Source organism: Staurois parvus, unplaced genomic scaffold (genome assembly GCF_062004578.1).
Source record: "Staurois parvus isolate SC_StPar_1 unplaced genomic scaffold, SC_StPar_1.0 ptg002686l, whole genome shotgun sequence".
Taxonomy (NCBI): domain Eukaryota; kingdom Metazoa; phylum Chordata; class Amphibia; order Anura; family Ranidae; genus Staurois; species Staurois parvus.
The window spans coordinates 1-144179 of NW_028320482.1; the positions used below are offsets into that span (position 1 = coordinate 1).

General features: G+C 46.4%; 2 protein-coding genes, 5 long non-coding RNA genes and 1 pseudogene across 8 annotated transcripts in view; 5 read left to right on the forward strand and 3 right to left on the reverse strand.

Annotated features, from left to right (window-relative positions):
- Positions 1 to 4937: 4937 nt before the first annotated feature.
- Positions 4938 to 5889, forward strand: LOC149429861 (uncharacterized). Its single transcript, XM_089666331.1, has 2 exons — positions 4938 to 5060; positions 5551 to 5889. The coding sequence occupies exons 1-2, from the start codon at positions 4965 to 4967 to the stop codon at positions 5779 to 5781; spliced, it is 327 nt and encodes a 108-aa protein (XP_089522457.1). The 5' UTR covers positions 4938 to 4964; the 3' UTR covers positions 5782 to 5889.
- Positions 5890 to 25974: 20085 nt separating this feature from the next.
- LOC149429862 (uncharacterized) lies at positions 25975 to 40227 on the forward strand. Its single transcript, XR_016310076.1, has 3 exons — positions 25975 to 26033; positions 32554 to 32646; positions 40106 to 40227. It is a non-coding gene; the product is annotated as an uncharacterized LOC149429862 (long non-coding RNA).
- Positions 40228 to 41248: 1021 nt separating this feature from the next.
- Positions 41249 to 41624, forward strand: LOC149429863 (uncharacterized; the record flags this gene model as incomplete). The annotated part of the gene is made up of 2 exons (XR_016310089.1): positions 41249 to 41350; positions 41439 to 41624. It is a non-coding gene; the product is annotated as an uncharacterized LOC149429863 (long non-coding RNA).
- Positions 41625 to 63001: 21377 nt separating this feature from the next.
- On the forward strand, positions 63002 to 72319 carry LOC149429864 (gastrula zinc finger protein XlCGF53.1-like). Its single transcript, XM_089666332.1, has 3 exons — positions 63002 to 63131; positions 70345 to 70473; positions 71981 to 72319. Exons 2-3 carry the CDS (start codon positions 70378 to 70380, stop codon positions 72209 to 72211), a joined length of 327 nt encoding a protein of 108 aa, XP_089522458.1. The 5' UTR covers positions 63002 to 63131; positions 70345 to 70377; the 3' UTR covers positions 72212 to 72319.
- Positions 72320 to 72396: 77 nt separating this feature from the next.
- On the forward strand, positions 72397 to 73441 carry LOC149429865 (uncharacterized). The gene is made up of 3 exons (XR_016310074.1): positions 72397 to 72539; positions 72628 to 72834; positions 72924 to 73441. It is a non-coding gene; the product is annotated as an uncharacterized LOC149429865 (long non-coding RNA).
- A 35933-nt stretch (positions 73442 to 109374) lies between these two features.
- Positions 109375 to 144179, reverse strand: part of LOC149429866 (uncharacterized) — a 37605-nt pseudogene continuing 2800 nt past the window's right edge. The window contains exons 6-8 of the transcript XR_016310075.1: positions 143351 to 144179; positions 136599 to 136622; positions 109375 to 110711 (exon numbers count right to left, since the gene is read on the reverse strand). The exon at positions 143351 to 144179 is cut by the window's right edge and continues 464 nt beyond it. The product of XR_016310075.1 is annotated as an uncharacterized LOC149429866 (transcript). The remainder of the gene's footprint in view (positions 110712 to 136598; positions 136623 to 143350) is intronic.
- On the reverse strand, positions 111539 to 112679 carry LOC149429867 (uncharacterized; the record flags this gene model as incomplete). Its single annotated transcript, XR_016310082.1, has 2 exons — positions 111539 to 112468; positions 112578 to 112679. It is a non-coding gene; the product is annotated as an uncharacterized LOC149429867 (long non-coding RNA).
- On the reverse strand, positions 113002 to 127858 carry LOC149429868 (uncharacterized). Its single transcript, XR_016310077.1, has 3 exons — positions 127794 to 127858; positions 113405 to 113533; positions 113002 to 113133 (listed from the first exon to the last, which is right to left on the reverse strand). It is a non-coding gene; the product is annotated as an uncharacterized LOC149429868 (long non-coding RNA).

Sequence of the window (144179 nt, forward strand, 5' to 3'; positions counted from 1 at the left end):
CACCCCACCTCCCACTCACTCCAACCCCCTCTCTATCCCCCCTTCTCTCTCACCCCCCTTCTCTCTTTATCACTTCCCCTTTCTGTCACCCCAACACCCCTCTCTCTCTCCCTACTTTCACGCCCCCCTCTCACAACCCCTCTATCTCTCACCCCTCTCTTTTTCACTCCCCCTGTATCTCATCCCTCTCTCTTTCTCACTTTCTCTCTCTCACACCAACTTTGTCACCCATCCCCCTCTCTCTCCCCCACTCCTCTCACACCCCCCTCCTCCTCTCTCTCACACCCCTTCTCTCTTTCTCACTCCCCCTCTCACCCCACTCTCTCTCAACCCCCCTCTCTATCACCATCTTCTCTCTCATCCCCCTTCTCTTACCCATCTCTTTCTCACCCTCCTTTCTCTCCCCCACTCTTCTCTCATACCCCCTCTCTTACCCTCCCACCCCCCTCTCACCTCTCTCTCTTTCTCACTCCCCCTCTCTGCCACCCCCTCTCTCTCCCTACCTCCCTCCTTTCTCTCACACCCCCTCCTTCTCTTTCTCTCACACCCTTTCTCTCTCACACACCCCTTCTCTCTTTCTCACCCCCTCTCTCTCAACCTCCCTCTCTATCCCCCTTCTCTCTCATTCCCCTTCTCTCACCCTTCTCTCTTTCTCACTTCCCCTTTCTGTCACCCCAACACCCCTCTCTCTCTCCCTTCTCTCACACCCCCCTCTCTCAACCCCTCTATCTCTCACCCCTCTCTCTTTTTCACTCTCCCTGTATCTCTCATCCCTCTCTCTTTCTCACCCCACCTTTGTCACCCATCGATCCTCTCTTTCCCCCACTCCTCTCTCATCCCCCTCTCTTTCTCACCCCCCCTCTCTGCCACCCCCCACCCCCTCTCTCATCCTACCTCCCTCCTTTCTCTCACACCCCCCTTCTCTCTCTCTCTCTCTCTCACACCCCTTCTCTCTCACTCCCCCTCTATCTTTCTCACTCCCCCTCTCTCTCACCACAGTCCCTCTCTCTCATCCCCCTCTCTCTCAACCCCCCTCTTTTCTCACCACTCTCTCTCACTCCACCTCTCTCTCCCCCTTCTCTCACTCCAGTCCCTCTCTCTCATCCACTATCTCTCTCAACCCCCCTCTCTATCACCCCCTTCTCTCACTCCTCTTTCTCACCCCCCCCCCCTCGCATGCAGGCAAGAGAAACCAAGTGGACACTGACTGACAGGTGATCCCACCCCCCCAGCACTGTCACACATCCCATTCCTCCCCCCAGCACTGTCACTGATCCCCCAGCAGCCCTAGCAACCAATGGGTGAGCATTAATGATGTGCAGTAACCTCTAGCAACCAATCGACAAGCAGAAATGATATGTTGTAACCTCTAGCAACCAATCAACAAGCAGAAATGTGTTGTAACCTCTAGCAACCAGTCATTGAGCTGTAATGATGTGCTGTAAGCCCTGGCAAGTAATCACAATCGCTGCCTGATCTGCTGCAGTAAACTGATTTTGAGTCTACTTAAAAAGAAAGTACAGCGCTAAAATAAATGCAGATTAATACTTCCAATCCATAAACCAGCTGAACATATGATCGAACATAAAGTCACAATATGTTAAAATAAATGTATAAAATTGTGACAGTCTGTGATAGGTGATGGTTACAGAAGATGTTAGTGACTTCAACGTTCCAGGTGGCGAGGTGATAGAATAGCTAAAATACGCACTCACCAGATGCGTATCTTTATATACGCATATAATCAATAACCAGAGGTCCCCCTTAGGGATGGATGAGCTGAACTGCTTATAACGGACTCTCCCCCTCTTGGTATTGGTCTGGTCAGTAGTCGTTTCTCTTGGGATAGCCCCGAGTACCACCGTGGAAGCCTCTCAGATATAGAGCTGGGTGGGTCACCCTGGATTTGACGTTCTCTAGTAGTGGTGGGCTGATGTCAGCAATATAGGAATATCTTCTGTGCCATGGAGCGTGGGCTCTGGGGATGAATTGTTGCTCTCAGGGGAGTCAACACAAATAATAGCCCATAGTGTAGTAATTTTGACCAAAATTAATTTATTAATCCACGTGAGTAAATAATAAATGGCTATCCCTTGCTGAGGAAGTGCAATTGCAGGAAACACGTCCAAGGGGCCATAACGCCGTGACGTCTAGCCACCGGCTCCTGTTATAGGTCCGGTGGCCTCCTTTACAATACTGTACGGTCAGTGTACTTTTTATTTACTCGAATACTTTGATTTTTCACTTTATTATTTACCCACGTGGATTAATACATGAATGTTTATCAAAATTACTACACTATGGGCTATTATTTGTGTTGACTCCCCTGAGAGCCAACAATTCATCCCCAGAGCCCACGTTCCATGGCACAGGAGATATTCCTATATTGCTGACATCAGCCCACCACTACTAGAGGAGAACACCAGGTCCAGGGTGACCCACCCAGCTCCATATCTGAGAGGCTTCCACGGTGGTACTCGGGGCTATCCCAAGAGAGATGACTACTGACCAGGCCAATACCAAAAGGGGGAGAGTCCATTATAAGCGGTTCAGCTTATCCATCCCATCCCTGAGGGGGACCTCTGGTTATTGATTATATGTGTATATAAAGATATGCATCTGGTGAGTGCGTATTTTAGCTATTCTATCACCTCGCCACCTGGAACGTTGAAGTCACCTGTATCCATCACTTATCACAGACTGTCACCATTTTATACATTTATTTTAACATATTGTGATTTTATGTTCGATCATATGTTCAGCTGGTTTATGGATTGGAAGTATTAATCTGCATTTATTTTAGCGGTGCACTTTCTTTTTAAGTATCCTATGAGGTTTTATTCTGGTTACCTTTTTCGTCCTTTTAGCTGCTATACTATTACTAAGCGCTCACTGATTATATTATATAGTCTAGCTGCTATTTATTTTATGTCTTAGATCAAGTTGAGAGTGAAATTCCATGTGAGCCAAGGGAGGGGGGTGGAGGGGCCCAAAAGAAAATGTTTGCCCAGGGTCAAATCAATAATAAAGACTGCCCTGATTGGAGCCCTCTCTTCTCTCCCTTACATGAGTGTTATGTCATTGTAACCCATTTATGGGAGGATGAGCTGGTGACAAGATTTTTGTGTGCTGATGATCGGTTCGGCGGCTGGTGCCTCAGTCTATTATTATTATTATTATACAGTATTTATATAGCACCAAAAGGTTTGCTCAGCGCTGTACATTATAGTGGGGGACAGAACATGAGACAATACAGTAACAATACAATACACGAGGGGTTCAAGGGCCCTGCTCTTTTGAGCTTACAATCTAGGAGGGAAGGGATAGTGGTACAGGAGGAAGTGGCTGTGGGGGATGGAGTGGTAGGAGGAGTGGAGAAGATCAGCTGTTAGGTGAGGGTGGGGCAGGGTTCCCTGAAGAGATGGGTTTTCAGGGTGTGCCTAAAGGTGAGGAGGGTAGGTGACAGTCTGATGGATTGGGGTAGTGAGTTCCAGAGAATGGGGGAAGTCCTGGAGAAGTCCTGCAGTCGGGCGTGGGAGGTGGAGACCAGGGAGCTAGAAAGTAGGAGGTCTTGTGAGGAGCGAAGAGTACGGGTAGGGTGGTATTTGGGTATCAGGTCGGTGAGGTAGTTTGGGGCAGCGTTATGAATGGCTTTGTATGTCAGTGTTAGTAGTTTGAATTTAATGCTTTGGGCAATCGGGAGCCAGTGGAGGGAATGACAGAGGGGGGTGACAGATACAGAGCGGTTAGTAAGGTGGATGAGTCTGGCCGCTGAGTTCAGGATAGACTGAAGCGGGGATAGTCTGTGATGAGGCAGGCCGGTGAGGAGGGAGTTGCAGTAGTCCAGACGTGAGATAATAAGGGAGTGAATGAGTTGTTTAGTAGTGTCTGGGGTTAGGAACGAACGTATTTCGGAGATGTTACAGAGGTGGAGCCTGCATGAGTTTGCCAACGATTGGACATGAGGTTGGAAGGACAGGTCTGAGCCTAGAGTGACACCTAGGACTTTGGTTTGCGGGGTGGGACTGATGGTGGCGTTGTTGGTCACAATGGAGAGGGTGGGGGGGCGTCTATGAAAGCTTTTGTTGATTTCTCTTATGAGGGTCACAGGGCTTCTGGTAAGCCTTTCGATTACTGGAGATACACGTGGTGATTCCATCCACACGATATTGGGGAAGAGGGCCATCAATTTATTTATCATTTCACGCACTGGGTGGCAGTTACCTACATTTTATGGACTTTTTGTCATTTGTAACTTCAATAATTTTTCACTTCTTATTTAGTGCTGCATAATTGATTATAAGCTTGCTCTGTGTGACAGGATCGAACTTCGTCACCGTCCCAGATGATATTGATATTTTGATGATGTGCTCCTCAGCTGGGACAGTGACATTCTGTAACAACAACCTAAGGCTCAGTATTAGTTATTTTATAAACCCAAAGCTTTTTTTTTTAATTTATTTAGGATTGGCACATGAGGAAGATCGTATTATCCCAAAAAATGTTTGTAAACCCATTGGTGACTACTCATATCTCCATTATATGAGTTGCCACCACCCTCTTTGGAAAAAAAATATACCCAAAGGACATTTCCACAGACTCAAAAAGAACTGTACAAAACAAATCAAGACACTACACTGACCTCACAGCACTGCCTCAGAGCACACTAGTCAAAGGAAGAATTGTATTTATCATTCCTTGACTGAAGATCTAAAACTCATCAAAACCAGACAAACCCAACAGAGAAAAGAGAATTTCTGATCTGGCAGACCAAGAGTCCTGGGACCTAGAAAGTGTAGCAAACACTAAACAGTCCAGATTAAATGTGATCCCGGGGGGCAGTAGTTCTTAAATGTCCAGCAACCCTCCTATTACCCTCCTCATATCCAAAAATTGTGCAACCAAATCATTCTTACTTTCATTTCCCAAAGTTATCCATCTACAAGGAGACCTGTATAGATCACATGATGGCACCAATGAGGATGGAGGAGGACCGGAGTCACATGACTGAGAAGATACTAAACCTCACCCTGGAGATCATCTACCTGCTGACCGGAGAGGTGAGGAGGATTCTGGGAGGTCACATGACATCACTCTTATCTCTATTAATAAAACACAGACCTGACCAGAGAGGTGAGGAGGATTCTGGGAGGTCACATGACATCACTCTTATCTCTTAATAAAACACGGACCTGACCGGAGAGGTGAGGAGGATTCTGGGAGGTCACATGACATCACTCCTATCTCTATTAATAAAACACAGACCTGACCGGAGAGGTGAGGAGGATTCTGGGAGGTCACATGACATCACTCCTATCTCTATTAATAAAACACAGACCTGACCGGAGAGGTGAGGAAGGTTCTGGGAGGTCACATGACATCACTCTTATCTGTATTAATAAAACACAGACCTGACCGGAGAGGTGAGGAGGATTCTGGGAGGTCACATGACATCACTCTTATCTCTATTAATAAAACACAGACCTGACCGGAGAGGTGAGGAGGATTCTGGGATTCTAACATGATATTCCAATTGGTTCCTCAATACAGAGATTTCCTCTTCTGAAGTCAGGTGATCATATGACCATCACAGTGCCTCCATGTGACTCCCTAAACCCTGAGAGACACAACATGCAGAAGATTCTAGAAGTCACCAGAGAGATCCTTGAGCTGCTGACAGGAGAGGTGAGCGGTGCCGGGAATTCTGGGACATTCTCCAGTAACAGACAAGGGATGTGTCTGGATGGTGACTGTATCATTGTGTGTGTCAGGTTCCTATAAGGTGTCAGGGTGTCACTGTCTATTTCTCCATGGAGGAGTGGGAGTATTTAGAAGGACACAAGGATCTCTACAAGGACGTCATGATGGACAATCAGCCGCCCCTCACATCACCGGGTAAGAGGAGACTTTATTGTAAAGGAGAGAGCAGTACGGAGGATCCACCTAGATCCCCCATCATCTGATAAACACATAGAAACAATGGATTCAGTCAGTGTGTGTGTTTCCTACAGATGGATCCAGTCATGGGAACCCACCAGAGAGATGTCCCCGTCCTCTGTATTCCCGGGATTCCACACAGGAAGGTCACACCATCCCTCACCATCATCAGGTAGATGAGGAACAATCACTGATAGTATCATTAGGATCTGTACATTATCTGCATTGTTACCATTGATGTCATTTTTATTATATATTCAGAGGGGAAACCTGAGAGATCCTAAAGTTGATATTAAAGAAGAGATAAAAGAGGAGGAGGATGAAGATGGGGTGATGGAGTCAGAATTTCTAAAAGGACACAAGAATCTGTACCAGGACACCATGGTGGAGTCATCCAGCTACAGGAACCCACCAGAGAGATGTCCCCGTCCTCTGTATTCCCCGGATTCCACGCAGGAAGATCGCACCATCCCTCACCATTACAAGGTTAGTGAGACATAACATCTAGATCGGGTCTTTAAATTTCCTTGCTCACATTTGGCGAGTGGAGATAATGTGGGGGCGAGTGTGACCCTGGCAGGGCCACCTATAGCCGTAACATAGGTATCTCGTCAAGATCGGTATCCCTGCAGCTACTGCACATGTGCTAGATCAGTGAAGCATTCATGGAAAACTAGCCAAGCTTGAGCCATGGTTTTCTCCAAAATCAGTTATCTCCATCAATTCTGGGCAACAGTGACAATCCCTGGGAACACACGGAGGGTGGAGGTAAAGGATATCTTGTGCATTGTGTCAGGGATATCTGTCCTCTCCATTCACAGTGCTGGTCACAGGGGACACACACGTGAGGGGGATGGAGGATTTCATGGCCATTCTGCATGAGGACCGCAGAAGCTGATCGGCTGCATGGACTTAACTCCTCAATTGCCAGACACCTTTGCCATGAACTACTTGTAATAATTAAAGTACTAATTAACTTACAAGGGAGAGGAAACGGAGTGGGGGTCTGTCAGTGGGGAAAGGGGTGGAAAATTGGGGGTGGGGGTCTGTCAGTGGGGGAGGGGGGCAGTAGGTGAGGGGTGAAGGTCAGTGGGTGGAGGGGGCAGAAAGTGGGGGTGAGGGTTTGTCAGTGGGGGAGGGGCAGTAGTAGATGTTTTGTCAGTGGGGGGAGGGGGCTGTAATTGGGGATGGGGGGTCTGTCAATTGGGGAAAGAAGGCGGTAATTGGGGGGTGGGATCTGTCAGTGGGGGACTGGAGGAGGACATAGGATGGAGGATATGGTACTGGTGGAGGACATGGGATGGAGGAGATGGGACTGGAGGAAGAGGACATGGGATGGGGGAGATGAGACTAGAAGAGAAGACATAGGATGGGAGAGATGAGACTGGAAGTGGAGGACATGAGATTGGGGAGATGGGACTGGAGAGAAGGACATGGGATTGGGGAGATGGGACTGGAGGAGGAGGACATGGGATGGAGGAGATGGGACTGGAGAAGGAGGAGATGGGACTAGTGGAGGACATGGGATGTGGGAGATGAGACTAGAAGAGGAGACATGGGATGGGAGAGATGAGACTGGAAGTGGAGGACATGAGATGGGACTGGAGAGAAGGACATGGGATGGGAGAGATGGGACTGGAGGAGGAGACATAGGACAGGAGAGATGAGACTGGAAGTGGAGGACATGAGATGGGGGAGATGGGACTGGAGAGAAGGACATGGGATGGGGGAGAGGAGGAGGATATGGGATGGGGAAGATGAGACTAGAAGAGGAGACATGGGACGGGAGAGATGAGACTGCAAGTGGAGGACATGAGATGGGGAGATGGGACTGGAGGAGGAGGAGGGATATGGGATGGGGAAGATGAGACTAGAAGAGGAGACATGGGACGGGAGAGCTGAGACTGGAAGTGGAGGACATGAGATGGGGAGATGGGACTGGAGAGAAGGACATGGGATAGGGGAGATGGGACTGGAGAAGGAGACATGGGACAGGAGAGATGAGACTGGAAGTGGAGGACATGAGATGGGGAGATGGGACTGGAGAGTAGGACATGGGATGGGGGAGAGGAGGAAGAGGAGGATATGGGATGGGGAAGATGAGACTAGAAGAGGAGACATGGGATGGGAGAGATGAGACTGGAAGTGGAGTACATGAGATGGGGGAGATGAGACTGGAGAGAAGGACATGGGATGGGGGAGATGGGACTGGAGGAGGAGACATGGGACGGGAGAGATGAGACTGCAAGTGGAGGACATGAGATGGGGAGATGGGACTGGAGAGAAGGACATGGGATAGGGGAGATGGGACTGGAGGAGGAGGAGGGATATGGGATGGAGGAGATGGGACTGGAGAAGGAGACATGGGACGGGAGAGATGAGACTGGAAGTGGAGGACATGAGATGGGGAGATGGGACTGGAGAGTAGGACATGGGATGGGGGAGAGGAGGAAGAGGAGGATATGGGATGGGGAAGATGAGACTAGAAGAGGAGACATGGGATGGGAGAGATGAGACTGGAAGTGGAGTACATGAGATGGGGGAGATGAGACTGGAGAGAAGGACATGGGATGGGGGAGATGGGACTGGAGGAGGAGACATGGGACGGGAGAGATGAGACTGCAAGTGGAGGACATGAGATGGGGAGATGGGACTGGAGAGAAGGACATGGGATAGGGGAGATGGGACTGGAGGAGGAGGAGGGATATGGGATGGGGAAGATGAGACTAGAAGAGGAGACATGGGACGGGAGAGATGAGACTGCAAGTGGAGGACATGAGATGGGACTGGAGTGAAGGACATGGGATAGGGGAGATGGGACTGGAGGAGGAGGAGGATATGGGATGGGGAAGATGAGACATGGGACGGGAGAGATGAGACTGCAAGTGGAGGACATGAGATGGGGAGATGGGACTGGAGAGAAGGACATGGGATAGGGGAGATGGAACTGGAGGAGGAGGAGGGATATGGGATGGGGAAGATGAGACTAGAAGAGGAGACATGGGACGGGAGAGATGAGACTGCAAGTGGAGGACATGAGATGGGGAGATGGGACTGGAGTGAAAGACATGGGATAGGGGAGATGGGACTGGAGGAGGATATGGGATGGGGAAGATGAGACATGGGACGGGAGAGATGAGACTGGAAGTGGAGGACATGAGATGGGGAGATGGGACTGGAGTGAAGGACATGGGATAGGGGAGATGGGACTGGAGGAGGAGGAGGATATGGGATGGGGAAGATGAGACATGGGACGGGAGAGATGAGACTGGAAGTGGAGGACATGAGATGGAGGAGATGGGACTGGAGAGAAGGACATGGGATGGATGAGATGTTTACATTGCTTTATGTTAATATTTTTTAAGTTAATATTTATTTTTGTAATGTCTGTGTAAATTCTGCATAAAACATTTACCAGTATCATTTCATGAAATAATTTACAAGAACGTGTTTAGGGGTGCAATTATGGGCGGGGTGGAGTAGGGCAACTCTTAAGGCCTGGCTCAGCACTTGACTTGATCAAGACCATGAACTTGTGCAGACAATGTGTACATTTTTTATGTGATGTCATGATATTAAAGTTTATATATTACAGATGTTATTTTCTCCCTTTCTCTTGGTTTAGGGTGAAGATCTGATAGATATAAAAGTTGAGGTAAAAGTAGAAGAAGAAGAGGCGTATGTGAGGGATGATCAGCAGTCTATGGAGGAGGATGGAATAACGGGGGCATTTATAGAGGAGGACACTCCTACAGAGATCAGCACAGGTGGGTCAAATTGTTGCAGGTGGTAGAGCTGCCCGGTCGTCTTGACAAAATGCCTGCAGGTCTTGCAAAGTGTTTGGTCCTCTTGCATGAACTGCTTGCCTGAGTTCCCCCCAGAGTGGCTCAATCACATTAAGATCAGGAGATTGTGATGGGCACTCCAGAACCTTCACCTTTTTCTGATGTAATCACTTGAGGGTCAACTTGGCCTGGTGCTTAGGTGTCATTGTCGTACTGGAAAGTCCAAAAGTGTCCCATGCACAGCTTTCCTGCAGTAGAATGCAAATTGTTTGCCAGTATCTTCTGATAACATGCTGCATTCATCTAGCCATCAATTTTCACAAGATTCCCCCATGCCTTTAGAGCTCACACACCTTCTAAACATCAGTGAGCCACCACCATGCTTCAAAGTGGGGATGGTATTCTTGTTGCTATAGAGATTGTTACCCCTCTCCAAACTAAGCACTTATGGTTGTGACCATAAAGTTATATTTTGGTCTCGTCACTCCAGATTACAGTGTGCCAGAAGCTGGGAGGCGTGTCAAGGTGTTACTGGGCATATTGTAACCAGGTTTTTTTTGTGGCATTGGCAGTAGAGGCTTCTTTCTGAAAACTCGTCCATGCAGCTCATTTTTGTTGTATTGTATTATACTCCTTGGAACAACCACACCATTTTTTTCCAGAGCAGCCTGTATTTCTCCTGAGGTTACCTGTGGGTTTTCTTTGTATCCCAAAGAAATCTGGCAGTCGTGGCTGCAATCTTTCTTGGTCTACCTGACCTTGGCTTGGTGTCAAGAGATCCTTGAATTTGACTGGCATACTCAAGGCTTTGAATAACCTTCTATATTCTTTTTCATCTTTTTAAAGCTCCATTACCTTGTTACGCAGGTGTTTTGACAGTTCCTTTCTGATCCCGATTACTCAGTATCCAGCCTAGTCAGTGCTTCCACATAAGAGCTAACAAACTCATTGCCTATTTATACACTGACACTGATTGCAATTTAAAAGCCTCAGATGTGGGACATTAACCTCTAATTGCCATTGTAACCCGTGTGTGTCACCTTGTGTGTGTCTGTACCAAGGCCAAACATTCCAGGGGGCGGAGACTTCTGATCCGGGGCATTCGGGGGATTTCTGTTATTGTGATTTAAAAAGAAGCCAAACAACTATTTGATAATAAACAGTGTCATGTGATCACTATCCTTAAATAAAAGACAGTTTTTGGCATGATCAGTCAGATTTTCATCATCGGTGCCAAAATCTCACCATTTCTGTCAGGGGAGGCAAACTTTAGAAACATAGAAAATTGATGGCAGAAAAAGACCAAGTGGTCCATCAACTCTGCACCTTTTTTTTGGGGGGGGGTGTGGGGTTTTTTTGGTAACTTTTTTATCTGAGTAGAGATCTATGTTTGTCCCAAGCATGTTTGAAGTCATTAACTAGTGACTAGCTCACTACCTCTGCTGGAAGTCTATTCCTGGCATCTACTACTCTTTCAGTAAAATAATACTTTCTGAGATTAGTTGTGAACTTTTCTCCAGTTAGTTGGAGGTCATGTCCTCGTGTTCTTCATTTTGGTTTCATATTGAAAGTCCTGCCCTCCTGAACCGTATTCACTCCCTTCATGTATTTAAAGGTTTCAGTCATGTCTCCACTTTCCCTTCTCTCCTCCAGACTGGACATGTTACGTTCCTGAAGTCTCTCCTGTTATGTTCTATCCCCCCCAGACCTTTCACCATTTTGTTCCCCGTCTCTGGACTCATTCTATCTTATCAATATATTTTTGCATGTGAGGCCTCCAGAGCTGGACACAGTATTATAAATGAGGTCCAACTAAAGATCTTTATAGAGGAATCAGGACCTCCTTCCTCCTGCCGGTGACCCCTCTAGTGATATAAAGATCTATATAGAGGAATCAGGACCTCCTTCCTCCCGCTGGTGACCCCTCTAGTGATATAAAGATCTATATAGAGGAATCGGGACCTCCATCGTCCCGCCGGTGACCCCTCTAGTGATATAAAGATCTATATAGAGGAATCAGGACCTCCTTCCTCCCGCTGGTGACCCCTCTAGTGATAGGATCTATATAGAGGAATCGGGACCTCCTTCCTCCTGCCGGTGACCCCTCTAGTGATATAAAGATCCTATGTAGAGGAATCGGGACCTCCTTCCTCCTGCCGGGGATCCCTCTAGTGATATAATGATCTATATAGGGGAATCGGGACCTCCTTCCTCCTGCCGGTGACCCCTCTAGTGATGGGATCTATATAGAGGAATCTGGACCTCCTTCCTCCCTCTAGTTATCCCTCTAGTGATAGGCTCGATATAGAGGAATCGGGACCTCCTGCCGGTGACCCCTCTAGTGATATAAAGATCTATATAGAGGAATCGGGACCGCCTGCCGGTGATCCCTCTAGTGATATAAAGATGTATATAGAAGAATCAGGACCTCCTTCCTCCTGCCGGTGACCCCTCTAGTGATATAAAGATCTATATAGAGGAATCGGGACCTCCTTCCTCCTGCCGGTGACCCCTCTAGTGATATAAAGATCTATATAGAGGAATCAGGACCTCCTTCCTCCTGCCAGTGACCCCTCTAGTGATATAAAGATATAGAGGAATCAGGACCTCCTTCCTCCTGCCGGTGACCCCTCTAGTGATATAAAGATCTATATAGAGGAATCAGGACCTCCTTCCTCCTGCCGGTGACCCCTCTAGTGATATAAAGATATAGAGGAATCGGGACCTCCTTCCTCCTGCCGGTGATCCCTCTAGTGATATAAAGATCTATATAGAGGAATCAGGACCTCCTTCCTCCTGCCGGTGATCCCTCTAGTGATATAAAGATCTATATAGAGGAATCGAGACCTCCTTCCTCCTGCTGGTGATCCCTCTAGTAATAGGATCTATATAGAGGAATCAGGACCTCCTTCCTCCTGCCAGTGATCCCTCTAGTGATATAAAGATCTATATAGAGTAATCAGGACCTCCTTCCTCCTGCCAGTGACCCCTCTAGTGATAGGATCTATATAGAGGAATCAGGACCTCCTTCCTCCTGCCAGTGATCCCTCTAGTGATATAAAGATCTATATAGAGGAATCGGGACCTCCTTCCTCCTGCCGGTGATCCCTCTAGTGATAGGATCTATATAGAGGAATCAGGACCTCCTTCCTCTCGCCGGTGACCCCTCTGGTGATATAAAGATCTATATAGAGGAATCAGGACCTCCCTCCTGCTGGTGACCCCTCTAGTGATGCATCCTAGAATTCTATTAGCTTTCCCCACTGCCTGGCCACACTGTTTGCTCATTTTGCATTCATTTGAAATAAGTACCCCCACGTCTTTTTCCTCTTAAGTGCTGAACTTTTGAGGACTGGATTTCTGTAGATACTGGGGTTCAGCTGGCAGCAAAATGTTGATTTTCACATTACACATTGCTCAGTCTATACATCTGATGCATATGGTTGAGTCTTCTGCCCCATTGCCTGAATAAAGTAAGATCTCTACCAGATCAATTCTCCCAGGTAATTTGCCCATTTGTTTGCTGGCAGTGCTAGGTGGAGGGATATGTTTGTGTACATGGTGATAATAATGTGATAACATCCTCCAACTTTGGACCCTTAAACAGAATGTGATACTGAGGGAGGAGTCAATATCCCAATGATGGTGGTCTTCAGGATCAGTCCAGTCTTCATCTTGGTTGTTCTCCCCCCCATCCTCACTCTCTGACCTCTGGCGGGGCTCAGCCCCGCTGTTCTTCATGACTAAATCATGGTCTAAATAAGGAAGTGCAGTACTTCTTGTGTTGGGAAGATGGCGATGAGTGATAGAGGGGGTGGGGACCCTCGTCCTATAATCCCCTCATCACTGTCCCTCCTATAAAAGACAGTTCTGGTTGTTTCCTCACTCTCTGACTAAGGTCCATGAATAAAGAAATGACCTGGTAGGAGATCAGAGGAGCCATTTCCTAGTTCCCTTGAGGGTGGAATTGTAATCTCCTCAGAGACCAAGCTGCCTGATGTGGGCGGAGTCCTGGTTTGGGGGAACCAATCAGCTCCTGTCTAGTAATCCTCTTTGTCTTTGTATTTTAGTCCATGGCCGGGAGATGAGGAAAACCTCCGAGGATTGTCTCACTTTGTCTCCAGACTGGAAAGTAGAAGATGAGGACATCACACAGTATAGTCCAGGAGAAAACCCGGCTCCCTCCAATGTCCATCCGGCACCACCCAGTGTAGATGGACCATCGGATTCCTCGTATCCTGAGGAACCTCAGACTGTGCGGGATGGGGACGGCCCTCCAACAGATATGTGGTTTTTCTGTACTGAGTGCGGGAAATGTTTCCATTTTAAATCCAAATTCAACAAGCATAAAAAATTTGATATAGGTGAAAAGCCATATTCCTGTCCTGAGTGTGGGAAATCTTTTTCACAGAATTCCCATCTTTACACACATCAAAGACTGCCCGCAGGAGAGAAGCCACTTTCTTGTTCTGAGTGCGGGAAATGTTTTTCATTGAAGTCCAGTCTTCACAGACATCAGAAATTGCACACAGGTGAGAAGCCGTATTCCTGTCCTGAGTGTGGGAAATGTTTTGTACGAAAAGCATACCTTGTTACACATCAGAGGTGTCACACAGGGGAAAAGCCGTATTCTTGTCCTGAGTGTGGGAAATGTTTTTCACAAAAGTCACATCTTTACAGCCATCAGAGACTGCACACGGGGGAGAAACTACTTTCCTGTTCTGTGTGCGGGAAATGTTTTTCAGAGAAGTCCAATTTTCATAGACATCAGAGATTGCACACAGGGGAGAGGCCATTTTCCTGTACTGAGTGCGGGAAATGTTTTATTCGAAAATCAGAACTCCTCACACATCAGAGGTCTCACACGGGGGAAAAGCCATATTCCTGTCCTGTGTGCGGGAAATGTTTTTCACATAAATCACATCTTTACCGACATCAGAGACTGCACACAGGGGAGAGGCTACTTTCCTGTTCTGACTGTGGTAAATGTTTTGTACATAAATCAGACCTTGTCACACATCAGAGATCTCACACGGGGGAAAAGCCATATTGCTGTCCTGAGTGCGGGAAATGTTTTTCACAGAAGTCTCATCTTATTATACATCAAAGGTCTCACACAAATGAGAAGCCTTATTCTTGTTCAGCATGCAGGAAATGTTTTGTAGCAAAATCAGATCTTGTCAAGCATCAGAGATCTCACACTGGAGAGAAGCCATATTCCTGTCCTGAGTGCGGGAAATGTTTTTCACGGAAGTCTCATCTTTACATACATCAGAGTTCTCATGCGGGGGAGAAGCCACTTTCATGTCCTGAGTGAGGGAAATGTTCCTCACTGAAGTCCTGTCTTCCTGTACATCGGGGTCCCACGCAACCCTGGAGGTGTATTAGTGCCTTGAGTGCGGGAAATGTCTTCTAGATGAATGTTGCTGGACATCCCAGCTCTCATGTGGGGAAGAAGCACACCCTGATATACACCTCAGATATACTCCATGGCTGATCTTCATCATAGAAGAAACAGTTCATAAGGAGATCAGAGGTCACCAAAGACATGGATGAAGTGTGGGACCAGGTTGGCCATTGATAGCAGGAGAAGAAATAAGAAATAAATAAGTGAGAGCTAAAACAATCACAAGCAGCCAAAGCACCAAAAAACCTCCAGAATAATCAAGAAAAAAATCAAAGGGGTGCGGCGCTGGAATACCTAAAAACAAAGTTAAAATGTATGTATACATGTAAATTGCACTAGACCCAGATGTGGATATAAAGTGACAAAAGTGCAAAATGCAAATCTAAATGTACTATTAGTGAGCACTATCGATGTGCTGAGTGTTAATAACCATACATAGTCCTGAAAACAGTTCATATAAAGTTCTTGGAAGTGATGATCCATCTGAGGGGATCTCAGATAAGTGCTCCTTACAACATCCTGGTGACGTGCCGTGAAATTGTTAGGAATACGCACTCACCAGATGCGCAACTTTTATGTGCATATATAAATCTCAAGGATGTCTGCTGAAGGTCTCCTTCAGAACTGGGTCAGCCTGGTCTGGTCACAAACTGATAAGGATCCCCTTCCCCTGGGCAGTTTGCAGCACCTATGGCCTCACTCTGGAATTGGCTCTGTACAGGTATCCGCTTACAAGGAGCCAAAAAGAAGGAAGCCCATATGTAACAGCGTATACCCAGAGACTGACGCAGTCCTCTATTTTGTTAAGAATCTCCATGTTGTCCCTCATTTTTCCCCCTTTCCTCTTTGTTAATCCACAGGGACATATGTGTGTTAGAAGGGTCACAGGCAGGCTAGAGTACGGCAGGGAGTCCAGAGCTATAGGACCCCAAGGGAGCCGGGGCCTAGCTGTCCAAAGAACATGTGCAATTTAACACCTCGTATAAGATAAGGCAAGCTTTCCCCGGAGTTCAAAGAACATTCCCAGGAAATACGACCAGATAACCTTTGTTAAAATCCATTTTTACCCTATGTCTCATATCTTGGAATATGAGAGACTTACATAAAAACCAAGCATATCGTCAGATTGGCCACGAGAAGACGAACAGTTTGGTAGGTCACTCGCCTTGTCTCAAATAGGAAAGCAGAAAAGTAGATCTCGTGAACCAGGCAGTGTATAATTTCATATTTTATATCTAATCAATCCTCAGACGTGTCTGCATAATAATCTACCCGCGGGTGGAGTGTCACTTATGCATATGGTAAGTTATGAGCCAAAGTATGAACTATAAGAGATTTTGGCTCTTGTTTAGGTCCACGCCCAGACGATGCCTCCCTACACGGGGTATTGGTCCTTGACTTCAGAGACACCCCTTGCTAGGGAACTAAAAAATGGGCTGTCAGTCCTAAGAGAGTTGAGTTGAAGATGTCTCCCCTTTTAACATCAGTACCACCTGGGGAGACCCGTGCCCTTTCGCTCTGAAACTTGGATCTGCTAACCCAGGACTTTGGCAAGTACCTTAACCCTTTCACCTCTCTCTGATATCTCTTTGCTGTGCTGTTGGTCTCTGTATATTTATATATATCTGCGTTACATCTTTTTCTGTAAATATTTTTATTGCACCCGTTTGACCTTATAGTAATAAATCTTTCCTTCTGAAAGTGTTGAACTGTTTCTATAGCGCTTTATTGCAATTTACGAATTCCTGTCTCTAAAGAGAATGCTATTGTGTTTGTTTAACTTTGAATAATCAGTCTGCGGTGACCGTATTATGCAGACGATTATCTCAACCATTATAGTGTTTTAGCTGATATTGCCGAGTTTCCTCTATCTCTGTACAAAAAGGAGGTGGTGGCAGTGTGAAGGGTTAATTGCGTAATTAACCAGACCCAGTAACAATCGCTCAGGCTGCTGGTACATCGATTGTGGTCTAAGTAGCTAGAAAATCGTTGTGCAGGGTGCAGCTGGGTGTGGCATTGTGGTTTTAGATTGGCTAGTCCTTTTGGTCACGAGTTTGGTGAGAAGGGCTGGGGTCTGACGCCATGATCGTGACACCATAGTGCAGTATTTTCAAGCAATATTTATTGAATGCAAGCTAAAAACAAGATAAAACACTGACCATGTGAGATGCTAAGATGGCCACCGGACCTCCACACAGTCGCGGCGGGAAAGGCGTCACTGCGCATGGCTTCTCAACACGTTTCGTGCTAAGGCACGTATTCATGAGGGGTATGCTCGTACGCAAATACTCCAAAGTGAAGTCTATTTATACCAAATTCTGCACATGCGCACATCACGACCGCCATGTTACTGTGCTTCGCGACCGCGCATGCGTAGGCACCATATTGTCATAGATATTCACCGCAATAGCCCTATTGAATGCAAATGAGGCAGGAAAGCTTATATTACCATCAGTAATCGACTAAAATATGTATATTATTCAAATAATCTAGCAGGTTTGTATCTGCAACATCGTGCATTGTTGGAAAAGCTGATTGACCCGTATTAACAATTGGGGAAGAACTGAAATTGAAAAAGGGTCTGTATACTATGCGCGCTTGCGCACAACAAATTTCTGACGGAAACAGGTGAAAGATACTGTGTTTGCATAAATCTTACTTAGGAACTGTATTTTATACTATGCATAGTATAACCAATATGGCTATTGTATGGTGATCAGATAATTCTATGTGCGAATACAAAGAGTAATAAAGATTTCTGTATACAGTGGGGATCGAAAGTTTGGGCACCCCAGCTAAAATTTTTTATTAATGTGCATAAAGAAGCCAAGGAAAGATGGAAAAATCTCCAAAAGGCATCAAATTACAGATTAGACATTCTTATAATATGTCAACAAAAGTTAGATTTTATTTCCATCATTTACACTTTCAAAATAACAGAAAACAAAAAAATGGCGTCTGCAAAAGTTTGGGCACCCTGCAGAGTTAATATCTTGTACTGCCCCCTTTGGCAAGTATCACAGCTTGTAAACACTTTTTGTAGCCAGCAAAGCATTTTCAGATGTCAATATCCTCTGTTTGGAATGTAATTAAGAAATGCCAGTCATCAGGAACAGTGGAAGTTAAAGCAAGATCTGGAAGACCAAGAAAAATATCAGACAGAACAGCTCGCAGGATTGTGAGAAAAACAATTCAAAACCCACCTTTGACTGCACGATCCCTCCAGAAAGATCTGGCAGACACTGGAGTTGTGGTACACTATTCCACTATAAAGAGATACTTGTACAAATATGGTCTTCATGGAAGAGTCATCAGAAGAAAACCTCTTCTACGTCCTCACCACAAAAATCATCGTTCGAACTTTGCAAATGAACATATAGACAAGCCTGATGCATTTTGGAAACAAGTTCTGTGGACCGATGAGGTTAAAATTGAACTTTTTGGCCGGAATGAGCAAAGGTACGTTTGGAGAAGAAGGGGCACAGAATTGAATGAAAAGAACCTCTGTCCAACTGTTAAGCATGGGGTTGGATCAATCATGCTTTGGGGTTGTGTTGCAGCCAGTGGCACAGGGAACATCTCACGAGTAGAAGGAAAAATGGATTCAATAAAATTTCAGCAAATTTTGGATGGTAACTTGATGCCATCTGTGAAAAAGCTGAAGTTAAAGAGAGGATGGCTTCTACAAATGGATAATGATCCTAAACACACCTCGAAATCCACGGGGGATTACATCAAGAGGCGTAAACTGAAGGTTTTGCCATGGCCTTCACAATCTCCTGACCTCAACATAATTGAAAATCTATGGATAGACCTTAAAAGAGCAGTGCGTGACAGACAGCCCAGAAATCTCAAAGAACTGGAAGACTTTTGTAAGGAAGAATGGACAAAGATACCTCAAACAAGAATTGAAAGACTCTTGGCTGGCTACAAAAAGCGTTTACAAGCTGTGATACTTGCCAAAGGGGGCAGTACAAGATATTAACTTGCCCAAACTTTTGCAGACGCCATTTTTTTTTTTCTGTTATTTTGAAAGTGTAAATGATGGAAATAAAATCTAACTTTTGTTGACATATTATAAGAATGTCTAATCTGTAATTTGATGCCTTTTGGAGATTTTTCCATCTTTCCTTGGCTTCTTTATGCACATTAATACAAATTTTTAGCTGGGGTGCCCAAACTTTCGATCCCCACTGTATATATGTTTACATGGTCACCCTATAAAACATATAATCCAATTATAACTCATGATAACAAAATCTAAAACTTAATGCAAATTATTAAAATAACAAAAGTCAACTATAATGGGTCTAAGGTTGACATATAAACCTTAGAAATATAAAAATCCAGTGTCAATAAATATGAATATATAATGTATATAATTATTCAAATATCAAAATATAAGGAACAGTAATCATAGGAACAGTCATTAGTCATTATAGTCATTATAAGAAGGTATTCAATTAAGTATTATACAATATAAAAGGAGTAGGGTAGCTATAAATGAATAGAATAACTAAAAATAGAATAGCTAATGAATAGAATTATTATTATTATACAGTATTTGTAAAGCGCCAACAGTTCACTCTGTACATTACAGTGGGGGACAGAACATGTGACAGTACAATAACACAATACACGAGGGGTTCGAGGGCCCTGCTCTTTCGAGCTTACAATCTAGGAGGGAGGGGATAGTGGTACAGGAGGAGATAGCTGTGGGGGATGGGGTGGTAGGAAGAGTGGAGGAGGTCGGCAAATTAGCAGGGAGTGGGGTAGGCTTCCCTGAAGAGGTGGGTTTTCAGGGTGCGCCTAAAGGAGAGGAGAGTAGGTGATAGTCTGATGGATTGGGGTAGGGAGTTCCAGAGGATGGGTGACACCCTGGAGAAATCCTGGAGGCGGGCATGGGAGGAGGAGACCAGGGAACTAGATAGAAGGAGGTCTTGTGAGGAGCAGAGAGTGCGTTTTGGGTGGTACTTGGATATTAGGTCAGTGATGTAGTTCGGGGCAGTATGGTGGACAGCTTTGTACTTCAGTGTTAGGATTTTGAATTTGATCCGTTGGGCAATCAGAAGCCAGTGGAGGGATTGGCAGAGGGGGGTGGCGGAAATGGAACGGTTGGTGTGGTGGATGAGTCTGGCTGCCATATTCAGGATCAACTGAAGCGGGGATAGCCTGTGGCGAGGCAGGCCAGTGAGGAGGGAGTTGCAGTAGTCGAGTCGTGATATGATGAGGGAGTGGATGAGCTGTTTAGTAGTTTCTGGGGTTAAAAACGTGCGGATTTTGGGGATGTTGCGGAGGTGGAGTCTGCATGAGTTTGTTAGCGATTGGACTTGGGGCTGGAAGGATAGGTTGGAGTCTAGAATGACACCAAGTTCTCTGGCTTGCGGGGTGGGCCTGATGGTGGCATTGCTGGACACAAAGGAGAAGTCAGTGGGGGGGGGGGGGGGGGGCGGTGCGCGGGCTGGGGGGAAGACTAGGAGCTCGGTTTTGGAGAGGTTCAGTTTAAGGAAGTGTAGCGACATCCAGTCTGATATGTCGCTCAGTAGGTTTGTGATTCGGGCGGAGACTGAGGGGGTGAGGTGGGGGGTTGAGAGATAGATTTGTGTGTCATCGGCATAGAGGGGGTAGTTGAAGCTGTGAGAGTGTATGAGCTGGCCAAGGGAGAGTAGCTAAAAATTGGGATAATTGTATACAATTCATTGTATATAAATTATTAATATATTAATAGTGATAAACGAGTATGCAATGATGATAAAAAAAAAGGCGCTAATGATGAAGTATCGTATTAAAAATGTACTAGAAACATAATAAAAACGTAAATTGATATTACTAAAAACTATATATATATATATATATATATATATATATATATATATATATATATATGAATGAATAAGATGGATAATAGTGTGGAGATGAACAGAATCAGCTGTTGTCTATAAAGCAATTTAGATCCAACATTGAGTCCCTGTGGATAAAAAGTACCCATTTCGAAAATCCATTTAGTTTCCAACTGTGAGATGGCCCTTCTCTTATTTGTCCCTCTCCAGTGTGCCTTAATGATGTCAATACCAGTAAAGGTCAAGGAGGAAGGATCTCTATTATGGTATAACCTGAAATGCTTAGAAAGCGAATAGTCTTTAAAGCCTCTCTTGACATTATAAACGTGTTCCCTCAATCTGTCCCTCAATCTTCTTGGTGTGCGTCCAATATATTGTTTACCATTGTTTGTGACGCCTTTGCCGCCGCAACCGCATGGAGGTCCGGTGGCCATCTTAGCATCTCACATGGTCAGTGTTTTATCTTGTTTTTAGCTTGCATTGAATAAATATTGCTTGAAAATACTGCACTATGGGCTTCCTTCTTTTTGACTCCTTGTGAGCGGATACCTGTACAGAGCCCATTCCAGAGTGAGGCCTTAGGTGCTGCAAACTGCTCAGGGGAAGGGGATCCTTATCGGTTTGTGACCAGACCAGGCTGACCCGGTTCTGAAGGAGACCTTCAGCAGGCATCCTTGAGATTTATATATAAAGGTTGCGCATCTGGTGAGTGCGTATTCCTAACAATTTCACGGCACGTCACCAGGATGTTGTACGGAGCACTTATCTGAGATCCCCTCAGATGGATCATCACTTCTAAGCACTTTATATGAACTGTTTTCAGGACTATGTATGGTTATTAACACTCAGCACATCGATAGTGCTCACTAATATCACCTTTAGATTTGCATTTTGCACTTTTGTCACTTTATATCCACATCTGGGTCTAGTGCAATTTACGTGTATACATACATCTGAACTTTGTTTTTAGGAGAAGAAATAAAATGGAGTTAATGGATTCAATTTTGTGGCATAATCTTTCACAAACTCTTAGAGCTCTATTTAAAAAAAAAAATAGTTAAACGAATGTAAGATATATTCATCCAGTTGGGACGAATTTTGGCTGATTTTATTTCAGTGATTTCCTATGATCATTGGCTCCCATAATGCCTTATTGCTCTATTTTTACTGATGGGAGGTATTTGAGGAAAATGACCACATCATGTCTACTAGAGGGAGCTGACAATAATAGAAAATCACCAGAATTTGTCATGGCTGGATGAATGCTTGTCATAATTATCCAATGAGTTTTCCATAAATAGTCCCCTTAGTTTCCTTAGTCAGGCATGGTTTCATACAAGGACCTGGGAGTGTATGTAAATATTTTGGAGTACATTAGACATTGAAGTACATAGGGTATCCGCTTCCCGGCCGCCCTATAGCAGAAATACTGCTACAGGGCAGCACGAGTGCGTACAATCACGTACATATGGGATTTTGCATTTCCGTGTAGTGGGTGCCCTACCCGCACCGCCATTTGTAACCATGGCTGTTAATCACCGGCCCCGGCCAGTGGTTACTCGCCAGCACCCGGTGATTGCCGAGCTTCTCCAACGGGGACAACTGTTTTGTTTACTAACAGTTCTCCTCCCTGTTAGCTCAGGCACACTGCACAGCACAGCTATCCAGAGCAGTGTGATTACAGTGAAGCATCCCCCACCCCCTAGAAAAACGCACGCTGCACACAGTTAACCCTTTGATCGCCCCTCATGTTGACCCCTTCCTACCCAGTGCCATTAGTACAGTGTCAGTGCTTTTTTTTTTTTTTAGCACTGATCACTGTATTGGTGTAACTTGGGTTGTCAGTGACACCAAATAAGTTCCCCCCAGTGTCAAAATGCCTGCCGCAGTCCTGCTATACATTGCTGATTGCTGCCATTAATAGTAAAAATAAGAAAATCCCACTGTATATACCGCCATTTGTAAACGCTATAACTTTCACGTAAACAAATATTAATTTGCACGTATTGATGATGATGGAGGTCCATGGGAGATGGTGGAGGTCCATGGGAGATGATGGAGTTCAATGGGAGACAGTGGAGATCCATGGGAGATGCTGATGGTCTATTGATGATGGTGGAGGTCCATGGGAGATGGTGTAGGTCCTTTGGTAATGGTGGAGGTTCATGGGAGATGCTGGAGGTCCATTGATGATGGTGGAGGACCATGGGAGATGGTGTAGGTCCTTTGGTAATGGTGGAGGTCCATGGGAGATGCTGGAGGTCCATTGATGATTGTGGAGGTTCATGGGAGACAGTGGAGGTCCTTTGGTAACGGTGGAGGCCCATGGGAGATGGTGGAGGTCCATTGATGACAGTGGAGGTTCAAGGAAGACGGTGGAGGTTCATGGGAGGTGGTGGAGGCCCATGGGAGACAGTGGAGGTCCATTGATGATGCTGGAGGTCCTTTGGTAACGGTGGAGGTCCATTGATGATGGTGGAGGTCCTTTGGTAACATTGGAGGTCCATGTGAGATGGTGGAGGTGCACTGGTCACGGTAGAGGTCTATGGGAGACAATGGAGGTCACACTGAATTGCACTGTGTGGGAATCCAAGAGGATATTAAGATTTATATTCATATATCTTGTGAGGTGCACACAGCTGATTCATGGACACAATATTTGTCTTATGGACACTGTTTTGTGTGGTGTTTTAGAACAACATTGCATGTTTATGTTCACACAAGCACTAAGTTGTTTTTTGTGAATAATAATTTGACAGATTTATGCTTCCTGATGTATGGTTACCCCCACAGGGGCCGCTGGATAATGCTTGTCCCCAATGGGTGCCCTGTCCTTGCAAGCCTCCCAACACCCCTGACACTCTGGGTTCAGACATATTTGAACAGTACGAAGTAATATTGAAAAAGACGCGATTCATTAGTAGCACCTGTATATTAGGCTCCTTCAAAAGTCTAGACCACAGAATGAAGGTTTGGGAGGTTAATGTGAGGGGCGATCAAAGGGTTAACTGTGTGCTGGGAGTGTTTTACTAGGGGGCGGGGGTGTGTGCTTCACTGTAAGCACACTGATCAGGATGTCTGTACTGTGCAGTGTGCCAGAGCTGACAGGGAGGAAGATTGTTTTGTTTACAAACAATCTTCCTCCCCATCGGAGATGCTCAGTAATCACCGGACGGGTTATTACCAGCCGGGACCCAGTGATTGACATCAGAGGCCGTGAATGGCGGCACGGGTAGGGTGTGCACGTGGCTTGTTTGCGCCCCCTGTGCCGCCCTGTAGCAGTATATCTACTATAGGGCGGTCCTTAAGCGGTTATAGTTTTCTAACATTATTGTCATCTGTATCCGTCATTAATTTTAATAAATGTTTTACTTCTAAGTATTTGTGTGATCTCTCTGTACATATCGAATACGACTTCAAAACCACAATGGAACAAGAGTCCCGTAGTAGTAGTAGTAGTAGTGGCCAGCAATCTGTCTATGGAGGAGATCGAAAGTCCCTCTGTGTCCAGCTCTGAATCCCGCACCAACAGGGAGCCAGTTCCTTGCTGTAGAATAGATCTGCTTTCAACGAATCCCTTGCATTCGCCAGCTTTCTGGTAGTTGTGGATCAATCAGCACTCAGGAATACAGGATGTAATGGCTATAGGACTACAAGTCCCAGAATCCTCTCCTGTCAGAACTGGATCCACTCTGCTAACAGGAAGTGAGGTAGTTGTCCCAGTACTGAGCACTAGGGGGAAAAAAGGATCAACCATAGTCCCATCTGTAAATGTCCCTGAATGCCGTAATGATAGAACCGGTACCTTGCTGCATCCTTGGTGACCAATGGGAGAAGGACTCCCTTATATCAGTGGTCAGTGTGGTGGTCCCTTACATTGGTGACCAATGGGAGAAGGACCCCCTTATATCAGTGGTCAGTGTAGTGGCCTCTTACATTGGTGACCAATGGGAGAAGGACCCCCTTATATCAGTGGTCAGTGTAGTGGCCCCTTACATTGGTGACCAATGGGAGAAGGACCCCCTTATATCAGTGGTCAGTGTAGTGGCCTCTTACATTGGTGACCAATGGGAGAAGGACCCCCTTATATCAGTGGTCAGTGTAGTGGTCCCTTACATTGGTGACCAATGGGAGAAGGACCCCCTTATATCAGTGGTCAGTGTAGTGGCCCCTTACATTGGTGACCAATGGGAGAAGGACCCCTTATATCAGTGGTCAGTGTAGTGGTCCCTTACATTGGTGACCAATGGGAGAAGGACCCCCTTATATCAGTGGTCAGTGTAGTGGCCCCTTACATTGGTGACCAATGGTTGAAGGACCTCCTTATATCAGTGGTCAGTGTAGTGGCCCCTTACATTGGTGACCAATGGGAGAAGGACCCCCTTATATCAGTGGTCAGTGTAGTGGCCTCTTACATTGGTGACCAATGGGAGAAGGACCCCCTTATATCAGTGGTCAGTGTAGTGGTCCCTTACATTGGTGACCAATGGGAGAAGGACCCCCTTATATCAGTGGTCAGTGTAGTGGCCCCTTACATTGGTGACCAATGGGAGAAGGACCCCTTATATCAGCGGTCAGTGTAGTGATCCGTTACATTGGTGACTAATAGGCCAATCAGTGGTCAGTGGGAGGAGGATATTCTTACATCATCATCAATGAGAAGACTGCCCCCCTTACAGATCATTGATGTCAGTTGTTACTGAGAGACAGAAATTGTTCATTGCTGAAGGAACCCCTAGAAACCTTTGGAGGACCCCTGGCTGAGAAAGGCTGGACTAGGCAGTCATATATTTCTGTCCCCCTTGGTGGGAGTGGAGGTGACCCCTCTATAAGGATCTACAGTCCATACACACCCAGCACAAGGCCGGGGTCACACTACCAGACGCTTCTCTGTGCTGCAGTTCCTCTGAGCTCCACAAGGTGGGGATCTCACTTCTACCCAGATAGGAGGTCTCTATGGAATACAAACAGGAAGTGATGTCAGGTACAGACAGGAAGTTTCGGGTGAGAGGTGAGTGGGGAGGAAGTAGAGAGGAGACGTTGGTGGAAGTGGCAGCAGAGGAGGTAATAAGATGTTATTTCCTATTTACAACCAGTAACCCTCCCTGTCCTCTTCCTTTGTAGTCATGTCCGTCCTCTTCCTCCATAGTCACGTCCGTCCTCTTCCTCCATAGTCACTGTGACGTCTTTTATCTCCAGCAGATGATGATACACACATATATAGTGTGGGAACCCAGATGAACCCCTTCAGGGGCAGAACATTCCCCCACTTCCGGGGCCGGAACATTCTCCTCATTGTGGAGATAAATTCTAGTAATATGGTCCTCTAAACAAACAGCACTGACAATAAATAGAGAAGACAAGGACCATCCTGACCATACATGGCCTACAAAGGGCAATGATGACACTACACAGGCAGCCAATGGGCAATCATTACACTATGCAGCCAACACAATGATGGAGTGCCGGGGTCAGGAGTATGGAGCATAGAGCCCCTTACATTGCTGGTCAGGAGGAAGAAAACATTCCCCAGCCGGCCATGAAGAACATGTTCCATCATTGGTGTCAGAGGGAGGAAAATACTGAGGGTTCTGAAGGAAGTACAATATATTGCCAAAAGTATTGGTCGGCCTGCCTTTCCACCCACATGACCTTTAATGGCCCCCCAGTCTTAGTCCGTAGGGTTCAATATTGAGTTGGCCCCGCCCTTTGCAGCTAGAACAGCTTCAACTCTTCTGGGAAGGCCGTCCACAAGGTTTAGGAGGGTGTCTATGGGAAGGTTGGACCATTCTTCCAGAAGCACATTTGTCAGGTCAGGCACTGATGTCGGGGGAGGAGGCCTGGCTCACAGTCTCCACTCTAATTCATCCCAAAGGTGTTCTATGGGGTTGAGGTCAGGACTCTGTGCAGGCCAGTCAAGTTCCTCCACCCCACACTGGCTCCTCCATGTCTTTATGGACCTTGCTTTGTGCACTGGTGAGCAGTCATGTTGGAACAGGAAGGGGCCATCCCCAAACTCTTCCCACAAAGTTCGCAGCATGAAATTGTCCAAAATGTCTTGGTATGCTAACGCTTTAAGAATTCCCTTCACTGGAACTAGGGGGCCAAGCCCAACCCCTGAAAAACAACCCCACACCATAATCCCCCCTCCACCAAACTTTACATTTGGCTCAAAGCAGTCAGGGAAGTTCTCCTGGCAACTGCTAAACCCAGACACATCCATTGGATTGCCAGAGAAGCATGATTGGTGACTACAAAGAACACATCTCTACTGCTCTAGATAACACACAACTTCCTGAAAATCAATCTATCCAAAACTGAGCTCATAATATTTCCTCCCCCACGTGCCTCTTCCACTGACTTCTCTGTCAAAATCAACAGCTCAAAAATCAACCCGTCCCCACATACCAGGGTGCTAGGTGTAATCCTGGACTCTGAACTATCCTTTCTGCCCCACATCCAATCGCTGTCCAAAGCTTGCTGCCTCAACCTCCGTAACATCTCCAAGATACGCCCCTTCCTAACCAATGACACCACAAAGCTTCTCACTTCCTGGTCATCTCCCACCATGACTACTGCAACTCCCCCCTCACTGGCTTACCTTTGCATAGGCTATCCTCCCTCCAGTCCATCATGAATACTGCTGCTAGGTTCATCCACCTTACCAATCGTAGTGTCCTCCACCCCTCTTTGCCAGTCCCTCCACTGACCTTTACTCAGTGTCCTCCACCCCTTTTTGCCAGTCCCTCCACTGACCTCCACCCCTCTTTGCCAGTCCCTCTACTGACCTCCACTCAGTGTCCTCCACCCCTCTTTGCCAGTCCCTCTACTGACCTCCACTCAGTGGCCTCCACCCCTCTTTGCCAATCCCTCCACTAACCTCCATTCAGTGTCTTCCACCCCTCTTTGCCAATCCCTCCACTGACCTCCACTTAGTATCTTCCACCCCTCTTTGCCAATCCCCCCACTGACCTCCACTCAGTGTCGTCCACCCCTCTTTGCTAATCCCTCCACTGGCCTTCATTCAGTGTCCTCCACCCCTCTCTGCCAATCCCTCCACTGACCTCCACTCAGTGTCGTCCACCCCTCTTTGCTAATCCCTCCACTGGCCTTCATTCAGTGTCCTCCACCCCTCTCTGCCAATCCCTCCACTGACCTCCACTCAGTGTCTTCCACCCCTCTTTGCCAATCCCTCCACTGACCTCCACTCAGTGTCATCCACCCCTCTTTGCCAATCCCTCCACTGACCTCCACTCAGTGACCTCCACCCCTCTTTGCCAGTCCCTCCACTGACCTCCACTCAGTGTCCTCCACCCCTCTTTGCCAATCCCTCCACTGACCTCCACTCAGTGTCCTCCACCCCTCTTTGCCAATCCCTCCACTAATCTCCACTGTGTCCTCCACCCCTCTTTGCCAATCCCTCCACTGACCTCCACTCAGTGTCCTCCACCCTTCTTTGCCAATCCCTCCACTGACCTACACTCAGTGTCCTCCACCACTCTTTGCCAATCCCTCCACTGACCTCCACCCAGTGTCCTTCACCCCTCTGCAAATCCCTCCACTGACCTCCACATCTTTGGCAATCCCTCCACTGACCTCCAGTGTCCTCCACTCTTCTTTGCCAATCCCTCCACTGACCTCCACTCAGTGTCGTCCACCCCTCTTTGCTAATCCCTCCACTGGCCTTCATTCAGTGTCCTCCACCCCTCTCTGCCAATCCCTCCACTGACCTCCACTCAGTGTCTTCCACCCCTCGTTGCCAATCCCTCCACTGACCTCCACTCAGTGTCATCCACCCCTCTTTGCCAATCCCTCCATTGACCTCCACTCAGTGACCTCCACCCCTCTTTGCCAGTCCCTCCACTGACCTCCACTCACTGTCCTCCACCCCTCTTTGCCAATCCCTCCACTGACCTCCACTCAGTGTCCTCCACCCCTCTTTGCCAATCCCTCCACTAATCTCCACTGTGTCCTCCACCCCTCTTTGCCAATCCCTCCACTGACCTCCACTCAGTGTCCTCCACCCTTCTTTGCCAATCCCTCCACTGACCTACACTCAGTGTCCTCCACCACTCTTTGCCAATCCCTCCACCCAGTGTCCTTCACCCCTCTTTGCGAATCCCTCCACTGACCTCCACATCTTTGGCAATCCCTCCACTGACCTCCAGTGTCCTCCACTCTTCTTTGCCAATCCCTCCACTGACCTCCACTCAGTGTCCTCCACCACTCTTTGCCAATCCCTCCACCCATTGTCCTTCACCCCTCTTTGCCAATCCCTCCACTGACCTCGACTTAGTGTCCTCCAACCCTCTTTGCCAATCCCTCCACTGACCTCGACTTAGTGTCCTCCAACCCTCTTTGCCAATCCCTCCACTGACCTCGACTTAGTGTCCTCCAACCCTCTTTGCCAGTCCCTCCACTGACCTCGACTTAGTGTCCTCCAACCCTCTTTGCCAGTCCCTCCACTGGCTCCCACTCACCCAACAAATAAAATTCAAGATACAGCAACTTATAAAACCATCCACTATTCAGCCCCTACTTACATCATTAACCAGGGTCTCTAAATACCAACCAAATCATTCCTCCCAAGACCTCCTGCTCTCTATTTCCCTTGTCACCTCCTCCCATGCTCACCTCCAGGATTTCTCAGAGCCGCTCCCATCCTCTGGAACTCCCTCCCCCAATGTGTCCGACTATCTCCATCTCTGTCCACTTTTAGACAATCCCTAAAAACTCATCTCTTCGGAGAGGCCTACCCTACCCCCGCCTAACAACTGTACATGTATTGTGTCCATCAGCCCATCCCCCACAGTTATTACCTTTTGTATCTCTCGACCCTCCCTCTTAGATTGTAAGCTCTGAGGACCAGGGCCCTTTGAACCCTCCTGTATTCATTTGTATTGTAATTGTACTGTCTTCCCTTAAGCTGCGTAAACAGTTGGGGCTATATAAATCCTGTATATTAATAATAAAAGGAGGATCCGGTGGACGCCGGGGTCCCTGTATACACACACCTGCAAATCAGAAGTGACACGCATGGTCAAACCGGATGTGATGTCATGCGCTGGTGGAATTCCACTGGAAGGGTGGAAAGGATGCATCGCTGTTCCACCAGATGTAGCAACAGGGCTAGGGGAGATGTTACACGGAATTGTCGGAAGGAATATGGGCAGTCTTACAGCCATGGATCGCAGACAATTGAAATGATCTAACAACGACAGCTGGTTCCCATGACTACGTTTCAAGGGTTAACCCTAGGGTTGTCACCCTTTCTTTAAGCCAAACCCAAACATTTTAGCAGCGTGTGGCACATTTTTTTTTTGTATACAAAACAAATGAAAAACAAAATGTAGTACAAATAGATGTAAAACCTGTAAACCTTTTTAAAAATGGTGCTGCACCAAAACGCACGGTATTTTGTTACCATACTTGTTGCTGCAGGTGAATGAACGCAAAAGCAAGGTGTGTGGTTGTGCCATTAAGATTTAATGCAACGCAAAAATATCCCCCTAGTGCATGGGTAATGAATTACAATTCAAGGAGGCCTAGCTGCTAAATATTCTTTTCCAGCCAAGGTCCGAATTGCTCCCAAATATAACATAAAAGTAGGCTAATCATATCCAGATTTCAAGTAAAAGAAACTTTAGGTGTCCCCATCAGAGTCCCCCTTACATTGGGTGTCCTTATCAGTGCCTCCTTACATCAGGTGTCCCCATTAGAGTCTCTCCTTACATCATGTGTCCCCATTAGAGTCTCTCCTTACATCAGGTGTCCCCATTAGAGTCTCTCATTACATCAGGTGTCCCCATTAGAGTCTCTCATTACATCAGGTGTCCCCATTAGTGTCTCTCCTTACATCAGGTGTCCCCATCAGTGCCTCCTTACATCAGGTGTCCCCATTAGAGACTCTCCTTACATCAGGTGTCCCCATTAGAGTACCCCCTTATATTAGGTGTCCCCATCAGGGTGCCTCCTTACATCAGGAATCCCCATCAGAGTACCTCCCTACATCAGATGTCCCCTTCAGAATCCCCCTTACATCTGGTGTCCCCTTCAGAGTGCCCCCTTACATCTGGTGTCCCCTTCAGAGTGCCCCCTTACATCAGGTGTCCCCCTCAGAGTGCCCCCTTACATCAGGTGTCCCCATCAGAGTGCCCCCTTACATCAGGTGTCCCCATCAGAGTGCCCCCTTCCATCTCATGTCCCCATCAGAGTCCCCCTTCCATCTGGTGTCCCCATCAGAGTGCCCCCTTCCATCTGGTGTCCCCATCAGAGTGCCCCCTTCCATCTGGTGTCCCCATCAGAGTGCCCCCTTCCATCTGGTGTCCCCATCAGAGTGCCCCCTTACAACTGATGTCCCCATCAGAGTGCCCCCTTCCATCTGGTGTACCCATCAGAGTCCCCCTTCCATCAGGTGTACCCATCAGAGTCTCCCCTTCCATCAGGTGTCCCTGGTAGAGTGCCTCCTTACATTTGTTGTCCCCATCAGTGTTCCTGCACATATAACAGTTCCTCCTTAGATCAGGTGTCCCATCCCCAGGTATCCCTCTCACACGTTAGAGCTGTCCCCCCCTTTCCCTCTGTGCTCACAGATCACTCTGCAAAGAAGGCAGCTCCTCCTTCCTGTCTTCAGTCATGTGATAAGTAAGAAGTGAGAGTTAGGAGGACAAACTCTCCATAGTTTAGCAGTCCCACGCTGAGACTGAGGTGAGCTCTCAGTCTCAGTACTGGCTCTCTATCGCTGCCTGCAGGCTGGAGGGAGGAGAACACCTGATCCTCTCTCCAGCTATATTAGGGAGCCACAGTCCGGTCTGAATAATATGTCTGATTTTCAGGCAGACCAAAACCTGGACACGTGATTTAAATCCTGGACTTTTCCGGGTGAATACCGGACATGTGACAACTCTAGTTAACCCCTTCATCAGGTCATGTGACAATAACCAGCCTGGGAAGTTAGAATACGAGACCTGGAATTGGATCAACCAGGACCCACCCACTATTGTTAACCCATTGTGAACTGGCTGCTATTTAATTAAAAGGACAATATAAATGTATAAAATGAATGAGCAAAACAACTGACTTTAAAAGCTGCTTTAAACGTATTGTCTGGTTGTGTGAATAATATTGCACATAAAGACTTTATACAAAAATAATAAATAAATAAAAATGCCCCCCCCCCCAAAAAAAAAAAAAGACCAAAGTGTTCTGCCTCCAGCAGGGAAATATGTTATGCCCGTCCTGCCTGCAATATCAAATTTGACTGCTAGGTGGCGTGGGTAATAAATAATCTGTTTTACAGAAACTAGAGACTGTTTAGATAAGACTTAATACAAATTCCCATAATTCTGAGAGGAAAGGAAAGAGATGCATCTTGGGAGCTCAGACTCCATCTTAGAAATTGGGAGAGAAGGAGCCAGCTATCAGAGCACCTGTTGGACTAAAACAAGCATCATTTTGCATTCCCTAAAGGCAGCATCGCTTGGGAGAATCTCGTATCGCCATCTATTGTATAACTATTCATTGTGTTTTCTGTATGTTCTTACATTGATTGTATGTATTTGTCATCTGTTTTTCTTTTTAATAGTTTCACCCAGCCCGTTTTGTTAATAAAACAGATATAGGAGAGTTTCACACAGGGAAACGTGTAGCGAGGACAGAACACAAAGATTACATATAGGTATGGATTTCCTTCATTTAACCCATTTATGAACTGTCTAATATTATAGACTCTCCCAGTTCTATTCCTCAAAGACTGACTGGCCATGATGGACAAACTGACATGCAAATTCTGACCCTATTGTCGAAAAAAGGTCTACTATCCATGCTCCTCCTAATAGGTTTCCCACATTTGCTAGGTGCAATACAAATTGTTTAATGTACGGGCCATTTTAAACGGGACGTTAGGAGCTAAAGGTACTGTTCAAGATGTTTCAGTGAATTTTTTACCTTCTTCTCAATAAATGTTTTATTGGATTTGCACTGTTGGAGCCAGGGCCGACTTTAACGTGGGGCAAAAGGGGCAGCTGCCCTGGGCCCAGTCATTATTGTGGGGCCCAAGGCAGCTGCTCCTTGAGCCCCTTGTCCTGGAGAGTCCGATGGTGGCAGGAAGCAGGGCGGCTTAATCTGGTGCCGACAGCGGCTTTCTCAGGGTGCAGGCAGGACGATAGCGACTTGCTCCACAAGGCATTCAGGTGGGCCCCGGAGACAGAGGCCACAGGGAAGGCTAGCAGCACAAGAGTGGCTAGGACCAAGAGCCCAGGAGGGAGAAGACCTTCACTGCCTCCCTGCTTGAGGCAAGCAGCAGCAGGCGCAGCATCCCCAGCACCTCCCAAAGACTGGACTCCTTATTCAACCTCCTCTCCGCTCCCAACTCCGACACCAACTGGAGGACATGCTGACAAGGGGTCCTGTACAGAGGATGAGGTTGGGTAGGAGGTAAGTACTAGGTATCACACTCACCTACCCACATACATTAGGGACTGCAGACAGGGGCAGGGCTAGGGGTCTCTCACCCCCCTTTCTGTCTCACACCTCCCTCTCTCCCTCACCCTCTCTCAGCCACCCCACTCCCTCTCTCTCTCATCCCTTCTCCCTCTCACCCCCACCCCTCTCTCTCACCCCTTCTCCCTCTCACCCCCACACCCCTCTCCCTCTCTCCTTTCTCTCTCTCTCTCTCTTTCTCACTCCCCCTTCTCTGTTTCTCTCTCACCCCACCTCTCTTTCCCATCTCTCTCCCATCCCCCTCTCTCACCCCACTCCCCCTTTCTATCACCCCCTTCTCTCACCCCCCTCTTTTTCATCCCCCCTCTCTCTTTCTCACTACCCCTTTCTGTCACCCCAACACCCCTCTCTCTCTTTCCTTCCTTTTGTATCTCTCACACCCCCCTCTCACCCCTTCTAGCTCTCTCTTTATCACTCCCCCTCTCTCCCACCCCACCTGTCTCTCCCACCCCCCTCTCTTTCTCACTACCCCTCTCTGTCACCCCCTCTCTCTCCTTTTTCTCACACCCCTCGCTCTTTCTCACCCCCCCCTCTCTCACTCCACCTCTCTCTCCCATCCCTCTCACTCTCCCCCTCTCACTCTCCCATCCCCCTCACTCTCCCCCTCTCACTCTCCCCCCTCTCTCACCCCCCTCTCTCTCATTGTCCTTCTCTCTCATCCCTCTTCTCTTACCCATCTCTTTCTTATCCCCCCTCTCTCTCACTCCCCCTTTCTGTCACCCCGACACCCCTCTCTTTCCCTCCCTCCTCTCACACCCCTCTCTCTCACCCCACCTCTCTCTCCCCCACTCCCTTTATTTCATCCCCCCTCTTTCTCACTCCCCCTCTCTGCCACTCCCCACCCTCTCTCTCTCCCTACCTCCCTCCTTTCTCTCACACTCCCTCCTTCTCCCTTTCTCTCTCTCTCTCTCACACCCCTTCTCTCTTTCTCACAACCCTCTCTCTCACCCCACTCACTCGCTCTCTTTCATCCCCCCTCTCTCTCTCATATCCCCCCTCTCTCTCTCAACCCCCTTCTCTCTCTCAACCCCCTTCTCTCACCCTCCCTCCTTTCTCTCACCCCTTCTATCTCTCACTCCACCTTTCTCACCCATCCCCCTCTCTTTCCCACACTCCTCTCTCACCCCCATCCCTCTCTGACCCCTCTCTCTTTCTCACTCCTCTCTGTCACCCCCCACCCACTCTCTACCTCCCTCCTCTCTCTCCTCTCTCTCACACTCCCCTTCTCTCTTTCTCACTCCCCCTCTCACCCCACTCTCTCTCAACCCCCTCTCTATCACCGTCCTCTCTCACCCCCCTTCTCTTACCCCTCTCTTTCTCACCCCCCTTTCTCTCCCCCACTCTTCTCTCACCCCCCCCATCTCCCCTCTCACCCCTCTCTCTTTCCCACTCCCCCTCTCTGCCACCCCCACCCCCTGTCTCTCCCTACCGCCCTCCTTTCTCTCACACCCCCTCCTTCTCCTATTCTCTTTCTCTCACACCCTTTCTCTCTTTCCCACACCCCTTCTCTTTCTCCCACCCCCTCTCTCTCTCACACCCCCTTCTCTCTTTCTCACTCCCCCTCTCTCTTTCAAACCCCCTCTCTCTCACCCCACTCCCTCTCTCTCAACCCCCCTCTCTATCCCCCTTCTCTCTCATCCCCCTTTTCTCTTTCTCACTTCCCATTTCTGTCACCCCAACACCCCTCTCTCTCTCCCTTCTTTCACACTCCCCCTCTCACAACCCCTCTATCTCCCACCCCTCTCTCTTTTTCACACCCCCTGTATCTAATCCCTCTCTCTTTCTCACTCCCCCTGTATCTAATCCCTCTCTCTTTCTCACTTCCCCTCTCTCACACCACCTTTGTCACCCATCCCCCTCTCTCTCCCCCACTCCTCTCTCACCCCCCCTCCTCCCTCACCCCCCCCCCCTCCTCCTCTCTCTCTCTCTCACATACCCCTTCTCTCTTTCTCACTCCCCCTCTCACCCCACTCTCTCTCAACCCCCCTCTCTATCACCGTCTTCTCTCTCATCCCCCTTCTCTTACCCCTCTCTTTCTCACCCTCCTTTCTCTCCCCCACTCTTCTCTCATACCCCCTCTCTCACCCTCCCATCCCCCCTCTCACCCCTTTCTCTTTCTCACTCCCCCTCTCTGCCACCCCCTCTCTCTCCCTACCTCCTTCCTTTCTCTCGCACCTCCTCCTTCTCCTTCTCTCACACCCTTTCTCTCTCACACACCCCTTCTCTCTTTCTCACTCCCTCTCTCTCACCCCCTCTCTCTCTCTTTCTCACCCCCTCTCTCTCAACCTCCCTCTCTATCCCCCTTCTCTCACCCCTCTCTCTTTCTCACTTCCCCTTTCTGTCACCCCTCGCTCTCTCCCTTCTCTCACACCCCCTCTATCTCTCACCCCTCTCTCTTTATCACTCCCCCTGTATCTCTCATCCCTCTCTCTTTCTCACTTCCCCTCTCTCACCCCACCTTTGTCACCCATCCCCCTCTCTCTCCCCCACTCCTCTCTCATCCCCCCTCTCTTTCTCACTCCCCCTCTCTGCCACCCCCCACCCCCTCTGTCTCTCTACCTCCCTCCTTTCTCTCACACCCCCTCCTTCTCTCTCTCTCACCCCCTCCTTCTCTCTCTCTCTCTCACAACCCTTCTCACTTTCTCACTCCCCCTCTATCTTGCTCACTCCCCCTCTCTCTCACCACAGTCCCTCTCTCTCAACCCCCCTCTCTATCACCCTTTTTTCTCACCACTCTCTCTCACTCCACCTCTCTCTCTCCCCCTTCTCTCACTCCAGTCCCTCTCTCTCATCCACTCTCTCTCTGAACCCCCCTCTCTATCACCCCCTTCTCTCACTCCTCTTTCTCACTCCCCCCTCTCTCTCACCCCCCTGCGCATGCAGGCAAGAGAAACCAAGTGGACATTGACTGACAGGTGATCCCACCCCCCTGCACTGTCACACATCCCATTCCTCCCCCCAGCACTGTCAATGATCCCCCAGCAGCCCTAGCAACCAATGGGTGAGCATTAATGATGTGCAGTAACCTCTAGCAACCAATCGACAAGCAGAAATGATATGTTGTAACCTCTAGCAACCAATCAACAAGCAGAAATGTGTTGTAACCTCTAGCAACCAGTCCTTGAGCTGTAATGATGTGCTGTAAGCCCTGGCAAGTAATCACAATCACTGCCTGATCTGCAGTAAACTGATTTTGAGTCTACTTAAAAAGAAAGTACAGCGCTAAAATAAATGCAGATTAATACTTCCAATCCATAAACCAGCTGAACATATGATCGAACATAAAATCACAATATGTTAAAATAAGTGTATAAAATTGTGACAGTCTGTGATAGGTGATGGTTACAGGAGATGTTAGTGACTTCAACGTTCCAGGTGGCGAGGTGATAGAATAGCTAAAATACGCACTCACCAGATGCGTATCTTTTATACGCATATAATCAATAACCAGAGGTCCCCCTTAGGGATGGATGAGCTGAACCGCTTATAACGGACTCTCCCCCTCTTGGTATTGGTCTGGTCAGTAGTCGTCTCTCTTGGGATAGCCCCGAGTACCACCGTGGAAGCCTCTCAGATATAGAGCCGGGTGGGTCGCCCTGGATTTGGCGTTCTCTAGTAGTGGTGGGCTGATGTCAGCAATATAGGAATATCTACTGTGCCATGGAGCGTGGGCTCTGGGGATGAATTGTTGCTCTCAGGGGAGTCAACACAAATAATAGCCCATAGTGTAGTAATTTTGATAAAAATTAATTTATTAATCCACGTGAGTAAATGATAAATGGCTATCCCTTGCTGAGGAAGTGCAATTGCTCGAAACACATCCAAGGGGCGATAACGCCGTGACGTCCAGCCACCGGCTCCTGTTATAGGTCCGGTGGCCTCCTTTACAATACTGTACGGTCAGTGTACTTTTTATTTACTCAAATACTTTGATTTTATCACTTTATTATTTACCCACGTGGATTAATACATGAATGTTTATCAAAATTACTACACTATGGGCTATTATTTGTGTCGACTCCCCTGAGAGCCAACAATTCATCCCCAGAGCCCACGTTCCATGGCACAGGAGATATTCCTATATTGCTGACATCAGCCCACCACTACTAGAGAAGAACACCAGGTCCAGGGCGACCCACCCGGCTCTATATCTGAGAGGCTTCCACGGTGGTACTCGGGGCTATCCCAAGAGAGATGACTACTGACCAGACCAATACCAAAAGTGGGAGAGTCCATTATAAGCGGTTCAGCTCATCCATCCCATCCCTGAGGGGGACCTCTGGTTATTGATTATATGTGTATATAAAGATATGCATCTGGTGAGTGCGTATTTTAGCTATTCTATCACCTCGCCACCTGGAACGTTGAAGTCACCTGTATCCATCACTTATCACAGACTGTCACCATATTTTATACATTTATTTTAACATATTGTGATTTTATGTTCGATCATATGTTCAGCTGGTTTATGGATTGGAAGTATTAATCTGCATTTATTTTAGCGGTGCACTTTCTTTTTAAGTATCCTATGAGGTTTTATTCTGGTTACCTTTTTCGTCCTTTTAGCTGCTATACTATTACTAAGCGCTCACTGATTATATTGTTTTATTCTGATTTTGAGTCTAGCTGCTATTTATTTTATGTCTTAGATCAAGTTGAGAGTGAAATTCCATGTGAGCCAAGGGAGGGGGGTGGAGGGGCCCAAGAAAATGTTTGCCCAGGGTCAAATCAATAATAAAGACTGCCCTGATTGGAGCCCTCTCTTCTCTCCCTTACATAAGTGTTATGTCATTGTAACCCATTTACGGGAGGAAGAGCTGGTGACAAGATTTTTGTGTGCTGATGATCGGTTGGCGGCTGGTGCCTCAGTCTATTATTATTATTATTATACAGTATTTATATAGCACCAAAAGGTTTGCTCAGCGCTGTACATTATAGTGGGGGACAGAACATGAGACAATACAGTAACAATACAATACACGAGGGGTTCGAGGGCCCTGCTCTTTTGAGCTTACAATCTAGGAGGGAGGGGATAGTGGTACAGGAGGAAGTGGCTGTGGGGGATGGAGTGGTAGGAGGAGTGGAGAAGATCGGCTGCTAGGTGAGGGTGGGGCAGGGTTCCCTGAAGAGATGGGTTTTCAGGGTGTGCCTAAAGGTGAGTAGGGTAGGTGACAGTCTGATGGATTGGGGTAGTGAGTTCCAGAGAATGGGGGAAGTCCTGGAGAAGTCCTGCAGTCGGGCGTGGGAGGTGGAGACCAGGGAGCTAGAAAGTAGGAGGTCTTGTGAGCAGTGAAGAGTACGGGTTGGGTGGTATTTGGGTATCAGGTCGGTGAGGTAGTTTGGGGCAGTATTATGAATAGCTTTGTATGTCAGTGTTAGTAGTTTGAATTTAATGCGTTAGGCAATCGGGAGCCAGTGGAGGGAATGACAGAGGGGGGTGGCAGAAGCGGAGCGGTTGGTGAGGTGGATGAGTCTGGCCACTGAGTTCAGGATAGACTGAAGCGGGGATAGTCTGCGATGAGGAAGGCCGGTGAGAAGGGAGTTGCAGTAGTCCAGACGTGAGATAATGAGGGAGTGAACGAGTAGTTTAGTAGTGTCTGGGGTTAGGAACGAACGTATTTTGGAGCTGTTGCGGAGGTGGAGCCTGCATGAGTTTGCCAACGATTGGACATGGGGTTGGAAGGACAGGTCTGAGCCTAGAGTAACACCTAGGACTTTGGTTTGCGGAGTGGGACTGATGGTGGCATTGTTGATCGTGATGGAGAGGGTGGGGGGGCGTCTATGAAAGCTTTTGTTGATTTCTCTCATGAGGGTCACAGGGCTTCTGGTAAGCCTTTTGATTACTGGAGATACACGTGGTGATTCCATCCACACGATATTGGGGAAGAGGGCCATCAATTTATTTATCATTTCACGCACTGGGTGGCAGTTACCTACATTTTATGGACGTTTTGTCATTTGTATCTTCAATAATTTTGCATTTCTTATTTAGTGCTGCATAATGGAGTATAAGTTTGCTCTGTTTGACAGGATCGAACTTCGTCACCGTCCCAGATGATATTGATATACTGATGATGTGCTCCTCAGCTGGGACAGTGACATTCTGTAACAACCTGAGGCTCAGTTTTAGTTATTTTATAAACCCAAACCTTTTTTTATTTAGAATTAGCACATGAGGAAGATCGTATTATCCCAAAAAATGTTTGTAAACCCATTGGTGACTACTCATATCTCCATTATATGAGTTGCCACCACCCTCTTTGGAAAAAAAATATACCCAAAGGACATTTCCACAGACTCAAAAAGAACTGTACAAAACAAATCAAGACACTACACTGACCTCACAGCACTGCCTCAGAGCACACTAGTCAAAGGAAGAATCATATTTATCATTCCTTGTCTGCAGATCTAAAACTCATCAGTTCAGAGACCAAACAAACCCAACAGAGAAAAGGGAATTTCTGATCTGACAGACCAACAGTCCTGGGACCTAGAAAGTGTAGCAAACACTAAACAGTCCAGACTGAATGTGTTCCCATGGGGACAGTAGTTCTTAAATGTCCAGCAACCCTCCTATCCCCCCCTCACATCCAATAATTGTGCAACCAAATCATTCTTACTTTAATTTCCCAAAGTTATCCATCTACAAGGAGACCTGTATAGATCACATGATGGCACCAATGAGGATGGAGGAAGACCGGAGTCACATGACTGAGAAGATACTAAACCTCACCCTGGAGATCATCTACCTGCTGACCGGAGAGGTGAGGAGGATTCTGGGAGGTCACATGACATCACTCTTATCTCTATTAATAAAACACAGACCTGACCGGAGAGGTGAGGAGGATTCTGGGAGGTCACATGACATCACTCTTATCTCTATTAATAAACACAGACCTGACCGGAGAGGTGAGGAGGATTCTGGGAGGTCACATGACATCACTCTCATCTCTATTAATAAAACACAGACCTGACCGGAGAGGTGAGGAGGATTCTGGGAGGTCACATGACATCACTCTCATCTCTATTAATAAAACACAGACCTGACCGGAGAGGTGAGGAGGATTCTGGGAGGTCACATGACATCACTCATCTCTATTAATAACACACAGACCTGACCGGAGAGGTGAGGAGGATTCTGGGAGGTCACATGACATCACTCATCTCTATTAATAACACACAGACCTGACCGGAGAGGTGAGGAGGATTCTGGGAGGTCACATGACATCACTCTTATCTCTATTAATAAAACACAGACCTGACAGGAGAGGTGAGGAGGATTCTGGGAGTCTAACATGATATTCCTATTGGTTCCTCAATACAGAGATTTCCTCTTCTGAAGTCAAGTGATCATATGACCATCACAGTGCCTCCATGTGACTCCCTAAAACCTGAGAGACACAACATGCAGAAGATTCTAGAAGTCACCAAGAAGATGATGGAGCTGCTGACAGGAGAGGTGAGCGGTGCCGGGAATTCTGGGACATTCTCCAGTAACAGACAAGGGATGTGTCTGGATGGTGACTGTATCATTGTGTGTGTCAGGTTCCTATAAGGTGTCAGGGTGTCACTGTCTATTTCTCCATGGAGGAGTGGGAGTATTTAGAAGGACACAAGGATCTCTACAAGGACGTCATGATGGACAATCAGCCGCCCCTCACATCACCGGGTAAGAGGAGACTTTATTGTAAAGGAGAGAGCAGTACGGAGGATCCACCTAGATCCCCCATCATCTGATAAACACATAGAAACAATGGATTCAGTCAGTGTGTGTGTTTCCTACAGATGGATCCAGTCATGGGAACCCACCAGAGAGATGTCCCCGTCCTCTGTATTCCCGGGATTCCACACAGGAAGGTCACACCATCCCTCACCATCAGGTAGATGAAGAACAATCACTGATAGTATCATTAGGATCTGTACATTATCTGCATTGTTACCATTGATGTCATTTTATTATATATTCAGAGTGGAAACCTGAGAGATCCTAAAGTTGAAGTTAAAGAAGTGATAAAAGAAGAAGAGGAGGATGATGAGGATGGGGGGATGGAGGAGTCAGAGCTTCTAAAAGAACACAAAGATCTGTACCAGGACACCACAGTGGAGTCATTTAGCTACAGGAACCCACCAGAGAGATGTCCCCGTCCTCTGTGATTCCACACAGGAAGGTCACACCATCCCTCAACATTACAAGGTTGGTGGGATGGAAAGTCTAGAACATAAACTCAAGAAGACAATGTATGGATTATTTTTGTAATGTTACCATAATAAAACTTACATTTTATAGATGATATTTTCTCCTATTATCTTGGTTTAGGGTGAAGATCTGATAAAAGTTGAGGTTAAATCAGAAGAAGAAGAGGCGTATGTGAGGGATGATCAGCAGTCTATGGAGGAGGATGGAATAACGGGGACATTTATAGAGGAGGACACTCCTACAGAGATCAGCACAGGTGGGTCATGAACACTAAATCCATTCCTCCACCCATACTGCTCACTGATTGGTCCAGAGTAGGGCAGGGACTGGGTGATATCAGCCTGTAATCCCCTGGTCACTTTCCTGAGCTGTGTTCCCCGTCCTGTATTCCTGGATTCCTGGATTTCTCTCGGATAATCTTCCTTCTCTGTGCTGCAGACACAATTTATGTATCTCCTGGACCTCTCTGCAGCCTTTGACACAGTTGACCACCCCCTCCTCCTTAATAAACTACTCTTCCTTGGCATCAGAGATACCGCTCTCTCTTGGGTCTCATCCTACCCATCTCGATGCTCCTTCAGTGTCACCTACAATGGTGCCACCTCCCCCTCCCTCCCCCTCTCTGTTGGGGTCCCCCAAGGCTCTGTCCTTGGACCCCTTCTCTTCTCCATCTACACCTCCTCCCTGGGCAAACTCATACACTCCCACGGCTTCAACTATCACCTCTACGCTGACGACACCCAAATCTACCTCTCCACCCCTCTCCTCACCCCCACTATCTCCGCCCGCATCACTCACCTCCTAAATGACATCTCAGACTGGATGTCGCTACATTTCCTCAAGCTCAACCTCTCCAAAACCGAGCTCCTCGTCTTTCCCCCTGCCCACACCCCCCCCCCATCCTATCCATCATCACCAACAACTCCACTATCACTCCCGCCCCGCAAGCCAAAGTCCTTGGCGTCATTCTTGACTCGAACCTCTCCTTCCAACCGCATGTCAAATCACTCACAAACACATGCAGGCTCCATCTTCGCAACATTGCCAAGATACGTACCTTCCTCACCCCTGACACCACCAAACTTCTAGTACACTCCCTCATCATCTCACGCCTTGACTACTGTAATTCTCTTCTCACCGGCCTACCCCAGTGCAGGCTCTCCCCACTCCAGACCATCCTGAACTCAGCGGCTAGACTCATCCACCTCACCACCCGCTCCACCTCTGCCACCCCCCTCTGCCTCTCCCTCCACTGGCTCCCGATTGCCCAACGCATCAAATTTAAACTTCTAACCCTGACCTACAAAGCCATTCACAACACTGCCCCTAACTACCTCACCAACCTGATCCCCAAGTACCACCCTACCCGTACCCTTCGCTCCTCACTGGACCTCCTTCTATCTTGCTCCCTGGTCTCCTCCTCCCATGCACGACTGCAGGACTTCTCCAGGTCCTCCCCCATCCTCTGGAACTCGCTGCCCCAATCCATCAGACTGTCGCCTTCCCTCTTCACATTCAGGCGCTCCCTCAAAACCCATCTCTTCAGGGAAGCCTACCCCACCCTCACCTAACGGCCATTCTCCCTCTTTCCTCCCACCCCTCATTCCCCTCAGCCACTTCCTATTGTTCCACTACCCCCCCCCTCCTAGATTGTAAGCTCGAAAGAGTAGGGCCCTCTTACCCCTCGTACGTTGTTTGTTATTGTTGTACTGTGCCATGTATTGTCCCCCCTATTGTACAGCGCTGAGCAAACCCTTTGGCGCTATATAAACTTGATGTAATAATAATAATAATAATGTATCTAGACTGGATTTATGGAGGTTCTGGGGTTCAGCTGGCAGCAAAATGTTGATTTTCATCATAGGCATTGCTCAATCTAGACAACTGATGCATGTGCTTTGGGTCTTCTGCCCCATGCCCAGGATTAGCAAGATCTCTAATGGAGGAATTCTCCCAGGGTTACTTGCTTTATTATCTGCTCACTGTGCTGGGTGGAGGGATATGTCTGTATACTTGTATTTGCCGATAATAATGAAATAAAATGTTCAACCATTTGGACCCTTAAACAGAAAGTGATAATGAGGGAGGAGTCAATACCCCAATGATGGTGGTCTTCAGGATCAGTCCAGTCTTCATCTTGGTTGTTCTCCCCCCATCCTCACTCTCTGACCTCTGGTGGAGCTCAGCCCCGCTGTTCTTCCTGACTAAATCATGGACTAAATAAGGAAGTGCAGTACTTCTTGTGTTGGGAAGATGGTGATGAGTGATAGAGGGGGTGGGGACCCTCGTCCTATAATCCCCTCATCACTGTCCCTCCTATAAAAGACAGTTCTGGTTGTTTCCTCACTCTCTGACTAAGGTCCATGAATAAAGAAATGACCTGGTAGGAGATCAGAGGAGCCATTTCCTAGTTCCCTTGAGGGTGGAATTGTAAGCTCCTCAGAGACCAAGCTGCCTGATGTGGGCGGAGTCCTGGTTTGGGGGAACCAATCAGCTCCTGTCTAGTAATCCTCTTTGTCTTTGTATTTTAGTCCATGGCCGGGAGATGAGGAAAACCTCTGAGGATTGTCTCACTTTGTCTCCAGACTGGAAAGTAGAAGATGAGGACATCACACAGTATAGTCCAGGAGAAAACCCGGCTCGCTCCAATGTCCATCCGGCACCACCCAGTGTAGATGGACCATCGGATTCCTCGTATCCTGAGGAACCTCACACTGTGCGGGACCGGGCCAGCCTTCCAACAGGGAAGAGCTTCTCCTGTGCTGAATGCGGGAAGAGTTTTTCTGAGAAATCGAGTCTTTGTGCCCATGAAAGATTGCACATAGGTGAGAATCAATATTCCTGTCCTGAGTGTGGGAAATTCTTTTTGGATAAGTCACATCTTTACATACATAGAAAATCTCACATAGAAGAGAAGCCACATTCCTGTTCTGAGTGTGGGAAATTTTTTTCAAGGACATCTAGTTTTTACAGACATCATAGATTGCACAAGGGTGAGAAGCCGTATTCCTGCCCTGAGTGCGGGAAATGTTTTTCAGAGAAATCCAAACTTTACAAACATCAGAAATTACACACGGGGGAGATGCCATACTCCTGCTCTGAGTGTGGGAAATGTTTTTCAGACAAGTCCTTTTATCTCAGACATCGGAGATTGCATACAGGCGAGAAGCCATATTCTTGTCCTGAGTGTGGGAAAAGTTTTTCACAGACATCACATCTTTACACACATCAGAGATTGCACACAGGTGAGAAGCCATTTTCCTGTCCTCAGTGTGGGAAAAGTTTTTCCATGAAGTCCAACCTTCACCGACATCAGACATTGCACACGGGGGAGAAGCCGTATTCCTGTTCTGACTGCGATAAATGTTTTGTACAAAAATCAGAACTTGTCATACATCAGAGATCTCACACGGGGGAAAAGCCGTTTTCCTGTCCTGAATGCGGGAAATGTTTTTCAAGGAAGACCAATCTTTTCAGACATCAGACATTGCACACGGGGGAGAAGCCGTTCTCCTGTCCTGTGTGTGGGAAATGTTTTGTACAAAAATCAAAACTTATCACACATCAGAGATTGCACACTGGGGAAAAGCCGTATTCCTGTCCTGAGTGCGGGAAATGTTTTTCAGAGAAGTCCAATCTTTGCAGGCATCGGCGATCTCACACGGGGGAGAAGCCTCTTCCCTGTCCTGAGTGAGGTAAATGTTCCTCACTGAAGTCCTGTCTTCCTGTACATCAGGGGTCCCACACAACCCTGGAGGTGTATTAGTGCCTTGAGTGTGGGAAATGTCTTCTAGATGAATGTTGCTGGACATCCCAGCTCTCATGTGGGGAAGAAGCACACCCTGATATAGACCTCAGATATACTCCATGGCTGATCTTGGAAGAAACAGTTCATAAGAAGATCAGAGGTCCTCAAAGACATGGATGAAGTGTGGGATCGGGTTGGCCATTGATAGCAGGAGAAGAATAAAAATGGAGTTATCACCTTTCATTGGCTGAGTACATTTTGTGGTGGGAGATTTCACAAACACCTAGGATCCATGCACACTAGGCAGCTGAAAAAATGGCAGAAAAACGTTCATAGTGGCTCCAATTTCACAAGAGTTTATGAGCATTTGCTTTCATAGTTGTTTTTTTTTGCTAAATTTTCCCCTTCACTCATTTTTAGCTATAATCAATGTACATTTGAAACCGCTGAACACGCCTAAATATCATTTGATGTGGATCACGCTCCTAACACTCCTCAGCAAATATGCATGTAAATAGAAAAATGGCGAAAGAAAAAAAAATGCTAAGAGCCTCTATAAGCAGCATTTTTATGCCCAGTGTGGATGAGGTCTATTTAAAAAAAAAAAAATTAGATGAATTGTGACTAGTATTCACCCAGCTGTGACAGATTTTGGCAGTATTTTATTTCATACAGTGATTTCCTGTGATCTTTGGCTCCATCTACTGGCCATAATGCTGTATTGTCTATTTTTACTTTTACAAATGAAGGTATTTGATGAAAAATACCACATTGCGGCCACTAGGTGGAGCTGGCCATTGTAGGAAATCAATTTGTTAATTTAAATATATCCAGAATTTGGAGGTGTAGCGACTGCGCTCAAGGGTGGATGTCTAAGCCTCGTGCTCCACTCAGCCATTGGGGAGATTCACCTGCATCGGAGCCTCCACTACTAACAGCAGAGCTCCCACCGGCCTCATCAGCCTCCTCGATCCCCGCAGCATACCCAGGCGCTGGAGGGAATAGCCACAGCCCCGGAAACTGTTGGGTTTCTTCCCGACAGTATAGTCTGGGCTAGAACAAAATGACGAGAGAGCCATTCCAGTTGACAGGATAGCGCTGATCCCAGCAAGCCGCAGAGCTGCACACATCCTTGGAACAGCCAGATGACGAGTGCCTCATGAAGTGGAACATCCTCTGGTGTCTCTACACCTTCCACCAGGACCCCGTGAAGTCTAAGCAGTGCTGGAACCCAGTGCCGGAGCCCAATCCCTGCATGGAGGTAAGTGCATCACAGGCCTCTAATGCTGGGATGGCTTCTAAGTCCTCTGCTCCAATAGATGAATTTCCTACTTTGGGGTAACCTGTCTTTGGTACAATGCTGAAGGAGATGCTGATCTTGAGGGCATCCCTGCATTCTGATATAGGGCCGTGCATGCACCAGTTCAAAGCAGAGGTCCAAGAATTGTGTAGAGAGACACAGCACCTCTAATTTAATCATCGTAAAACAGAGGTTAGGCCACTCACATTTTAAAATCAAGGTCCAGGCTCATCTCAGGTAGGTGACAGGATCGCCAAGGTGTCTGGATGAGTGCTGTGGTGTGGCAGATGTTGGATGGCATGGAATAATCGTTTCACAGGCTCTGTCAAGGTGAGACTCTAGATCTACACACTTGACACCTTGTCCCCTGGCAGTTTGAATGAAGATTTGGTAATAGCTACCATTCTATAACTCCCGTTATTGACCATGCTTACACTTTTTTAGTGGTTGATCCAACCTACTCACATTTTTATTCCATGTAATTACAGCCATTGGTCCTCTGCGCCATTTAGTAACACGCTCATTTTGCTAACCCCGCCCCCTTATTCTTTAAGAACCCAGCCTAGTCTGCTCGGACTGCAGCTTGAAAAAGAGCACGTATGTCCGTATCAGACCTCGTGCATGCTCAGAAACGCGTTACTACTCTGGTGACTTCATAACATGTTCCACAGTGCACTCCATCATCGACTCCCTGGAATAGAGGAGCCCACCAGCTTCCCTGTTCCACACCGCCTAACATCTGCCATACCATAGCGCTCACCCGGACACCTTGGCGATCCTGTCACCTACCTATGAGATGAGCCTGTACCCTGATTTTGTGAGTGGCCTAACCTCTGTTTAATAAATTGTCTACACTTAGAGGCACTGTGTCTTTCTTTTTTTTTCTCTGCATGATCTTGGAGCCAGCTTCTGCTCTTCACACAGCCTGCCAAATGGATGGACTTTTCTTAAACATTAACATTGGACTTCCTTTCACTAGATACCTTAACAGGGTATTCCCTTTAACCAAGCTCCATGCACCTTATTTTCTGTATATCCAAGAATTGGGTGACAGATTAGATCATGTGGAAAACACTATGGGTGAATACTCCACTTCTTTCAGTATATTAGTGGATGCCCACACAGCCCAGGCACGGGAAATCACATGGCTTAAGGCTAAAGTGGCAGACCGATCCATGAGAAATAACCAAGATAAGAGGCGTTCCAGAGTCTTTAGAAGCCCTTCAGTTGCGGTCATGATTTATTCCCCCCCGGTTCCATCACTCTCTGCCAACTAACTCACTATTGACAGGATCCACCAGGTGCCTAAATCTTCTTTCCTGCCCTCAGAAGCCCTGCGGGCACATTATTATAATGCGAAGGAGAACATTTTGGCAGCTTATTGCCACACAGAGCAACATCAGCAACAGTACTCCATGCTACAACTACTACCAGACCTGTCTCACCATACCCTTCAATCCCGTCAAAACCTAGCCATGGTTATGAAGGCCTTTAAGAATCATGAAATTGAGCACCGGTAGAAATACCCAGATAGGCTTACCATCACTCCAAAAGGAACCACCATTTAGTATCTACTTTTGAAGAAGGTCTGCAGGCTCTCCGTCAATGGGGAATACTCCTGGTATCCTCTGCCTTATCTTGAAATCCTTGCAAGGAATGGCAAGTAGCATCCCATAAACGCTCCTCCAAACAACATGCTAATGGAGACTCCTGATCACCACCACTCAAGACAACCTCTCAATTCTCCAGCCATATAAGAGTGATGAACACCTTCCTTTGTTTCCTCCAGTTACCATTGCAGTATTTCCTACACTCGGACCTACCATTGGGTACGTTTTTTAGTATAGCTCTGTTGCTGCTAAATGTTTTTGGTTGTTTTCACCATGTTTGTTTGCTGTTTGGTACATACATCTTCTCCATGGATGCTCTGCTTAAACTCATTCCTACATGTGCCTTCCAATGTCCTCTAATGTGCCTAAAACTACCAGTGCCTGCTCCTCCATGTGCTGAAGTCATTGTGACCAAGTAGGACACCTGCTTCACATCCTCTGGGAGTGCCCCAGTTTTTGGAGACAAATCTCTCAAATAATATCTACATTTTAACACCCTCTCACCCAGCTTTAGCCCTTTTCAACGTTGGTATTGATAACTATCTGCATATGTTCCACTCCATTGTCACACATATACTGTTAGGGGTACATTCTATTATTCTTAGAAACTGGAAGTCCATACTGGCCCCAAACCTTTCTGAAGGGATCGCTTTAGTCCATCAAAATTATACTTCTGAGTATTTATTGGTGTTAAATTCATTGAATTGTGATACATTTACCAAGTCTTGGAAAATATGGACAGCAGTTTGTTTAAATTATAAATCTTACAGGTATGTATAGTCTCGGGTAGGGATGATACCAGTATCGGTGCCAATACCGAGTGCTTGTGAAAATGCTTCCAATACCCGAAACCATACCTCCCATCTTATTAGGATGGGAATGAGGGACACCTATTAGCAAATGTATGTAGGCATAGGACACCCCCCTGACATGCCCCCTTTAAAGAGAATTATACAAAAAATATTAGTTAAACCCACAAGTGCTTTTTTTTTTACCACTACTATTCCTTTACACTGGCTTTTGAAATTTACAAACACAGCAATTTAGAAATTGGATGAAAGGTTTAGCACTGGGAAACACTTTTTGAAAGATAAAAAGTGCATTTTATATACAACTACAGTGCATCCAGAAAGTATTCCCAGCGCTTCACTTTTGCCGCATTTTGTTATGTTACAGCCTTATTCCAAAATGGATTAAATACATTTTTTCCCTCCACATTCTACAAACAATACCCCATAATGACAACATGAAAGAAGTTCATTTTGAAATCTTTGCAATTTATTAAAAATAAAAAAAAAATAAAAAAACCCCATGTACATAAGTATTCCCAGCCTTTGCATGACACTCAAAATTGAGGTCTGGTGCATCCTGTTCCCACTGATCATCCTTGAGATGTTTCCACAACTTGATTGGAGTCCATCTGGGGGACATTCAGGTGATTGGACATGATTAGGAAAGGCATAAACCTGTCTATATAAGGTCCCACAGGTAACAGTGCATGTCAGACCACAAACCAAGCCATGAAGTCCAAGGCATTGTCCGTAGACCTCCGAGACAGGATTGTATCAAGGCACAGATCTGGGGAAGGGTACAGAAACATTTCCGCAGCATTGAAGGTCCCAATGAGCACAGTGGCCTCCATCATCCATAAATGGAAGAGGTTTGGAACCACCAGGCATCTTCCTAGAGCGGGCCGCCCGGCCAAAATGAGCGATCGAGGGAGAAGGGCCTTAGCCAAGAAGGTAACCAAGAACCCAATGGTCACTCTGAAAGAACTCCAGCTATTCTCTGTGGAGAGAGGAGAACCTTCCAGAAGAACAACCTTTGCAGCACTCCACCAATCAGGCCTGTATGGTAGAGTGGCCAGACAGAAGCCATTCCTCAGTAAAAGGCAAATTGCAGCCCACCTGCAGCTTGCCAAAAGGCACCTGAGGGACTCTCAGACCATGAGAAACAAAACTCTCTGGTCTGATGAAACAAAGATTCAACTCTTTGGCCTGAATGCCAAGGATTATATCTGGAGGAAACCAGGCACCGCTCACAACCTGGCCAATACCATCCCTACAGTGAAGCATGGTGGTGGCAGCATCATGCTGTGGGGATGTTTTTCAGCGGCAGGAACTGGGAGACTAGTCAGGATCGAAGGAAAGATGAATCCAGCAATGTACAGAGACATCCATGATGAAAACCTGTTCCAGAGCGCTCTGGACCTTAGACTGGGGCAACGGTTCATCTTTCAGCAGGACAACGACCCTAAGCACACAGCCCACATAACAAAGGAGTGGCTACAGGCCAACTCTGTGAATGTCCCGGAGTGGCCCAGCCAGAGCCCAGACTTGAACCCAATTGAACATCTCTGGAGAGATCTGAAAATGGATGTGCACCGATGCTCCCCATCCAACCTGATGGAGCTTGAGAGGTCCTGCAAAGAAGAATGGGAGACATTGCCCAAAAATAGGTGTGCCGAGCTTGTAGCATCATACTCAAAACGACTTGAGTATGATGTGGGGGAATACTTATGATTACTTATGATTGAGGGGGAATACTTATGTACATTGTTTATTTTTAATAAATTGCAAAAGATTTCAACGCAAACTTTTTTTCACGTTGTCATTATGAAGTATTGTTTGTAGAATGTTGAGGAAAAAAATTTAATCCATTTTGGAATAAGGCTGTAACATAACAAACTGTGGCAAATTTAAGCTGGGAATACTTTCTGGATGCACTGTATATATATCAGATCAAAATGATGGACAAATGAGGAGGAAAGGGGGACAGAGGGACTTTGTTCCAAATCAGGGACATTTGGGAGGTATGCCAAAAATGATACCTTGTGGTACGATTTGTGTCCATACAAAATGTATGGAAGAAAACTGCACCGCAAAGAATAGCATGCGATATGAACAGGAATGCAATTCCTATCCAAATCACATGTGGTTTCCCCACTGCTCCTGTGTGAACCCAGGCTTGTCATAGTCCGAGTTCACACAGGAGCGGTGTGGGAAACCTTCCTGCAGAGATCCCATGCTGATCAAAGAGTGGGAGAGAAGGGAGTGTGGGGATTTATACCTCAGTGACAGATGCTCCGGATTCCCAGCTGTCCCAGCCTTGGGGATTTAAAAGTCCTCCTTTAAAAATGTATGTAAGAGACAAGTTTAAAATCATTTGTAAAACTGCAATAAGTCCAGTACAAAAAGAGTTAATGATACACACAACCTTTACCACCCCCCAGACAATGTTGTCTCACCACTAACACACAGATACACTATATTGCCAAAAGTATTGTCCCCGCCCTCCAAATCATGTGATCCAGGTGTTCCAATCCCCTCCATGGTCACAGGTATATAAAATCAAGCCCATAGGCATACAGAGTGTTTCTACAAACATTGGTGAAAGAATGGGTCGCTCTCAGGAGCTCAGTGACTCCAAGCATGGTCCCGTGATAGGTGGTCACCTGTGCAATAAGTCCATCCGTGATATTTCCTGGCTACTAAATATTCCACGCTCAACTGTTAGTGGGATTATAACAAAGTGGAAGCAACTGGTGTGACAATTGCGGAGTCAGACCCCCAGCCCTTCTCACCAACTCGTGACCGAAGGACTAGCCAATCTAAAACCGTGCTGTCACGTGTGTAACAATGCCACACTTAGATACACCCTGCACAAAGATTTTCCAGCTAATGGACCACAATCTATGTACCGGCAGCCTGAGAGCGATTGTTACTGGGTCAGGTTAATTACGCAATTAACCCTTCACACTGCCACCACCGCCTTTTTGTAGAGAAAAGGAGGAAACTCGCCAATATTAGCAATAACGCTATGATGTTTGAATAATCATCTGTATACCACTGTCACCGCAGGCAGAGGTATATAGAGGTTTACAACACACAGTAGTGCTCTTCAGAGATAGGGATTCTGAGTTTGCATTAAAGATCTTTAGAAACAGTTCAACACTTTTCAGATAATAGGATTTATTACTAAAAAGGTCAAAAGGGTGCAATAAAGTATTTATAGAAAAAGATGTAGCCAATATATATATATATATATATATATATAAATACAGAGAGCACTAACACAGCAAAGAGATAACAGAAATAAGTTTTAGAGAGGTAGAGTACTTGCCAAACGTCCTGGGTTAAGCAGATCAAGTTTCAGAGCAAAAGGGTGACGTTCTCCCAAGTTGGTTACGATGTTAAAAGGGAGATTTCTTCAACTTCAAGTCACTGCTCCAAGCATAACAGCCTTTTTATAAGAACTCAGCAGGGTGTCTCCTTGAAGCAGAGGACCAATTGCCTCATTTGGGGAGGGGAGTTGTAGGCGGGGGACTCAGGCTAGAATCAAAATCCCTCACAAGTTATACCAGGGCAATAACCTTCCCTAGGTACATGTAACATTCTATCCATGGGTAGATTAATATGCAGAATCATCTGCTGAATGTCTAGATATCAAACATGCCGTATTTGACTATTCCAGCTAGAACTATATGGCTTTCTGCTCTCCTGTAGACTTCCACTAAGGGTGTAAGATATCAGACGACTCGCATTAAACTGAGCTATCCGAATATATGCTTTATGTTTATGTATTTATTTCCTACCTTAAGATATAAAATTATATGGAAAAGTGGGTTTTAAATGTGAGGTCTGTTTTACGGCTGTTTTTAAGCCCAGTGAAGGACTGGTTTATGGTTTTACGATTATCTCAGATTGAAAAGCTAACAGACACCCGGGCACCAGCTAATTTGGGTTTATAACCATGAAGCACTCCAGCTGTGGCCTGATGCCTTTTGAACTCAGCATACACACACAGACCACATTCCTGAGGAGGGGGATTGGAGGAAGAGAGAGATACAAGATGGAGGGTCTTGAGCAAGATGGTTGACCGTGTCCATCTCTGTATGTATGATTGCTACAGCTGGGAACAACAGCAACTCAGCCACCAAGTGGTAGGCCACATCACATGACAGAGCGGGGTCAGCGCATGCTGAAGCACACAGTGCACAGAAGTCACCAACTGTCTGCAGTCAATCGCTAAAGATCTCCAAACTTGGTGTGGCCTTCAGATTAGCACAACAACAGTGTGTAGAGAGCTTCATGGAATGGGTTTCCATGGCCGAACAACTGCATCCAAGCCTTACATCACCAAGTGCAATGCAAAGTGTCAGATGCAGTGGTATAAAGCACGCCGCCACTGGACTCTAGAGCAGTGGAGGCGTGTTCTCTGGAGTGACCAATCACGCTTCTGTCTGGTAATCCGAAAGACATTTCTGGGTTTGGTGGTTGCCAGGAGAACGGTACTTGCTGACTGCATTGTGCCAAGTGTAAAGTTTGGTGGAGAGGGGATTATGGTATGGGGTTGTTGTTCAGGGGTTGGGCTTGGCCCCCTAGTTCCAGTGAAGGGAACTCTTAAGGTGTCAGCATACCAAGACATTTTGGACAATGTCATGCTCCTAACTTAGTTGGGAGTTTGGGGATGGCCCCTTCCTGTCCCAACATGACTGCACACCAGTGCACAAAGCAAGGTCCATAAAGACATGGAAGAGCCAGTTTGGGGTGGAGGAACTTGACTGGCCTGCACAGAGTCCTTACCTCAACCCCATAGAACACCCTTGGGGTGAATTAGAGCGGAGACTGTGAGCCAGGCCTCCTCCCCCGACATCAGTGCCTGACCTGACAAATGTGCTTCTGGAAGAATGGTCAAACCTTCCCATAGACACCCTCCTAAACCTTGTGGACGGCCTTCCCAGAAGAGTTGAAGCTGTTATAGCTGCAAAGGGCGGGGCCAACTCAATATTGAACCTTACGGACTAAGACTGGGAGGCCATTAAAGTTCATGTGTGAGGAAAGGCAGGCCGACCAATACTTTTGGCAATATAGTGTGTATATATATATATATATATATATATATATATATACCAGGCAGCAAATGGTTAAATCCGGATCATGACTGCAGTTGACACTGGTATTGTTTGTTAGAGCTAGCCATTGGCTTTCCTGTAAAAGTGATCTGGGTGGTGCTGCGGAGCATCCCCTTGCCAGCACCCACTGTTCCCCACCTCTCCCATTCCACCGATGGCAGATTGCTGAGCTGCTCACAGAGGAGATGAAGGAACATCAGTGCTGGGACAAGGTAATCCATGACCCGGGGCAAAGATGCAAAACTGCAATCCCCCACCCCCATTCATTATGTGCACGTTCATGGGGTCCAATGCCCAGCAGTCACTTGCTTGTCAAAATCTCTGTACAGCTCAGTTTGAAAACTGGTCGCATGCTGCTGTTGATGGCTGTCCACTTCTGTCTCCCTCACCTACTTCCTGCTAGTACAGATCCTGTGTGTCTGTGAACATCACCACCTGCTTAGAAATACAGCAGAACTGCACTAGCAGGAAGGAGGTGGGGAGTGAGAACACAGCCTGCACCGTGTCCCGGCTCTATCCCCTCAGCCCACAGCACAGGGCTGACAGGAGTAGTCATGCCGTTGTCACTACTCCTGTCAGCCTTGGAAATTTCCCCGTACGTATAGTACTGTGCCCCAGGCAGCCGCCCCTCCTGTCCACCACTTGTCTCGACCATGAGGAACATACGTTCCCCCATCTCCTTAGTGATGGATGAAGCTGGAAGATACAAGGATTTTGTCACATTCTGGTCACCAGGGTATTATCATCCAGTATGAAATTACCTTTTGAATGAATACAGATATGACGGGTATTAGATGCCTATTTCACCGAGGAGATGGAATGCGCCTAACCCAACTCCAGTACCTTCTAATATAATGCTGGGAATTAACCCCTTCTATACCGGGCACTTTTTCCCCCTTTCTGCCCTCGCCAATTTTCAGCTTTCAGCGCTGTCGCACTTTGAATGACAATTGTGTGGTCATGCAACATTGTACCCATATGACATTTTTATCATTTATTTCACACAAATAGAGCTTTCTTTGGTGGTATTTAATCCCCATTGAGTTTCTTATTTTTTGCTAAACAAATAAAAAAAGGCTGAAAATGTTGCAAAAAGTTTTTCTTTGTTACAAAATGTAGCAAATGTTTTTTTTTTTTGCTTCACTGATGTGCGCTGATGAGGCTGCATAGATGGGACCTGATGAGGCTGCACTGATGGGCTCTATAGCACCAGCGAGGTTTCTACTATTATTTAAGTTTTGTTTCACACATTGCACTGAATTTAATAGTTCACAGTTTTACAAAGTAATAGCTGGCAATCACCTGTAGCAAGGTTAAAATGTTACTAAACCCACAACAGTACAATCAGTCTGTATATGCAGTAAAGCATGCTTGTTATACTCACTGTGGAACCTAAGGGGTTAATCCAATGCATTGTGTAAATATCCTTCTCTGCCCCTCCTCTTGTTCGAATGTCCATGCTGATAAGACAGACTGAATCCGAAGCCCTTCTGCACATGCTCAGTTTGGTGTGTATTGCTAGAGAGGGTTTTTTTTTCTTGGGAGATGCATGTGATCAGCACAGGGCCAATCAGCACTGTCCAGGCAGAGGTTGTTCTGTCCCCACATGAAGGCGAATGAAGGTATATCTGATAATGGCTGTGTAACTTCCTACCTTCGTATCCAAGCAGTGGAGCAGACCGGACCGGCAGATGCTCAAGTTAGATGGATCCAAAAGTATACACGGGAATAACAAATAAATAACAAATATGAGGGGAACAGCACACTCCCGTCTGAAATTCCATAAAGGATTTCACTATGACAAATGTCCATAAAATATAGAACAACCTGTAACAAAGAACATGTTAGAATGCAATAAACATAACAATATAGTAGATTCCGAGTTGGAATAGAGAAGATCCACAAAGTTCAAGTTCAGGAGAGTTCACCCAGCAGGAATGTTCTCGATGGGTAGTATCAAAATGAGTTAGTTAATTGGCCTTGTGATCATTTTAAGCTCACCCTTTCTGAAGATCTTCAACTCCACTTTACGGACCTTGCCATCCTTGCTAGGAAGAACCTTTGTAATTAGTCCCATAGGCCAGTCAATCCGTACGGTATGTTGCTCCTTCATTAACACGAGGTCACCTTCTTTTAGGTTTGGTTTGTGGTGTTGCCACTTTCTTCTTCCTTGAAGAATATTGAGATACTCCTTTCGCCACCTGTTCCAGAAGTAATCAGCTAGGTATTGTACACGTTTCCAGTGTTTTTGGTAGATATTCGCATGAGTAAATTCTCCACTAGGCATTAGCGTAATCTCAGTTTTTTTGGTAAGTAGGATAGCTGGAGTCAGTACGGCTGGTGTTTCAGGATCCATAGATACTGGCACGAGGGGTCTAGAATTGATGATGGCTGAAACTTCAGTGAGAAGGGTGACTAGAGTCTCATGTGTGAGTCTTGAAGAGTTTACATCCATCAACATAGAATTCAAGATGTTGCGTGAGATCCCGATCATTCTCTCCCAGGAGCCCCCCATGTGGGAACTATGAGGAGGATTGAAAATCCAGGTGCAACCCTTTTCCGCCAAGTGATCTTGAATGGATTTGGTGTCTATGTTCAGTTCTCTACAGGCTCCAAAGAAGTTGCTTCCACGGTCAGACCTCAACTGTTTCACTGGTCCTCTGATTGCGAAGAACCGTCTTAAGGCATTAATAAGGCTGGATGTGTCCATGGATTCTATGACCTCTAAGTGAATGGCTCGCACACTCATGCAAGTAAATAGTACAGCCCAACGCTTACTGTTTGCGTGACCGCCACGGGTCCTGCGTGCGGACACCATCCATGGCCCAAAGACGTCTAGGCCAATGTAGGTGAAAGGCGGCTCTGTACATAGTCTGTCCACAGTCAAATCAGCCATTTGTTGGTGTAGTTGTTTTCCTCTAGCTTTGCGACAGTGAACACAGTCATGCAATACTTGGGCCACACGTCTTTTCATACCTATAATCCAAAGGCCAGCAGACCGTAACTTGCCCTCAGTGATTTGCCTGCCCTGGTGTTCAGTCTTTTTGTGGTAGTGTCGGATCAGCAAGACGGTGATATGGTGTTTGCTGGGAATGATGAGAGGATTTTGTTCTGCAACTCTTAGGTGGGCTTGATTGAAACGACCACCAGCTCTGAGCAAGCCAAAACTGTCAATAACTGGATTTAAGTTGGCAAGAGGACTTTTTATTGGAATCTGCTGTTTGTTGTACAAGCACTTCCATTCTACATTGAATTCCCCTTCTTGGACGTAACCTATTATAAGGGACTCACTATGAGAGATGTTCTCCGCAGAGAAGGGTTTATGGCAGACGTGCCAACCGTGACAATCCTTATCTTCGTGAGTATTGTGATAACATTTCGCAATGTGCACTAACCTTGCGATAGTCCTGACGAGTCTCATCCAACTGAAGAAACGTTCAAAGCGCTGGCAACCGAGGCTGGAGATTTGCTTTGTTCCAGTGACCAATGCACTAACTTCAGCACGGATTTCTGGATCATTATCCGGATCCTGGATGCTGAAAACTTCCTGTACACATTCGTCCGCCTGTCCTAGCAGAAACTCCGGACCTGTAAGCCAAGTAGAGTTAGTAAAGGAACCTACAGACATAGGTCTAGTGGCATGATATACTCCGAATGAAGGTAAGTACCAGCACTCGTCGTTCTTCCTTAAGGATGGAGCTGGTTCTGCATGGTTGTTACGGAATATTTTATCCATAAAGGCAACGATGTGTTCTCTCATTTCAGGCTTGCTGTTCATGGTACCCTGAAGAGAGTTAAATCTAGACAGAGCTTGTTCCCGGTTGTTCGGGAGTCTTACCCTGGTAGCTCGGAAGGGTAATTGAGAAACCCAGTGATTGGTTTTATCTTTAAAGAACTCACTGTCCATTATCTTGACAAATTCTCTGTCCTCTACTGACAAGGCTACTTTATCGTCGTCCTTGGTTGTATGAAAGACTGATCTACCCAAGTTGTCGGCAAAGAGGGGAGTAATGACGTCAGGTGGTTGTATGAGGCCTGGAGACTTCTCTTTCACCTCATAGTGACGAGGACACGGCTTAATGCAAGTTGTGCGTCCATTTGCACGCACGTACGTTTTGAAGGAGTCGATTTCTGGTTGATCTAAGCATACATTTCCTATGATTACCCATCCCAAGTCCAGTCTCTGGGCGTATGGTGCATAGTCAGGACCATTACACTGTTGACGCACCTTGTGTACCCTTAGATTGTCTCTGCCGAGCAGGAGTAGAATCTCGGCGTTGATGTCCATAGGTGGGATAACGTTGGCTAGGTGCCTTAGGTGAGGTTGGTGAAATGCAGCTTCTGGGGTAGGAATCTCATCCCTATGGTTGGGTATTTGATCACATTCGATCAGCGTCGGTAAGGGTATTTCCGTATCCCCACTGACAAGAGAAGCGATGAATCCTTGTGCCCTTCTGCCGCTAGTCTCTATGCGGCCCGAGCAGGTGTTTAAGGTATAGGGTTCGAATGGTCCCTTTATTCCAAAGGCTTCAAAGAAATTAGGACCTGCTAGGGACCGGTTGCTTTGGTCGTCGATGATGGCATACATTTTTACTGCCTTTTCTGGTAGTCCCTCTGGGTAGACCTTGATTAGGCATATTCGGGCACAACATTTCTCACACTGGTCCTCCCCACATACGTCCAAGCATGAGCAGGAAACAGCGGTGGCTGCATTAGCGTAATTCTGTGGCTCCCCGCCATGACTTGGAGCAGGACTGGTGGTGACGGCAGTGGGTGAATCTCTGGAGAGTGGGATTGGGTGCATAGCTGAGGCATGTCTTTCACTATGACACTCCTCACACTTGATGACAGATTTACAGTCCTTAGCCATGTGCTCCAATGAAGCGCAGCATCTGAAACATACCCCAAGCTTTGTGAGGATTTTCTTGCGCTCCAGTATGGTTTTGAATCTAAACCCTCTACATTTGTTCAGAGAGTGTGGTTTTTTATGAATGGGACATTCACGATTGAAGGTCTTATCTCCTGATGAGGTAGTGTACTGTTTACCCATGGGTACTACAGGAGATGGTAGGTTAGTCTTTCTAACACTCACGCTGCTCTTGAAGTCTCTGTGTTTATGCATGATGCTTTCATATCTTGATGATGATGTTGCTGAAGCTGTAGTGTTGAACTCCAGGAAGTCGAGGCTGGGGTCATTCCTCATCTGGGACTGTTCATTGATAAACCTACAGAAGTGAATAAATGGGGGAAAGGTGAAGTCATGCTCTCTTTTGTACCTTGAGACTAATGCCGCCCACTTTTCTTGCAGACTGTATGGTAGCTTCACGACAATCGGGTTCACTCCATGAGCTGTATCCAGGTAGCACAGCCCGGACAGACGAGGATCACCCTTGGCAAGCTCCAGTTCCATGAGCAGATCACTTAAATCCTGAAGCTTCTGGACATCTTTGAGATTGATCCTTGGAACATTCTGCAGTCTCTTGAATAGGGCCTTCTCTATTGCTTCTGCACTGCTAAAGGTACGTTCGAGTCTCTGCCAGGCGGCAGCTAGACCTGCTTCTGCTTTTCCCACGTAGACAGTTCTGAGGCTCTTGACAAGATTTGTGGAGCCTGGGCCCAGCCATTTGATCAAGAGGTCAAACTCCTGCTCTGCGGTTAGGTTGAGGTTAGCGATGGCGGCCTTGAAGGTTGCCTTCCAAGCTCTGTAGCTCTCTGCACGGTCATCAAATTTTGAGAGACTGGTGTTGATTAGCTCTCTGCTCACCATAAACCTGGCAAACTCAGACATATCTGATTTCTCACTGCTTGTTGCCATGACGACTTGTGATGCCCCTGGGGCGTATGGGCTGCCTGGCGTGAAGGGATGAGATGCTTCTGGGTAGAATGATGTAGCTGCAGCTTTCGTTTAGCCTCTGTGGATTGTGATGACTGCTGCTTGAGCTGTGGAGGTAGGCCAGAAAACGCCTGATAGCGATCTTGCTGTAACAACTGTCCTTGAGAGGGCACATCCGGGTAACGGTTATTAGGTTGCTCGGGTGCTGTGGGAAGCACTGGTACCGCAGGTAGAGCTGACTTGGAGGTTTCAGTGTTGTCGGCTTGGACGGTACTGCAAACTGGGGGTGGCACAGATAACTGATTCAGTACATAGTCACTGGTGCGATCAACTGGATCATCTATCTCCGGTGGTGGCGAGCAGACTGGATCAAGACCTTGGCTCAATGCATGCTCAAGTAGTCTTACTTTAGCTAATGCAATTTCCTCCTGCATCTCTGATTCGAAAATCTTTAGTCGAGCCTCTGCCCTCTTGGCCTCTGCCTCCACTTCTGCCCTCTTGGCCTCTGCCTCTGCCCTTGCAAGAGCTTCCTTTTCTGTGAAGGAGCGTCTCGCTTTGGATTGCTCTGCGTTTATGCGGGCCTCTAGTAATCTGTCGCTCAAGGCTGAGCTTCTTGAGCACGATGATCTGTATGACCGAGAGGAATGTTTAGATGAATTTGATCTGTGTGATTTAGTTTCTTGCAAATGCGAGATACAGAGTTCCGCTTTACCTTTAACATCCAGCACCATGACGTCTCTTTGTCTGTCTATTGATTCTGCCTTGCTCAGTTCTGATAGGGCTTCATCGATATTAGAGTCTTTTAGAAAGGTTATATACCTTGTGGACAGTCTCTTGTATCTTTCTTGAGCTGTGTCCAGCCGCCCGATGGCAACTTGTAAGCTTGTGGCATCACCTGAGGAGGATTTAAGTCCGGACATGAGGGAGGAAACTCGTTCCCATTGCTCCTCCAGGTTGTCCCATAGCTCATCTTTCGTGGTGTGATAGTTTTCAATGACCTTTACCGTCGGTTTGAGAGAGCGTCTTGGTCTCACGACTTGTTCTGCTGGAAGTGTGGATTCTGTTCCCTGCCCTTCATAATGATCAGTATCAGGTTGCATTTGCTTTATTTCATCACTGGGGAACTGTGCAAAGTCCTTTTCGGCCATTTTGACTTAAGGTGCGCTGTCTCTTTAAGAAAATAAACTTTTGAATTGGGCGCTGAAAATCGCAGCACGGCTCCCATAGGGCACCTTGACAAAATTTCTAAGATGTTTAGAGTGAATTGCGGGGTTTTGCGGGCCACGGCAGTGTAAGGAGCGTGCATAAACAGTACTTCTATTATGCGAGCAAAGGTTAATATAGGACGTTAGGAATGGCTTGGCGAGTTGTGGAGGACTTCCAGGTGAGAGTATAGATACTGCGTATGTGCAGTGCATCCGCATAGGCTTGTGGAACATGCACTGTAGCCGGGCAGATTTGCTGCAAGTGGGCCTGTTGCTAGGGAGATTCCTGAGTGTGGTACTGGACTCTGAGGGAATCTGTAGCGAGGTATGGACTTTAAGGCAGTTTTTGACTGTTCTGTCCCCACATGAAGGCGAATGAAGGTATATCTGATAATGGCTGTGTAACTTCCTACCTTCGTATCCAAGCAGTGGAGCAGACCGGACCGGCAGATGCTCAGGTTAGATGGATCCAAACGTATACACGGGAATGAAATCAGCGTGGGTTTATTTGATCCAAATACAGTGACAAACAGTGATACAATACTGTAAGGTAGTAGAGGTATTGATGCTGTCCTGTGATATCTTTCCTGAGGCTAACTGCTGGTCAAAAACTGATGCCTTCACAAGCCCAGGGTATTGAATGTCCTGTCACACAGCTATAAAGCACATAAAATGGCTTCAGGAAGTGACCAGAACCAAGGCTTGCCTAAAACCACACCCAGCAGAGAAAAAACTTTACTAGCAAGAACAGAGGCATGCAGCATGCAAATTCTGGCCAGCAGATGGCAGCAACAGATCAAGATATAGAAACAAACGTGGTGAAATAAGAATTGGTGATACAATGCACAGTTAAATAACAAATATGAGAACAGCACAGAGGTCAGGGGTTCTGCATCTTCCTAGAGCAGAAAGAAAACTCCTCCTACCAGCTGAACACTGATAGAAGTCACAAGACTGCTCTAACTGCTGATGAGTTACGAGGTTCTGCTGTGTTCCATCAGTCTAATGATAGGGATTGTTTGGAATGCGGCTAAAAGGTTGTTTATTATAGGAGATGCAGTCCTGGTGTATTGTCCCCGAGGGTAGTGTGGAATCCATTCCATGCTGTCAGAATTACATCTGACTTGTGTTGCAATCTGGAAAAATTTAAAAGAACAAGGGTTTTCCTGACTCACCTTATATCAGTGGTCAGTATAGTGGTCCCTTACATTGGTGACCAGTGGGAGAAGGACCTCCTTATATCAGGGGTCAGTGTAGTGGCCCCTTACATTGGTGACCACTGGGAGAAGGACCCCCTTATATCAGTGGTCAGTGTAGTGGTCCCTTACATTGGTGACAAATGGGAGAAGGATCCCCTTATATCAGTGGTCAGTGTAGGGGTCCCTTATATTGGTGACCAATGGGAGAAGGACCCCCTTATATCAGTGGGAGAAGGACCTTCTTACATCATCATCAGTGAGAAGACTGCCCCCCTTACAGATCATTGATGTCAGTTGTTACTAAGAGACAGAAATTGTTCATTGCTGAAGGAACCCCTAGAAACCTTTGGAGGACCCCTGGCTGAGAAAGGCTGGACTAGGCAGTCATATATTTCTGTCCCCCTTGGTGGGAGTGGAGGTGATCCCTCTATAAGGATCTACAGTCCATACACACACAGCACAAGGCCGGGGTCACACTACCAGACGCTTCTCGGGGCTGCAGTTCCTCTGAGCTCCACAAGGTGGGGATCTCACTTCTACCCAGACAGGAAGTCTCTATGGAATACAGGAAGTGATGTCAGGTACAGACAGGAAGTGATGTCAGGTACAGACAGGAAGCAGATCGGAGACATTGTTGGAAGTGGCAGCAGAGGAGGTAATAAGATGTTATGTTCTATTTACACCCAGTAACCCCCCGTCATGTCCGTCCTCTTCCTCCATAGTCATGTCCATCCTCTTCCTCCATAGTCACGTTCGTCCTCTTCCTCCATAGTCACATTCGTCCTCTTTCTCCATAGTCATGTCTGTCCTCTTCCTCCATAGTCATGTTCGTCCTCTTCTTCCATAGTCATGTCTGTCCTCTTCCTCCATAGTCACTGTGACGTCTTTTATCTCCAGCAGATGATGATACACACATATATAGTGTGGGAACCCAGATTAACCCCTTCAGGGGCACAACATTCCCCCACTTAAAGAACTCCGGGATGCCCACAAAAAACGATCGATCAGTAAACTGACCTACATGAAACATTATACGGTTAGTAGGTAAAATCCTCTCCGTTATGGAGAAAAGTCAGGTGGAAAATTCATGACTGATTCAAAAACATGACAGCTTGAGCCAAGCCGAGGAGGAGGCGGCGGCATGAATGCAGGGAGACGGCACATCATCCACTCACTCTAAACTTATTGCAAACTACAGTTCCCATCAGGCAAAGGGAACTGTAGTGAATGTGGGCAGGTATGCTGTGGCCCTTGCACCTTTACAGCAAATTACGCCCCCACATTCTCCAGCCTCAAAGACATAAAGGACGGGATGAATAAAACTTGTTTCCTCCTTCAGGTTTTCCGGTTTTAGAACAGCGGCTGCTGTCAGTTTACTCGCATGTTTACTCACCACCTGCCCCCTCGACCCTATCCCCTCACAACTCCTACGACCTCCTTCCCCCTCCATCCTACGCTCCCTCACCCACATCTTCAATCTCTCCCTCTCCTCCGGCACTTTCCCCTCCCCTCTGAAACATGCACACATCACCCCCATACTTAAAAAGCCCTCCCTGGACCCCAATGACCCGAACAACCTCAGACCCATCTCCCTGCTCCCATTTACATCTAAACTCCTGGAGCGCCTAGTCTACACCCGCCTAAGCTCTCACCTCAACAACAACAACCTCCTCAATCCCCTACAGTCCGGCTTCCGTCCCCTACACTCCACCGAAACTGCCCTACTCAAACTCTCCAACGACCTGCTAACCGCCAAAGCTAATGGCCACTATTCAGTGCTCCTACTCCTTGACCTCTCCGCGGCCTTCGACACAGTCGACCACCCCCTCCTCCTCAAAAAACTATACTCCCTCGGCCTCAGAGATTCTGCTCTCTCCTGGTTCTCATCCTACCTGTCACAACGCTCCTTCAGCATTACCTATAATGCTACCACCTCCCCCTCACTCCCCCTCTCTGTTGGGGTCCCTCAAGGCTCTGTCCTCGGGCCCCTTCTCTTCTCCATCTACACCTCCTCCCTTGGCCAACTCATACACTCTCACGGCTTCAACTACCACCTCTATGCCGACGACAGACAAATCTATCTCTCAACCCCCCACCTCACCCCCTCGGTCTCCACCCGAATCACACACCTACTGAGCGACATATCTGACTGGATGTCGCTCCACTTCCTTAAACTGAACCTCTCCAAAACCGAGTTTCTTGTCTTCCCCCCCAGCCAGGACTCCACCCCCCATTGACTTCTCCATCACATCCAACAACGCCACAATCAAACCTGCCCCGCAGGCCAGAGTACTTGGTGTCATTCTGGACTCCAACCTATCCTTCCAGCCCCAAGTCCAATCTTTAACAAACTCGTGCAGACTCCACCTCCGCAACATCGCCAAAATCCGCACGTTCCTAACCCCAGAAACCACTAAACAGCTCATCCACTCCCTCATCATATCACGACTCGACTACTGCAACTCCCTCCTCACTGGCCTGCCTCGCCGCTGGCGATCCCCGCTTCAGTCGATCCTGAATACGGCTGCCAGACTCATTCACCTTTCCAACCGCTCCATCTCCGCCACCCCCCTCTGCCAATCCCTCCACTGGCTTCCGATTGCCCAACGGATCAAATTCAAAATCCTAACACTGACGTACAAAGCCGTCCACCATACTGCCCCGAACTACATCACCGACCTAATATCCAAGTACCACCCAGTACGCACACTCTGCTCCTCACAAGACCTCCTTCTATCTAGTTCCCTGGTCTCCTCCTCCCATGCCCGCCTCCAGGACTTCTCCAGGGTGTCACCCATCCTCTGGAACTCCCTGCCCCAACCAATCAGATTATCACCTACTCTCCTCTCCTTTAGGCGCACCCTGAAACCCAACCTCTTCAGGGAAGCCTACCCCACCCCCTGCTAACTTGCCGACCTCCTCCACTCTTCCTACCACTCCATCCCCCACAGCTATCTCCTCCTGTACCACCATCCCCTCCCTCCTAGATTGTAAACTCGAAAGAGCAGGGCCCTCAATCCCCTCATGTTTTGCATTGTATTGTTATTGTTCTGTCCCCCTTTGTAATGTACAGCGCTGAGCGAACTATTGGCGCTTTATAAATACTGTATAATAATAATAATACAGTGTCTATCGCTGTTGTTGAGCTCCTCTACGCCGCCGTCAAGATGGTACTTCAGGTTCCCATTGCAACTGCACTAGCTGAGCACACACTCTTCTGCTGCTTCTCCTCTCTCCGGCTCTACTGAGATCGCCCCAGGGCTGTTGTTAGAAATTATGGGGCCCCTTACAGCCAACCTGACATGCCCCCCCCAAAACCACAGGGCCCCCCCCAAAACCACAGGGCCCCATACAGCCAACCTAACAGGGCCCCCCATCCCCCCAAAAAAACACAGCTTCAGTTATTAATGAACACAGTGATCTGTACCAATCACTCATGTTCATTCAGGAATGGAAGGGGCTGGTAAATTACTGGGACCAATCCCCTGTATGTTTCTCTCTGCAGCATAGTTACAGTTAGGTCCATATATATTTGGACACAGGCATAATTTTCATACTTTTGGCTCTGTATGCCACCAGAATACATTAAAATGAAATAATCCAAATGAATTTGAAGTGCAGACTTTCAGCTTTAATTCAAGGGGTTGAACATAAATACCAAGTACAGATTTTTAGGAACTACAACCATTTTTATACACAGTCCCTCCATTTTCAGGGGCTCAAATATAATTGGTCAATTGAATATAATCATAAATAAAATGTTCATTTGTAATATTTTGTGAGAATCCTTTACTGGCAATGACTGCCTGAAGTCTGGAACCCATGGACCTGACCAAAGACTGAATTTCCTCTTCTCTGATGCTTTGCCTAAAGTCTGGAACCCATGGACATTACCAAAGACTGAATTTCCTCTTCTCTGATGCTTTGCCTGAAGTCTGGAGCCCATGGACGTTACCAAAGACTGGGTTTCCTCCTTTCTGATGCTTTGCCTGAAGTCTGGAGCCCATGGACATTACCAAAGACTGGGTTTCCTCCTTTCTGATGCTTTGCCTGAAGTCTGGAGCCCATGGACATTACCAAAGACTGGGTTTCCTCCTTTCTGATGCTTTGCCTGAAGTCTGGAACCCATGGACATGACCAAAGACTGGGTTTCCTCCTTTCTGATGCTTTGCCTGAAGTCTGGAACCCATGGACATGACCAAAGACTGGGTTTCCTCCTTTCTGATGCTTTGCCTGAAGTCTGGAACCCATGGACATGACCAAAGACTGGGTTTCCTCCTTTCTGATGCTTTGCCAGGCTCTAACTGCAGCTGTCTTCAGTTTTTCTTTGTTTGTGGATCTTTCTTTAGTTTTGCCTTCAGTACGTGAAATGCTCAATTGGGTTGAGATCAAGTGATTGACTCGGCCATTGCAGACTATTCCACTTCTTTTCCTTCAAAAGCTCCTGGGTTGCTTTTGCAGTGTGTTTTGGATCATTGTCCATCTGTATTGTGCAGTGCTGCATTTGGCTGAATCTGGGCTGACAGTATATCTGTAAACACTGAAGAATTCATCCGGCTGCTTCTGTCACATCATCAATAAACACCAATGACCCAGTGCCACTGGAAGCCATGCATGCCCATGCCATCATACTGCCTCCACCATGTTTTACAGAGGACGTTTTGTGCTTTGGATCATGAGCTGTTCCAAGCCTTCTCCACGCTTTTTTCTTCCCGTCATTCTGGTACAGATTAATCTTAGTGTCATCCGTCCAAAGAATGCTTTTCCAGAACTGGTCTGGCTGTTTTAGGTGTTTTTTTGGCAAAGTCTAATCTGCCTTTTCTATTCTTCAGGCTTATGACTGGTTTGCACCTTGTGGTGAACCCTCTGTATTTGCTCTCGTGAAGTCTTCTCTTGATTGTAGACTTTGACAATGATACGCCCACCTCCTGGAGAGTGTCCTTCACTTGTCTGGATGTTGTGAATGGGTTTTTCTTGACCATAGAAAGGATCCTGCTATCATCCACCACTGTTGTCTTCCATGGACTTCCATGTCTTTTTATGTTGCTGAGCTCACCAGTGCATTCTTCTTTCCTCAGAATGTACCAAACTGCTGATTTGGCCACTCCTAATATTGCTGCGATCTCTCTGATGGATTTGTTTCATTTTTGAAGCCTTGCAATGGCCTGTTTCACTTTCATGGACAGCTCCTTTGAACGCATGATGTAGGTTCACAGCAATAGATTCCAAATGCAAATACCACACTTAGAATCAACTGCTTAATTTATGAAGAAATAATGGAGTAGCCCACACCTGGCCATGAAACAGCTTTTGATTCAATTGTCCAATTACTTTTGGTCCCTTGAAAAAGGGGGTTTGGCTACTCTTAAGAGCTGTAATTCCTAAACCTTTTCTCCAATTTGGATGTACATACCCTCAAATTAAACCCAAGAGAGTGCACTTTCAGCCCATATCCATTATATAACTATAGCTGGAATATGTTCTGGTCAATACCTGAAAAAATCTAAAATTGTGCCTGTGTCCAAATATATATGGACCTAACTGTACATAGTTAGTCTGGCTGAAAAAAAGACCAAGTCCATCCAGTTCAACCATTAAAAAAAAAAGAAGTTATAATCCTACACCCACAGTTGATACAGAGGAAGGCAAAAAAATCCAGCAAAGCATGATCCAATTTGCTCCTGCAGGGGAAAAAATTCCTTCCTGATCCCCCGAGAGGCAATCAGATATTCCCTGGATCAACTTTACCTATAAATGTTATATCCAGTTATATTCTGTGTATCCAAGAAACAATCCAGGACTTTCCTACAGCAATCCACTGAGCTGGCCACAACCAAGTCTTGAGGGAGTCTGAAAGCCAGCCGGGGGGAGGAGGACCCATCTTTCAGCTACTGCAGGGAGATCCATGCAGGGGATTGGTTCCAGTAATTGCCCTGTTTACCTTTCCTGCCAACATCTGATTCACCCAGCCTCCTGGGCCCCCCTGCTGGCCTGGGCCCCATACAGGAAAACTGGTGGTACCCCCTTATCCATGGCCCTGGATCACCCCTCCCCCCACGCTGCAGGCTTGGATACCTGTCAGCCTGGGATGAACGTGTGCTAGGAGATGGTGTACTTGGTTGGAGGAGCTGCAAATGGGAGACTGAAGTGTCACCTCGATGGCGGCCTATAGAGGAGCTCAGCAATGGTGATGTACACAGGGAGCTGAAGATGTGCCTATCGCAAGTGGAATTTGTGAGTCTAACTTTTATGACCCAGACCATACTGCAGCTATTGGGGGGGAAGGGGCGGAGTCTCCTGAACCGTCATGCTAAGGACAATGCCTCCGTGGGGGGATCAGACCGCTAGTCTCAGACTCACTAATCCGCCAACTACAGCGAGCAGGCAGTGATGCAATCCCTGTAGTGAGAGGATCCGTGAGGCTGAGACTTGTGGTCTGATCCATGCCAGCGGGGGATGTGTGAAGACCAGTGGCTGGTGGAATACAATAGCAGCCACTGGTCCTACAAAATGGAAAACAGAGGGAAATGACCCTGTAATTTAAAAAACACACCTGCTATATCTCAAACTACAGAGCCAACCTGAAAATGGACTTCATATTTTAAGAAGGTAGGAAAGCAGCTTTAAAAATAAGTGAAACAGTTAATGCCCGGAGTTCTGCTTTAAATTCTAATTTTATGGTCCTCTAAACAAACAGCACTGACAATAAATAGACAAGACAAGGACCATCCTGACCATACATGGCCTACAAAGGGCAATGATGACACTACACAGGCAGCCAATGGGCAATCATTACACTATGCAGCCAACACAATGATGGAGTGCCGGGGTCAGGAGTATGGAGCATAGAGCCCCTTACATTGCTGGTCAGGAGGATGAAAGCATTCACCAGCCGGCCATGAAGAATATGTTCCATCATTGGTGTCAGAGGGAGGAAAATACAGAGGGATCTGAGGGAAGTAGAGGAGCTGAGGGGTCTCTTAAGATGAAGGACTTTGGGGTCTCTAAGGGAGTAGTGTAGCTAAAAGTCTCTGGGTCCTTGATAGGGTTGGCAGGCAGCAGGGTGCTGAGGGAACAGGAGGCTGTAGGACTCAGGGAGACTGTAAGGTAAGGAGGGGGGCTCTTGGTCTATGATGGTCCTCCCTCCTTCACTTACTTTTCAGACCTCCTTATAGAACTCCTGCCAGGAAAGGAAGACAACCTTCACCTTCTTACCATCTAACTGGTCACATAAACATTTTCCAAGATACCAAGTGAAATGAATAAGGACAGTGCTTCAGAGCAAAAACCTCCACCTTTCTGCCTTTCTCCTACCTACACTGGGCTGCTATTGGAGGAAGGAGAACAGACTCCTCCCCCACAGCTCTCTTCTCCACCAGCACCATCCTCCTGCTACCCAATTCAATCCCTTCTCTTGCTGAAGAGAGTGACAGTGACATCACTCCTGTCAGTCAACAGGCTGCCAGAGATTGGAGCCTTACAGACGGAGTTCTGGCAATTATCCTTATTGGGCAGAAAATCTGGCAAAAGTCAGCAATTTCCTCTTCCTGGACATCATGATGACCCGATATTGACCTCACAGCACTGCCTCAGAGCAAACAAGTCATAGGAAGGATCGTATTTATCATTCCTTGTCTGCAGATCTAATTAAAATTACTATAGAAACAAAGCAGACTAAACCAAGAAAATAAATTTACTGATTTCATGGTTTCAAGTGTGTCAAACACTAAGCCGTCCAAACTAAATGTCTTCCCATGGGGGCAGTAGTCCTGAAATGTCCATCAACCCTTCTATTCCCCCCTCACATCCACATCCTATTATTGTGTGACCAATACCATCCAAATCATTCTTACTTTCATTTCCCAAAGTTATCCGTCTACAAGGAGACCTGTATAGATCACATGATGGCACCAATGAGGATTCAGGAGGACCGGAGTGACATGACTGAGAAGATACTAAACCTCACCCTGGAGATCATCTACCTGCTGACCGGAGAGGTGAGGAGGATTCTGGGAGGTCACATGACATCACTCCTATCTCTAGTAATAAAACACAGACCTGACCGGAGAGGTGAGGAGGATTCTGGGAGGTCACATGACATCACTACTATCTCTATTAATAAAACACAGACCTGACCGGAGAGTTGAGGAGGATTCTGGGAGGTCACATGACATCACTCTTATCTCTATTAATAAAACACAGACCTGACTGGAGAGGTGAGGAGGATTCTGGGAGGTCACATGACATCACTCTTATCTCTATTAATAAAACACATACCTGACTGGAGAGGTGAGGAGGATTCTGGGAGGTCACATGGCATCACTCTTATCTCTAGTAATAAAACACAGACCTGACCCGGAGAGGTGAGGAGGATTCTGGAAGGTCACATGACATCTCTCCTATCTCTATTAACCCCCCTGGCAGTATTCCCGAGTGTAGCTCGGGGTTAATTATCAGTGCCAAAAGCAGTAACCCCCGAGCTACACTCGGGAATACACTGCAGCATTGCTCTGGGATTCCCTCAATCACTTACCTTGTCCTGCGCTCCCGCGATGTGCAGCACCCTGCAGCATCCCCGGCCATCTCCACTGGCCAATGCCGGCATCTGTCTTCCAGGTTCCGGTCCCTGTGAGCGTCGGGACATATGGGGGACAGAACGGCAGGAAATGTGAAAATTTTAAAAAGTGACATTCGCTAAATACATTAAAATCACATAGTATAACATTCCTGTATCAAACCATTTCACATACATTTTGTCCCGAGTGCTTTGTCCGGCGCCCTGCCTGCATTTTTACTGTTCTTTCTGCCTGGAAACTGAGAAACGTCCATGGCGTCCAAAAAGCGTCCCTTTAGGTCAAAAGCGGTTTTAGAGTGGCTAGAGAACAGCGATAGTAAATCAGAACCACTTGCAGAATCGAGTGATAATGATTCGTGGGGGAAATTCCTCATCAGACACTGAAAACGATTCTGCGACTTTGCTCAGTGATGTGCAAACTTGGCGCTCTATTTCACATTTCAGTGTTTTTGGTTTGATTATATTATTGAATTAAATGTATTATTATATTATTATTTTTTATGATTATTTATTATATTATAATTTATGATTTTGTGTTTCAAATTTTATTATACCCGGGATGTTTACTAGACTCTTGTTCTGACAGATTTCAGTGAGTTATTCCTAAAAATTATAGACCTACAATAAAAAACTACATATTTCCATGCAAAAAAAGTACCGCTTTCAGCACAGAAATACTGATATAATCAGACCGCCAGGGAGGTTAATAAAACACAGACCTGACCGGAGAGGTGAGGAGGATTCTGGGAGGTCACATGACATCACTCTTATCTCTATTAATAAAAGACAGACCTGACCGGAGAGGTGAGGAGGATTCTGGGAGGTCACATGACATCACTTATCTCTATTAATAAAACACAGACCTGACCGGAGAGGTGAGGAGGATTCTGGGAGTCTAACATGATATTCCTATTGGTTCCTCAATACAGAGATTTCCTCTTCTGAAGTCAGGTGATCATATGACCATCACAGTGCCTCCATGTGACTCCCTAAACCCTGAGAGACACAACATGCAGAAGATTCTAGAAGTCACCAAGAAGATGATGGAGCTGCTGACAGGAGAGGTGAGCGGTGCCGGGAATTCTGGGACATTCTCCAGTAACAGACAAGGGATGTGTCTGGATGGTGACTGTATCATTGTGTGTGTCAGGTTCCTATAAGGTGTCAGGGTGTCACTGTCTATTTCTCCATGGAGGAGTGGGAGTATTTAGAAGGACACAAGGATCTCTACAAGGACGTCATGATGGACAATCAGCCGCCCCTCACATCACCGGGTAAGAGGAGACTTTATTGTAAAGGAGAGAGCAGTACGGAGGATCCACCTAGATCCCCCATCATCTGATAAACACATAGAAACAATGGATTCAGTCAGTGTGTGTGTTTCCTACAGATGGATCCAGTCATGGGAACCCACCAGAGAGATGTCCCCGTCCTCTGTATTCCCGGGATTCCACACAGGAAGATCACACCATCCCTCACCATCATCAGGTAGATGAGGAACAATCACTGATAGTATCATTAGGATCTGTACATTATCTGCATTGTTACAATTGATGTCATTTTATTATATATTCAGAGTGGAAACCTCGGGGATTATAATATTGTTGTTAAAGAAGAGTACAAAGAGGAGGATGAGGAGTATGGAGTGATGGAGGAGTTCTCAGAAGGACACAAGGATATGATGGAGCCACCTAATACCAGGAACCCACCAGAGAGATGTCCCCGTCCTCTGTATTCCCGGGATTCCACACAGGAAGGTCACACCATCCCTCACCCTCATCAGGTAGATGAGGAACAATCACTGATAGTATCATTAGGATCTGTACATTATCTGCATTGTTACCATTGATGGCATTTTTATTATATATTCAGAGTGGAATCCTGAGAGATCCTAAAGTTGATGTTAAAGCAGAAGAAGAAGAGGCGTATGTGAGGGATGATCAGCAGTCTATGGAGGAGGATGGAATAACGGGGACATTTATAGAGGAGGACACTCCTACAGAGATCAGCACAGGTGGGTCATGAACACTAAATCCATTCCTCCACCCATACTGCTCACTGATTGGTCCAGAGTAGGGCGGGGACTGGGTGATATCAGCCTGTAATCCCCTGGTCACTTTCCTGAGCTGTGTTCCCCGTCCTGTATTCCTGGATTTCTCTCGGATAATCTTCCTTCTCTGTGCTGCAGACACAATTTATGTATCTAGACTGGATTTATGGAGGTTCTGGGGTTCAGCTGGCAGCAAAATGTTGATTTTCACCTTAAGTGTTACTAGACCTAGGCACCTGGGGTGTGAGTCTTGGATCTTCTTCCCCATGCTTGGTTTAGTAAGATCTCTGACAGAACAATTCTCCCACAGTCACTTATACAGGCAATAGATGGGAAGAAAACCGGACGATTTTTCTTTAAAAAAAATGAAAAATCGGTCGTTCAAGCGGCCGACGTTACCAGGAATGGTAAAAAAAATCGGCCGATTTTCATCACATCTACAGCCGGCAAAATAGGTCCCTGCAGAGAGCTCCGCTATTTCTTTGACATTTATAGCGGCTGCAACATTGTATCTATTTGTATCCATTTCAGATACAGATGTTTTTATTCGGAAACAAATAGATACAATGTTGCAGCCGCTATAAATGTCAAAGAACTGTCAAAGAAATAGCGGAGCTCTCTGCAGGGACACTTTTTGCCAGACTGGAATTCTTCTTCTTCATTCTCTTCTTCTTCATCCTCTTCCTCTTCTTCATCCTCTTCTTCCTGTTCTTCTTCCTCTTCTTCTTCTTCTTCCTCATCTTCTTCATGCTATTCTTCATCCTCTTCTTCTTCCTCCTCTTCATCTTCTTCATCCTCTTCTTCTTCCTCTTCTTCATACTCTTCTTCTTTTTCCTCTTCTTCTTCCTTCTCATCCTCTTCTTATTCCTCCTCATCCTCTTCTTCTTCCTCCTCTTCTTCCTCCTCTTCTTCTTCTTCCTCTTCTTCATCATCCTATTCTTCTTCTTCTTCTTCATCCTATTCTTCTTCTTCTTCATCCTCTTCATCATCCTCTTCTTCTTCTTCATCCTCTTCATCATCCTCTTCTTCTTCTTCATCCTATTCTTCTTCTTCTTCATCCTATTCTTCTTCTTCTTCATCCTATTCTTCTTCTTCATCATCCTCTTCTTCTTCTTCATCATCCTCTTCTTCTTCTTCTTCATCCTCTTCTTCATCCTCTTCCTCTTCTTCTTCATCCTCTTCTTCATCCTCTTCCTCTTCTTCATTTTCTTCTACTTCTTTTTGTCTTCCTCTTGCAGGTCACTGCTCATGCGCAGATTTTTTATCTGTAAAAAGATCGACCGATTTGCCCATAATTGCCAATCGGCCAATCTTTTTCCAACTTTACCGATAAAAAAAATATGGCAAAATACTGAAAAATGGCCGAACAAATTAACCCACTAACGATCCGAAAATCGGCAGATTTTATTTTCGGCCGAAAAATCGGCCGATTTTCGACCCATCTATGGCCTGCATTACTCTGTTGTCTGCTGGCTGTGCCGGGTGGAGGGATATGTCTGTATAGTCTCAGACCCAAGTCACTGAGTGCAGTCTCAGTTATAGAAGTTCACATTTGTAAAAAGTAAAAAAAAATAATAATAATAATAATTGCATATCATTTAGCAGGTAAAATAATGTGCATTTATTATTTTTTTAATCTTTTTTTTTACTATGAGCCGGAAAACCATTGCGGCTGTGATCAGCAGATCATGGGTGCCATGCAGGGTTCATGCAGACTGTCAGTGTATCTGTGTGCTTGTACCTCTTATATGCTGGCAGAGACACACTGATAGGAAGACTCAATGAACTACCTAAAGTGATCAACAATGCCCTGGTAGTTCATTGAGAACTACATTCCGACATCTGCAAAGGTTGTCAGTACTTGTAGTTTTCACATTCACGGAACTCTGTAAATGAATGATCCTTACACTATATACTCTATGTTTTACATTACATACTCCTGACCCCTGCACTATATACTGTATGTTGTACATTCCATACTCCTGACCCCTGCACTATATACTCTATGTTGTACATTCCATACTCCTGACCCCTGCACTATATACTGTATGTTGTACATTACATACTCCTGACCCCTGCACTATATACTGTATGTTGTACATTCCATACTCCTGACCCCTGCACTATATACTCTATGTTGTACATTACATACTCCTGACCCCTGCACTATATACTGTATGTTGTACATTACATACTCCTGACCCCTGCACTATATACACTATGTTGTACATTACATACTCCTGACCCCTGCACTATATACACTATGTTGTACATTACATACTCCTGACCCCTGCACTATATACTCTATGTTGTACATTCCATACTCCTGACCCCGGCACTATATACTCTATGTTGTACATTCCATACTCCTGCCCCCTACACTATATACTCTATGTTGTACATTACATACTCCTGAACCCTGCACTATATACTCTATGTTGTACATTACATACTCCTGACCCCTGCACTATATACTCTAAAGGATGGTCATCTTCAGGATCAGTCCAGTCTTCATCTTGGTTGTTCTCCCGCCATCCTCACTCTCTGACCTCTGGTGGGGCTCAGCCCCGCTGTTCTTCATGACTAAATCATGGACTAAATAAGGAAGTGCAGTACTTCTTGTGTTGGGAAGATGGCGATGAGTGATAGAGGGGGTGGGGACCCTCGTCCTATAATCCCCTCATCACTGTCCCTCCTATAAAAGACAGTTCTGGTTGTTTCCTCACTCTCTGACTAAGGTCCATGAATAAAGAAATGACCTGGTAGGAGATCAGAGGAGCCATTTCCTAGTTCCCTTGAGGGTGGAATTGTAAGCTCCTCAGAGACCAAGCTGCCTGATGTGGGCGGAGTCCTGGTTTGGGTGAACCAATCAGCTCCTGTCTAGTAATCCTCTGTGTCTTTGTATTTTAGTCCATGGCCGGGAGATGAGGAAAACCTCAGAGGATTGTCTCACTTTGTCTCCAGACTGGAAAGTAGAAGATGAGGACATCACACAGTATAGTCCAGGAGAAAACCCGGCTCCCTCCAATGTCCATCCGGCACCACCCAGTGTAGATGGACCATCAGATACCTCGTATCCTGAGGAACCTCAGACTGTGCAGGACTGGGCCAGCCCTCCAACAGTGAAGAGCTTCTCCTGTACTGAGTGCGGGAAGAGTTTCAGATTTAAATCCCAACTTAATGTTCATAAAAGATCTCACACAGGAGAGAAGCCTCATTCTTGTCCTGAGTGTGGGAAATGTTTCAATTTTAAATCCCGTCTTAATGTACATAAAAGTTCTCACACAGGAGAGAAGCCGTATTCCTGTCCTGAGTGCGGAAAATGTTTTTCAGTCAAATCCTATCTTTACAAACATCAGAGATTGCATGCAGGTGAGACATCCTATTCCTGTTCTGAATGTGGAAAATGTTTTGTACAAAAGTCAAAACTTGTCACACATCAAAGGTCTCACGAGGAGGAAAATACATATTCCTGTCATGAGTGCGGGAAATGTTTTTTAGACAAGTTAAATCTTTCCAGACATTTGAGACTACATGCGGTTGAGAAGCTGAATTCTTGTTCCGAGTGTGGAAAATGTTTTGTACGAAAATCATTACTTATCATACATCAGAGGTCTCACACGGGGGAGAAGCCGTATTCATGCTCTGAGTGTGGGAAATGTTTTTCACAGACGTCTAATCTTTATAAACATCAGAGATTGCACACAGGGGAGAAGCCGTATTCCTGTCCTGAGTGCGGGAAATGTTTTGTACAAAAATCAGGACTTGTCACACATCAAAGGTCTCACATGGGGGAAAAGCCAAATTTATGTTCTGATTGCGGAAAATGTTTTTTAGGGCATTCCAGTCTTTACAAACATAACAGGTGTCACACGGGGGAAAAGCCATATTCCTGTCCTGAGTACGGGAAATGCTTTTCACAGAAGTACCATCTTGACATACATCAGAGATCGCACACAGGTGAGAAGTCATATTCCTGTCCTGAGTGAGGGAATTGTTCCTCACTGACGTCCTGTCTTCCTGTACATCAGGGGTCCCACACAACCCTGGAGGTGTATTAGTGCCATGAGTGCGGGAAATGTCTTCTAGATGAATGTTGCTGGATATCCCAGCTCTCATGTGGGGAACAAGCACACCCTGATATACACCTCAGATATATTCCATGGCTGATCTTCATCATGGAAGAGACAGTTCATAAGGAGATCAGAGGTCCCTAAAGACGTGGATGAAGTGTGGGACCGGGTTGGCCATTGGGGGGGGGGTGTTGGGTTGATGGCTGTGAAGAGGAGGGGAGGGGGCGCTGAAGGGAAGGAGGGTGAATTTGTAAAGAGGTGAGAGCACTGAAGGGGAGGGGGGGGGGGTGATTTGTGAAAAGGAGGGGGAGCACTGAAGGGGATGGGGGGGCAACTGAGCAGGGCAAAGAAGGGGGGATTTGCAAAGAGGTGAGTGCACTGATTTTATTCTGTTCCTTGTGTGATACAAACACTTCAGCACTGCACAGTGCGTACTCCTGAGTACAATGTGTTATGCAATACTGAGTGTGGTACTCTGTATCTTGTGCAATGTGTAGATTTTTTTGGTGCTGCTCTGGATCTCTCCGCACGGAATGCCAAGGTTGGGGGTAAGGAGTTGGCCAGGGAGGGTGAGTTCCTGCGCCTGAGAACAAATGCCCTGACTACAAGTAATAAACCTAGCTCCCCCTCACCTCTGGCTGCAGAAAGAAACCAGTGGTAATGATTCACAGTAGCCTATAGCAACCAATTAGTAAGCGGTAATGATGCACAGTAGACTATAGCAACCAATTAGTAAGCGGTAATGATGCACAGTCACTTATAGCAACCAATCAGTGAGCACAATGAAGTGCAGTAACCCCTAGCAACCAATCAGTGAACCTCAATCAATCTTAGAGTGTGGAAAAATTTTTAATGTTTACGTTATTAAAGTGTTTTTAGATAAGTCTATGGGCATGTTTGTTTTGTGGGATGTTGGAGTGGAGAACGAAATTGAATGGCAGAGGGGGGCCCAAGAAAATTTTTGCCCAGGGTCCAATCAATATTAAAGATGGCCCTGGATATGACTCAAGAGTGCAATCAGTGTTCAGATATCAGTGTTATACATAGGGACTAGCAGTCGGTGTACAGATATCAGTGTAATACATAGGGACTAGCAGTCAGTGTACAGATATCAGTGTTATACATAGGGACTAGCAGTCAGTGTACAGATATCAGTGTTATACATAGCGACCAGCAGTCGGTGTACAGATATCAGTGTTATACATAGGGACTAGCAGTCGGTGTACAGATATCAGTGTAATAGATAGGGACTAGCAGTCGGTGTACAGATATCAGTGTTATACATAGGGACTAGCAGTCGGTGTACAGATATCAGTGTTATACATAGGGACTAGCAGTCGGTGTACAGATATCAGTGTAATAGATAGGGACTAGCAGTCGGTGTACAGATATCAGTGTAATAGATAGGGACTAGCAGTCGGTGTACAGATATCAGTGTAATAGATAGGGACTAGCAGTCGGTGTACAGATATCAGTGTTATACATAGGGACTAGCAGTCGGTGTACAGATATCAGTGTTATACATAGCGACTAGCAGTCGGTGTACAGATATCAGTGTAATAGATAGGGACTAGCAGTCGGTGTACAGATATCAGTGTTATACATAGGGACTAGCAGTCGGTGTACAGATATCAGTGTTATACATAGGGAACAGCAGTCGGTGTACAGATATCAGTGTTATACATAGGCACTAGCAGTCGGTGTACAGATATCAGTGTTATACATAGGGACTAGCAGTCGGTGTACAGATATCAGTGTTATACATAGGCACTAGCAGTCGGTGTACAGATATCAGTGTTATACATAGGGACTAGCAGTCGGTGTACAGATATCAGTGTTATACATAGGGACTAGCAGTCGGTGTACAGATATCAGTGTTATACATAGGGACTAGCAGTCGGTGTACAGATATCAGTGTAATAGATAGGGACTAGCAGTCGGTGTACAGATATCAGTGTTATACATAGGGACTAGCAGTCGGTGTACAGATATCAGTGTTATACATAGGGACTAGCAGTCGGTGTACAGATATCAGTGTAATAGATAGGGACTAGCAGTCGGTGTACAGATATCAGTGTTATACATAGCGACTAGCAGTCGGTGTACAGATATCAGTGTAATAGATAGGGACTAGCAGTCGGTGTACAGATATCAGTGTAATAGATAGGGACTAGCAGTCGGTGTACAGATATCAGTGTAATAGATAGGGACTAGCAGTCGGTGTACAGATATCAGTGTAATAGATAGGGACTAGCAGTCGGTGTACAGATATCAGTGTAATAGATAGGGACTAGCAGTCGGTGTACAGATATCAGTGTTATACATAGGGACTAGCAGTCGGTGTACAGATATCAGTGTTATACATAGGGACTAGCAGTCGGTGTACAGATATCAGTGTAATAGATAGGGACTAGCAGTCGGTGTACAGATATCAGTGTTATACATAGGGACTAGCAGTCGGTGTACAGATATCAGTGTTATACATAGGGACTAGCAGTCGGTGTACAGATATCAGTGTTATACATAGGGACTAGCAGTCGGTGTACAGATATCAGTGTTATACATAGGCACTAGCAGTCGGTGTACAGATATCAGTGTTATACATAGGGACTAGCAGTCGGTGTACAGATATCAGTGTTATACATAGGCACTAGCAGTCGGTGTACAGATATCAGTGTTATACATAGGGACTAGCAGTCGGTGTACAGATATCAGTGTTATACATAGGGACTAGCAGTCGGTGTACAGATATCAGTGTTATACATAGGGACTAGCAGTCGGTGTACAGATATCAGTGTTATACATAGCGACTAGCAGTCGGTGTACAGATATCAGTGTTATATAACAACTGATATCTGTATAAGATCTGTACACTGACTGCTAGTCCCTATGTATAACACTGATATCTGTACACTGACTGCTAGTCCCTATGTATAACACTGATATCTGTACACTGACTGCTGTTCCCTATGTATAACACTGATATCTGTACACCGACTGCTAGTCCCTATGTATAACACTGATATCTGTACACCGACTGCTAGTCCCTATGTATAACACTGATATCTGTACACCGACTGCTAGTCCCTATGTATAACACTGATATCTGTACACCGACTGCTAGTCCCTATGTATAACACTGATATCTGTACACCGACTGCTAGTCCCTATATATAACAATGATAACTGAACACTGAGTGCCTTTCCCTATATATATATAACACTGATATCTGTCCACTGAGTGCCACTCAGTGTTCAGGTAGCAGTGTTTTATATTTTTCTGTGGGTGTGGCTTGAGTGTGGGTGAGGACATAGGGCCCCATGATCTTCTATTGCCTGGGGGCCCCATGAGTTGTCAGTCCGCCCCTGGTCATATGACATCCTTTCCGGATTGCAATTTGCACGTGCCCACAGGACCACGCTGTGGTGAGATCTGTCACCGGCCGTGTACCTTGGACACGGCCAATGACAGATCTGTGTACCGGCGCGTTTGCCAGTATCATGTGACCTGCCATGACCAATCACAGCAGGTCACATGACCATTGTATACAATGGATGGCTTCCTTTCATGCCATCTATTGTATATAAGTATGTCTAGCTGTGAATGGTCACAGTGATCACATGCACAGGCTGGTCTAATCACAGCCCATCTGTGTCATGTGATTAGACGTGGCCAATCACAGCTAATCACAACAAAAAAACCTGAATGAATTGATTTCATTCAGTTCAATTCTTGCTTATAGCAAATAAATTCTTTGCTATAAGCAATCAAATTGTGTAAAAAAACAAAAAAAAACTGATCACTTCCCCAAAGTACTACAATGTTACTATGGTAACATTATACTACTTTGGTCATAGTGCAATATGAAACAAAAAAATCTTAAAAAAAGAGAAAACATTTTAATAAAATGCTGTTCTGCAGTGGTGACAGTATGTTAAAAAAAATAGTGAAAATACATTTTTTAATTTCTTCATTTTCTAAAAAATTATGACCAAAAAATTACAACTTCAAAAAAACTCGCCATGCCTCTTATGAAATATGTCAGATTGTCTACTATGCAAAAAGAGGTAATTTGGGGGATATCTGTACCGTTCTGACATTTGGGGGATATCTGTACCGTCCTGACATTTGGGGGATATCTGTACCGTTCTGACATTTGGGGGATATCTGTACCGTTCTGACATTTGGGGGATATCTGTACCGTCCTGACATTTGGGGGATATCTGTACCGTTCTGACATTTGGGGGGATATCTGTACCGTCCTGACATTTGGGGGATATCTGTACCGTCCTGACATTTGGGGGATATCTGTACCGTCCTGACATTTGGGGGATATCTACCGTTCTGACATTTGGGGGATATCTGTACCGTCCTGACATTTGGGGGATATCTGTACCGTTTTGACATTTGGGGGATATCTGTACCGTTTTGACATTTGGGGGATATCTGTACCGTTCTGACATTTGGGGGATATCTGTACCGTCCTGACATTTTGGGGATATCTGTACCGTTCTGACATTTGGGGGGATATCTGTACCGTCCTGACATTTGGGGGATATCTGTACCCTCCTGACATTTGGGGGATATCTGTACCGTCCTGACATTTGGGGGATATCTGTACCGTTCTGACATTTGGGGGATATCTGTACCGTTTTGACATTTGGGGGATATCTGTACCGTTTTGACATTTGGGGGATATCTGTACCGTTCTGACATTTGGGGGATATCTGTACCGTTCTGACATTTGGGGGATATCTGTACCGTTTTGACATTTGGGGGATATCTGTACCGTCCTGACATTTGGGGAATATCTGTACCGTTTTGACATTTGGGGGATATCTGTACCGTTTTGACATTTGGAGGATATCTGTACCGTTCTGACATTTGGGGGATATCTGTACCGTCCTGACATTTGGGGGATATCTGTACCGTTCTGACATTTGGAGGATATCTGTACCGTCCTGACATTTGGGGGATATCTGTACCGTCCTGACATTTGGGGGATATCTGTACCGTTCTGACATTTGGGGGATATCTGTACCGTTCTGACATTTGGGGGATATCTGTACCGTCCTGACATTTGGGGGACATTATTATTATTATACAGGATTTATATAGCGCCAATGGTTTGCTCAGTGCTTTACATTATAGTGGGAGACAATACAGTTCAATACAAGAGGGTTAGGAGGGCCCTGCTCCTTGGAGTTTACAATCTAGGAGGGAGAGGCTGGTGGTACAATATGTAATAACTGTGGGGGATGGACTGGTAGGAGGAGTAGAAGATTCCATTAGCTGAGGGCAGGATAGGCTTCCCTGAAGAGAGAGGTTTTCAGAGATCGCCTAAAAATGAGCAGAGTAGGCGATAGTCTGATAGATTGGGGTAGGGAGTTCCAGAGGATTGGGGAAGTCCTGGAGACGAGCATGGGAGGAGGAGACAAAGGAGCTAGAGAGTAGGAGGTCATGCGAGGAGCGGAGTGTACAGTTTGGGTGATATTTAGAGATAAGATTGGTTATGTAATTTGGGGCAGTGTTGTGGATGGCTTTATATGTTATTGTTAGTGTTTTGAATTTTATTTGTTGGGTAACTGGGAGCCAGTGGAGGGATTGGCAGAGAGGGGTGGAGGATACTGAATGGAGGCCAGTGGAGTGATTGGCAGAGAGGGATGGAGGACACTGAGTGGAGGCCAGTGGAGGGATTGGCAGAGAGGGGTGGCAGATACAGAACAGTTAGTGAGGTGGATGAGTCTGGCAGCAGCATTCATGATAGACTGTAGTGGGGATAGCCTGCGATGAGGTCGGCCAATGAGGAGGGAGTTACAATAGTCAAGGTGAGATATAACAAGGGACTGAATAAGTTGCTTAGTGGTTTCCGAGGTTAGGAACGGGCGTATCTAGGAGATGTTGCGGAGGTGAAATCTACAAGATTTGGATAGTGATTGGATTTGGGGCTGAAAGGACAGATGGGAGTCTAGGATTACATAGTACCCTGGCATGAGGGGAGGGACTGATGATTGTGTTATTGATCTTGATGGAGAAGTCAGGGGAGGGGGCACAGGCTGGAGGGATACTAAGAGCTCAGTTTTGGAAAGATTTAGTTTGAGGAAGTGGAGTGACATCCATGCCGATATGTCACTTTGTAGGTTAGTGATGTGAGAGGAGACTGAAGGGGTGAGGTGAGGAGTAGAAAGATAGATTTGTGTGTCATCAGCATAGAGATGGTACCTAAAGCCATGGGAGTTTATCAAGTGACCAAGGGAGGAGGTGTAGATGGAGAAGAGAAGGGGTCCAAGGACAGAACCTGACATTTGGGGGATATCTGTACCGTCCTGACATTTGGGGGATATCTGTACCGTCCTGACATTTGGGGGATATCTGTACCGTCCTGACATTTGGGGGATATCTGTACCGTCCTGACATTTGGGGGATATCTGTACCGTGCTGACATTTGGGGGATATCTGTACCGTCCTGACATTTGGGGGATATCCGTACCGTCCTGACATTTGGGGGATATCTGTACCGTCCTGACATTTGGGGGGTATCCGTACCGTCCTGACATTTGAGGTGTATCCGTACCGCCCTGACATTTGAGGTGTATCTCTACCGCCCTGACATTAGGGGGATATCTGTACCGTCCTGACATTTGGGGGATATCCGTACCGTCCTGACATTTGGGGGATATCCGTACCGTCCTGACATTTGGGGGATATCCATCCTGTCCTGACATTTGGGGGATATCCGTCCTGTCCTGACATTTGGGGGATATCTGTACCGTGCTGACATTTGGGGGATATCTGTACCGTTCTGACATTTGGGGGATATCTGTACCGTTCTGACATTTGGGGGATATCTGTACCGTCCTGACATTTGGGGGATATCTGTACCGTCCTGACATTTGGGGGATATCTGTACCGTTCTGACATTTGGGGGATATCTGTACCGTCCTGACATTTGGGGGACATTATTATTATTATACAGGATTTATATAGCGCCAATGGTTTGCTCAGTGCTTTACATTATAGTGGGAGACAATACAGTTCAATACAAGAGGGTTAGGAGGGCCCTGCTCCTTGGAGTTTACAATCTAGGAGGGAGAGGCTGGTGGTACAATATGTAATAACTGTGGGGGATGGACTGGTAGGAGGAGTAGAAGATTCCATTAGCTGAGGGCAGGATAGGCTTCCCTGAAGAGAGAGGTTTTCAGAGATCGCCTACAAATGAGCAGAGTAGGCGATAGTCTGATAGATTGGGGTAGGGAGTTCCAGAGGATGGGGGAAGTCCTGGAGACGAGCATGGGAGGAGGAGACAAAGGAGCTAGAGAGTAGGAGGTCATGCGAGGAGCGGAGTGTACAGTTTGGGTGATATTTAGAGATAAGATTGGTGATGTAATTTGGGGCAGTGTTGTGGATGGCTTTATATGTTATTGTTAGTGTTTTGAATTTTATTTGTTGGGTAACTGGGAGCCAGTGGAGGGATTGGCAGAGAGGGGTGGAGGATACTGAATGGAGGCCAGTGGAGGGATTGGCAGAGAGGGATGGAGGACACTGAGTGGAGGCCAGTGGAGGGATTGGCAGAGAGGGGTGGAGGACACTGAGTGGAGGCCAGTGGAGGGATTGGCAGAGAGGGGAGGAGGACACTGAATGGAAGCCAGTGGAGGGATTGGCAGAGAGGGGTGGAGGACACTGAATGGAAGCCAGTGGAGGGATTGGCAGAGAGGGGTGGCAGATACAGAACAGTTAGTGAGGTGGATGAGTCTGGCAGCAGCATTCATGATAGACTGTAGTGGGGATAGCCTGCGATGAGGTCGGCCAATGAGGAGGGAGTTACAATAGTCAAGGCGAGATATAACAAGGGAGTGAATAAGTTGCTTAGTGGTTTCCGAGGTTAGGAACGGGCGTATCTTGGAGATGTTGCGGAGGTGAAGTCTACAAGATTTGGACAGTGATTGGATTTGGGGCTGAAAGGACAGATGGGAGTCTAGGATTACACCTAGTACCCTGGCATGAGGGGAGGGACTGATGGTTGTATTATTGATCATGATGGAGAAGTCAGGGGAGGGGGCACGGGTTGGGGGGAATACTAAGAGCTCAGTTTTGGAAAGATTTAGTTTGAGGAAGTGGAGTGACATCCATGTCGATATGTCACTTAGTAGGTTAGTGATGTGAGAGGAGACTGAAGGGGTGAGGTGAGGGGTAGAAAGATAGATTTGTGTGTCATCAGCATAGAGATGGTACCTAAAGCCATGGGAGTTTATCAAGTGACCAAGGGAGGAGGTGTAGATGGAGAAGAGAAGGGGTCCAAGGACAGAACCTGACATTTGGGGGATATCTGTACCGTGCTGACATTTGGGGGATATCTGTACCGTGCTGACATTTGGGGGATATCTGTACCGTGCTGACATTTGGGGGATATCTGTACCGTCCTGACATTTTGGGGATATCCGTACCGTCCTGACATTTGAGGTGTATCTGTACCGCCCTGACATTTGAGGTGTATCTCTACCGCCCTGACATTTGAGGTGTATCTGTACCGCCCTGACATTTGAGGTGTATCTCTACCGCCCTGACATTTGGGGGATATCCGTCCTGTCCTGACATTTGGGGGATATCTGTCCTGTCCTGACATTTGGGGGATATCTGTACTGTCCTGACATTTGGGGGATATCTGTACCGCCCTGACATTTGGGGGATATCCGTCCTGTCCTGACATTTGGGGGATATCTGTCCTGTCCTGACATTTGGGGGATATCTGTACTGTGCTGACATTTGGGGGATATCTGTACTGTCCTGACATTTGGGGGATATCTGTACTGTCCTGACATTTGGGGGATATCTGTACCGTTCTGACATTTGGGGGATATCTGTACTGATCTGACAATAATATATCTCATAGTTTGTGAACTCAATAACTTTCCTACAGACTAAATAATAAATACTAATTTGGGTTATTTTCACCAAAGACATGTAGTAGAATACATCTCGGCCTAAATTTATGGAAAACAAATATTTTGCAAACTTTTATAACAGAAACAAAGAAAAACTTGTTTTTTTGTTCAAAATTCTCAGTCTCTTTTTGTTAATTTAGCAAAAAATAAAAAACCCCAATAATTAAATATCACCAAAAGTGCTCTAGTTGTGTGAACAAAATTATAAAATTTCAGTCCCAGCACACAGTTAACCCTTTGATCGCCCCCTTCCTACCCAGTACCATTAGTACAGTATCGGTGCTTTTTTTTGTGGGCGCACTACCATTTGCGGCATGGCTGTCAATCACCGGGTCGCAGCTGGTGATTACCGAGCATCTCCGATGGGGAGGACTGTTTTGTTTACTAACAGTCCTCCTCCCTATCAGCTCAGGTACCCTGCTCTGGATGGCTGTGCACCACACAGCCATCCAGAACAGTGTGCACCGCACAGCCATCCAGAACAGTGTGCTTACAGTGAAAAACAGACACTGCCCTCCAGTAAAACACTCCCTGCACACGGTTAACCCTTTGATCGCCCCTCACATTAACCCCTTCCTGCCCAGTGCCATTAGTACAGTGTCAGTTCCCCCCCCAGTGTCAGAATGCCCGCCACAGTCCCGCTATAAGTCGCTGATCACCACCATTACTAGTAAAAAAAGAAAAAAATTCCAGCATCTATACCGCCATTTGTAAACACTATAACTTTCACGTAAACCAATTCATTTACACGTATTGGGATTTTTTTTTTTAGCAAAGACATGGAGCAGAATACATTTTGGGCAAATTTCTGACGAATTTAGATTTTTAAATTTTTTTTAATGCACATGTTTAATAGCAAAAAGTAAAGAAAATATATTTTTTTCTTGAAACTGTTGTTTTTTTTGTTTTTTTTAATAGCGCAAAAAATAAAATACGCACAGGCAATCAAATACCACCGAAAGAAGTTAGTGGGAAACAAAGGACGTAAATTTCATTTGGGTGCAGCGTTGCATGACTGCGCAATTGTCAAAGTAACGTAGAGCCGACTCGAAAAAAATGGCCTGGTCAGGAAGGGGAGGGAAACCCTCTGGAGGGGGAGGGGTTAACTAATATTTAGTAATAAATCCTTGTTGTTTGACTGAATTAAGTACTGTCTTTGTGGTATCCCAGCCCAGGAAAATGTGTCCCCAATAGTAACCAGTCGCCATCTTTTGGGTTGTTTGTGATTCCTGATCTGTTCTTTGGGGAGGTGTGTGCCTGGGGGGACCTTTAGAGTAGTTTACTTCAGATTCAAGTCCTTGTCCCCCGGAAAAGCAGACTCTGAGAGGAGGAGGACCAGGATACAGATTTGGGGCCCTGTGTGTTTTGTTGGGGTACAGAATCAACAGCCCAAACTGCTCCAACCCCCTCCTAGACTCAGAGACTCAAAGCAGAAGATAAGAATCGGCTCAAAGCAACCTGGTGCTGGGGGACTCCTGCTGTTCTGTATAATCTGTTTATTAAAGTGTTACTAAACCCACCACAGTACAATCAGTCTGTAGATGCAGTAAAGCACGCTTGTTATACTCACTGTGGAACCTAAGGGGTTAATCCTCTGCATTGTGTAAAAAGGATGTTTGATCCTGTCTTCTCTGATCCTCCTCTTCTTCCACCCAATCCATCTGCTGATAGAGCAAAGCCTTGGGAGCAAGATGTACATGCTCAGTGTGTTTTGTTTTTTATTGGGAGGGTGCATGTGCTCAGCACAGGGCCAATCAGCACTGTCCAGAGGGTCAGGGGTCATGCAGCCTCAATCATGCAGACAATCTGGGGAGAATGAAAACGCCTCTTGCAAGCTGTAGCCAGTGCTCTGCTGGACATAGATAGAAGTCTCAATACTGGTAGATACTGCTGATGAGAAAATGTATTTAGCAGTTTTTATTTACTAAAATAATTGCATTTCCATGTTGTGTGTACTGTGGGAGACCGGATATAGTGAATGTAGGGTCTGGGGAGACCAGATATAGTGAATGCAGGGTCCGGGGAGAGCAGATATAGTGAATGTAGGGTCTGGGGAGACCAGATATAGTGAATGCGGGGTGCGGGGAGAGCAGATATAGTGAATGTAGGGTCTGGGGAGAGCAGATATAGTGAATGCAGTGTCTGGGGGGACCAAATATAGTGAATGCAGGGTCTGGGGAGAGCGGGAATAGAGAATGTGGGATCCGGGGAGAGCAGATATAGTGAATGCGGGGTCTGGGGAGAGCGGATATAGTGAATGCGGGGTCTGGGGAGAGCGGATACAGTGAATGCAGGGTCCAGGGAGACCAGATATAGTGAATGCGGGGTCTGGGGAGAGCGGATACAGTGAATGCGGGGTCCGGGGAGACCAGATATAGTGAATGCGGGGTCTGGGGAGAGCGGATACAGTGAATGCGGGGTCCGGGGAGAGCAGATATAGTGAATGCGGGGTCCAGGGAGACCAGATATAGTGAATGCGGGGTCCAGGGAGACCAGATATAGTGAATGCAGGGTCCGGGGAGAGCGGATACAGTGAATGCGGGGTCCGGGGAGAGCAGATATAGTGAATGCGGGGTCCAGGGAGACCAGATATAGTGAATGCAGGGTCCGGGGAGAGCAGATATAGTGAATGCAGGTTCTAGGGAGAGCAGATATAGTGGATGCGGGGTCCGGGGAGACCAGATATAGTGAATGCAGGTTCTAGGAAGAGCAGATATAGTGAATGCGGGGTCCGGGGAGAGCGGATATAGTGAATGCAGGTTCCAGGGAGAGCGGATATAGTGAATGCGGGGTCCGGGGAGACCAGATATAGTAAATGCAGGGTCCGGGGAGACCAGATATAGTGAATGCAGGTTCTAGGGAGAGCAGATATAGTGAATGCGGGGTCCGGGGAGAGCGGATATAGTGAATGCAGGTTCCAGGGAGAGCGGATATAGTGAATGCGGGGTCCGGGGAGACCAGATATAGTGAATGCAGGTTCCAGGGAGAGCGGATATAGTGAATGCCGGGTCCGGGGAGAGCGGATATAGTGAATGCGGGGTCCGGGGAGAGCAGATATATTGAATGTGGGGTCCAGGGAGAGCGGATACAGTGAATGCAGGGTCCAGGGAGACCAGATATAGTGAATGCAGGGTACTGCAGCCCACAGAGCAGGTGAGCCACAGCACCACCAGTGCTGAGTCTTTTCCTGACGGGTGTGGTCGCAAGGTGGAAAGCTCTGCTGAGCTCCAGGAAGGCCCGAGATGCCTGGGGCTAAAGTGCCCTGCTCAAGCCCAGGGAGGATGGTGGACCCTGAGCCTGAGTCCAGCGGTGGGAGACCCCCGGAGGGGCCTAGTACCGGTCCTGGCTTCCCATCTGTGGAGGACCTGGGAACAGCCCCAAAGAAGGGGGAAGGATACGCGGAGTATAAAGGCCAGGTAGCTGCCCGAATAAAGACCGTGGAGAAAGAGGAGGCCAAGCTGGTCAAATTGAGCATGGAGCTCAAGAAGATGCGCTCCAGTTATGATCGGGTCTGGAGCTCAAAAAGACAGGCCATGAAGCCTGGTCTGGAGGTCTTAAAGCAGCGGATCTCCGTCCAAGAGAAGTATGTGGCGGCCCTCAAGAGAAAGAGCGGAGTCTTGAGGGAGAAATATGCAAATGATAGCCGCTTTAAAGCAGCTAGGAGCAAGTGTGTGGCGGTGGCAAGAGGCCCTGTGGACGAGGTCTCCTCCATGGAGGAGCTGTCGGATGCATCAGTGATGGGAGGTGAGCCGGTGCAGGGGCTGGCTGAGCCCGCTGTAGTGATTTCGGAAATGGCGCCGGCTGATACGGAGGACGTCGAGGCCACGTATGGGTCGGGCTCCCTCCCCCTCAGGCAGCAGAGCGTGGATTGGGGAACACAAGTGGAGGAGGCGGAGACCGCGGGAAAGCTCAGCTTCGTCCAGGAAATGGAGCCGGCGTTGAGAAGTGATCACTTCCGTTTTGCTTCCGAGGATTCTGGAAATAAGGAAGAAAATATGCCGCGTAAGCCGGCTAAGCCGGTGAAGAAGGACCGGGCGTTTTTTGTCCAACTGGGGAGCTCCATGTCAGTAAAAGATGGCGTGCTGATGGCCGAAGGTGTGCTGCAGGACTCTGCAAAGGCTGGTGGTGACGCACCAATGGACATCCCTGCGGGTAATATGTCTGGGGCTATACCTATAGTGCAGGCTCCTCCTGCAGTGCATGGTTTGGGTGGTCTGGGTTCCTCTGTCCCCCTGGTGCAGGCTCCCATTGGCTCCGCCCCCTTGAAGGCTGTGGAAGGTGTTGGGGTTGTGTCTGTCCCGTTGGGGTTCCCATCTGGTGGGCTGATTTCCCAAACCCTAGTCCCTGCGGGTCAGGCACTGCTTAGTTCCCCTGTAATTGTTTCTGAGGTACAGGTGCGGGCCTCCCAGGGCTCTGCTTTGTCCAGTCCCCCTTCTGGTAGTCCGGGTCCCCAGGTTCAGGGGTCTGACCCGTTGGTCCCTGGTCCTCAGGTTCAGGCTCCTTCTGTTGCCCTGGCTGCGGTCTCCCCGGACCCTGCTCCCTCTGTTGTTAGTACCCCCACAGTTTTATCCGCTTTAAGCTACTCGGCGGCGGTTAGGGGTGGGCAGGGGCCTGCCAGGCCAATGCAAGCTAGGGCGGGCAACCTACCGACATCTGCTGCCCGCAGAAATGTTGTCCAGTTAAAATGGACAGGGCAGGGTCCCCCTTTAGGTCGGAGGGAAGTAATTGATCGTATTCTTGAGATGGGCTATAAAGCAACAGATTTGTTTGCTTCCATTGCCCCAGTCAGTACGGGCAAATACGATGTATCTTTTATGCGGCCGGAATTGCTAGATCTTTTTTGGTAAAGATATGATTCCATCTATGCCCATAGCCCGAGGTGGGTTGGTCTGTCCCCAAAATTGATATCTCGCCAGAACGTGGTCAAGAAAATCACGGTTCTGGTGATAAATGAGTCGATCCCCCCTGCAGATATTGTGGTGTGGCTGGGGAGATATGGGGATGTTATGGCGCCCCTGAGTAAAATTACGGATGAAAGGGGGATCTGGACAGGCGGGTGGATAACCACCGTCCGCTTGAGGGTGGAGGGGAATGTGCTCCAGCATATTCCTTCCCCTACCTTCCTTGGCAGGGATAGGTTAATAATTTTTTATCCTGGCCAACCGCGGGTATGTCACCGGTGTGGTGCCAAGGGGCATTTTGCCGCCACCTGTCCTTTGATGCGCTGCTCCTTGTGCCAGGAGATTGGGCACCTGGCCAAGGATTGCAGCGTAATAAGGTGCAACTTGTGTGGTTCTGTGGGCATTCCTATAATTCATGTCCTGAAGCCCTCCGTAACATCTCAGATAGGGTTATAATAGCTGAATTAGACAGGCTGGATGCCGAGGATGCGGCGGAGGAGGTAGTGAAGGCCACTGTGCCTTCTGAGGCAGGCCTTGGGGAGGTGGAGGAGGTTTCTGTGGTCCCTGAGGTTGCCCTGGTTGAGTCTACAAACCTAGTTAGGATTCCAGTAGTATAATACGTGGTGTCCATCCCCCTTCAAAAGAAGGGAAAGAAATTGGTGGAGGCAGCCAAAGGGGCTGGGGTGGTGGAGGTTACAACTGGGCCTTCTGTGTCCATTCACCCGGTTCTCCTCCCGCTGCGTCGGGATAAGGTGCCTGTCCAGGCTCCTGTTCTGGGAGGTCAGGTGGGGGTCCAGGTGGAGGAAGGGTGGTCCACAGTTAAGAAGGGCAATAAGCCTGTCCTTTCCCCAGCGGGGTCGGTCTCCTCATTAGAGGTAGGGGATCTGGTTCTGGGGAACAAGTTTGGGACTCTGTCTGGGGAGGAGAAGGAGTCAGGTGATCCTTCTTCCCCGATGGAGGATGAGGACGAGGGGGGGTCTCTGAAGAGGTCAAGGGACCTTTCCAAGAAAACCAAAAGGAAGGTTAAGAAGCGCCATTCTCCATTACCCTAATGGCAGTTCCCGCTCCGATAAAGGTGGCAACCATTAATGTTGCCAGCATAAAATCTGTAAGTGCTAGAGAAACGGCCTTATTTTTGCTCAGCAGTATTGATGCTGATGTTTTATTTTTGCAGGAGACCCGGTTGTGTAGCTTGGCTGACGTTTATCTGGTCAAAAGGGAGTGGAGGCGTGGTCCATCTTTCTGGTCTCTTGCGGCCGAGCCTTACAGCGGAGTCGCGGTGCTTTTTACCGGTATGGTAACGTGCCGGCGGTTAATTGAGGTGGAGATTGGAAGATGTCTGATCTTGGATGTCCTTGTGAGGGGTCAGGAACTGCGCCTAATCAATATCTATGGACCGCAGTCCAAATGGGACAGGAAATGTCTCTTCACAAAGATCAAGCCTTTCCTTTTTACGTCCCGGCTGGTGGTCTTTGGAGGTGATTTTAACACCGTAACTAGGCCCAAGGACAGGAGGGGCTGCAATGACAGGCTGCGATATGATAGCGTTTTTATGAATGCTATAGTCAGGAAAGCAGGTCTGGTGGATGCCTTGGTTAAGAGCAGCCCAGACAGCACGGGTTTCACGTTTAGGAGAGGTAATAGTCAGAGTAGGATAGACAGGTTTTTTTTTAAAGGAGAACTCTGCCTTCTCGGCTTCTGAGTGTCGAGCGGTGGAGTTCTCTGATCACCTTATGCTTACTGTGACTTTGAATGTTTCAGACACGCCACTGAGAGGGAAGGGCATCTGGAGAATGAATTTGTCTCTACTGGAAGACGAGGAGGTGAGACGATCTTTCGAGGAGTTCTTTCAGGCTCAGGTGACGTTGCTGGATTTTTGCAACAGTAAGTCAGAGTGGTGGGAGCTTGTCAAGTTGTGGATTGGCAGGTTTTTCAAGACCATAGGGAAAAGAAAACAGCTTGATAGATACAACGCCTACCAACGGTTGCGGAGGAAGCTGGACCGCCTTGTCTCTAGCAGTGGAGATTCTGGGGCAATCTCGGAGGATAAGCTCCTCAGGAAGTTCCAATACGACCGGCGTGCCTCTTTAGTTCTGGAGAGGGATTATGGGAAGTATCACTCGCCCGACCTTTTTCAGAACTGCAAACAGAGCGCAGCGGTTAAAACGGTCTCTGCTTTAAGGGATAGTACGGGGTCCCTGACAAAATCCAGGTCAGGGATCCTGGAGGTCTCTAGGTCCTTTTATGAGGACTTACTGAGTGTGAAGAGCCTTGACCGGACAAGGATGTTGAGCTTTTTGGAATCTACATCGGGTTTGGAATGTAATGTCCCCCCGGCAAGTTTGACAGGGGTAATTACAGCAGAAGAGGTGATCAAAGCTATTGACAGTCTGGCCATTAAAAAGACTCCTGGGCCAGATGGTTTGACAGCTGAGTTGTTTAAAACTTTTAAATCCAGCTTGGCACCCCATCTTGCGGAGGTTTATAACAGCTGTCTGGACGAGGGTTCTCTCCCTCCCTCCATGAGGCGATCTGCTGTAATTCTTTTGTCAAAAGGTAAGGATCCTTCGGCTATTGAGAATTGGCGCCCCATTATCCTTCTCAATGTCGATAGAAAGGTTCTGGCAAAGATCTTGTTCTGGCGCTTGTCAGTGGCGGACGGTTTGCTTTCACGGCAACAGTATTGCTCGATCCAGGGTAGGAGTACCTTTACAGCGGTGTTAGCTGTCCGGGAGGCTCTGGAGAGGTGTAAGGCTGAGGGCTGGGGGAAGTACTTGCTGGCAGTGGATCAGGCAAATGCCTTCGATCGAGTCGATCATGAGTACCTCTGGCAGCAGTGAGGGAATTGGAAGGTGCAGTAGGTAATTAAAATGGTTATAAACCCTTAGAAATGCCCAGTGAAGTGACTGGCCTCAGAAGATACACAGAGATGAAGTCCACCTACATAAATTGTACATGTTTATCTGTAGCCATCTTTGCCCTACATCCATTCAAAGTGCAGAATTTACAAAGGATCTCTCAGCATTGGAAAGCAAGGGGCAGAGAACTGAAATTACCTGATTGGAGGGAAAGGACACACCCACTTCACAGAGGAACAGCGCTGAGGCTGTCAACCACAAGCTGTAAGGGAATTCCTGTGAGACGGTTGACTAATAGAAATGCGCATGTGCACAGCAATCTCTGCAGAATGGTGACCAGATGTGCGCATGCGCACAGAAATGCGCAATCATGCACAGTGAATATTGGCACCAGATGGACTATTTAAAGGATGCTTCTGTCTGTGCTTTGTGCTTTTCCCATGTCCTGCTGTGTTCTTGTATGATCCCCTTGTTGTTGACCCAGCTTGTTCCTGATCTGACTTCGGATTCCTCTCCTGCCTTGTTGCTCCTTCCTGATCCCGGCTCTGTTCCTGACTTCGGCTTGCTCATGATTTGGTACTTCGCTGCCCGTCTCTTGATGACCTTGGCTATTCCTGTCACCTCGTTCCTACTTCCAATCCCAGCTTCCCGTCCTGCTCGAGTGCCCACCTGGCTGTCTACTATACCAGCTCTGCACACCATTGAGTGTTCCTGCTTCAAGTCGGCTGGGAGATCTGACACGTCACTTATCCTGAAACTGTTGTGCAAGCGGAGTGTCCCTTTAACCGAGGTGGGATTCTGCAACATCTGCTGGCACTCTTGTTCCCTTGGCACCCTCTGTTCCACTTCCAGTGAGCTCAGGGCTAGAGACACAAGTGAGGCCGACCTCGTCATTTCATTCTCCTAACAGGTACATGACACAAGCTGTGTCCTCCCCTGTCACCAGTATTCTCTTGGTGTCAGGAAAAATCCTCAGAAGTGACTCATGCTTATAGCAGAGGAATGAGGCAGCAGACAGAAATGACACTTAGTGTTCTGGATTGAGGCAAGTACACACTATAGATGGATATGCTTTGTTCATATTTCATCTGAGGTTTACAACCACTTTATATAATCTGCCGTTCTAAGGGCCAATGTCTGACTGGCTGGCTCAGGGAGATTACTGGCAGAGCTGCAAACACTGAAAGGAGGGAGCCTGAGATCGGTACAGCAAGGATTTCTGCAGATCCTGACTTGGAGTGCAGAACAAGTGTGCAGCTACTGGGGTTTGCAAGCGTTAACACAGGAAGAACTTGGCCAGAAAGCAGAGTGGTGGTAGAGCGTTGGGACATCTCCTAGGCAATGCTCTCCCACCAGAACTGAGCCTTCCCACTGTACAGATCAGCTCTTTCCTTCCAGTTCTTGCCACTCTACACACGGGCCTCTGTCATTGTGCCAATCAGCTTCTTCAGTAAGGCATGCTGACAGTGGAGGTGTTGAGGGAGGGACAGCCAAAAGGGCTGCAGTTTGCCCAAGTCTGTTATAAGGGCTCCAAGCGGAAGTGGCATTAAAGTGTGTGGCCATTAGTGTGCTGAAACACCTAGCCATCCCCCAGGGACTGATCTCTAAGTGGTTGAATTTCAGCGCCAAGTTTGAAAAGTTTACACTGTAAAAAATTAATACATTCTAAACATAGTCCGTTTTATCCACATCAGCTCCAGCCACGTACTGGTACGGCGTGGAACTTCAAGTGGTTATGCTGGGACTGCAGCTGCAGGCATCATCCTGGTACCATTTTTAAGAGGGGCCGTCTTATCTCTTGTAAAAATAAACCTAGTGTCTAGCTAGCTGCTGGATTGCTATTAAAAAAGTGCCCCCCCCCACTTCACCCGTCCTCAGCCTCATCAAGCTGTCAAGTCCCAAGCAATCAACCAGCCAGTGCTTCCACCAGCTGATCATAGAGATGAACAAAGACCCAGCCAGTGCTTCCCCCAGCTGATCATAGAGACGAACAAAGACCCAGCCAGTGCTTCCCCCAGCTGATCATAGAGACGAACAAAGACCCAGCCAGTGCTTCCCCCAGCTGATCATAGAGACGAACAAAGACCCAGCCAGTGCTTCCCCCAGCTGATCATAGAGACGAACAAAGACCCAACCAGTGTTTCCGCCAGCTGATCATAGAGACGAACAAAGACCCAACCAGTGTTTCCGCCAGCTGATCATAGAGATGAACAAAGACCCAGCCAGTGCTTCCCCCAGCTGATCATAGAGATGAACAAAGACCCAACCAGTGCTTCCGCCAGCTGATCATAGAGACGAACAAAGACCCAGCCAGTGCTTCCGCCAGCTGATCATAGAGACGAACAAAGACCCAGCCAGTGCTTCCGCCAGCTGATCATAGAGACGAACAAAGACCCAGCCAGTGCTTCCGCCAGCTGATCATAGAGACGAACAAAGACCCAGACAGTGCTTCCGCCAGCTGATCATAGAGACGAACAAAGACCCAGACAGTGCTTCAGCCAGCTGATCATAGAGACGAACAGGGGTAGGGGTTCACCTTTGGTGGTACTTCCCCAAGGTACGGGCATTCTGGAGGGTGATTACCCCCTGGATAAAGAAAACAACCCTTCAACCCATTCAGTGCACTACACTCCAGCTTCTCTTTCATTGATACCCATTCATTGATTAAGTTAGCTATTAAATACAGCCAAGAGGAGTCTGATCCCCCGATATTGGAAACAGCCCACTTGTCCTATGTTGGCTGATTGGAAATAGGAAGTGGACATATTCGTGGAAGCAGAGCCAGCGGCATCTGAATAGCATCATGGGCCATTGGAAAAAGTAATGAACTGAGGCCCCTACCAGCCTGCATCAGGTGTCCCTATTAAAGCACCCCCATACATTGGGTATCCCCATCCATCAGGTGTCCTCATCAAAGACCCCAATACATCAGGTGTCTTCATCGCAGTATCCCCATCAAAGTACCCCTATATATCAGGTGTCCCCATCAAAGTACTCCCATACATCAGCTGTCCCCATCAAAGTATCCCCATCCATCAGGTATCCCCATCAAAGCACCCCTATACATCAGGTCTCCCCATCACAATGTCCCCATCCATCAGGTGTCCCCATACATCAGGTAACCCCATCACAATTTCCCCATCCATCAGGTATCCCCATCAAAGTACCCCTATACATCAGTTGTCCCCATTGCAGTGTCCCCATCCATGAGGTATCCCCATCAAAGCACCCCTATACATCAGTTGTCCCCATTGCAGTGTCCCCATCCATGAGGTATCCCCATCAAAGCACCCCTATACACCAGGTCTCCCCATCGTAATGTCCCCATCCATCAGGTATCCCCATCAAAGTACCCCTATACATCAGTTGTCCCCATTGCAGTGTCCCCATCCATCAGTTATCCCCATCAAAGCACCCATATACATCAGACAGCTCCATCTATCAGGCATCCCCATCAAAGTGTCCCCATACATCAGGTGTCCCCCATCACAGTTTTCCCATTACAATACATCAGATATCTCCATTGCAGTGTCCTCATACATCAGGTATCCCCATCAAAGTACCCCTATACATCAGTTGTCCCCATTGCAGTGTCCCCATCCATCAGGTATCCCCATCAAAGCACCCCTATACACCAGGTCTCCCCATCGTAATGTCCCCATCCATCAAGTATCTCCATCAAAGTACCCCATACATCAGGTAACCCCATCACAATGTCCCCATCCATCAGGTATCCTCGTCAAAGTTTCCATATACGTCAGTTGCCCCCATCACAATTTCCCCATCCATGAGTTATCCCCATCAAAGTACCCCTAATACATCAGTTGTTCCCATTGCAGTATCCCCATCCATCAGTTATCCGCGTCAAAGTACCCATAAACATCAGGTGTCCCCATTGCAGTGTCCCCATCTATCAATTATCCCCAAAGTACCCATAAACATCAGATGTCCCTATCTATCAGGCATCCCTATCAAAGTGTCCCCATAAATCAGGTGTCCCCCATTACAGTACATCAGATATCTCCATTGCAGTACCCCCATACATCAGGTGTCCCCATCCATCAGGTATTTCCATCAAAGTACCCCTATACATCAGGTGTCTCCATTGCAGTGTCCCCATCCATCAGGTATACCCTTCAAAGTGTCCCTATACATCAGGTGTCCCCATCCAAATGTCCCCAAACATTAAGTGTCTCCTATCAGTGTCCCCATTACAGTGTCCATATACTGTACATCACGTGTTCCCATCAAAATCTCCCCATACATTAGGTGTCCCCCATCACAGTGTCTCCATTACAGCATCCATACACATCAGGTATCCCCATCGCACTGTCCCCATACAACAGGTGTCCCCCTCCATCAGGTATATCACAGTGTCTATATACATCAGGTGTCCCCAACACAGAATCCCCATTCATCAGGTGTCCCCATACAACCGGATTTCCCCATCAGTGTCCCCACTGGTCCATTTGTCTTCTGACATTCTGTAGAATTTCCCTTCGTACTGGTTTTCTTTGTGCCTCTTGTACCTTTTGTATTATTGTTTTGTACAAAATCCTAATAACAAGTGATTATTAAAAAAAAAAAAAAAAAAAAGAAACTTCCCGGATGACGGCACTCCAGCAAAATACTCCTTTATTATAATAATCCAGAAATGACAGCATGGCAGGAGAGGAGACTACTAATGCCTTTCATGCTCCAAGCGCCCAATCACAGCATACCCCCCATAATGCTTTCTCTCCATTTAAATATTCAAAATCAATTAGCATGTTAATTACCAAGCCAGCTGCACATCATAGGTGGGTATCCTGTCTGCATACTGTAAAATACAACAATTACTAAATATTCACAAAGTAATCATTGAGAGGAAAAAGTCATGACAACAAATTAATGTCCAATGTATACACACACATATAAAGAGACTTCCAGTCCTGTACGGGGGCACTTACTGTATACATACACACATATAAAGAGACTTCCAGTCCTGTACGGGGGCACTTACTGTATACATACACATATATATAGAAACTTCCAGTCCTGTACGGGGGCACTTACTGTATACACACACATATATATAGAGACTTCCAGTCCTGTACGGGGGCACTTACTGTATACATACACACATATAGAGACTTCCAGTCCTGTACGGGGGCACTTACTGTATACATACACACGTATATAGAGACTTCCATTCCTGTACGGGGGCACTTACTGTATACACACACACATATATAGAAACTTCCAGTCCTGTACGGGGGCACTTACTGTATACACACACATATATAGAAACTTCCAGTCCTGTACGGGGGCACTTACTGTATACATACACATATATATAGAAACTTCCAGTCCTGTACGGGGGGCACTTACTGTATACATACACATATATATAGAGACTTCCAGTCCTGTACGGGGGCACTTACTGTATACATACACACATATATATAGAGACTTCCAGTCCTGTACGGGGGCACTTACTGTATACACACACATATAAAGAGACTTCCAGTCCTGTACGGGGGCACTTACTGTATACATACACACATATATAGAGACTTCCAGTCCTGTACGGGGGCACTTACTGTATACATACACATATATATAGAGACTTCCAGTCCTGTACGGGGGCACTTACTGTATACATACACACATATATAGAGACTTCCAGTCCTGTACGGGGGCACTTACTGTATACACACACATATATAGAGACTTCCAGTCCTGTACGGGGGCACTTACTGTATACATACACATATATAGAGACTTCCAGTCCTGTACGGGGGCACTTACTGTATACATACACACGTATATAGAGACTTCCAGTCCTGTGTGGGGACACTTACTGTATACATACACACGTATATAGAGACTTCCAGTCCTGTACGGGGGCACTTACTGTATACACACACATATATAGAGACTTCCAGTCCTGTACGGGGGTACTTACTGTATACACACGCACATATATAGAGACTTCCAGTCCTGTACGGGGGCACTTACTGTATACACACACACATATATAGAAACTTCCAGTCCTGTACGGGGGCACTTACTGTATACATACACACGTATATAGAGACTTCCAGTCCTGTACGGGGGCACTTACTGTATACATACACACGTATATAGAGACTTCCATTCCTGTACGGGGGTACTTACTGTATACATACACACGTATATAGAGACTTCCAGTCCTGTACGGGGGCACTTACTGTATACATACACACATATAGAGACTTCCAGTCCTGTACGGGGGCACTTACTGTATACATACACACGTATATAGAGACTTCCATTCCTGTACGGGGGCACTTACTGTATACACACACACATATATAGAAACTTCCAGTCCTGTACGGGGGCACTTACTGTATACACACACATATATAGAAACTTCCAGTCCTGTACGGGGGCACTTACTGTATACATACACATATATATAGAAACTTCCAGTCCTGTACGGGGGGCACTTACTGTATACATACACATATATATAGAGACTTCCAGTCCTGTACGGGGGCACTTACTGTATACATACACACATATATATAGAGACTTCCAGTCCTGTACGGGGGCACTTACTGTATACACACACATATAAAGAGACTTCCAGTCCTGTACGGGGGCACTTACTGTATACATACACACATATATAGAGACTTCCAGTCCTGTACGGGGGCACTTACTGTATACATACACACATATATAGAGACTTCCAGTCCTGTACGGGGGCACTTACTGTATACATACACACATATAAAGAGACTTCCAGTCCTGTACGGGGGCACTTACTGTATACATACACACATATAAAGAGACTTCCAGTCCTGTACGGGGGCACTTACTGTATACATACACATATATATAGAAACTTCCAGTCCTGTACGGGGGCACTTACTGTATACACACACATATATATAGAGACTTCCAGTCCTGTACGGGGGCACTTACTGTATACATACACACATATAGAGACTTCCAGTCCTGTACGGGGGCACTTACTGTATACATACACACGTATATAGAGACTTCCATTCCTGTACGGGGGCACTTACTGTATACACACACACATATATAGAAACTTCCAGTCCTGTACGGGGGCACTTACTGTATACACACACATATATAGAAACTTCCAGTCCTGTACGGGGGCACTTACTGTATACATACACATATATATAGAAACTTCCAGTCCTGTACGGGGGGCACTTACTGTATACATACACATATATATAGAGACTTCCAGTCCTGTACGGGGGCACTTACTGTATACATACACACATATATATAGAGACTTCCAGTCCTGTACGGGGGCACTTACTGTATACACACACATATAAAGAGACTTCCAGTCCTGTACGGGGGCACTTACTGTATACATACACACATATATAGAGACTTCCAGTCCTGTACGGGGGCACTTACTGTATACATACACATATATATAGAGACTTCCAGTCCTGTACGGGGGCACTTACTGTATACATACACACATATATAGAGACTTCCAGTCCTGTACGGGGGCACTTACTGTATACACACACATATATAGAGACTTCCAGTCCTGTACGGGGGCACTTACTGTATACATACACATATATAGAGACTTCCAGTCCTGTACGGGGGCACTTACTGTATACATACACACGTATATAGAGACTTCCAGTCCTGTGTGGGGACACTTACTGTATACATACACACGTATATAGAGACTTCCAGTCCTGTACGGGGGCACTTACTGTATACACACACATATATAGAGACTTCCAGTCCTGTACGGGGGTACTTACTGTATACACACGCACATATATAGAGACTTCCAGTCCTGTACGGGGGCACTTACTGTATACACACACACATATATAGAAACTTCCAGTCCTGTACGGGGGCACTTACTGTATACATACACACGTATATAGAGACTTCCAGTCCTGTACGGGGGCACTTACTGTATACATACACACGTATATAGAGACTTCCATTCCTGTACGGGGGTACTTACTGTATACATACACACGTATATAGAGACTTCCAGTCCTGTACGGGGGCACTTACTGTATACATACACACATATAGAGACTTCCAGTCCTGTACGGGGGCACTTACTGTATACATACACACGTATATAGAGACTTCCATTCCTGTACGGGGGCACTTACTGTATACACACACACATATATAGAAACTTCCAGTCCTGTACGGGGGCACTTACTGTATACACACACATATATAGAAACTTCCAGTCCTGTACGGGGGCACTTACTGTATACATACACATATATATAGAAACTTCCAGTCCTGTACGGGGGGCACTTACTGTATACATACACATATATATAGAGACTTCCAGTCCTGTACGGGGGCACTTACTGTATACATACACACATATATATAGAGACTTCCAGTCCTGTACGGGGGCACTTACTGTATACACACACATATAAAGAGACTTCCAGTCCTGTACGGGGGCACTTACTGTATACATACACACATATATAGAGACTTCCAGTCCTGTACGGGGGCACTTACTGTATACATACACACATATATAGAGACTTCCAGTCCTGTACGGGGGCACTTACTGTATACATACACACATATATAGAGACTTCCAGTCCTGTACGGGGGCACTTACTGTATACACACACATATATAGAGACTTCCAGTCCTGTACGGGGGCACTTACTGTATACATACACATATATAGAGACTTCCAGTCCTGTACGGGGGCACTTACTGTATACATACACACGTATATAGAGACTTCCAGTCCTGTGTGGGGACACTTACTGTATACATACACACGTATATAGAGACTTCCAGTCCTGTACGGGGGCACTTACTGTATACACACACACATATATAGAAACTTCCAGTCCTGTACGGGGGCACTTACTGTATACACACACATATATAGAAACTTCCAGTCCTGTACGGGGGCACTTACTGTATACATACACATATATATAGAGACTTCCAGTCCTGTACGGGGGCACTTACTGTATACATACACACATATATAGAGACTTCCAGTCCTGTACGGGGGCACTTACTGTATACATACACACATATATAGAAACTTCCAGTCCTGTACGGGGGCACTTACTGTATACATACACACATATATAGAGACTTCCAGTCCTGTACGGGGGCACTTACTGTATACATACACACATATATAGAGACTTCCAGTCCTGTACGGGGGCACTTACTGTATACATACACACATATATAGAGACTTCCAGTCCTGTACGGGGGCACTTACTGTATACATACACACATATATAGAAACTTCCAGTCCTGTACGGGGGCACTTACTGTATACACACACATATATAGAGACTTCCAGTCCTGTACGGGGGCACTTACTGTATACATACACACATATATAGAGACTTCCAGTCCTGTACGGGGGCACTTACTGTATACATACACACATATATAGAGACTTCCAGTCCTGTGTGGGGACACTTACTGTATACATACACACGTATATAGAGACTTCCAGTCCTGTACGGGGGCACTTACTGTATACACACACATATATAGAGACTTCCAGTCCTGTACGGGGGCACTTACTGTATACATACACATATAAAGAGACTTCCAGTCCTGTACGGGGGCACTTACTGTATACATACACACATATATAGAGACTTCCAGTCCTGTGTGGGGACACTTACTGTATACATACACACGTATATAGAGACTTCCAGTCCTGTACGGGGGCACTTACTGTATACACACACATATATAGAGACTTCCAGTCCTGTACGGGGGTACTTACTGTATACACACGCACATATATAGAGACTTCCAGTCCTGTACGGGGGCACTTACTGTATACACACACACATATATAGAAACTTCCAGTCCTGTATGGGGGCACTTACTGTATACATACACACGTATATAGAGACTTCCAGTCCTGTACGGGGGCACTTACTGTATACATACACACGTATATAGAGACTTCCATTCCTGTACGGGGGTACTTACTGTATACATACACACGTATATAGAGACTTCCAGTCCTGTACGGGGGCACTTACTGTATACATACACACATATAGAGACTTCCAGTCCTGTACGGGGGTACTTACTGTATACACACGCACATATATAGAGACTTCCAGTCCTGTACGGGGGCACTTACTGTATACATACACACATATATAGAAACTTCCAGTCCTGTATGGGGGCACTTACTGTATACATACACACATATATAGAGACTTCCAGTCCTGTACGGGGGCACTTACTGTATACATACACATATATATAGAAACTTCCAGTCCTGTACGGGGGGCACTTACTGTATACATACACATATATATAGAAACTTCCAGTCCTGTACGGGGGGCACTTACTGTATACATACACATATATATAGAAACTTCCAGTCCTGTACGGGGGGCACTTACTGTATACATACACATATATATAGAAACTTCCAGTCCTGTACAGGGGGCACTTACTGTATACATACACATATATATAGAAACTTCCAGTCCTGTACGGGGGCACTTACTGTATACACACATATATATAGAAACTTCCAGTCCTGTACGGGGGGCACTTACTGTATACACACATATATATAGAAACTTCCAGTCCTGTACGGGGGGCACTTACTGTATACATACACATATATATATAGAAACTTCCAGTCCTGTATGGGGGCACTTACTGTATACATACACATATATATAGAAACTTCCAGTCCTGTACGGGGGGCACTTACTGTATACATACACATATATATAGAAACTTCCAGTCCTGTACGGGGGCACTTACTGTATACATACACACATATATATAGAAACTTCCAGTCCTGTACGGGGGGCACTTACTGTATACACACATATATAGAAACTTCCAGTCCTGTACGGGGGGCACTTACTGTATACATACACATATATATAGAAACTTCCAGTCCTGTACGGGGGCACTTACTGTATACATACACATATATATAGAAACTTCCAGTCCTGTATGGGGGCACTCACTTATGTATACACACACACATATATATAGAAACTTCCAGTCCTGATGATCCAGAACCAAGAATACCGAAATGAAATGTTATGTTCTAATGAACTGCACCTGACGGTCCATGTTACAGACCACACTGTAAAGGAGCGCCACCGCAGACCATTCATAAAAGAGAGTTATACCTACTCAAATTTGAACCCATCCGGGATCCTAATTGTCATGTTTCACATGACTGTCATATGCCTTTAAATGTTTTCTATATTTTGTCTCTGCTCCTCCCTTTCCTTCGGTTTAGTTATTGTATAGATAACCCTCCCCCTTTCCCAGGAATGCACTGCAGTAAGCCTCATGGCATGAAGCAGAAACATTATGATCTTTTGACCTATGGAATTTCATTGTTGTAAGATTCTCTCAGTTAATGGAATAAACTTCACAAGATCTACAAGATGTCTTATCGATTGAGTCACTGACTGTGGTATCCATCTGAGATTGGAGTTATCGCTATCTCATCACAACTGTAAGTTACAGAGATCACACTATCAATGCTTAGTTTGGAGAGAGAGAACACTAATCTATCTATCCAGCACCTCCTGCTTGCATTGCAGAGCAGCTGAAACACATCACCACCTCTCTTAGGATTAACGTTTTTTCTGTATCACCTCCATGACATTCACTGAAAAGGTTTGCTCCATTAGTGGAGTTTCTCTTCTAAGTGCCCATGTAACTAATCTTTAAATCTCCTTATTGTTCCAGCCATCTCCTGGATTTCACAGATGTTACAAGTTATAAAACAGAAAAAGTGCGGCGCTATAAATAAAATAAAAAACTAAAATAAAAAGTCCAACGATTTCCAGCAGAAATTAAAAGTCTTGCATAAAAAATATAAATTCAAAAAATATTACAAGTTACAATTCACCTGGTGGAAGTGCATCTCTCTGAATGGGGGAGGGGAAAACAAATGTCATTAGGCTTTTTTGCTGTGCTGGTTGAATGTTTTCCCATTGATTTAAAATGGACAATACCACATTTGGCCACTAGATGGTGCGTATTCCTATAATTAGCGCCACCTAATGGGCAAATGCGGTATTTTCCATTTTAATAAAGACATAAGGATGTATTTATGCCCCTCATAAATAGTGTGAGTACGATCCGTGTTCTATGTGGAAAGCAGCATCTACCGTAAAGTGATCACCCTGTGCTACACAACACCTCCCCCCCATCCTATTTCCGTATTTATATATTCCTAGGAAGATCCCTCCTTCCTATAAGCCACCTAACTACTTAAATTGGCCAAGTGTGTCACTCTAGAATGACAACCCCCCCTAATCCAATCAGTGTGAAATAGAAGGATGGATCTATAAACCACCTCCCTCTATTGAAAAGGATGCAAAAACATGAGAAAAGTAATAAACAGTTAAATACACGAGTAGTACCCAAGGAGTGGTACTGTAATACACCTCCCCTGTGTGACACCATGCATGTGTAATAGACAGCGCAGTAAACTCTACACATTGACATGGCAAATGAATATCTACAAAACACCTTCCCCCTCTGAGAAGATAAATACATATGCTTCACAATATTCCCCCTCCACAGGGAACTATAGTGCACCTCCCCCTGAGAACCACTCCAGTATTATTGAAGGTACATAACACATCACAAATAAATAAAAGTGTCCATGTATAAATCAGATATTATACGATTTCTAAGATTTGATTTCCCTTACTGTTGTGCAGAAACAATCCCGCATTTTCTTCATTTTCCATTTTAAATCGATGATTGGTCTGATTGACTTCTGTTCTTTGATGTCTACTGCACTCATGCATGGGTATGATCTGTTATTAGTAGGAAACCACACCTGGTGAAGGAACCTGAGGGGTCTATTTATAAAAAATATTAACTGGAGTTGGACAATTGCTTGCATGTTCTCCCTGTGACTGTGTGGGTTCCTCCCACACTCCAAAGACATGCTGGTAGGTTAACTGTCCCTAGTATGTGTATGTATGAATATGAGTTAGGGACCTTAGATTGTACGCCCCTTGAGGGTTAGGGACTGATGTGAATTTACCACATATATACAGTCAGGTCCATAAATATTGGGACATGGACACAATTCTAACATTTTTGGCTCTATACACCACCACAATGGATTTGAAATGAAACTAACAAGATGTGCTTTAACTGCAGACTGTCAGCTTTAATTTGAGGGTATTTACATCCAAATCAGGTGAGCGGTGTAGGAATTACAACAGTTTGCATATGTGCCTCCCACTTGTTAAGGGACCAAAAGTAATGGGACAATTGGCTTCTCAGCCGTTCCATGGCCAGGTGTGTGTTATTCCCTCATTATCCCAATTACAATGAGCAGATAAAAGGTCCAGAGTTCATTTCAAGTGTGCTATTTGCATTTGGAATCTGTTGCTGTCAACTCTCAAGATGAGATCCAAAGAGCTGTCACTATCAGTGAAGCAAGCCATCATTAGGCTGAAAAAACAAAACAAACCCATCAGAGAGATAGCAAAAACATTAGGCGTGGCCAAAACAACTGTTTGTAAATTGCGGTGCTATATACAGTGAAGGAAATGCGTATTTGCTCCCCTGCTGATTTTGAATGTTTGCCCCTCACAAAGAAATGATGGGTCTAAAAATCGAATGTTCGGTGTATTGTAACACTGAGAGACAGAATAGCAACAACAAATTCAGCAGAAATGCGTCTAACAAATGATGACTGATCTGCATGTTCATGAGGGAAATAAGTATTTGATCCCCTTCACAAAACATGACTTAGTACTTGGTGGCAAATCCCTTGTTGGCAATCACAGAGGTCAGACCTTTCCTGGAGTTGGCCCCCAGGTTTGCACACATCTCAGGAGGGATTTTGGCCCACTCCTCTTGGCAGATCCTCTCCAAGTCATTAAGGTTTGGTGACTGATGTTTGGCAACTCGAACTTTCAGCTCCCTCCACAGATTTTCAATCGAATTAAGGTCTGGAGACTGGCTAGGCCACTCCAGGACCTTAATGTGCTCCTTCTTGAACCACTCCTTTGTTGCCTTGGCCGTGTGTTTTGGGTCATTGTCATGCTGGAACACCCATCCACGACCCATTTTCAATACCCTGGCTGAGGGAAGAAGGGTCTCACCCAAGATTTGATGGTACATTGCCCCGTCCATCGTCCCTTTGATGCGGTGCAGTTGTCCTGTCCCCTTAGCAGAAAAACAACCCCAAAGCAAAATGTTTCCACCACCATGTTTCACAGTTGGGATAGTGTTCTTGGGGTCATAGGCAGCATTCCTCCTCCTCCAAACACGGCGAGTTGAGTTGATGCCAAAGAGCTGGATTTTGGTCTCATCTGACCACAACACTTCCAACCAGTCCTCCTCTGCATCATTCAGATGTTCAGTGGTAAACTTCAGTTGGGCCTGGACATGTGCTTTCTTGAGCAGAGGGACCTTGTGGGCACTGCAGGATTTCAGTCCTTGTCGGCGTAGTGTGTTACCAATTGTTTTCTTGGTGACTGTGGTCCCAGCTGCCTGGAGATCATTGACAAGATCCTCACGTGTAGTTCTGGGATGATTCCTCACTGTTCTCATGATCATTGACACTCCACCAGGTGAGATCTTGCATGGTGCACCAGACCTAGGGAGACTGACACTTGTTTTGTGTTTCTTCCATTTGTGAATGATTGCACCAACTGTTGTCACCTTCTCACCAAGCTGCTTGGCCATAGTTTGGTAGCCCAGTCCAGCCTTGTGTCGGTCTACAATCTTGTCCCTGACATCCTTGGACAGCTCTTTGGTCTTTGCCATGGTGGAGAGTTTGGGATCTGATTGTTTGATTGCTCCTGTGGACAGGTGTCTTTTATACAGGTAACATGAGATTAGCAGCACTCCCTTTAAGAGACTGCTTCTAATCTCAGCTTGCTTACCTGTATGAAAGACACCTGGTAGCCAGAAATCCTGCTGAATGATAGGGGATCAAATACTTATTTCCCTCATGAACATGCAGATCAGTCATCATTTGTTAGACATGCATTGCTGCTGAATTTGTTGTTGCTATTCTGTCTCTCAGTGTTACAATACACCGAACATTCGATTTTTAGACAATCATTTCTTTGTGAGGGGCAAACATTCAAAATCAGCAGGGGATCAAATACGCATTTCCTTCCCTGTAAGTACCTGTAATAAATAAAAAGAATAAATAAATTGTGACAAGCATTCATCCAACTGTGACATTTAACATTTAAAAAAACACAGTGATTTCCTATGCTCATCAGTGCCATCTAGTGGCAATAGTGAAATATTTTTCCTGAAATATCTCAGTTTGAAAGAAGAGTGCAATGCTGCATTATGGCCATTATAGGGCGCTAATGATCACAGAAAATCATTGCATGGAATAAAATGCACCCAAAATCCATCATGGCTCATCACATTTGTTCAACTATTTTTTTTTTTTAAGTAGAAAAGCGTTTGTGAAATCTCCCACCACAAAATGTACTCAGCCAATGAAAGGTGATGACTCCATTTTTATTCTTCTCCTGCTATCAATGGCCAACCCGGTCCCACACTTCATCCATGTCTTTGGTGACCTCTGATCTCCTTATGAACTGTTTCTTCCATGATGAAGATCAGCCATGGAGTATATCTGAGGTGTATATCAGGGTGTGCTTCTTCCCCACATGAGAGCTGGGATGTCCAGCAACATTCATCTAGAAGACATTTCCCACACTCAAGGCACTAATACACCTCCGGGGTTGTGTGGGACCCCTGATTTACAGGAAGAAAGGACTTCAGTGAGGAACATTTCCCTCACTCAGGACAGGAAAGTGGCTTCTCCCCCGTGTGGGATTTCTGGTGTATGTACAGACCGGACTTCTGAGGAAAACATTTCCCACACTCAGGACAGGAATACGGCTTTTCCCCCGTGTGCAATCTCTGATGTGTGTAAAGAGAGAACTTCGCTGAAAAACATTTCCCGCACTCAGGACATGAATACGGCTTCTCTCCCGTGTGCAGTCGCTGATGTTTGATAAGAACGGACTTCTGTGAAAAACATTTCCCGCACTCAAGACAGGCGTACGGCTTCTCCCCCATGTGAGACCTCTGATGTTTGTAAAGATGTGATTTATCTGAAAAACATTTCCCACACTGAGGACAGGTATATGGTTTTTCCCCCGTGTGAGATCTCTGATGTGTTACAAGATCTGCTTTCTGTAAAAAACATTTCCCGCACTCAAGACAGGAATACGGCTTCTCACCCGTATGAGATCTCTGATGTATAATAAGATTGTACTTCTGTGAAAAAGATTTCCCGCACTCAGAACAGAAAAAAGGTTTTTCCCCCGTGTGAGACCTCTGATGTCTGACAAGCTCTGATTTTCGTACAAAACATTTCCCGCACTCAGAACAGGAATGCAGATATTCACCCGTATGCAATCGTTGATGTCCGCAAAAATGTGACTTCTCTGAAAAACATTTCCCACACTGAGGACAGGAAAATGGTTTCTCCCCAGTGTGACATCTCTGATGTCTATAAAGACTGGACTTGCGTGAAAAACATTTCCCGCACTCAGGGCAGGAATGTGGCTTTTTCACCATGTGAGATCTCTGATGTGTGACAAGTTCTGATTTTTTTACAAAACACTGCTTGCACTCAGAACAGGAATACTGCTTCTCCCCCGTATGCAGTTTCTGATATGTGTTAAGGGAGGAATAGTTTGAAAAACATTTCCCGCACTCAAGACAGGAATATGGCCTCTCCCCCATTGGAGATCTTATATGTACATTAGAACTGGATTTAAAATTAAACCTCTTCCCGCACTCAGTACAGGAGAAGCTCTTCTCTGTTGGAAGGCCGGCCCGGTCCCGCACAGTCTGAGGTTCCTCAGGATACGAGGAATCCGATGGTCCATCTACACTGGGTGGTGCCGGATGGACATTGGAGGGAGCCGGGTTTTCTCCTGGACTATACTGTGTGATGTCCTCATCTTCTACTTTCCAGTCTGGAGACAAAGTGAGACAATCCTCGGAGGTTTTCCTCATCTCCCGGCCATGGACTAAAATACAAAGACAAAGAGGATTACTAGACAGGAGCTGATTGGTTCCCCCAAACTAGAACTGGCTGAGCCCCACCAGAGGTCAGAGAGTGAGGATGGGGGGAGAACAACCAAGATGAAGACTGGACTGATCCTGAAGACCACCATCATTGGGGTATCGACTCCTCCCTTATTACTTTCTGTTTAAGGGTCCAAAGTTGGAGGATGTTATCACATTATTATCACCATGTAAAAGTCTGTGCTCCAATCACATCATCCGATATAAAATGTCCAGCTGGTAGGAAATGGGTGTAACAAAAGAGAATCCATATTATGTGTATATACAGCAGAGGGGGGAGGGACAGGAGCTGATTGGTTCCCCCAAACCAGGACTCCGCCCACATCAGGCAGCTTGGTCTCTGAGGAGCTTACAATTCCACCCTCAAGGGAACTAGGAAATGGCTCCTCTGATCTCCTACCAGGTCATTTCTTTATTCATGGACCTTAGTCAGAGAGTGAGGAAACAACCAGAACTGTCTTTTATAGGAGGGACAGTGATGAGGGGATTATAGGACGAGGGTCCCCACCCTCTCTATCACTCATCGCCATCTTCCCAACACAAGAAGTACTGCACTTCCTTATTTACTCCATGATTTAGCCATGAAGAACAGCGGGGCTGAGCTCCACCAGAGGTCAGAGAGTGAGGATGGGGGGGAGTCTGTGCTCCAATCACATCATGTGATATAAAATGTCCAGCTGGTAGGAAATGGGTGTAACAAAAGAGAATACATATTATGTGTATATATAGCAGTGGGGGGAGGGGGGAGAGCAGAAGTCAGGACTATGTAATGTTCAACATAAGAGTATATAGTGCAGGGGTCAGGAGTATGGAATGTACAACATAGAGTATATAGTGCAGGGGTCAGGAGTATGTAATGTACAACAGAGTATATAGTGCAGGGGTCAGGAGTATGTAATGTACAACATAAATTATACAGTGTAAGGGTCAGGACACATAATATTGGTATTCAGTTATCAGTGGAACATTAAATGTTTCCTGTAGACAAGTTGCAGAGATCCCACACCGCTGCCTCCCATCTCCTGAGACTGCACTCAGAGATCTTGCTAGACCCGGGCATGGGGAACAAGACCCAAAGCACATGTCCCAGGTGCCTAGGTAGAGCAACACCTATGAAGAAGATAAACACTTTGCTGCCAGCTGAACCCTAGAATTTCAATAAATCCAGTCCAGATACATAAACTTTGAAGATTATCCGAGAGAAATCCAGGAATACAGGACGGGGAACACAGCTCAGGAAAGTGACCAGGGGATTACAGGCTGATATCACCCAGTCCCCGCCCTACTCTGGACCAATCAGTGAGCAGTATGGGTGGAGGAATGGATTTAGTGTTCATGACCCACCTGTGCTGATCTCTGTAGGAGTGTCCTCCTCTATAAATGTCCCCGTTATTCCATCCTCCTCCATAGACTGCTGATCATCCCTCACATACGCCTCTTCTTCTTCTGATTTAACATCAAATTCTCTATCTATCAAATCTTCACCCTAAACCATGAGAAGGATCAACAATAACATCTGTAAAATAAAAGTTTGCATAAAAAAATTCACACTTCATCGCCATGAGTCCATGTTCATTTTGCTTCATCAAACCTACCTGATGGTGAGGGATGGTGTGACCTTCCTGTGTGGAATCCCGGGAATACAGAGGACGGGGACATCTCTCTGGTGGGTTCCCATGACTGGATCCATCTGTAGGAAACACACACACTGACTGAATCCATTGTTTCTATGTGTTTATCAGATGATGGGGGATCTAGGTGGATCCTCCGTACTGCTCTCTCCTTTACAATAAAGTCTCCTCTTACCCGGTGATGTGAGGGGCGGCTGATTGTCCATCATGACGTCCTTGTAGAGATCCTTGTGTCCTTCTAAATACTCCCACTCCTCCATGGAGAAATAGACAGTGACACCCTGACACCTTATAGGAACCTGACACACACAATGATACAGTCACCATCCAGACACATCCCTTGTCTGTTACTGGAGAATGTCCCAGAATTCCCGGCACCGCTCACCTCTCCTGTCAGCAGCTCCATCATCTTCTTGGTGACTTCTAGAATCTTCTGCATGTTGTGTCTCTCAGGTTTTAGGGAGTCACATGGAGGCACTGTGATGGTCATATGATCACCTGACTTCAGAAGAGGAAATCTCTGTATTGAGGAACCAATAGGAATATCATGTTAGAATCCCAGAATCCTCCTCACCTCTCCGGTCAGGTCTGTGTTTTATTAATAGAGATAAGAGTAATGTCATGTGACCTCCCAGAATCCTCCTCACCTCTCCGGTCTGGTCTATGTTTTATTAATAGAGATAAGTGATGTCATGTGACCTCCCAGAATCCTCCTCACCTCTCCGGTCAGGTCTGTGTTTTATTAATAGAGATAAGAGTGATGTCATGTGACCTCCCAGAATCCTCCTCACCTCTCCGGTCAGCAGGTAGATGATCTCCAGGGTGAGGTTTAGTATCTTCTCAGTCATGTGACTCCGGTCCTCCTCCATCCTCATTGGTGCCATCATGTGATCTATACAGGTCTCCTTGTAGACGGATAACTTTGGGAAATGAAAGTAAGAATGATTTGGATGGTATTGGTCACACAATAATAGGATGTGGATGTGAGGGGGGAATAGGAGGGTTGCTGGACATGTAAGAACTACTGACCCCATGGGAACACATTTAGCCTGGACTGTTTAATTTGTTACCTTTTCCTGAACCCAGAACCCAAGTAGTTGGGGAGAATGAAGCCACCAGGACATTGATGCCAATGTCGAGTGAGATAGGCAATTGTGTTGGTCCAAAGATCCCAGAACTCTGTTCCAGGTCACCAGGATCTCCCTCTGCAGAGGCCTAAAGTGATCCTGAGCATAAGAAACTGTTCCAAAGGATGCCACTCTGAAGCCCAGAACCCTCATGCAAAGCAACTGGAGACCGTCTGGAGATACCTAATGAAAGGACATAAGACAGTGTCTAGAGATTTTCTGGGGAAAGGAAAACTCTGGCCACCCCGTTATCCAGAATTATATCTAGATATCCCAGGTTAGAAGAAGGGAGAAGTACTGACTTGCAAAGATTTAAAGAATATGTAAACCCAACATTTCAAATTCGTGATCTGTGCTTGCTGAACCATGTACTTGTATGAAAAGTCACCTGTCCTTTTGTATTGCTTCTTTTGTGTGAAATCCCAGGTATGTCTGCCAGTCCCTCTGCTTTCTTATCAAAAAATGACCACATTAGGCAAGAGCATAGCATGGTCAGTTCTCTAGCTGTGCCGGGAACTCAGCCTGCTCTCCTCAAATTGTCAGACTTCTGCTCTCATGACCCCTGCACAACCTATCATTGGGAAGCTCAGTGTGATGCTGTTTCTCCTCCCCAGTTCTCTATGCTGTTGAGAACAGAAGCCATGTGATCACTCATAAAAAAAGGGAAAAAAAAATATTTATGTTTTTTTAATCTATGCACAAACTTTTTGTTTTAGAAGGCGAGGGTTTACATATACTTTAATGTCCAACCAAGGTATCCAAGAAATACGTGATGGAAAGATCGCATTTCTGATGCTTGCAGAAGTAGGTCATCTAAATAGCCCACAATAAAGATTCTCTGGAATTGTAGGCGGGTCAGCCCCAGAGCTAATACATTGGTGATGACTCGTGACACTGATACCAGGCCAAAAGGGGGGCTACAAAGTGGTAATAAGGCTCCCCCAATACAAACCAGAGGAACCGTTGGTAATTCTGGCAAATGGAGATATGTTTCCTTGATGTTGATGGAGGCTTAAAGATCTCCTTGGTGTAGGGAAGTAATCAATGAGAGTGGTGACTCCAGAAGACACGTGCATACTTTTAGAAGGGTAATTAGGACTTTAATTCTAGAAATGGTTGGACCCTGTCATTTTTTGGGGACTGTGAACAAACTGGAATAGAATTCCCTGAAATGTTTGGATGGTGAAAATGGGGCAATCACTCCCTGATCCAAGAGCCCTTGAACCGCTGAATGAAGGTCAGGAAGATGATGTGGGAAAAGACGCAGGTTGGAAGTAGAAAAATGGTCTGGAGGAAAGGACTGAAATTCTATTTTGTAACTGGATGAATCTAACTCCAGAACCTATTTGTCTGAGATGAGAGAGAGCTAGCGATCAGCAAAGAACAGAAGGCATCCCTCCACCTTGGAAAGGTGAGGTTGGGGCCTTTATGTAGACGTAGGCTTCTCCATGGGCTCTGAAACTTTGTGTTGCCAGGTGTGCTTGGAGCCAAAGGAGATGGTGGGCTTTGAAGACTTGTCCTTTGAAAAGGAGTCTTGGCCACAAAAAAAATGCATTTGTGAGAAGAGAAAGAAGGGCCAAACTTCCACCATGTGTCCTTATTCTTTTGGGCCTGACCTAGCAAGGTACTCTTGCCACCCTTGATGTTCCTGATAGTGTCATCTAGAGATTTATCAAAAAGAGGACTACCTGCATGGGACATTTCAGTCAAACCTTTTGGACGGCTGATCTGCAGACCAACACTTGACACTGCAAAACACCAAAAACTGTCAGATGGGAGACCAGATGGCCGGAATCTGGGGCTGCATTAACAAGTACTGAAAACCTTGAACAAACTGATCTGCCAATTCCATATAGCAGGGGAAATTTGCTCCAAAGCCAGACCATGGTGCAATAACTTTGCCCATTTAGTCAGCGTTTGGGAAACCAGGGCAGAAGCAAAGACTGGAAGAATTATGATGCCTGAAACCAAGTATATAGGATATACAGTGCTTTCCACCTTCCAGTCTGATGGGTCTCAGAAAGAGTGGGATTCCTCAGATTAAATGATGATTTTATTCAGTCTTGAAATAGGATGATCTACTATTGGAGGAGTAGAACAATTTCTAGACAAATGCCTCCTCAAAAGGACAGCTCACAGAGAAAGGTTTAGGCAAGGTGAATGACTTAGCTGGATGTGACAGATTTTTTTTTAGATAAAATTGACAAAAAGGGGTCATGTGGACAAACTTTAGAGAACCTTTTTGGCTTGTGAGTCCTGCAGGCAACCCTGGAGTCCATTGAAGCAGATGGGGAATCCTCTATCTTTAAAGTTTCCTGGACTGTGCCAAAGTGGCTCCTCTTCACTATCTGAGGCAGGAAGGGAGCCATTCACCTCAGAGGTCCCTGGATCTGATGGTGGACTTGTCACCATCCAACTCAATGGACGCAGACTCAGGTGGAAAAGGGATCTTAGTAGACGGTCTGTGCAGCAGAGCCAATTCAATTCAAGAAACAAACAGTCCCGTTGCATAGAAAAATTGTCAAAAGTTAAGGAGGGCCCAGAGAACCCCAATGGTGCATGGCTTGTGTCTTAGGAGGGGGCAAAATCCCTCAGAACCAATGGAGTTTGGCAGGCTGAACAGAGTGGCTCCACCGGTTAAAAGGTCCTCATTGCCCCTAATACTGGGGAGCCCTGTCATCTTACATCCCGCCAACCATGACTAGGTCATGGCTGACAAAAGTAGATGTAGATACTTGGATACAGACTCACACCTCTGGACAGGTTCAAGCATTAGTTCACTAGTGGAAAATGTCACTGTGACCAAACAGAGGAAGCTACCATTCTGACTGCTGTTGCACTGTGCTCTGGAGTAACTGCATTGGAAAGGGGCTGCCCCCCAACCTCCACAACAGCCTAGACCAGAGGTGCTCAACCCATGGCCTCCAGAGCCCTCTGATATGGTCCACGACCACATTGCAGGGAAGCGCATCCCTGGGATCAGCAAGCCATTGATCGCAAGCTTGGCTTGCTGACTCTCCATCCCAGAGCATCAGAGTGCATTGAGCTGTTGCTGGACGGAGCAGGAGCCGCATAGGCCAATACTTCCTCTTCTGGCTCCTGTCCCAGATGGAATGATACCAAGTGCCCTTCATCTGAGACCTTTTTAGCAGCCTGGAGATGGAGACAGACACTAACAGAAGCTGAAAGAGGAAAAATAGGTCAGTCTATTAAACGTCAGATACAGTATCTCCCAGAAGTGAGTCCCCCCCTCACATTTTCGTAAATATTTGATTCTCTCTTTTCATGTGACAACACTGAAGAAATGACACTTTGCTACAATGTGATGTAGTCAGTGTACAGCTTGTATAACATGTAAATTTGCTGTCCCCTCAAAATAACTCAACACACCGCCATTAATGTCTAAGCCTCCTAGATTGTAAGCTCGAAAGAGTAGGGCCCCCTAACCCCTCGTGTACTGTTGTTGATGCTGTTCTGTTTCTTGTATTGTCCCCCCCCTCTATTGTACAGCGCTGAGTAAACCCTTTGGCGCTATATAAACTCGATGTAATAATAAACCGCTGGCAACAAAAGTGAGTCTATTCCTAAGTGACAAGGTCCAAATTGGGCCCAAAGTGTCAATGTTTTGTGTGGCCGCCATTATTTTCCAGCACTGCCTTAACCCTCTTGGGCATGGAGTTCAACAGAGCTTCACAGGTTGTCACTGGAGTCCTCTACCACTCCTCCATGATGACATCCCAGAGCTGGTGGATGTTAGAGATCTTGCGCTCCTCCACCTTCCATTTGAGGATGTCCCACAGATGCTCAATAGGGTTTAGGTCTGGAGACATGCTTGGCCAGTCCATCACCTTTACCCTCAGCTTCTTTAGCAAGGCAGTGGTGGTCTTGGAGGTGTGTTTGGGGTCGTTATGTTGGAATACTGCCCTGCGGTGCAGTCTCCGAAGGGAGGGGATCATGCTCTGCTTCAGTATATCACAGTACATGTTGGCATTCATGGTTCCCTCAATGAACTGTATCTCCCCAGTGCCGGCACCACTCATGCAGCCCCAGACCATGACACCCCCACCACCATGCTTGACTGTAGGCAAGACACACTTGTCTTTGTACTCCTCACCTGGTTGTCACCACACACGCTTGACACCATCTGAACCAAATCAGTTTATCTTGGTGTCATCAGACCACAGGACACGGTTCCAGTAATCCATGTCCTTAGTCTGCTTGTTTTCAGCAAACTGTTTGCGGGTTTTCTTGTGCATCATCTTTAGAAGAGGCTTCCTTCTGGGATGACAGCCATGCAGACCAATTTGATGCAGTGTGCGGCATATGGTCTGAGCACTGACAGGCTGACCCCCCACCCCTTCAACCTCTGCAGCAATGCTGGCAGCACTCATACATCTATTTCCCAAAGACAACCTCTGGATATGACGCTGAGCACGTGCACTCAACTTCTTTGGTCTACCATGGTGAGGCCTGTTCTGAGTGGAACCTGTCCTGTTACACCGCTGTATGGTCTTGGCCACCGTGCTGCAGCTCAGTTTCAGGGTCTTCGCAATCTATTTATAGCCTAGGCCAGTGGTGGGCAACCTTTTCTTTCAACTGAGCCAAATCTCGCCAAAACCACGATTGAAATTTATTTTGAGAGCCACATTTTTAAAACTGAAAATACATAGGATGGTACACTGTTTTTAGTTTCAATAAGTTTTTATAGTTTTATAGGTTCTGATAAAAAGGGGATCCGATTCGGGAATCCTGAATAAAAAAGAGCGTGACTTTTTGTGCCCTACGGTACCCAGACTTCCGGTCTTGTACTGCCTGCCCAAGATCCACAAGGACCCAATTAACCCTCCAGGTCGCCCCATTGTGAGTGGCATAGGGTCCTTGTGCTCCCGGGTTGGTGAATATATTGACTGTTTCCTACAGCCAATAGTGCGCAACACACCATCTTTCCTGAGGGATTCAAAACAAATCCTGGTTGAGATCATGGACATTAAAATAGAGAAGCCTACTTTTCTGGTAACGGCGGACGTTGCTTCTCTCTACAGTAATATCAAGCATGCAGATGGTTTAGAAGCGGCAGAATATTATCTGAATGAGGCCATAGACATACCACACATTCAGAAGCAATATTTATTGGAACTATTAAGCTTCGCAATGAAGCACAATTACTTTTGGTTTGATAATAAGTATTACCTGCAGACCACAGGCGTAGCAATGGGCGCGAAATTCGCTCCTAGCCTAGCAAACATCTTTATGGCAAGATGGGAGGAGGAGGTGATATATTCCATGGAGTGGCCACATTTGCGTTTTTACCGACGCTACATAGACGATATAGTGTTGCTATGGGATGGCGATGACTCTTCACTACTCAATTTTTTTACCACTCTAAACTATAACAACCTAAATATTAAGCTCACTTTCAATTATAGTTACAGTAGTATTGATTTTCTGGATCTCACCCTCATTAATGACGGTACTAGAATTACCACCAAAACCTTTTTTAAAGGTACAGACAGGAATGGGTACATCCCAAAAGACAGTTGCCACTTGCCTAGGTGGCTGGATAACATTCCTAGGGGACAATTCCTTCGGATAAGGCGGAACTGTGGTGCTATGCAAGACTACATTGCACAATCCAACATTCTTAGAACTAGATTCATAGAAAAGGGCTATGACAGCCAACTATTGGATATGGAGATTGACTGAGTGGCTAGTCTGGACAGGGCCAACCTGTTAACTACCCAACACAAGACCAATAAAGAGATTTTCTGTCCTTTTACAACTGCCTTCTCGATGCAATATAAAGAAGTTGCCACTATCATTAGGAAGAACTGGAACATTCTTAAGAACGATCCGGTGATGTGTAAAGCCCTACCGGAACACCCAGAAATCATCTATAAAAAAGCACCAGCATTAAGAAACAGACTAGCCCCCAACGTTGTCAATCCTCCTAAGCAATTGACGTTTGATTTTCTGAATAGAAAAGGGTTTTTTCCTTGCAACAGATGTATGATATGCATTTGTAATGGCATTCACAAGAACCCGATAAAAAGCTTTTGTTCAAATGCTACCGGTAGATCATTTGACATTCAGTCTACTATTACGTGCTACAGCTCCTATGTTGTCTACCTTCTGGAATGTAGTTGCGGGAAGCAATATGTCGGTAGAACGACAAGGAGACTGCGAGACAGGCTGAGGGAACACCTGGTCAATATTAAGAAAGGTTACAAGGAGCACTCCTTGTCTATGCATTACCGCCAGCGACACAACAAGAATCCACACTCCCTGCGATTTGTGGGTATAGATATCATCAAAAGTAACTGGAGAGGTACCCACAAAAAACGCGCGGTCTCTATGCTTGAGACCAAGTGGATTTATCTTCTACAGTCCCAAGCTCCACAAGGACTAAATGTAGAATTAGATATCAATTGTTTTATCGATACCAGCTGATCGATCTTTAAGCACTTTTCATGATCTCACTTCTTAATCAGATTACTTTTACTTTGCCTTTATCTGTATTTCCATTCGAGTGTTTAGATCGTTTTTAAAAAAAGTCGATGCACCTTTATCTCTTGATCGCTTTAACATATTCGATGCACCATAATCTCAGTACATTGGTTTTATAATTGTATATTTCATGGGTATTGCTTTTAACCAGATGTTTTTTAATCCACATGTTTGTCATATTTGATGTATTTGGTTTTTATTCAGTGCCAGAATCACTTCATATATGAGATCCCACTCATTTATTTTTATAACCTTGCCTTTCACCAGGCCGTTTTTTGCTACAAGGGGGCACACAGTATGGTCCACGCATTACTATACTTGCCCCGTGCGTTTTTAGGATTGCAGTATCTTATTCTCAGTAAGATCACTGCAGAACCAACACCTTTACGTCCATACATTCATGTCGGTCTTCTTTAAAATGGCCGCCGCGGACGCTACTGCGCATGCGCGAACGGCCGATCGCTACTGCGCATGCGCGAACCGGCAATTACGGTGCCGCCGCATTGCGGTGTTTTTGGCGCCTTTTTAGGTTTAAAACACCACACTTAACACTGGCACAGTCCCCTCTGATGATGTGTACTTACACGATACGCGTTAGGGAAGTGCCAAGCTATGTTTATCTTATGTACATGTACCTCCGGTCTGGCCGTTTATAAGCAGCTGTACCTTTGCTAAGTAAGTTCTTTTCTGATTGTTCAATTTTAAATAAACGTTATCACACTATTTGAGGCCTTTTTTCCACGGGCTCTTTATTTCTGGGGAGCCTGTAAATCCAGTAGGTCCTGGGATTGTGCCTAACAAGAACACATCTGCAGTGACGTCCCTGGATCCGTGATACAGTTTCCCCTGGAACCGATGACATCTAGTGGTCACCCTACAGACAACACCCACCTGATCCATCAACACAGTGGCTGAACACAGCTTCCATCCGGACAGATGACATCTAGTGGTCACCCTATAGATGACACCGCCTTGCTCCAGTGATACAGTGGCTGAGTACCAGGGACAGGTCTTAAATGTCCCATGCGCTTTAACTTGCGCTATCTGGTCAGTGCATTACTTGGCTTTTCTTTATCATTTCTGATATCTACTATCCCTGGCTCTTCAAGTGTTGGAGACTGTATACGTATTTAGCACATCTGATGAACTGACGCCGTCTTTTTTGCCGATCCACATTCAAATGGGATCTATCTTATGTGTAATCATTGTTTAAGTTAGCGCTGCACTTTCATATTTTACCAAGTTTTTATAGTAATTCATCCCCCATAGTAATTCATCCCCCATATAGTAATTCATCCCCCCTATAGTAATTCATCCCCCATATAGTAATTCATCCCCCCTATAGTAATTCATCCCCCCTATAGTAATTCATCCCCCATATAGTAATTCATCCCCCCTATAGTAATTCATCCCCCATAGTAATTCATCCCCCCATAGTAATTCATTCCCCATATAGTAATTCATTCCCCATATAGTAATTCATCCCCCATATAGTAATTCATCCCCCCATATAGTAATTCATCCCCCATATAGTAATTCATCCCCCATATAGTAATTCATCCCCCATATAGTAATTCATCCCCCATATTAATTCATCCCTCATAGTAGTAGTAAGTAAGTAGCAAGTAGTAAGCCAAGTCCCCCCTGTGTCAATTCACTTACCTTTGCTCCGCGCGTTCCTCTCGCCGTGTTCCCGCGCCGTTCCGGTCTTCAGGGCGGACTGTGAGAGGAGCCTAGCTCCTCTCACGTTCGTCACGCTGCCCCGCCTACACACATCCTGACAGCCAATCACTGGCTATCAGGATGTGAGTGGCAGCGAGACTGGCCAATCATTGCATTTGAGCGCGCTGCCCTGGCTGGTTTTTTTTTGGATCACGCTGCAGAGTCCCTGCCGCCAGAGAGGAGGGAGGGGAGCAGGCGCCCGGCACACAAGAGCCGCATTAAAGCGTGTAAAGAGCCGCATGTGGCTCGCGAGCCGCGGCTTGCCGACCACTGGCCTAGGCCATCTTTAAGTAGAGCAACAATTCTTGTTTTCAGATCCTCAGAGAGTTCCTTGCCATGAGGTGCCATGTTGAACTTCCAGTAACCAGTAGGAGCGAGTGAGAGCGATAACACCAAATTTAACACACCTGATCCCCATTAACACCTGAGACCTTGTACCACTAAGGAGTCACATGACATCGGGGAGGGAAAATGGCTAATTGGGCCCAATTTGGACCTCGTCACTTAGGGGTGGACTCGCTTTTGTTGCCAGCGGTTTAGACATTAATGGCGGTGTGTTGAGTTATTTTGAGGGGGCAAATTTCCATGTTATACAAGCTGTACACTGACTACGTCACATTGTAGCAAAGTGTCATTTCTTCAGTGTTGTCACATGAAAAGATAGAATCAAATATTTACACAAATGTGAGGGGTGGACTCACTTCTGGGGGATACTGTATATATATATATATATATATATATATATATATATATATATATATATATATATTGTATACAGTCAGGGGGAGGGGGGGACTCACTTCTGGGAGATACTGTACATGCACTTTTGCAATGGGCATATTAGCACCTATAAAAGGATTACCAATTATTAGGCTGCTTTCACTCCTGAATGCAGGAGTTTTGGTGAGCTTTCAGAAAATGCACCACACCCACAAGATATAATAGAAGTCTATGGCAAAGTGCAGCTAACCCGCAGGAAAGCCATTGGTGCACTGCGCTGTACTCATGGTGCAGATAAACCGCAGCGCATTAGTCTGAAAGCAGCATATAAGGGGCTCAGGACATTAAGGGCTTGTTTACATTTGCGGATTGAGGGGTGGTAAAACTCTATAGTTGAAATGTGTTTTTATCATACTCCCCAACCAACTGCTTTATTCTCAAGGTGGCCTGTGCAGCCTCCCCATCACATTCTGTTGAGGGGTGGCAGCACACACAGGAACTGATCCTCTCCGTTTTCCTCCTGCACCTCCTGAAAGCCGGCTTCTCCTCCTCTCCCTCCTGCCGGTATTCAGGGGCTGCAGGAGAAAAATGATCATTATGCTATTCAAAATAAATACATTTCAAATTTTGAACCACTTTATTGTGGCCCCTGACTGGTAACCACATCACTTAAGAAGCCATCGCTCTTCAAAGGGTTGAGCACCCCGGCCTTCGACCATCAAGAAATATGGTGCCTGTGGTACCACCCCTCCATTTCCACCTCCCCAGCATTGTGACACTGAGCTGCATGTCAGCACTCACAACTGTTGAAGAGAAGCAGCTCACTTCTCTCTTGTGGCAGTGCTCATCTCCCAGAAAACGGCCCCCCCACATAGTGTACGCACATAAACATTAGAGGATAAGTTCACCTTTTTTTTTTCTAAATTCCAGTTCCCCTCTATAACAATATACCATTAATGCAGGGCTCGACAAATCCCAGGCACTAGGTCACCATGGCAACTAAAAATTGAATCCTTGCACCTGGATTCACACACTGTCTCCTATTGACTTTAATGGGAAATTGCACCAGATAGATTTCCACGGGGGAACGCCTCCCACAGGCCTCCGCGGGGGAACGCCTCCCACGGGCTTCCACGGGGGAACGCCTCCCACGGGGAACGCCTCCCATAGACATCGACAGGGAAACGCCTCCCATAGACTTCAAGGGTAGAACGCCTCCCATAGACTTCAAGGGTAGAACGCCTCCCATAAGCCTATGACGGGGAACCGCCTCCCATAGGCTTTGACGGGGAACCGCCTCCCATAGGCTTTGACGGGGAACCGCCTCCCATAGGCTTTGAGGGTAGGCCGCCTCCCATAGGCTTTGAGGGTAGGCCGCCTCCCATAGGCTTTGAGGGTAGGCCGCCTCCCATAGGCTTTGAGGGTAGGCCGCCTCCCATAGGCTTTGAGGGTAGGCCGCCTCCCATAGGCTTTGAGGGTAGGCCGCCTCCCATAGGCTTTGAGGGTAGGCCGCCTCCCATAGGCTTTGAGGGTAGGCCGCCTCCCATAGGCTTTGAGGGTAGGCCGCCTCCCATAGGCTTTGAGGGTAGGCCGCCTCCCATAGGCTTTGAGGGTAGGCCGCCTCCCATAGGCTTTGAGGGTAGGCCGCCTCCCATAGGCTTTGAGGGTAGGCCGCCTCCCATAGGCTTTGAGGGTAGGCCGCCTCCCATAGGCTTTGAGGGTAGGCCGCCTCCCATAGGCTTTGAGGGTAGGCCGCCTCCCATAGGCTTTGAGGGTAGGCCGCCTCCCATAGGCTTTGAGGGTAGGCCGCCTCCCATAGGCTTTGAGGGTAGGCCGCCTCCCATAGGCTTTGAGGGTAGACCGCCTCCCATAGGCTTCCATGGGAAACCGCCTCCCATAGACTTCCATGGGAAAATGCCTCCCATAGACTTCCATGGGAAAACGCCTCCCATAGACTTCCATGGGAAAACGCCTCCCATAGACTTCCATGGGAAAACGCCTCCCATAGACTTCCATGGGAAAACGCCTCCCATAGACTTCCATGGGAAAACGCCTCCCATAGACTTCCATGGGAAAACGCCTCCCATAGACTTCCATGGGAAAACGCCTCCCATAGACTTCCATGGGAAAACGCCTCCCATAGACTTCCATGGGAAAACGCCTCCCATAGACTTCCATGGGAAAACGCCTCCCATAGACTTCCATGGGAAAACGCCTCCCATAGACTTCCATGGGAAAACGCCTCCCATAGACTTCCATGGGAAAACGCCTCCCATAGACTTCCATGGGAAAACGCCTCCCATAGACTTCCATGGGAAAACGCCTCCCATAGACTTCCATGGGAAAACGCCTCCCATAGACTTCCATGGGAAAACGCCTCCCATAGACTTCCATGGGAAAACGCCTCCCATAGACTTCCATGGGAAAACGCCTCCCATAGACTTCCATGGGAAACGCCTCCCATAGACTTCCATGGGAAAACGCCTCCCATAGACTTCCATGGGAAAACGCCTCCCATAGACTTCCATGGGAAAACGCCTCCCATAGACTTCCATGGGAAAACGCCTCCCATAGACTTCCATGGGAAAACGCCTCCCATAGACTTCCATGGGAAAACGCCTCCCACAGACTTCCATGGGAAAACGCCTCCCACAGACTTCCATGGGAAAACGCCTCCCACAGACTTCCATGGGAAAACGCCTCCCACAGACTTCCATGGGAAAACGCCTCCCACAGACTTCCATGGGAAAACGCCTCCCACAGACTTCCATGGGAAAACGCCTCCCATAGACTTCCATGGGAAACCGCCTGCCATAGACTTCCATGGGAAAACGCCTCCCATAGACTTCCATGGGAAAACGCCTCCCATAGACTTCCATGGGAAAACGCACCCCATCACACCCTTCTCTGTGATGCAGCAAGGCAGTGCAATCTGGGATTCAAAGCTTCTTGTATGTCACATGACCTACAGGAAGTAATGGAAGCGGAAAACATTTTTCAAATACATGAAATTTAAAGCTTACATGGATGAGGAAAGTAAGAGATCAGAACATTGGGATGGCTGGGCCAGAACAATAGAAGATGCCTCTATTATGAAAGGCAAAAATTCTGCCCAAAAATTTGAACTTAGCATTTAAAGCAGCATATACAGAAAAAATCCCCTCCAGCTTTCCAGCCCCCAAAGCCCCAGAGAAGATACACTGTATTGCCAAAAGTATTGGTCTCCTGCTTTTCCACACACATGAACTTTAATGGCCCCCCAGTCTTAGTCCGTAGGGTTCAATATTGAGTTGGCCCCCCCCTTTGCAGCTATAACAGCTTCACCTCTTCTGGGAAGGCCGTCCACAAGGTTTAGGAGGGTGTCTATGGGAAGGTTGGACCATTCTTCCAGAAGCTAATTTGTGAGGTCAGGCACTGATGTCGGGGGAGGAGGCCTGGCTCACAGTCTCCGCTCTAATTCATCCCAAAGGTGTTCTATGGGGTTGAGGTCAGGACTCTGTGCAGGCCAGTCAAGTTCCTCCACCCCAAACTGGCTCCTCCATGTCTTTATGGACCTTGCTTTGTGCACTGGTGGGCAGTCATGTTGGAACAGGAAGGGGCCATCCCCAAACTCTTCCCACAAAGTTGGGAGCATGAAATTGTCCAAAATGTCTTGGTATGCTGACACCTTAAGAGTTCCCTTCACTGGAACTAGGGGGCCAAGCCCTGAAAAACAACCCCACACCATAATCCCCCCCTGCACCCAACTTTACACTTGGCACAATGCAGTCAGGAAAGTACCGTTCTCCTGGCAACCGCCAAACCCAGACACGTCCATCGGATTGCCAGACAGAGAAGCGTGATTGGTCACTCCAAAGAACACGTCTCCACTGCTCTAGAGTCCAGTGGTGGCGTGCTTTACACCACGGCATCCGACGCTTTGCATTGCACTTGGTGATGTAAGGCTTGGATGCAGCTGCTCGGCCATGGAAACCCATTCCATGAAGCTCTCTACACACTGTTGTTGTGCTCATCTGAAGGCCACACCAAGGTTGGAGGTCTTTAGCTATTGACTCTGCAGACCGTTGGTGACTTCTGCGCACTGTGCTCTTCAGCATGCGCTGACCCCGCTCTGTCATGTGACGTGGCCTACCACTTGGTGGCTGAGTTGCTGTTGTTCCCAGTTGCTTCCACTTTGTTATACTCCCACTAACAGTTGAGTGTGGAATATTTAGTAGCCAGGAAATGTCACGGATGGACTTATTGCACAGGTGACAACCTATCACGGGACCACGCTTGGAGTCACTGAGCTCCTGAGAGCGACCCATTCTTTCACCAATGTTTGTAGAAGCAGTCTGCATGCCTAGGTGATGATTGTATACACCTGTGTCCATGGAGGGGATTGGAACCATTGAATCCAAGGATTTGGAGGGCTGGCCCAATACTTCTGGCAATAATGTGTAGGAAAGATAAATCAATATCAGGTGCCATTGGGAAGACGGGGAGGTTGAAAACACTAGGGGCAATGGAATATCTGTGTAAACCAATGCACCCAAGGAGATTACTCACAGTCCACCAAGGTAAACCTGGGACTTGTAGTTCTCCATCCAGTGGTAGACAAACATCTCTGATCCTCCAATGATACGGATGATTTTGGCCCAAAATGAGGCATTACGAAGGGCCAGGTCTGACCATCGTATGTCTGCTGAGGGCTCAAGTCCCTACAGGTCACTCTGCAAGCAGAGTCTTTGCAGCTGGTCCCATCATATCGGGGAACTGCATGCATTTGATGGCAGTACTGGGCAGACTACCCGAATCTATACGTATCCGGCCTTTCACCCAGCACTGCAGGAGATCGAAGACAAAGAAATCCATTAAATTGAACAAAATGCCATCAAACGGAACATAAAAAGAGCAAAGAAAAAGTTCTGAGGCCCCCACTCCTGAGAAAACTAAAGGTATGTGTTGCAGATGAAGGGTTTGGCACCAGCAGGAGGTCACCCCTAGGGTGTGATCAGGTTTGGTTGCATCTAACATCTTGCTCCTGCAGGTGGTGATATCAATCCCAGCCATCATGAAGATCTGTCTGTGTCCTTCAATGGTTTAAAGAGAAATAAGGTCTCATTACCTCCTCTGCTGCCAGTTCTAGCAATGTCTCCTATGTCGTTCTTCATGGAACTTCCTGTCTCTACAACATCACTTCCTTTCTGGACCTGACATCACTTCCTGTCTGTATTCCATAGACTTCCTGTCTGGGTAGAAGTGAGATCCCCACCTTGTGGAGCTCAGAGGAACTGCAGCCCCGAGAAGCGTCTGGTAGTGTGACCCCGGCCTTGTGCTGTGTGTGTATGGACTGTAGATCCTTATAGAGGGGTCACCTCCACTCCCACCAAGGGGGACAGAAATATATGACTGCCTAGTCCAGCCTTTCCCAGCCAGGGGCCTCCAAAGGTTTCTAGGGGTTCCTTCAGCAATGAACAATTTCTGTCTCTTAGAAACAACTGACATCAATGATCTGTTAGAGGGGCAGTCTTCCTGCTGGTGATAATGTAAAAGTGTCCTTCTACCACTGACCACTGATATAAGGAGGTCCTTCTCCCATTGGTCACCAATGTAAGGGATCACTATATTGACTACTGATATAAGGAGGTCCTTCCCCCATTGGTCACCAATGTAAGGGACCACTACACTGACCACTGATATAGAGGGGTCCTTCTCCCATTGGTCACCAATGTAAGGGACCACCACACTGACTACTGAGATAAGGGGGTCATTCTATTGGTCACCAATGTAAGGGACCACCACACTTACCACTGATATAAGGGGGTCCTTCTCCCATTGGTCACCAATGTAAGGGACTACTACACTGACCACTGATATAAGGGGGTCCTTCTCCCATTGGTCACCAATGTAAGGGACCACTACACTGACCACTGATATAAGGGGATCCTTTTCCCATTGGTCACCAATGTAAGGGACCACTACACTGACCATTGATATAAGGGGATCCTTCTCCCATTGGTCACCAATGTAAGGGACCACTACACTGACCACTGATATAAGGGGGTCCTTCTCCCATTGGTCACCAATGTAAGGGACCACCACACTGACCACTGACATAAGGGGGTCCTTCTCCCATTGGTCACCAATGTAAGGGACCACTACACTGACCACTGATATAAGGGGGTCCTTCTCCCATTGGTCACCAATGTAAGGGACCACCACACTGACCACTGATATAAGGGGATCCTTCTCCCATTGGTCACCAATATAAGGGACCACTGCACTGATATTATTATTATACAGTATTTATATAGCGCCAAAAAGGTTTGCTCAGCGCTGTACATTATAGTGGGGGACAGAACATGAGACAATACAGTAACAATACAATACATGAGGGGTTCAAGGGCCCTGCTCTTTCGAGCTTACAATCTAGGAGGGAGGGGATAGTGGTACAGGAGGAAGTGGCTGTGGGGGATGGAGTGGTAGGAGGAGTGGAGGAGATCGGCTGTTAGGTGAGGGTGGGGTAGGCTTCCCTGAAGAGATGGGTTTTCAGGGTGCGCCTAAAGGTGAGGAAGGAAGGTGATAGTCTGATGGATTGGGGTAGTGAGTTCCAGAGGATGGGGGAAGCCCTGGAGAAGTCCTGCAGTCAGGCGTGGGAGGAGGAGACCAGGGAGCTAGAAAGTAGGAGCGAAGATTACGGGTTGGGTGTTATTTGGGTATCAGATCGGTGAGGTAGTTTGGGACAGCATTATGAATGGCTTTGTATGTCAGTGTTAGTAGTTTGAATTTAATGCGTTGGGCAATCGGGAGCCAGTGGAGGGAATGACAGAGGGGGGTGGAGCCAGTGGAGGGAATGACAGAGGGGGGTGGAGCCAGTGGAGGGAATGGCAGAGGGGGGTGGCAGAAGTGGAGCGGCTGGTAAGGTGGATGAGTCTGGCCACTGAGTTCAGGATAGACTGAAGAGGGGATAGTCTGTGATGAGGTAGGCCGGTGAGAAGGGAGTTGCAGTAGTCCAGACGTGAGATAATGAGGGAGTGAACGAGTAGTTTAGTAGTGTCTGGGGTTAGGAACAATCGTATTTTGGAGATTTTGCGGAGGTGGAGCCTGCATGAGTTTGCCAACGATTGTACATGGGGTTGAAAGGACAGGTTTGAATCTAGAGTGACACCTAGGACTTTGGCTTGTGGGGTGGGACTGATGGTGGTGTTGTTGGTCATGATGGAGAGAGTGGGGGGGGGGGCGCGGGCTGGGGGGAAAATTAGGAGCTCGGTTTTGGAGAGGTTCAGTTTGAGGAAGTGGAGCGACATCCAGTCTGATATGTCGTTCAGTAGGTGGGTGATACGGACGAAGACTGAAGGGGTGTGTTGAGGGGGTGGAGAGGTAAATTTGCGTGTCATCAGCGTAGAGGTGATAGTTGAAGCTGTGGGAGTGTATCAGTTGGCCAAGGGAGGAGGTGTAGATGGAGAAGAGAAGGGGTCTGAGGACAGAGCCTTGGGGGACCCCAACAGAGAGGGGGAGAGAGGGGGAGGTGGCAGTGTTATAGGAAACGCTGAAGGAGCGTTGGGATAGATAGGAGGAGAGAGCGGAGTCCCTGATGCCGAGGGAGTGTAGTTTATCAAGGAGGAGGGGATGGTCAACTGTGTCAAAAGCCGCGGAGATTTCAAGGAGTAAGAGGACTGAGTAGTGGCCATTAGCTTTGGCGGTTAGCCGGTCATTAGTGATTTTAAGTAGGGCAGTTTCGGTGGAGTGTAGGGGACGGAAGCCAGACTGTAGGGGATCAAGGAGGTTGTTGTCAGTGAGATGGGAGCTTAGGCGATTGTAGACTAAGCGCTCAAGAAGCTTGGAAGTGAATGGCAGCAGGGAGATGGGTCAAAGGTTGTTCAGGTCAGTGGGGTCCTTCTACCATTGGTCACCAATGTAAGGGACCAGTACACTGACCACTGATATAAGGGGATCCTTCTTCCATTGGTCATCAATGTAAGGGACCACTACACTGACCACTGATATAAGGGTTGCCTTCTCCCTTTGGTCACCACTGTTGGGACCACTACGCTGACCTCTGATATAAGGGGGTCCTTCTCCCATTGGTCTCCAATGTAAGGGACCTCTACACTGACCACTAATATAACGGGATCCTTCTCCCATTGGTCACCAATGTAAAGGATCACTACACTGACCACTAATATAACGGGATCCTTCTCCCATTGGTCACCAATGTAAAGGATCACTACACTGACCACTGCTATAAGGGGGTCCTTCTACCATTGGTCACCACTTTAAGGGACCACTACACTGACTACTATTAAGGGTCTCCTTCTCCCATTGGTCACCAATGTAAGGGACTACTACACTGACCACTGATATAAGGAGGTCCTTCTCCCATTGGTCACCAATGTAAAGGACCACTAAACTGAACACGGATATAAAGCATTTATACACTGGAGTTATGGATTCTACCAAGAAGAAGAGACAGGAATGTGTATTTCTACAGACTCCAGCTGAGGTATTTACGATGGGGGGTGAGCTGGTAAAATTCCTGTTTGTTTCCTGGGTTATTCAAGTTTGAAAATTCAACAGTTTACAAGGTCCCTGACGGAATTGTGTGTTGGTTAATGGAAAGGATCTGTTTGTGCCCAATCAGTGGGCTGAGAAGAAGGTCCTGGCATCAGTCAACAATTTGTATATTGTACCAGTTGGCTTCCTGGGGGGATGTAAAAGGGGGCCACTGCTGCTATTAACCAACTTGTGTTACAAACTTCATGGCTAAATTCAGAACAACATGGCACCCTTGCCCTTTCACACAGCTTTGCGAGGGGCCCAGTATACATTACCATTACACAAGGTGCTTTGGAGCTAAACCTCCTGCCCAAAAGCAGCCCCCAGGTTGAGGGCCTGAGGCTTGGTATGGTTCAGTTTGTTGCTCCCCCTCCATCCTTCCTGGCCTGCCTGCCTGCTTGGATACGGGTCTGGTATAGAATTGGGTAGGGGGGCCTTGTCATTTTTTTTTAAAAATGTTGGCATGGGGTTTTCCTTAAAATCCATACCAGACCTAAGGGTGTGATATGGATTTTGAGGGCAATCACACACCAAAATTAAAAAAAAATAAAAATGCGTGGGGGTCCCCCCCAAAAATCCATAGCACACCCTTAGGGTTGATTTTTTTTTTTTATTTTGATTTTGAAAGCCAGCATTGTTTATATACATTCTGCTGTCAGCGGGTAATCCCGATGAAAACAGACGAGTCACGGTTGTTAAGGATGCAGCGGCTGCTGGCTCCTTGACAACCAGCTATTCTGTACAATGAATTCAGATCATTTAGATATTTTCAAATCAATTAAAATTCTAATACTTTCAAAGATTTTGATTCTTACATTATAAAAAAAAAAAAAGAAATTCTTAAAACAAATCATCCAAATGTAACGAATGTAATGATACAAAATTGGTAACTTAAATGAATTGATATGAAACACATTTGTTCGTTCTGCACGTTTAGGAGAGAGAAATGCATTCCCTTCTGTCTCGGCGTTGGGATTTGACTCCAGCCGGGAAACTGAAGTTGGAGAAGAGGCGAGGTGTTTTAGAGCTTTGTACAAAGATGGCTGTGATCTGTCCAAGGAATGGTGACAGAAAATTCTGTCAGGTAGGTAGGGCAGCCATCAGAAATTGTGGGGCCCCTTACACAGCTTTAGGCTTGGCCCCCCAGGTCTGACCACCAACATTCCCCAGGGCCTGCCCCCTGGTCATTCCACTTTATCTGCCCACTGAACATCCCACAAAGGCCCATCCCATGTCCTCCTCCATCCCATAAAGAAGCCTCACAGGACGGGGCAGTGAGACAGGTGGGGGCAGCGACACAGGAGGGGGGAGTACCACAGGAGAAGGGCAGCAGGACAGGAAAGGGGAAGCATGACAGGAGGGGGGCAGCTAGACAGGAAGAAGGCAGACTGATGGGGGTAGGGGGGCAGCTACACAGGAAGAAGGCAGAGTATTGGAGGCAGGGGGACATGTGTGGGGCAGCGGGGCAGGAAGAAGGCAGAGTGATGGGGGCAGGGGGACAGAAAAGGGGAAGTATGACAGGTGGTGGGGGGCAGCTAGATAGGAAGAAGGCAGAGTGATGGGGGCAAGGGGATAGGTGGGGGGCAGTGGGGCAGGAGGGGGCAGGGTGATGGGGGGCAGCAGAACAGGAGGGAGGCAGTGTGAAGGGGGTATCGGGACAGGAGAGAGGTAGCAGGATAGGAGGGGGCAGTGTGATAGGGGTAGCAGGACAGGAGGGGGGCAGTGTGATGGGGGGGCAGCAGGACAGGAGGGGCAGTGTGATGGAGGTAGCAGGACAGGAGGGGGACAGTGTGATGGGGGGGCAGCAGGACAGGAGGGGGCAGTGTGATGGGGGGGCAGCAGGACAGGAGGGGCAGTGTGATGGAGGTAGCAGGACAGGAGGGGGACAGTGTGATGGGGGGGGCAGCAGGACAGGAGGGGGCAGTGTCACTGTGTTCACACACACCTTGGGAGGCACCAGTCCTCCCAGCTCTCAACGGTCCAGTAGTGGCTCCTTCAGATGGTGTCAGTGGAGGAGAAGATCTGGTGCCAGGAGGGGTAGCTGAGCCTGGATCCCATCTCCACCAGGCTCTCCAGCGACAGCTGCAATAAAGAGCTACCCTGACCTTGTCCTCTTCTTCATCCTCCTCCTCCAAGGGGCCCTCCGCTGGCCTCACCCACCCCGCACAGTCCTGCATACACTGCAGCCTGCCTAACAGGGGACCCTACCGATCTCTGTACACACCTGGGATTTTCCCATCACTCCACCCTCCTTGGTCTGCTCAGACAGCAGCTGCCTTGGGACACCTACTTGTATATCACAGCTGGCCATAGATGGATGTTTTTGGGTTGGTTGTGTTGGCGTTCCTGCAGGTAGGCCACATGTTGTGTTCCTGGGATAGAGCTATAACCAGACATTGGTGGTAAAACTGGCTCAGGTGCAAGGGATGGATTGGCATGCTGGGTGTTCAGCAGACCTTCAGCAGATTAAAATGGTCATCTGTGAGTTAGAATTGGCTTCCTTTTGCCTGGTCTCTAGTATAGCTAGAGGTGAGAGTATTCCCTTACAAAGCACTCATGGAGTAGGGTGTGGGAGATTGGACAAGTGTGTCTGGAAGGAGTATGCGGTAACCCGGGTGTAGACCATCCTGCAACAAGTCCTAGTGGTGAAAGGCTGGCAAGATGCACCTGAGTACCTTCTAAAGGCTTTAGGTGGAAGGGTGTGACCGGTGGTGTGACGTAACACTTGGTCATCTACTGTCACTGGGCTCAGAGTGGTTGAACTTTAGTGCCAAGTTTTCCAAACATAGCCCCATTTATCCAGTAATGGTCAAAGGTAAAGGGTGGCCCTGTCTTACAGGTCCATGGCAAAGGACTGTATATAAAGTCCAAGCTTCACCCATCACGGTGGTCATACCCCAACAGGGGTCTTCAGGGACTGGGTTCCTTAGCGATGGACCATGGTCCTGGATCTTTACAGCAACCTGCAGCAAATGTAATGCAGTACACCAAGTGGCAATGTGAGCGCCCCACAGAGGATCCAGTTCTCAGAGCGACATTACAACCCATCTTCACAGCGTGATCTCTGCATATGGATTTAACAAAGCTACGGCGATTCGGATACACAGCTTCTGTACAGATGTCCAAAGACAGTGAGATGTTGATTGAAAAAGTAAAAAAAAAAAACTAGTGAAGCTGGTGCTTTTGAGGTATCACCTATTGGCCATCAGGCACCGGCACACAGTTTTAAAGATGGACATGTTTGGTATCTATCTACTCAGCAGAATTTCATCTTTTATCGGAAAAAAATTGGGTAATACATTGCATTTGAGTGCACTAAAAATACATTTATGTATTTTGATTGATATTTACCTTTGATAATCCATGGCGCTGGAATCTGATTTAAAAAATTGGAACTACTACTATTCTGTTCTTCAGGGCCTCTGCTTTCAACAAATATATGTTTGGTGTTTTTTAACTAATCTTCAGGTCCAAAATGTGCATTTCAAGATTTGTACAAAAACAAAATGCAAAAACAGCAAAAGGGTTACCATAAGTTAGATGGAATGCCTCTCCTGTGGTCACTCGAAACATTAGAGCTCCTCCTAGCTGCAACCTGGTAATAACATTGCTAGGAGGTCCAATGAGCTGCTTCATAGCTCCCATCTGTAACCTCTTCCAGACCGCCCTATAGCAGAAATTCTGCTACAGGGCAGCATGGGTGCGCAAAATCACGTAAGCTCCAAAGAGCAGGGCCCTCCTAACTCTCTTGTATTGAACTGTATTGTCTCCCATTATATTGTAGAGCGCTGAGCAAACTGTTGGCGCCATACATCCTGTATAAGAATAATAATAATATATACGTGATTTTGCATTTCCGGGTAGGGGGCGCAAACGCGCCCTGCCCGCGCCACCATTTGCAGCCATGGCTGTCAATCACCGGGCGCCGGCTGGTAATTACCCGCTGGTGCCCCGTGATTACCAAACATCTCCGAAGGCGAGGAAGACTGTTTTGTTTACAAACAATCGTCCTCCCTGTCAGCTCAGGCACCCTGCGCAGCACAGCCATCCCAATCAGTGTGCTTACAGTGAAGCACACATCCCCCGCCCCCTGGTAATACACTCCCTACACATAGTTAACCCTTTGATAGCCCCTCATGTTAACCCCTTCCTGCCCAGTGCCATTAGTACAGTGTCAGTGCTTTTTTTTTTTTTTTTTAGCAAAGAACACTGTATTGATGTCACTGGAGATGTCAGTGATACCAAGTTAGTTTCCCCCCCAGTATCAGAATGGCCGCCGCAGTCCCACTTTAAGTCGCTGATCGCCGCCATTACTAATAGGAGAAAAAAAAATCCCAGTATCTATACCACCATTTATAAATGCTATAAATTTCACGTAAACCAATTTACACGTATTGGGATTTTTTTGTAGCAAAGAAATGGAGCAGAATACATTTTGACCTAAATTTATGATTAAAATTAGATTTTTCTAATTTTTTTTTACTGGACATGTTTAATAGCAAAAAGTCCAAAATATTGTTTTTTCTTAAAATTATAAAAACAATATGTTGCGCTCCTTCTTTGAATATTAAATCAATACAAATTTCCAATATATCTATCAAAAAATCAATATTAATAAACTTGTGAAAAACAGAAAATCATGTGAAATCAAAATGTCATCCTGTGCTCAAAATACAAAAAAATATATATAATATAAAAAATATAATATATATAAAAATGAATCAGTCTTCAATGAAAAAAAAAAAAATACATGTGTGACTTTTCCCAGTGAATCAAATCAATAATTGCAGGTGACTTCCTTAGTGAGTATAAGATGTGCGTCACCTCCAGATTAGCCTGCGACGTCACTGGCCATTCAAGGACGACAGGTCTACACAAGGCAGGCAGTGTTTGGCATGCTGTTGATGTATTGTTTGGTGATATAAAAGTGGTTTTTACACTATTTAAATGTGAGTGCAACTGGTACTTTAATAAAGCACTTTTTTTTAAAAAAAGATAAAGCACTATTTTTGGCAATTTTCGTTCCACTGAGGGCACCTGCCAAGGAAAGGAAAGCAGGAGATAAGCAGTATAGGAGTTAGATCCCAGCAGGAGTAGGAGACGGGAATCAGCCTGAGAGGGACCCACCACTCTTTATATGGTGCAACAAACATCAGTCCCATTGAGTGGACAAAAAGCATTATTAGCCTGTTACAGGCTAATCTGGAGGTGAGCGCACATCTTATACTCACTAAGGAAGTCACCTGGAATTATTAATTTGATTCACAGGGAAACGTCACAAATATTTTTTTTTTTCATTGAAGACTGAATAATTTTTATATATATTATATTTTTTCTATTATATATTTTTTTGTACAGGGTGCAGCAACATAACCTCCTTTTTTGAAATGCGTGCCATTCAGGCTGTAGCGGCCATAGCGGGGCGGGAGTGGTCTCAGACGACAGGCGTAGTTCTAAAGTTTTCCAGAACGGAAATCAATTGTTACGTGGGTCACTACGTTCAGACAAACTACGAGTACGACAAGACGAAGAGCTGGAGTCCCTCGACCCATCAAATCACCTGAGAACATCGAAGCAGTGAGAGCTTCAATCTTGCGATCCCCGCAGCGTTCTGTGCGCAAACATGCGTCTGCCTTTGGACTTTCGGATCGTTCAGTGAGGCGAATTCTTCACGATGACCTTCATTACCATCCGTACAAGTTGGCGATTGTGCAGGAACTCTCTGAACGCGACTTCAATTCTCGGAGGAACGCATGTGAGGCAGTACTCGAAAACGTCCCTGAGGACGCAATTGTTTTTTACAGTGATGAAGCCCATTTTCACTTGACTGGATGCGTCAACAAACAGAACATGCGCTACTGGGCCGACACCAATCCTCTGGAATTGCATCAAAGGCCTTTGCATTCATCTAAAGTCACAGTGTGGTGTGCAATTGCCTCAGCTGGGATTATTGGTCCCTGGTTCTTTGAAGAAAACGAGGTCACAGTGACAGTGAATTCAGACCGGTATGTGAACATGTTGGAGGAATTTGTTTTTCCACGACTTGATGAATTGGACTTAGGGGACATTTGGTTCCAACAGGACGGAGCAATGGCTCACACTTCAAGAGCATCAATGGCTGTTTTAAGGGAACACTTCCCAGAGCGCCTCATCTCAATAAGGGGCGATTTGGAGTGGCCAGCCCGCTCCCCCGATTTGGCCCCTTGCGACTTTTTTTTGTGGGGTTTTTTGAAATCCTGCGTTTATGTAAACCGTCCAAGGACCCTACAAGACCTGAAGGCCAACATCCACGCAGAAATTGCCAACATACCCGCTGCTATGCTGGTAAGGGTCATGAAAAACGCCAGAAATCGGCTTATTCAGTGTACGGACAATGGGGGGCGTCACCTACCTGATATGATTTTCAAAACTGTGTAAAACAGAACTTTAGATATGTACCTACATTATTAAAGACAATAAAAACAATTCTGATTCATAAAATGGGTTTTATTGCTTTTTGACAAAAGGAAGTTATGTTGCCTCACCCTGTATGATGAGCACGGGATGACATTTTGATTTCACATGATTTTCTGTTTTTCACAAGTTTATTAATATTGATTTTTTGATATATTTATTGGAAATTTGTATTGATTTAATATTCAAAGAAGGAGCGCAACATATTGTTTTTATGTTTTTGAATTATTTGCACATTTAAAGAGGATGTGTTGTATGTTTGCGATCCTGGAATAGCAGCGAGTGGCAGGTTACATCTTTGTTTTTATTTTTCTCAAAATTGTCACTTATTTTTATAGCACAAAAAATAAAAACCGCACAGGCGATCGAATACCACAGCAAAAAAAGCTCAATTCATGCGGGAAAAAGGATGAAAATTTAATTTGGGTGCAGCGTTGCATGACTGCGCAATGGTCAGTTAATTAACACAGCGCTGTAATGCAAAAAATGGCCTGGTCAGGAAGGGGGGGAAATCCTTTGGAGGGCAAGGGGTTAAATGAACGTCTCCTGATATTTAGGGGTCTATTCAGTAAAAAAAAAAAAAAGGACATAGCCAACAGAAAGTGCATAAACATTCCTGCTTTGTGAATTAGAGCAAAAAAAAAAAACCCAAAATGTTAGTAGGCTCTCTGCTGTTTGAATGATTTCCATTGAGAAAATGGGAAATGGGGCTTTTAGCTACTTGATGGAGCGAATTCCTATGAAACTTAGTGATATCCAAGGGGCAATGTCGCAGCTGCTTTCCCCTCTCAGCCCCCTTGCTCTGTCCCTGCTCTCTCAGCCGTCTCTCATCCGTGCCCCTCTCCCCTCCTGCAAAGATGAAAGGCATTCCTAAGACAAGCTGGAGCCACGCCAGCTCCCCCTCCCCGGTTGCCTAGGTGACTAGGGGGTCCAGCATCAGTTTTAAGAAGCTGATGCCAGAGCTCCCGAGGTATTCACCGCTGTGTAGCTGACAGAAGGGGCCTGGGCTGCGGCCTTTCGTGACCAGGCTCAGCAGAGACCCAAGGCTGCCTCGGACCCCCCTTCTCCCAGAGCTGGGGAAGACTGTCTGCTAGACACCAGAGATCCGTGAGTACATGCTCTCTCCCTGCTTCACTTGACCTGTTCTTGTGCTGACCTCACACCAACCCCCCCCCCCCCGTTGGATTATTTGCTACAGACTCACACCAACCCCCCCTGTTGCATTACTTGCTACAGAGACTCACACCAACCCCCCCTGTTGGATTACTTGCTACATTCTCCCTTGGCTCTCGGTGTTGGACTTTAAGAGTGTTGGTCCTTACGTGTCGCCCTGGACTGGCGTATTCCCCCTCCCTGCAAACTCCCCTATTCAGTGACTGTCATCTGTTTGCCTCAATAAAGCTTTGTGCGTTTGCCATCTACTCTGTGTGTTCTGTCCTGCCTACGCTCCGTCACAGGCAAATATGGTCTTCTCTGTATTAAACCAATGGTTGGTTTAATATTGCTGTTTTTTTTACCTTGTCCTTTAACCCCTCCCCCTCCTGAGGATTCCCCCCCTTCCTAACCAGGCCATTGTTTGCGTTACGGCGCTGCATTACTTTAACTGACAATTTAGCAGTCATGCAACGCTGCACCCAAAATTCAATTTAAATTTTTTTTGTTCCCACAACTAGAGCTTTCTTTCGGTAGTATCTGATCACCTGGGCAGTTTTTATTTTTTTTGCGCTATAAACAAAAAAAATACCAACAATTTTGGAGGGGAAAAAAACAATATTTTTGACTTTTGCTATTAAACATGTCCAGCAAAAAATGGAAAAAAAAAATTGCTGTCATAAATGTATTCTGCTCCGTGTCTTCCCATTAAATCCCATTACGTGTAAATTAATTGGTTTACGTGAAAGTTATAGAGTTTACAAATGGCAGTATAGATACTGGGATTTTTTTTTTATATACTAGTAATGGTGGCGATTGGCAACTTATAGCAGGACTGTAGCAGGCATTCTGACACTGTGGGGGGGGGGGGACTGACTTGGTGTCACTGACATCCCCAGTGACACCAATACAGTAATCAGTGCTTTAAAAAAAAAAAAAAAAAAAAAGCACTAACACGGTACTAATGGCACCGGGCAGGAGGGGTTAACATCTGGGGCGATCAAAGGGTTAACTGTGTGCTTGGAGTGTTTTAATAGGGGACGGTGTGTGTCTTTCACTGTAAGCACACTGCTATGCAGAGCCATACAAAGCAGTATGCAGGAGCTGACGGGAGAGAACAGTATTTACAAACAGGTCTTTCTCCTGTCGGAGATACTCATCGATCACCGGGTGCCAGCAAGTAATCACCGGCTGGGACCCAGTGACTGACAGCCAAGGCTGCGAATGGCAGAAGGCCACGCGTGCACCCCCCTACCAGGGGCGGACTGATAACTCATGGGGCCCCTGGACAATAGGGGATCATGGGGCCCCTGTGTCCTTGCTCAAACTCAAAAGCCTATGAAAAAAAGGTACTAGGAACATCCCATGGGGCCCCCTACTGACCCCGGACCCTCGGGCAGTGCCCGAGTTTACAAATGGCCAGTCCGCCCCTGCCCCCTACCCAAAACTGAAAAATCACATATACATGCACACTAGGTATGCACCAAAATTCCGGTGGGTGAAACGTTTTGGCCGAAAACACCCCTTTCGGCCGAAATGAAAGGAGAAAAAAAAAAAAACACTGATACAGGTGCCGAAAAAACCCCGCCCCTCATAGCCGCCCACCCCACTCGCTCCGTAGTTCAGTCTTACCTGAGAAACCATCGATCCTGTTGCTGGGCATAGAGATGAGTGAAAGATGGCTACCACTCATCTCTATGCCCTTGGAGGACCGGAGCGATGTCACTTCCTGTTCCGGACATTTTTTTTTTTTTTTAAAGTACTAGATCAATACTTTTTTTTTGATCTAATGCTTTACATTGCAGAGGAGAGATGTGAGGTCTTATTGACCCCATATCTCTCCATAAAGAGGACCTGTCACAAAATATTCCTATCACAAGGGATGCATGCATTTCTTGTGATAAGAATAAAAGTGGCTATTATTTATTTATTTTTTTTAAATACATTTTTTTTTTAAAGTTTAAAGTACCCCCGTCCCCCCCCCTGTTGCTCGCAAGTAGTGGTGAATGCATACATAGGCCACGCCCACATATGTAAACGGTGTTTGAAACCACACATGTGAGATATCGCCCTGAACGTCAGAGCAAGAGCCATAATTCTCACACTAGACCTCCTCTGTAACTTTACACTGCTAACCTGCAGACATTTTTAAAGCATCACCCATGGAGATTTTTAAGTACCGCAGTTTCACGCCATTGCACGAGGGTGCGCAATTTTAACCACTTGCCGCCCTACCACTGTAGAAATACGGCGGCAGGGCGGCACTGGCAGGCAAAACCACGTTTTAAAACGTGTTTTGTAAACAGATAGGGGGCGCGCGCGAGGCGCGCCGCCGCCCTATCTGTCCCGCCGATCACCGCCGCGGATGTCAGTCGCCGGGTCACAGCCGGTCCTTACTGGCTGTTTCCCAGCGATCGGCGGTAAACAGTGACAGAGAGCACAGCTGCAGTAGCTGTACTGTCTATCACTTCCCTGTCAGCTCGAGGACGAGCTGATCGAGACAGAGGAGTTTCTCTCTCTCGATCAGCCTTGTCCCGCCCAGTACACACCCCGCCCCCTAGTAAAACACTCCCCCTCACTCCTATAACCCTTCCCTGCAAAATAAAGTTAACCCCTTCCTCCCCATTGCCATTAGTACAGTGTCAGTGTTTTTCTTTTTGCACTGATCACTGTATTAGTGTTTTTGGGGATGTCAGTGACCCCAAGTCAGTACCCCCCAATGTCAGAATGTCCGCCGCAGTCCTGCCATAAGTCGCTGGTCGCTGCCATAAGTCCCTGATCGCCGCCATAATTAGTATAAAAAAACCCTAAAAATCCCAGTATCTTTCCCGCCATTTGTAAACGCTATAACTTTCACGTAAACCAATTAATGTACACGTATTGGGTTTTTTTTTTTAGCAAAGACATGTCCCAGAATGCATTTTGGCAGAAATTTATGACTAAATTTGATTTTTGCATTTTTTTTTACTGGACATGTTTTATAGCAAAAAGTCCAAAATATTGTTTTTTTTTCCTCAAAATTGTCATCCTTTTTTTTTATAGCGCAAAAAATAAAAACCACACAGGCGATCAAATACCACCAAAAGAAAGCTCAATTTGTGGGGAAAAAAGGATGTAAATTCCATTTATGTACCGTATTGCATGACCGCGCAATTGTCCGTTAAACTAGCACAGCGCTGTATAGCAGAAAAATGGTGTAAATTGCAGTATCTATACCATAGTTTGTAGACGCTATAACTTTCACACAAAGCAATCAATATACACTTATTGGGATTTTTTTTACCAAAAACATGGAGCAGAATACATTTTGGCCTAAACTTATAACCAACTTTGAGTTTACTATATATTTTTTATAGCTGAAAGTAAAAAATATTGTTTTTCTTCAAAATATTTGGCCTTTTTTTGTTTATAGCGTGAAAAATAAAAAGCGTACAGGTGATCAAATACCACCGAAAGAAAGCTCTATTTGTGTGAAAAAAAGGACGTAAATTTTGTTTGGGTGCAGCATTGCATGACCGCGCAATTATCAGTTGAATTAGTGCAGCGCCGAGTAGCAAAAAGAGGCCTGGTCATTAAGGGGGGTAAATACTCTGGAGCTCAAGTGGTTAAAGTGTGACATGTTGGGTATCTATTTACTCGCCGTCACATCCTCTTTCATATTTTACAAAATAATTGGGGTATATGTTATTTTTAATCAAAGTGCATTTTTATCCAAAAAAAATATATATATTAATTTTTGAAAACTGCGTATTTCGGTTTCGGGCAAGTGCATTTTGAATTTTCAGTTTTGGTTTCGGCACCAGAATTTATTTTGGTGCAGCACTAACACACACATTATATATTTATGTGATTTTGCGCACCCATGCCGCCCTGTAGCAGTATTTCTGCTATAGGGCGGCACTGAACCGGTTAATAAGGCAAGCATTCACCCAGAAGTGCCAAATTCCGGTAGTATTTTCATTAACACGGTGATCTCTTATGACCGTTAGCTTGATCTTTGGGCAATAAAGTGCTACATTATGGCCACTAGAAGCCAGTGATCATTGGAAATCATTGTATGAGATAAAATAGGACAAATAATCGCCACGGGTGGGCAAATATCGGTCACATTTGTGAAACTAATTTAAAAAAAGAAGACCAAGTGTTTGTGAAATCTCCCACCACAAAATGTACCCAGCCAATGAAAGATGATGACTCCATTTTTATTCTTCTCCTGCTATCAATGGCCAACCCGGTCCCACACTTCATCCATGTCTTTGGTGACCTCTGATCTCCTTATGAACGGTTTCTTCCATGATGAAGATCAGCCATGGAGTATATCTGAGGTGTATATCAGGGTGTGCTTCTTCCCCACATGAGAGCTGGGATGTCCAGCAACATTCATCTAGAAGACATTTCCCGCACTCAAGGCACTAATACACCTCCAGGGTTGTGTGGGACCCCTGATGTACAGGAAGACAGGACTTCAATGAGGAACATTTCCCTCACTCAGTACAGGAAAGTGGCTTCTCCCTCGTGTGAGATGTCTGGAAAGATTGGATTTGTCTGAAAAAAATTTCCCGCACTTAGGTCAGAAAAGTGGATTCTCCCTCGTGTGCAATCTCTGATGTTTGTAAAGATGGGACTTCTGTGAAAAACATTTCCCACACTCAGGACAGGAATACGGCTTTTCCCCCGTGTGAGATCTCTGATGTCTGTGAAGATTGGACTTCTTTGAAAAACATTTCTCGCACTCAGGACAGGAATAAGGATATAGCTTTTCGTCTGTGTGCATTCTCTGATGTGAATAAAGATCTGACTTCTTTGAAAAACATTTCCCGCACTCAGGACAAGAATAAATCCTTTGGCTCATGTGGCACCTTTGATGTTTGACAAGATCTGATTTTCCTGCAAAACACTTCCCGCACTCGGAACAGGTATACGGCTTCTCACGTGCATGCAGTCTCTGATGTGCGTAAAGATTTGACTTATTTGAAAAACATTTCCTGCACTCAAGACAGGAAAAGAGCTTCTCTCCTGTGTGAGACCTTTGATGTGAGACAAGTCCTGATTTTTTTACAAAGGTTTTTGTGCACTCAGAGCAGGAATATGGTTTTTCTCCAGTGTGGTACCTCTGATGTGTGACAAGTTGTGATTTTTGTACAAAACATTTCCCGCACTCAGTACAGGAATACGGCTTCTCGCCCGTGTGCAATCTCTGATGGTTGTAAAGATTGGACTTATTTGAAAAACATCTTCCACACTCAGGACAGGAAAATGGCTTCTCCCCTGTGTGGGACCTTCGATGCACGTCAAGTTTGTATTTCAGTACAAAGCTTTTCCCGCACTCAGAACAAGAATACGGTTTTTC

Bases quoted from the DNA above. Each gene is read 5' to 3' on its own strand.
- LOC149429864 (XM_089666332.1), top strand. From the start codon at position 70,378: ATGATGGCACCAATGAGGATTCAGGAGGACCGGAGTGACATGACTGAG. The intron at 70,474-71,980 runs GTGAGGAGGATT...TCCTCAATACAG, and splicing joins TCTACCTGCTGACCGGAGAG to AGATTTCCTCTTCTGAAGTC.
- LOC149429861 (XM_089666331.1), top strand. From the start codon at position 4,965: ATGATGGCACCAATGAGGATGGAGGAGGACCGGAGTCACATGACTGAG. The intron at 5,061-5,550 runs GTGAGGAGGATT...TCCTCAATACAG, and splicing joins TCTACCTGCTGACCGGAGAG to AGATTTCCTCTTCTGAAGTC.